At 52.8% G+C, this 140,712-nt stretch overlaps 2 protein-coding genes and 1 non-coding gene across 6 annotated transcripts; 2 read left to right on the top strand and 1 right to left on the bottom strand.

Moving 5' to 3' along the window:
• Positions 1–44,625: 44,625 nt before the first annotated feature.
• IDH2 (isocitrate dehydrogenase (NADP(+)) 2) lies at positions 44,626–62,200 on the top strand. The gene is made up of 11 exons (XM_040969234.1): positions 44,626–44,852; positions 54,613–54,704; positions 55,427–55,592; positions 58,688–58,848; positions 59,052–59,195; positions 59,605–59,741; positions 59,840–59,991; positions 61,056–61,168; positions 61,318–61,415; positions 61,546–61,638; positions 61,854–62,200. Exons 1-11 carry the CDS (start codon positions 44,738–44,740, stop codon positions 61,939–61,941), a joined length of 1,359 nt encoding a protein of 452 aa, XP_040825168.1. The 5' UTR covers positions 44,626–44,737; the 3' UTR covers positions 61,942–62,200.
• Positions 62,201–65,517: 3,317 nt separating this feature from the next.
• ZNF710 (zinc finger protein 710) lies at positions 65,518–119,311 on the bottom strand. 4 transcript variants are annotated; one of them, XM_040970087.1, is made up of 6 exons: positions 118,226–118,604; positions 73,000–74,485; positions 70,737–70,928; positions 70,243–70,417; positions 69,949–70,004; positions 67,245–67,335 (listed from the first exon to the last, which is right to left on the bottom strand). In XM_040970087.1, exons 1-6 carry the CDS (start codon positions 118,408–118,410, stop codon positions 67,327–67,329), a joined length of 2,103 nt encoding a protein of 700 aa, XP_040826021.1. In that variant the 5' UTR covers positions 118,411–118,604; the 3' UTR covers positions 67,245–67,326. The 4 variants fall into 4 exon arrangements, with proteins under 4 accessions (XP_040826025.1, XP_040826020.1, XP_040826024.1 ...); XM_040970091.1 differs by lacking the exons at positions 69,949–70,004; positions 118,226–118,604 and adding an exon at positions 119,268–119,311 and having other exon boundaries at positions 65,518–67,335; XM_040970086.1 differs by lacking the exon at positions 69,949–70,004 and having other exon boundaries at positions 65,518–67,335.
• A 17,544-nt stretch (positions 119,312–136,855) lies between these two features.
• On the top strand, positions 136,856–136,964 carry LOC121149549. Its single transcript, XR_005882705.1, has one exon. It is a non-coding gene; the product is annotated as a U6 spliceosomal RNA (small nuclear RNA).
• Positions 136,965–140,712: the final 3,748 nt, after the last annotated feature.

Below are 140,712 nucleotides of genomic sequence, written 5' to 3'. Positions count from 1 at the left end.
TTGAGGCATGGACATGGAATTGATGGGAGACGACACAAGTCTGGCCTGGATTTTACATCCCCCTTCTGTCTTGTGGTATGTTCATGAGTTTGGCCCATTTCCCAATTTGATTTGTAAGCCTTGTGTTCTCACATTCACATAAACAGCCTCTTCTTGTGCACTTTGTCTCGGTGCTTGACTTTTTATCCCACAGACAAATGTGTGCTGCTTGGAGTACATCAATTCTTAACTTCTTGTTAGTTATTTCAAAAACGTTAGAGTTCCTTACGATATTATGATATTATTACGCGCAGCTAATTCCTGCAACCTGGTTCTTTTACTGTGAGCTGAAAACACCAGATGCAACAAGGTATCTTAGGAGGTTTATTACAGTGGGGGAACGAGGTAAAATTGGTAGAGAACAGCAGGGAGGAAAAGGAAAGATGAAGACACCTGGGGCCTCTTTATGCAGGTAGGCCCTGACATGTGGGGCAGGATTGGGAGGCACCAGGGGATTGGTGCCTGCAGGTGAATGCCTAGGGATGATTGGTAAGTGGGCGGGGTTAGGGCTGGAAGAATGGGGGTGGGATTTTCAGGTGGAATGCCGGGTTACATCTGATTGGTGGATGGCTGGACCAGCTGGAATTTCGTGATCTGTGAGGAAGCGGAAATGGCACAGGGTCTAGGGTAGGATATTCGAATAACTCCTTACACTTCTTACTGCTTCTGGTCTACATCTGGCACATTTCATCCATCTAGGCCACCAGGAAAGGACCCCAAATTGTTTTCAAACCCCCTTTACAGGGCCACAAATTACTGAGCCCAAGTAACAATGTGCTTTATTTTATTTTTTTTTAAAGATTTATTTGTTTTTATTATAAAGTCAGATATACAGAGAGGAAGAGAGACAGAGAGGAATATCTTCCGTCTGATGATTCACTCCCCAAGGCCGGCGCTATGCTGATCCAGAGCCAGGAGCCAGGAACTTCTTCTGGGTCTCCCACATGTGTGCAGGGTCCCAAAGCATTGGGCCATCCTTGACTGCTTTCCCAGGCCACAAGCAGGATGGGAAGTGGAGCTGCTGGGATTAGAACTGACTCCCATATGGGATCCTTATGCATTTAAGGCTAGGACTTTAGCTGCTAGGCCATGCTGCCAGGTCCAACAATGTGTTTTTAAAAAATTTGTTTGTTTAAAGATTTCTTTTTTCTTTGAAAAGTGGGCCATCAGAAGGAAAGGGAAAAAAAGAGATCTCCCTTCTCTGATTCATAAATGACAACAGCCAGGGCTAGGCCAGGCCAGAGCCAGGGGACAGAGCTTTCATTCTAGTCTCCTGGAATGCTCTCTGTTTCACTCCTAGTCCCACCTTGGCATTGCATCTCAGTGCGCCTGTTCCAGGGAAGTCTGAGCAGGATGTGGCACTGTCTGCTACTCAGGCCTCCTGCAGCAAAGCTTTCCCTCCCTGCTCAAACCGACCTTCCGGGAAGAACGCTTTGGGAGCACTGAACCCCTGAAGGAAGCTGGAAACGCCATTCCAAAACGCGGGGATAGGACGGCAGGTGCAGGTGTGGGCATCCTCTGAGCGCCTTCACCTGTCTGCACACCCTTCTATAAACACCACTCCGCCCCGCCCCTGTTCCTTCCACTTTCTCTCCGGCGGCTTTCCGTGCGCATGCACAGAACGAGGCCTAGGATTCCCCCTGCTTGTGAATCTTCCTCATGGAGAGTGAACGCGCAGCCCGCCAGATGGAGGGACGCCATTTTGCGCCCCCGCACCCGGTGGCTGCCTTTAGTGCTGGCTGTTGTCTGACGCCTGGGAAAGGCGCGGGGCAACTGCGGGGCACCTGCGGTGCGTGCTTTGTGCGGTGCTTGCCTCTGGACAGGGTGGACAATGGCCACCGCGCACGGATCCCTCGCCCCGCAGCGCTCCCGGCCTCTGCGCCGCCGGCCCGGGCTCGGCAGGTGCAGCAGTCTCGCGGATCTCTGGCTGCTGGGCACTCAGGACCTGCAGGCACTGGGCCCTGTTCACCTCCTGAGCTAACCAAACGGGCGCTGCGGATCTTTCCGCTGCCACCGAGTCCAAGAATCTTGGTTTGGAAAGGGTTAACCTCTCGCAGCCTTCCAAGAGCGTCCCCTCCCCTGTCCACCCGCTTGCTGGAGATGCACTGCAAAAGGTCAGATGTTTCCAGAGTCTCAACAGACAGCCTGTGTCTGTTTAAATGGAAAGACAGCGAGTTCCCGGCGCCCGGCCAGCTCTCGTGGGCAGTTCTCGCCTGGTTCTGCAGGCACCTGGCTCACTGCCCGGTCCGAGCACCTCACCCCCACTCTTGCTCAGGCCCTCCGAGCCTGGGAAGGCTGGCACTGGACAAATGGACGAACGTGGCACAACGAGGGGACCTCAAAGCCTTTGTGGAAAATGCCAGCGCAAGTTAAGTTGATCTTGTTAAAAAAGAAACCCAAGCATAGCTTTTTAATTTACAGTATGTGTTTTTCGTGCAACTTTTGAACATGCGCCTGTTGTGCTGGATTGTGATATCCCTAGAAAATCATCAAGTCTGAAGTGGGTGCTAAGGCATAAAGGTGGTTTATTCAGGTTAGCCTAGATCTCCCAACCTCCTCCCCCAGCCCAGCAGGATTGGGCGGGGGAGGAGCAGCCGCAGCCGAAGCTGCTGCAGGATCACCAGGGAGGGCAAATGAGAAGGAAGAGAGAGAGCCCCCTCCCTCCTGTTAAACAACCCAGGATTCTCATACATTTTAGGCTATTAATTATACAGTCATGATTTAGCCGGCTTCTATTGGTGGGTTAGAAGTAAGCAACTTTCAAAAAAGTACAAATTGATGAGCTATAGGGCGGTGAATCTTATCAAACACCTCCTTCCTGAGGAGTGGTCTGCCTACGTGACCTGCAGATGTCCTGCCCGGTGTCACGTAGGCTGTCAGGGCTGGAGTTCACACAGCTCCTAGCCAAGACATTAAGGCAGAATCACAAAAGCAGAAAACATCTAGGCTCTTCACTCCTACACATGGACTTCAAAATTATTTTGCAGCAAAATATACTTACTTTTTAATTCCATTATCTATATGTACTTTTAAAATAACTTGGGCCTATGCAATGGCTCAGTGGCTAATCCTCCCCCTTCAAGCACTGAGATCCCATATGGATGCTAGTTTGTGTTCTGGCCGCTCCACTTTCTATCCAGCCCCCTGCCTGTAGCCTGGGAAAGCAGTCAGGACAGCCCAAAGCTTTGGGACCCTGCACCCACGTGGGAGACCCGGAAGAAGCTCCTGGCTTTGAATTGGCTTAGTTCTGACCATTGCAGCCACTTAGAGAGTGAACTGGTAGATGGGAGATCTTTTTTTTTTTTTGTCTCTCATTCTCTCTATAAATCTGATCTGCCTTTCCAAGAAAAATAAATAACTTTTTTTAAAAAAAAGAAAAAATTGTACTTATATGAGAGGCAGAGTTACAGAGAGGAGAGACAGAAAGACAGATCCCCCATCCACTGGTTCGCTCCCCAAATGGCTGAAGGACCAGAGATGGATGAATCTGAAATCAGAAGCTGGAAGGGAAGTAGAGCAGCCAGAATACAAAATAGTACCCATATGGGGTCCTGGTGCGTACAAGGCAAGGATTTAGTCAACTAGGCTACTGTGCTGGGCCCAGGACTAGTTTTGTGACACAGCATGACACAGCATGTTAAGCTGCTCCTTCCACATCAGCATCTGTTAGAATTCTGGCCGCTCCATTTCTGACCTAGTTTTGGGCTAATGTGCCTGGGAAAGCAGTGAAAGATGGCCCAAGTGCTGCTAACTACGTGGGAGATCCAGGCGAGGCTCTGGGCTCCAGGCACAAGCATTACAAACCAGAGAGGTAAGCCATCCCACACCAGGAGCCTGGGTCGGCACGCCTGGCAAACAGCAAGTGCCGTGCGGGAGACCAGATGGAGCCCCAGGTTCTTTTTTTTTTCCTTTTCTTTTTTATTGGAAAGGCAGATATACAGAGAGGAGGAGAGACAGAGAGGAAGATCTTCCGTCCGATGATTCACTCCCCAGGTGACCGCAGCAGCCCGTATCTTCAACAACCAGGGCTGCGCCAGGGCTAGGAGCTCCGTTCGTGAGTGACAGGGGCCCAAGTACATGGGTCGTCACCTGTTGCCTCCCAGCTAGTACCGGGAGGGGAGCCAGGCACCCCACAACTGAGACAGACTTCCCAGGGGTTATCTTGGCTGGTTGACCCAACATGTGCACCCCTAGCCTTACCTTTTATTTCCACTTTTCCATGAACTTGTTCAAGTCCCCTCATTTATCATGGTGTCCAGGAAGGCCCGGAAGGCCAGAGCAGTTAAGTCACACCAAGGAGGTCGTAGGGTATGTGTGTGAGTGGAGGGGCATGTTGGGGAGAGCTTCAGCTCTCTTGGTGCAGGGGCACAGTCAATTATTTTAAGAGTTATTTTATTTTTAGGGCCCGGTGGCATGGCCTAGCAGCTAAAGTCCTCGCCTTGAACGCCCGGGATCCCATATGGCACTGGTTCTAATTCTGGCAGCTCCGCTTCCCATTCAGCTCCCTGCTTGTGGCCTGGGAAAGCAGTGGAGGACGGCTCAAAGCCTTGGGACCCTGCACCCGTGTGGGAGACCCAGAAGAAGTTCCTGGCTCATGGCTTCAGATCGCCATAGCATCGGCCGTTGTGCTCACTTGGGGAGTGAATCATCGGATGGAAGATTTTCCTCTCTGTCTCTCCTCCTCTCTGTATATCTGACTTTCCAATAAATAAATAAATCTTAAAAAAAAAAAAAAAAGAATAGAAGACATTCACCCTAATGGGAGGGCATCCTCACTGCTGTGCAGCTTCGCTGTTGGCCTTAAATCTGACCATTTCCCATGTCACTTGCTGTCAGTGTGCTTTATGCTTTCCCAGCTGCCTAGCACGCTACCCTCCGGGTGCCTCAGGAGGCATGAGAACGGTCATGCTGTGTGCTGCTTCCCGTTATTCTGGAAACACTGCTCACTGCCCTGGAGGAGGGTAGCACTGTTGTTTATTTTTCCTTTTTTGGCTTGGTTCTGGCAGCTGCAGCGTGGCATGGGGGAGGGCTGCGAGCTCCTCCCGGGACACACAGACTAAGAAACCACACGGTGCCAAGCACTGGCCTGGCTGGGCAGCTGTGGGGTTGGGGTGCACATGTCCACACAGCCGGTGCTGACTAGGCCTGACTCACACTGTCAGGTAGGTGAGTTCAGAGCCTGGAAGTTCCAGGGGTGTGAACGGGAGCTGTGTGACTCAGGGCCAGTCACCCCTGTACACCAGCCATCTCTCTCCTCTCAGCCCCCCTTGAGGGCCTGAGGCTTGTTGAAAGGGAGTGCCTGGGGATTAGGGTGTCTGTGCCGCCTGCAGGGCGTGACGCCTGCTTGGTTCTCATCCCGGCTTTGAGGGGCCCCAGGTAGAGGGTCCCCTGTTGACTGTCACATCTCAGGGTGACTGAACCACAAGCAGCATCCCGCACCCCTGTGAGATCTTATACTTGGTGGCGTATTCAAACTCTTCTCAAGGCGGACATTTATTCTGTTTTTCTTTTTTCCTAGTTATAAAGGAAATGCTTGCTTATTATAAAGTAAGGTTTCAGCTAATACTAAAAAGAATTGAAAAGTCACCCAGAGGGTTATTCCCAGAGATGCCATTATTGGCATTTCCTTTTCCCTTTTCTTTCCTTTTTTTTTTTTAATAAAAATTTAAATTTATTTTTATTGGAAAGTGAGATTTACAGAAAGGAGAGACAGGGGAAGATCTTCCATCCAAGTAGCCACACCTGCCAGAACCGAGCCAATCTGAAGCCAGGAGCCAAGAGCTTCTTTCGGGTCTCCCACGTAGGTACAGGGTCCCGAAGCTTTGGCCCGTCTGCCACTGTTTTCCCAGGATATAAGTAGGTAGCTGTAGGGGAAGCAGGGCTACCAGGATTAGAACCGGCGCCCATATGGGATCCTGGCAATGTAAGGCGAGGCTTTAGCCACTAGGCTATTGCGCTGGACCTTTTTTATTTTTAAAATGATTTTATTTATTTTCATTGAAAAAGCAAATATACAGAGAGAAGAAGAGATGGAAAAATCTTCCATCCACTGATTCACTCCCCACATGGATGCAATGGCCAGAACTGAGCCAATCCAAAGCTAGGAGCTTCTTCTGGGCTTCTACGTGGGTGCAGGATCCCAAGGTTTTGGGCCATTCTCGACGGCTTTCTCAGACCACAAGTAGGGAGCTGGAAGGGAAATAGAGCAACTGGGATATGAACCAGTGATCATATGGGATCCTAGCATATGCAAGGTGAGGATTTTGCCACTAGGCTATCAAGTCAGGCCCTGTCATTTCTTTAAAAAAAAAAAAATATATATATATAGATAGATAGATAGATAGATAGATAGATAGATAGATAATGTGTGTGTGTGTACATTTGACAGAGTTAGAGCAAGAGAGATGGGGAGAGAGAGATGTTGAATCTCTGCTTCCTAAATAGCTGCAACAGCCAGGGCTGGGTTAAGCCAAAGTCAGGAATTCCATATGGAATTCCATGTGCTTGCAGGGGCCCATGCCCTTGAGCCGTCATCAGCTGCTTGCCAAGTGCACGAGCAGGGAGCTGGATGGAAAACAAACAGCTGGAACAAGAGCTACACCCATGCCAGCATCACAGGTAGAGGCTCAACTTGCTGTGCTGCAGCATAAGCCCCTCATGCCACGGTTTTAGGAACACTTTGGTTCCTCGTGCGGTAAAGGGAATTTTGTATGAAGGTTTTGAGCTTACCTTACCGGGGTCGACATGCCTCGACACGTGCTGTTCCCGTCACGCCCCACTTGAAAGGCCCTGCCAGTGCTCTCGGCCAGAGCGTCTCACTGTGTCATGTGGAACCATGCCGAGGCCTGCAATTCATGCATTACTGCCTGCAAAGCAAAGACCTTCAGCAGGAAGCCAGGTGTCAGCAGGACTGGCTGGCTAACCAACGCCAACAGAGTCAGATGGCTTCAGACTTACAACCCAAGCAGAAGGGAAAGAGTGCATCGTGCTTACCAAATGGCTCGATGCCATGTGCTTGGTGCTTGGTGCCAGTGCTTGACCATGAAACAGAAGCCTCATCCTTACAATATGTTGTTGATGCTTGAAACCAGTGATACTTATGTTTTAAAAAAGAAAAGGAGGAGGAGAAAGAGTTTCACATGGGATGTTGGCATCACAGTGAGTGGCACCAAGATGCCACAAGCCTTTACTATTGATATTTTAAAAAAAACTTAGTATTTGAAAAGTAGGGAAGGAGAGAGTGAGAGATCTTCCACTCCCTGGTTTATTTCCCAAGTGCCTGCCACAGCTGGTGCTGGGCCAGGCTGAAGCCAGGAAGCTGGAGCTCCATGTGGGTCTCCCTGCATGTGGCAGGTACCAAGGGCTGGAGCTATCACCACTGCTTTCTAGGGTGTGCATTAGCAGGAACCTGGATGGGGGCTGAGTAGCCGGGACTGGGAACAAGGCATTCTGGCATGGGATGTGGGCACCCTAAGCGGCGCGTTATCCTCCTGCTGCCATTTTGAAGAACTTCTTCCAGACCTTCTCCAGGTGTACCTGCACCCCACATAGTTACCAAATTTCAACCCGTATCAATTTGTCTATTTTATTTTCACTTTATTGGAAAGGCAGAGAGACAGAAAGGTGTTCTCCCCATTGTTTCACTGCCCAGATGCCTGCAACAGCCAGTGCTGGGCCAGGCTGAAGTCAGGAGTCAGAAACTCCCCCTGGGTCTCCCACGTGGGTGCAGGAGTCCAAACACTTGGGTCATTCTCTGCTGCTTTTATTAGGTCCCAAAGATCCCCGAACCACAGACAGACAAGTTCCACATGCAACAATGCAAAAGCAAAGAAACTTTATTGCTATCTGGAGCTAGGGTCCATGTCTCATCCAACACAGTGGAGTCTTAACAACGACCCCGCTGGACAACACGTCACCAACAAGCAGTTCTTATCTTAGCCATGTCACTCACAGACGTGCGGGTGCCCACGATTGGCCCAGGTCCCAAGGCTGTTCCCCATTGCCCATTCCATCACTCTGAGGAAAATGAAACTTTGGAGTGAAGTGAAACTTAGGCCTACTCTCTGACCTTGAACCTATCATGGTGTCGGTCCTATTCCTTATGCAGCAAAGCCAAGCAGTGATTGCAGAAGCCCAGTGCAGCAGTTATAACAGTTGAAAGGCTGCCTTGTCACTACTCAGCACTCTTGTACTCCTACTACTATTATATGCTTAACTAGTCTCACCTCTAGACACTAATTTACTATTTGTCCTTAATAATCTTTTAACACGATAGGAATGTGGGTTCAAGACCTGCTGCTCTGTTTCCTAGCCAGCTCCTGCTCACCTGGGAAAGCTGTGGACCATAGTCCAAGTCTCTGGGTCCCTGTACCCATGTGGGAGACTGAGATGGAGTTTTTAACTCCTGACTTCAGCCTGGCCCAGCTCTGGCTGTTGCAGGCATTTGGAAATGAATCAACACTTGGAAGATCTCTTTTTTTCTAACTCTACCTTTCAAATACATAAAAATAAATCTTTGTTGTTGTTGTTGTTGTTTTAGAGTGGACCTTATAGGAAGGGAGGCTTCCAGGAAATTATTTATTTATTCATTCATTTATTTATTTATTTAAAGATTTATTTATCTATTTGAAAGTCAGATATAGAGAGAGGAGGAGAGACAGAGAGGAAGATCTTCCATCCAATAATTCACTCCCCAAGTGACCGCAACGGCTGATGCTATGCCAAGCCGAAGCCAGGATCCAGGAACTTCTTCTGGGTCTCCCACACAGGTGCAGGGTCCCAAAGCTTTGGGCCGTCCTCGACTGCTTTCCTAGGCCACAAGCAGGGAGCTGGATGGGAAGTGGAGCTGCCAGGACTAGAACCGGCGTCCATATGGGATCCTAGGCGCGTTCAAGGCGAGGACCTTAGCTGCCAAGCCACGCCGCCGGGCCCTATTATATTTTATTTTTAAAAAAGATTTATTTTGGGTTACCACTCCCACTGGAGAGCATGAAAACCAGGACTGGGGCAGGGGTGGCTGGACAGAATGGCCCCATCAGCATGTGTGTGGGCTGGATAGTGGAGCTGGTTAGGTTGAACTAGGCTTCAATGCCCATTGACATGTATGAGAGCTGAATGGGATGTGGGACAGACTGGACTTCTCTGTTGTACATACTGGCAAGCACGGGAACAAGGGTAGGGAGCAGGCCTGGTAGGGGTTATTGCAGATCGCTCCGACTAGGCTGTGGCTCCCACTGGTTTATGTGAGGGCTGAGTGTGTGGTGGGCAGAACCAGGCTGGACTGCAACACCCGTTGGTTTATGTGGAAGTCAGGGCTGGAAACAACTGACCCAGCAAGTGCAACCACCAGCATATGCATAAGCTGATTGGGGCGATGGACGGTGCCAGGCCCTGTACTGGCAAGCACACACAGGAATCTAGTCTGGGAACACCTCAGACAAAGTTTCTTTGGGGATCTCCCCAGTCGGACTGCCAGACTCTGAACCCCAACCATGAAGAGAAGTGCAGGTTCCATGGTTTGCCATGGAGTGCAAATGCTAGAGCTGAGCCTCAGACGGAGCAGTGGACAGCACAATCAGTGAAAAACTGGGCAAACGGAGACTCTCAGGTGGACTATGTCAGTCAGTGGATTCTGCAGTGACATTGTGCTTGGAATGACGAGATTGGCAGCAATTCATAACTGTTGAACTATAAACCCACTTGTGCAAGACCCTTGGAGCATGCCCCACATCAGCGACCTGGGATGGATGGGAGACTGGGTGGTGCCTCTCCCTTTATCTCCCCATTTACTCCAGATACAGAAAAAGAACAGAATGTGGAAATAATAGTCTTACCCACTTTCCTGTTAAAAAAAAAAGATTTATTTTATTTTTATTGCAAAGTCAGATGTACAGAGAGGAAGAGATGCAGAGAGGAATATCTTCCATCTGATGATTCACTCCCCAAGTGGCTGCAACTGCCAGAACTGAGCCAATCTGAAACCAGGAGCCTATAGCCTCCTCTGGATTGCCCACGCCGGTGCAGGATTCCAAGGCTTTGGGCTGTCCTTGACTGCTTTCCCAGGCCACAGGCAAGGAGCTGGATGGGAAGTGGTGCCACCAGGATTGGAACCTGTGCCCATAGGGGATCCTGGTGCGTTCAAGGTGAGGAGTTTAGCCACTGAGCCACCGTGCTGGGCCCAGTTTAAATTTTTAATTTAAATTTTAATTTTATTCTTAATGCCATTTATAGTTGAGAGGGATGACCGACCATACGGGCCTCTGACTGGGGTGGGGAGTATTGGAGTTTGGAGGAAGGTGGATGGGACAAATGTTTCAGTTCTTCATTTTTCCTCTTTTCTTCTCTGTCCACACTGGGTGGGACAGCACATGGGGATGGAGGAAGGTCATTTGATGGCACCTTAGAAAGCTTTTTTAGGGTCTCCCACCTGGGTGCAGCGACCCAAGGACTGTCCATGTAGAATGCTGGTGTTGCAGGCAAACAGTGGCTTCACCCACTACCCCACAGTGCTGGCCCCAGGCATCCTCTGCGGTCCTACTCTGGAGCCCAGGAGATAGGAAAGATAGAGTCCCAGTCCCCACCAAACTTTGAATCTGGAACACCAGAGAGCTGTAGACAGAGTCCCAGGAGTGACATGAAACAGGGAGGGCACAGGTTAGGTCAGGGGAAACCTGAAGCTAGACCCGAGTGACAAGGACTGCCACAGGAAGACCTGGAGAGCCAAGTGTTCCAGGACAAGAGACATCCCGTGCAAAACGCCAAGCCAGGAGCAAGATGCACAGAGTGCCAAGAAGGCTGGACCAGGTGGGGCTGGGAGCAGGTGGGGCTGGGTGTTTGTGGAACTGGGGGCTGGAGGCTGGGGGTTGGGAACTGGGAGCAAGTGGGGCAGTGGCCTGGAGTCCGGTGGAGTTGGGCAGAGGTGGAGGCTGGGGACTGGGAGCAGGTGGGGCTGGAGGCATATGGGACTGGAACAGCGGCCAGGTGGGGCTGGGGGCTGCACTGAAGGTGAAGGGGAGGAGCGCCCATAGCCTGGTTGCTGTTGTGCCAAGGCACCCTCGGCTGGGTCTGAGTTTTTGTGTCCTGGGAACTGTAAGGGCTTGGCAAGGTTTTAGCCACCTGCTGGACCTGCACGAGAGAAACACAGGAAGCGCCAGCTTGCCCCAGGCACCGCTGCTGTGTTCTCAGGCACTCATTCAAGGCCAGGTCTCTGGCCCCAAGGTCAGCTCACTGGGTGTGGGGGAGACCTGGGGGGGAGGGGGGCGGAGGGCTCATGGGCCACAGGTCAGGAAGGAGGGCCCAGTCCAGCCACCCCACCAGCCATGCACAAAGTTCCAAAAGGCAAGTGAGTGGCTCAGGTTAGGCCCTGTGCTGTGTGGCCAGACTGGGCCCTCAGCCCTCAGCTGGCAGGGGCCAAGAGGAGGGGTCAGCTCCGGGAGCCCAGGCAGCCAGGAGCAACCTGAGCGATCAGGAAACTGGGCCCTGGCCAGGCCAGGCAGGACCCAGCACCTGGTGTCTTTGTTCCCTCCGTTTGCTTGCAAACTTTCCCAGGCACCTGCACTGGGTCCCCTGAGAGCACCTGGACCGGGAAAGGGCTCCCACGGGATCTGGTTTTCCTGCCATAGGGAGTGGCTACCTCGTGACCCAGAGCCAGGACAATAGCGTCCACTTACCTAACTCCTGCTGCCAGCAGGGATGCCATTTCATTCAACCTCAGGACAAGCCCTGGAGACACGTAGGTGGAGGAGCCAGCCACAGCCACACAGAGAGGCAAAGACAACAGCTCCATAGGGTTCAGAAAAGCACTACACAATACATCCGGCTTCATTTGCCCTTTATTTGTAAAAGCAGATATCTTTCATTAGTTGGCTCACTCCCCAAGTGCCTGCCAACAGCTAGGACTAAGCCAGGCCAAAGCTGAGCTCCTGGAACTCCATCTTGGTCTCCTGTGGCAGACAGGGACCCCGAGCACCTGGGCCATCGCTTCTGCCTCTCAGGGGGCTGGACCAGAACTAGAGATGGGAACCGAACCGGGCACTCTGGAGGGGAGTGTCCCCAGCAATGACTTTGCCCTGGACAGTGAAGAACCTCAGTATTTTCTGCTTTTGTGATTTCTGTGTTAACTGTCAGTCTACAAGACACCCGGCAGGTCACATAGGCAAAACACTCCTCAGGAAGGAGGTCCCTGGTGTTAGATAAGACTCCTCAGTGCCCTATAGCCCATCAGTTTGCACTATTTGAAAGCTGCTTGCAGGGGTCCTGCGCAGTGGCTAGAGTCCTTGCCTTGAATGCGCCAGGATCTCATATGGGCAGATGGAAAATCTTCCTCTCTGTCTCTTCTCCTCTCTGTATATCTCACTTTGTAATAAAAATAAATGAATCTTAAAAAAAAATCTGGACACAACAGCAGTGTCCAGCCCAGTGTGTGAGCTTGATGTGAGCTTGCTGGACCCAGCTGAGTGGCAGAGGGTCCCCAAGCCCTGTGTCCTTTCCACCCCAAGTCTGGCTCAACTCCACCCCAAGGGCCGCAGGTGTCGCAGCGGATGCATCATCTGTCTGCGGACAGCTTGGGGCACTTGGGGCTGTGATGTCAGACACTGTCGCCCTTACCTGGTCTACGTGGAGAAAGTCAATGAGCACATGGACGCTGAGCGTGTCATCCGGGGGAACAGCGAGTTTGTGATGTTACGGCAGTTTCTGCCGAGGCAGGAACGCTGAGCAGGCGGCCCCCGCTAGAGGATCTGGGAGCAGCTGGCCAGGCCCGGTGTGGCCTACTGGTCACTCCCCAAATGGCCAGCACCCACAGTCTGTTGCACCTCCTAGGATCATGCCTTCTACACACTGTCCTGCTGGGGCCGCCTATCTGACTCTCCCACCCTGTTTGTTATTTTGACCTCGCCTCCTGTGCCTGGCCACTCCACTTGTGGCCTTCAGCGCTCTGGACCGCAGGGAAGAGGTCTATCTTTAGGGCAGTTTCTCTGGGTCCTGCATGCCCAGCCTGCGGGCAACTGGAGTCACGGGGCAGCACCTTGACCCAGGCCTGGGGAGAGCGCGCCCCCTAGTGGCTCGGAGCCGCCTAGCATCTTTCCGTTTCTGATGGCAGAAATGAACAGTTTAAATTTCAGACTGACCTCCAGGAACGGCCGTTGTGGATTTTCCAAAGCCAGAGCCAATGTCCTGTCTTTTCTTTCTTTCTTTTTTTTTTTCTTCACACTGCTGAACCAGGAGAAGGAGTGGTTGGCAACTCTGTGAAGACTCCACAGGTAATTCCCTCCATGAGCGTGTGGAACCTGCCTTCCGCTTTGCAATTTGACCTAACAGTTCTACAGGACAAATACAGGCACTTTGAACAGTTGGAGAAAAAAACAGTTTTTTTTTTTTTAATTTTATTTTATTGAAATAGATTTTTATTTTTACACAGAGTGAGGGAGAGACAGTGAGAGAGAGAGGCCTTTCACCAAATGGCCAGAATAGCCAGGGCTGAGCCAAACTCAAGTCAGGAACCAGGAGAATCTCTGAGATCTTCCACGTGGGTGCAGGAGCCCAAGCATCCCGCCTCGTTGCCTGGCTGCTTATAAACTCAGAAAGGGGAATAGCTGCAAGACACCCCCAAGTCCCTGGAGAAGGGGCCCTTTGGTCGGCAAGCAGAAAGATTGTGTCACACAGGGCAGCGGAGGTATGGTTTCCCATTCACAACTGTAATTAGACTAACCTCCTGTCCCATTTGTCACCCCACCCCCAGTGATTCCTGATTCTTGGATATATTTTTAGATTTATTTACTTTTTACTTGAAAGGCAGTTACAAAGACAAGGAGACACACCGAGAGAAGTCTTTCATCTGTTGGTCACTCCCCAAATGGTGATAGCGGTCAGAGCTGAGCCAATCCGAAGCTAACAACTTCTTTTGGGTCTCCCACATGCATGTGGGGGCCCAAGGACTTGAGCCATCCTCTGCTGCCCTCTTGAGTCATTAGTAGGGAGCTGGATCAGAAGGGGATCTGCCAGGACTGGAACCGGTGCCCATATGGGATGCTGGTGCCACAAGCAAAGGCCTAGCCCACTGCTCCACAGCACCAGTGCCAACCCTTATTCTTAAGAGCTGCTGAAGAATGCTGACTCATCATATCTTCTGTAGTTACCTCCTGCTGAGTAGGGATATAGGGCTTGCATCTCCCAGTTTCAGAAATTTCTCCCTGTCTTATCTAGTGGTTTCATAGTATAAGCTCAAGAAATTCCAGCTAATACCAATGGCTGTGTCCCCTGCATCGTCATCAGCACCTTGAGAAGTAGGTCATTGGCCTCTGCAATGGAGAAGTCCAGCAGCTGGCATGAGCCAGACTAGAGAGCAGCCAGCAGCAGGTAGAGTGCTCAAAGACTGTCAATGTCCCTTCCAATGAACACACTGCTAGCAGAGTAGAGGGGACAGGCCCCATCATTCACTGCTCCGGCTTCTCCCCGCTCCACAAATCAACAGCTGGCTTCTAGGCTCAGATTCAGTGTCTACCAATGTCATAAGAACTCTTCCCACCTGTAGCGGTTTCCAGAGAGCATGGAGAAAAGAAGTAAGAGAAACATCTCCCTTAAAGCACAGTAACCTAGGTGTGTCAAAAGCAAAAGCCCCCTTGACCGAGACCCCTGACTGGTTCCCAGGAGCAGGCTGACTTGCAGCTGGGTGGGATCCTCTCCCTGGAACAGCACAACATATGTTGTGTGCTTGGAGGCCAGGACACATAGCTCAGTCTCTGCTCTGAGGTCAGAGATGAACTGGACACAAAAGCACAGGTTCTTTGCAACACCAAAAGCCATCGGTGGGCACTGTCTCCCCTCCCGGGACCTCGGCCTCAGGTCCTAGCCTGGTGTTGTGGTACACTGTGGGTATAGCCACCCAGAACCAGCCAGGCCCTTGGCCTACTGCTTCTAGACTGCAAGGATTCCAAAATCTTTTATGTGAAAATGCTGTATTTTATCCCAGAAGTGACTCTGTTACCATGAACTGGCCAATTTGGCTTTCTATGGTCAGCAAAATTGCTTGTTCAAATATTAAGTAAACTATAATCAAATATAAAAAACTAGGATTTTTGTTGGAAAGGCAGGTCAGATTTACAGAAAGACAGATCGTCCATCTGCTGGTCCACTTCCCAAATGGCTACAATGGTGAGAACTGAGCTGATCTGAAGCCAGGAGCCGGGAGCTTCTTCTGGGTCTACCATGAGGGTACAGAGATCTAAGGCTTTGTACTGTCCTCTACTGCTTTCCCAGGCCACAAGCAGGGAGCTGGAGGGGAAGTGGAGCAGCTGGGACACAAACCATCTCCCATACAGGATCTGGCACATGAAAGGTGAGGATTTAGCCATTGAGCCATTGCATTGGGCCCTAAATGCTTTTTTCTAAATGATTTACTGATTCATTTATTTATTTGATAGGTAGTTACACACAGAGAGAGAATCTTTCATCCACTGGTTTGTTCTGCAAATGGCTGCACTGTTTCAATGGTCCAAGTACTTGAGCCATCTTCTTCTGCTTTCCCAGGCAGAAGAATGGGGGTGTGGGCTGGAAGCAGCTTAATGGGGACTCGAGCTGGTGCTTCGAATGCCAGTGTCCTTGGTGGTGACCAGTCTCAGTGCTGGTCCCTCAACTTAATCTTCTCATTCAGTTTCCCATAAAGTTCTGACGTGTGCTGACAGACACCTCGTCTGTTATGCCAACCGTGAAAGGAGCGAGCTCCTGTGCCCCCGTGCGTCGGCTTGCAGCCCACGTGGTATTTATTTGCGGTGGGAACGGATCCCTGAGTGTCTGGTGTGAGCTCATTTACAAGCATTTTTGTCCCTGTTATGTAATGTCCTGGATCAGGTGCTAGCCGTTCTTGAGGGGTGGGGGGCAGAGTGGTTTCAAAAAAACCCCTGAAGATACTGGAGCCTCTATCCACGCCTCTATCCATGTTAGACATAACACACACAGATGACACAACCTACACACCATTGCAAAACAGCAACAGAGTGTAACTAAACAGGCCAGCGATGTGGGTGTGAGGCCAGTTTGCCAGGAGTCTGGACGAATGCCAGGTCCCACAGGCTGGGGCTTCTGGGGACCAGGGACACGTTGAGGAGGAGACCAGTGTCCACACAGCCAACATGCCTGCCCTGGCACCAAGACTCTTGTGGCACTGACCCTTAGGGTTCTACCCTAGTAAGGACCCCACTTCCTGCTGCTGCACCGTGAGGTTGCCACACAGTATCAAATGCAAGCCACATCCAGGCCCCTAACCCGTTTACATCCCTGCCTGCCCCTACACATTCTCACCTTTACTAACACCACGCGGGTGGTTCTCATCAGCATGGCCTGGATGAGGATCGGCTGGCCAACCAGACCTCCATCAATGAAGTGAGGACCACAGATATGAGGGCTCCCAGCCCCTCAGAGCCAGGCATCCTGTGCAGAAAGTGTGGGTGGCAGGTGCAGGTCCCAGCTGCGTGGGATATGGCTGACTCCAAGGTGGCAGCTGTCCACTACGAGTGTGCTGCCCAGCAGGTATGTCTGTCCTAGTCCCCAGGCTCAGTGTGGAGGTCAGGGGTTAGCCAGGTAACTTCAGGACAGGAGCCGTGGATTTGGCCCACACCTCAGCCCAGCAGTGATGTGTGCCAGGAATGGAGGGCATCCACCAGGCCTGTCTGTTGCTTGTAAATGTAAAAGATTTTTAATGTCTTAGCAGATATTAAACACCATGAATCCCACAGTTAAATTATTTAAAAAATTTTAAAAGATTTTTTTTAAAAAAGATTTACTTTATTTTTATTGGAAAGGCGGATATACAGAGAAGAGAGACAGAGAGGAAGATCTTCCATCTGATGATTCACTCCCCAAGTGAGCGCAACGGCCGATACTATGCCGATCCGAAGCCAGGAGACTCTTCCGGGTCTCACACACGGGTACAGGGTCCCAAAGCTTTGGGCCGTCCTCAACTGCTTTCCCAGGCCACAGGCAGGGAGCTGGAAGGGAAGCGGGGCTGCCGGGATTAGAACCGGCGCCCATATGGGATCCCGGGCGTGCAAGGCAAGGACCTTAACCACTGCGCCACTGCGCCAGGCCCTTAAAAGATTTTTAAAAAAATTTTTTAAAGATTCGTTTATTTTTATTGGAAAGTCAGATATACAGAGAGGAGGAGAGACAGAGAGGAAGATTTTCCATCTGTTGATGTGCTCCTCAAGTGGCTGCAACAGCTGGAGCTGAGCCAATCCGAAGCCAGGATCCAGGAACTTCTTCCAGGTCTCCCACACAGGTGCAGGGTCTCAAGGCTTTGGCCCGTCCTCAACTGCTTTCCCAGGCCACAAACAGGGAGCTGGATGGGAAGTGGGGCCACCTGGATTAAAGCCAGTATCCATATGGGATCCCATGTGTGCAAGGCGAGGACTTTGGACGCTAGGCTGCCTTGCTGGACTGCATTTATTTTTATCTGAAAGGCAGATTTACAGAGAGAGATAAAGAGAGAGAGAAGAAAAATCTTCCATCTGCTATTTCACTCCCCGAAGGGCCACACTGGCTGGAACTGGGCTGGGCCAAGCCAGGAGCCAGGAGCTTCTTCTGGGTCTTCCATGTGAATTCAGGGAGCAAGCACTTGGGCCACCTTTTGCTGCTTGCCCAGGCCATTGGCAGGTGGGAAACAAATCTTACCGGATGCCAGCATATGCTGCAGTGCCGCCCCTGACATTTTCTATAAGACAAACAGAACACCAATGTATTGTTTATTCACAACGGGATATGAGAGTGCCACGTAATCTGGAAGCATTTGGAAAGCAGACAGTTGCTAAGGGAATGAGGACTTCAACCACAGCCTGCCAGGTGGCCGAATTACCTGAAGACCTGAGACTGGAGTCTCACGCCTGAGGAGCTGCTTGCTTCCGGGGGCTCCCAGCCTCAGAATGAACCCCCTGTGGTGACCCCAGGTGGCTACCCACTCCCTGCTTTTTGGACCGGCTCCTCACCGGGCCTCTGCTGTCGGCGCTGATCTCAGCTTTTGGATCTGTACCCGTCTGGGTTTGGCTGCTCTACCACTGGCCAGGGAGATGCCGTCATCTGATGTCTGGATGGAGCAAGGATGCCCTCAGGCTGAGGCCGGGGGCAGGGGCATCCTTTGGATGCTTTCTCACCTAGGTAACAAAAACCCGACCCTACAGGCTTTTCCAGCAGGGACAGAATATGTCAGAGACTCCACACCTCCCTAGGGGGTGTGCTCCTTGCCCTTCTTTTAAATAAATGTATTTATTGCCCCCCCCCCCCCCCACGCAGTAGCTTAGTGGCTAAAGTCCTCGACTTGCATGTGCTGGAATCCCATATGGGTAACAGTTCATATCCTGGCTGCTCCACGTCCATTCTAGCTCCCTGCTAGTGGCCTGGGAAAGCAGAAGAGGGCAGCGTAAAACCTTAGACCCCTGCACTCACGTGGGAGACCCAGAAGAAGCTCCTGGCTTCTGGTTTCAGATCAGCTCAGTTCCAGCCGTTGTGGCCACTTGGGGAATGAACCAGCAGATGGAAGATCTTTCTCTCTGTCTCTCCTTCTCTCTGTAAATCTGACTTTCCAATAAAAATAAATAAATCTTAAAAGGAGAGAGCTCTTTGGACCCATGAGAAAGATATCTTGCATCTGTTGGTTTTTCTCCTAACTTGTATCAACCAGGGCTGTCCCAGGCCCATAGCTAGGAGGCCAGAACTTTATCCAAGTTTCTTGTGCGGGTGCGAGGGGCCCCCGTGCTGCAGGTGTCCCCTGGGCCCTCCCAGAGAGTATTAGCAGAGAACTGGGTCGGAAGCAGAGCTGGGACCTGCACCCAGGCACTGTGCCGTGGGGCGCAGGTGCTGCACGCAGTAGCAGCTTACGCCCTGCCCCAGCCCCACAGCTCCTGCCTTGCTGTCGCCCTTCCTGCAGGACAGTGCCTGCTTCACCACAGCCTCTCTGATGGACGAGAGGTGTTAGGCACCAGTGTTTTCTCAATGTGAGGCTGGAGTTGAGCCTTTCTTCCTCAGGGGCAGGTCTCCTTCATGTCCGTTTGGGGAGTGAACCAGTGGATGGAAGATACATCTCTCTGGCTCTTAAAAAAAAGAAAAAGGTCCAGGAGAGTCACATGCATGCCGGTCTTCGCTTTTTTTTTTTTCTTTCTTTCTTTCTTTCCTCTGAGTCCACAGGGGGAGAAGAGGAAGGAGGTTCTTCCTTGCTGTCCAACTGCATCAGCCCCCCGGGGGGACAGGGGACAGTCCTTTTATGATGTCCCAGAGACCCTGATGTGGGGAAGAGTGTCCCGAGGATGGCACCTGAGTGGTTTTGATAGTTCTGAGAAGTTGTTGATTTCATTGCTCCAGGGTGAGAAAATCTTTCAAAGATCTCCTGGTTGACAAAGCCCATGTGAGTGCATCCGCATCCTGCAGAGTTTGGCCAGGAGAACTGTCCAACCTGTTCTACTTTCCATCCTTTGATGACACGTTTGAGGTCCCCTGCCGGCCCAGATGAGCTGGCTGTGATGTCCTCCATGTGCGTCTGGACATGCTGTCCACAGCGCAGGCATCAGCAACCGTGGAGGCCCAGTCCCAATAGGTGCACTCCAAGGTTGGACCGCACATCCTGATTTTCCCTTGGTCCAGGGTCTGAGCCTAGAGATCCAGCTGAAGTGTCCCCCAAGAAACCTTGCCTGAGGTGATCCCAAATTTGACTCTTGTGTGTGCCAACCAGTGCAGGGTTGGTTATGGTCTCACCTGCACTAGCTAATGCACATGGTGGTGGATGCCGCTGCCTGGTCAGCTCTGTCTCAACCCTAAATCTCACATGAGCTGACAGGTGCTATGGCTCAGCCCAGCCAGCCCGCCACAGACCTGGTCCTCAGTGGGGGCTGTGGCCTAGTCGAGGCAACCCTCAGTAACCCTCACCAGCCCGTCCCCGGCCCTGACTTTTGTGTGTGCCAGCTTCTGCTGTGGCCTTGCCCAACCCAGCCCAGCCTAGTTCATATTCCACCCAGGCTTGCACACAGCAGTGGGTGCAGCAGCTTTTGTCTTAGCTTGACCTGTCCCCAGACTGGCCCTCACATTTGCCACCAGGTGCTGATGCCTGGTCTAGCACTTGCCCCCAGTCCTGGTTCTTGTGCTCATTAGCGATAGACACAGCTCAACAGGGAGTGCCCACAGTTCCCCTGCCAGGCATGTTCCCAGCCCTGGATCTTGTGCCTGCCAGGGGCTACTGCAATCTAGCCTGGCATGACTCGCACCCAGTCCTGGCACTTGCCAGCTAGTGCTGTTGACTTAGCCTGGCTGGCCATACCCATTTTGGCTCTTGTGAATTCCAGTGGTACACCAGCCTAGCTCAGCCTGGCTTGCTCCCAGATCAGCCCACTCCATATCCCAGCTCTCATGCTTACCAGTGGAAGCAGCAGCCTAGCGAGGGAGTCCCTGAAGTTCCCCTACCAGGCCTGCTCCCAGCCCCAGGTCTTCCGTATATTAGCAGGTGCTGCAGCCCAGACTGAGATGGTCCACCCCTACTCAGCATATAACAGCAGGTGCTACAGCCTGGCTCAGCTCGGCCTCCAGTCCCCAGCTCTTACTGGTGGGTGCAACAGCCTTGCCCAGCTTGACCCACCTCCAGCCCTCATGTAAACTGGCAAGTATTGCCATCCAACCTGGCCTGACCTGCATCCTGTCCTAGCTCTTGCTTATGCCAGTGTGCTGTGGACTGACCCAGCCCATACATATGCTAATGGGGCTGCAGCCCAGCCTGGTCTAATCTGCTCCAGCTCTTGAGCTCACCAGTGGGGAGCTGTGGCCTAGCAGGAGAATTCCCTAAGTTTCCCTATCAGGCCCAAGCCCAGCTCTGGATCTCATATGTGCTGGTACCCACATTGACATGGTTGGCCTCCAGTCCTGGAGCTCTGGTGGATACTGCAGCCTAGCCCAACTGGCCAGCATGCATTCTGACTTTCACCAAGAGGTGCTATAGTCTTGTCCAGTCTTGCTCACCCCTAGAGCCAGCCCACATGCATTCCGAAGGGTGCTGTAGCTTTGCCCAGCCTGGTCCACCCACAGCTCAGGCCCTCACATTCACCAATGGAGCAGGGGAGTCCCCAGCTCATTCCCAGCCCCGGGGGCTTGCGCATGCTGGCAGGTATTTGGACTCAACCTGGCCTGGCCTGGCCTGACCCACAGTCTCAGCTCTTGCTGGTAGGTGTTACAACCTAGGCCAGTCAGGTGTGGCTCACAGCCTATTCTGGCTCTTCTACTTGCCAGCAGGTACTAAGACCTGGCCCAGCCTGGGCTGTCCCCAGACACACACTCTAGACTCCAGACTGTGGTGTAGCCCGGTTTGGTCCATCAATACCCACCCCCAGCTTTCCAGGTAAACCAGCAAGTCCCAAAGAGGCAAGTCCAGAATTCCTCTACAGGATCTTCTCCCAGATCCAGTTTTCTGGCATTCTGGCGAGTGCTGTGGCCCAGCCTGACTTGGCCCACCCCCTGCTCCAACACTTGTGGGAGGGTACTGTGGCCTAGCTCAGTCAGGCATGCCCTCAGCCTCAGCTTTTGCGAGTGCCAGAGGGTGGTAGATGATGCTATTTAATCCAGCCCAGGTCTCCCACATGGGCAGGTGTCGTGGCCTGACCCAGACATGCCTTCCGGCATCCCCGCTCTAAACCAGCAGGTCTCAACTCCCTCGCCTGCCTGAGAATACAGTGGCTTGGTTCGCGGAAGCCCCTAGAAGTCATTCCTCCCCTGTCAGACATACTCTCAGCCGCTCCCACTCTGCTACAGACCCCCTTCCCTGGGCAATCTGCTGCCCCCCAACCCAGGGGCCAGGGTAGCATGCCGCAGCCGGAAGTACCTCATCTTCCCTACTTATCTTCAGAGAAAAAGAAAAAAAAAAAGCGTAAGCAACTATGCTGGCACACTGGTATAGTTAACACAGATTTGGCATTAACCAGGCCCAGGATGCCCACCAGCTACTGGATACTTTTCTCCCAGTAGTGTAACAGTTGTCCAGGTATAAGGCACTCTAGGCAGCTGCCTGCAGCTGGGGAACTTTTATTTGTTCTTTCGAGAAGCTCATAGACACAGAGAAAGAGTTCCCATTCACTTGTTTACGCCCTGAATATCTGGAATAGCTGGGGCAGGGCCAGGTCAAGCTGATGTGGGGAGTTGGGAATTTCATCCAGGTCTCCCAGTTGGGTGGCTGGGACCCAAGTAATTGAGCCACCACCTGTGACATTTCCCTTTGGGCAGTGAATGTCCCAACCACTATCTTTTTTTAGAGATTTATTTATTTTTGGGCCCAGCATGATAGCCCAGTGATGAAATTTTTGCCTTGCATGCACTGGCATTTCATATAGGTGCTGGTTTGTGTACTGGCTGCCTCACTTCCCATCCAGCTCCCTGCTTGTGGCCTGGGAAAGCAGTGGAGGACAGCCCAAAGTTTTGGGACCCTGTACCCACATGGGAAACCCAGAAGCAGCTCCTGGCTCCTGGTTTCAGAACAGTTGAGCTCTGGCTGTTTTGGCTACTTGGGGAGTGAATGAATGGATAATGGGTCAACCACTATCTTATCCACATATTCCACTTTACCAAGATGTTTTCAGAGCCCCTCCATTGATTTTACAAATGAATACAGGGCATTTGTGTCTTCCTTTTGCCAGCATCGATACACCCTATAAAAAATCTCTGCTCTGTCTGTAGGGTAGTGGGTAAAGCCATTGTCCATGCTACCAGCCTCCCACTGTGTTGGTGGTTCGAGCCCTGACTGCTCCATTTCTGATCCAGCTCCCTGTGTGTGGCCTGGAAAAGCAGCAGAGGATGCCTCAAGTCCTTGGATGCCTGCATCCACAGGGGAGACCTGGAGGAAGCTCCTGGCTCCTGATTTCAACCTAGCCCAGCTGTTGTGGCCCTTTGGGGGAGCAAATCAGGAAATGGAAGAGCTTTTTTTGTGTTTCCCCTCCCTGTAACTGTTTTAAGCAAACAAATAAATCTGAAAAATAAAACAAAGCAGTAACTGCTCCAGTTCAAAATATTAAAAAAAGCAGCTAATTTATGGGCTTGTTTCAGTTGGGCCCCTGCTGATGCACTAACTGCCCACGGAGCAAGAGATGAGGCCAGCCTGCAAGGTACAAGGAAGGCAGGCATAAACTTAGGGGAAAGCAGGAAAGTAGACATTGCCACGAGGTGGAGAGCTGGATGCAGGGAGTTGGGGGCTCTGCCTGGCACTGAACATGACCACCCTGAGGGAGAGGTGGAGTGGAGAGCCAGCATACAAGAGATCTTTCCTTCTCTTTCTGTGTGTGTCTCTGTTACTCTGCCTTTCAAGTAAATAAAATAAATCTTAAAAAAAAAAAAGGAGGGGCCCAGCACAGTAGCCTAATGGCTAACATCCTTGCCTTACATAGGCCAGGATCCCATATGGGTGGCCTGTTTGTATCCCGGCTGCTCCACTTCCCATCCAGCTCCTTGCTTGTGACCTGGGAAAGCAATAGAGGATGGCCCAAAGCCTTGGGACCCTGTTCCTGCATGGGAGACCTGGAAGAAACTCCTGGCTCTTGGATTTGGATTAGCTCCACTCTGGCTGTTGTGGCAATCTGGCATTCCAATAAAAAGAAATCTATTTTTTTTTAAAGATTTATTTTATTTTTGGGCCCGGCACGATGGCGCAGTGGTTAAGGTCCTCGCCTTGCATGCCCGGGATCCCATATGGGCGCCGGTTCTAATCCCGGCAGTCCCACTTCCCATCCAGCTCCCTGCCTGTGGCCCGGGAAAGCAGTTGAGGATGGCCCAAAGCTTTGGGACCCTGCACTCGCCTGGGAGACCTGGAAGAGGCCAGAGCCAGGAACCAGGAACTTCTTCCAGATTTCCTGCATGGGTGCAAGGTCCCAAAGCATTGGGCTGTCCTCGACTGCTTTCCAAGGCCACAAGCAGGGAGCTGGATGGGAAGTGGAGCTGCCGGGATTAGAACCTGCACCCATAAGGGATCCTGGCCTGTTCAAGGTGAGGACTTTAGCCACTAGGCCACGCCGCTGGGCCCAATAAAAATAAATCTTAAGAAAAAAAAAAAAGGAAAAAGGCTTGAGGAATTCCTGGACTGATTTCTATAAAGACAAGACTTCAAAAAGTTGATAAAAACAAGTTTAAAGCTTATGTTGAGGAATTGGCGTTGTAGCACAGAGAGTTAAGCTATTGCCTATAATGCCAGCATCCCTTACGAGAGCTGGTTTGAGTCCTGGTTGCTCCACTTCCTATGCGGTCCCCTGCTAATGTGCCTGGGAAGGTGGCAGAAGATGGCCCAAGTGCTGGAGCCCCTGAAACTCACATGGGAGACCAAGATGTGAATTTCCTTAATTCTGGCCTCAGCCTGGCCCGACCCTGGCTGTTGTGGCCATTTGTGAGAGGAACTAGAGGATGAAAGATCTTTCTTTCTGTCTCCCTCTCTCTTTGTCACTCTTTCAATCGATCAATTGATCACTTTCTAATGGCTTCACAGAATTTCAGCCAGAACTTGGGAATTCCCCCCTCTCCCCAAAATAAGGGGATAGGGAGGAATGAAGGAATGAGGGTAAGAATTAGCCCCTGGTGACAGCAGCACCAGAGAGCAGTGGGTCTATCATGATAAAACACATCTAGCATGATACATACTCTTTTTTTTTTTAAGGCAGATTTCCAGAGAGAAGGATACACACGATGATCTTCTGTCTGCTGGTTCACACCCCAAGTGGCTTAAACAGCCAAAGCCAGGAGTCAGGAGTTTCTTCCATGTCTCACACATGGGCACGGGGTCCTAAGGCTTTGGGCCACCCTCTACTGCTTTCCCAGACCATGAGTAGGGAGCTAAAAGGGAAATGGAGCAACTGGGACATGAATTGGGGACCACATGGGATCCTGGTGCATGCAAGATAAGAATCTAGCCACTAGGCTATCATGCTGAGGAGAGTACTGTCTAAATAGTTTGTAAATGCTGATTGATTTTCACCTACTATCGGGGCAGGCGTGTTGGTTCAATTGGCTAATCCTTCATTTTCAAGGGTGGCATCCTATATACGTCCCAGTTCATGACCCAGCTGCTCCACTTCCCATCCAGCTCCCTGCTTGTGGCCTGGGAAAGCAGTTGAGGACGGCCCAAAGCCTTAGGATCCTGCAGCCACGTGGGAGACCTGGAAGAAGCTTCTGGCTTCAGATTGACTCTGCTCTGGCTGTTGCAGCTACTTGGGAAGTGAACCAGCAAATGGAAGATTTTTCCCTCTGCCCTTTCTGTAAATCTGCCTTTCCAATAAAAATAAGTAAATCTTAAAAGAAAGAAAGAAAGAAAGAAAGAAACAAAAATAGAATGAGAGAGAGCAAGCGAGAGAGTGATCTTCCATCCATTGATCAAGACATCAGCCTTCAGCTTGAAGTTGGGAACCTGGGAATCCATCCAGGTTTCCCATGGAGATGACAGGGGCCCAAGCACTTGGGCCATATTGTTGCCTTCCAGAAGGCATGAGTGGAAGCTGGATTGGCAGTACAGCCAACACTCAAGAGGGGCCGCAGGTGGCCCAGGCAGCAGGTCAACCCGCCCCTCACCTCCCCTACTATGTGTAGTGCTCTTAGTGTGTGGCACAGCCAGCCTCAGCTGTGTCTACAACCCCATCTTCTCTATCCCAACCAATGCTGGCTCCTGCAATGGGGTGGGGAGCCCCTGGTGCCTCCCAGGAGTGAAACCTACAAGGTTTATATATTTTCATGATGGTACTCCTTCACTCAGCATGGATGGCAGGTGCTCAAGCACCTGTATTGTTATTTTCTATTCCCCAGGTGCGTCAGCAGGTAGCTGGATTGGAAGTGGATCAGCCTGAACTCCACCGTCACTCCAGTGTGGGATGCCAGCATTGCAAACAGCAACTTTACCTGCAGGATCACTTCTCCCAAAGGCAGATTTAACGTTTTCTCAACATGATTATTTCTTAGGGGTGCTTATCTCAAACCATCACCTGATACATCTTAATTGTGTATAATTTTATGCATTAATTATAACTCAATAGAGCTGAAAAAACAAAATCCTGCTCCAGTGTTTTGTCTCCTCTGGTCAGTGGCTTCCAGCTGCTGTCATTGTGAAAATTCTCCTTGTTGCTCCCCTTTTCCTGTACAGTTATCTCACCCGCAGGGGTTCCTGGGGGCTCCCCCTCCTCTGGAAGCTGCCACTTGCAACACTAGTATATCATATCCAATATTGGAGCTCCAGTTTGAGTCCCAGTTGCTCTGTGTCTGAACCAGCCCTGAATGTGGCTGGGAAGACTGCAGAAAATGGCTTAAATGTTTGGGACTCTGCAGCTGTGTGGGAGACCCAGAGGAAGCTCCTGGCTCCTGGTTTCCATTTGGGGAGTGAACCAATGGATGAAAGATCTGTCTCTCTTCTTTCTATAAAAATCTGCCTTTCAAAATACAAACACTTTTTATTTGAAATGCAATTTACAGAGAGAAACAGAGACAATGAGAAAGATCTTCCATCTGCTGGTTCATTCCCCAAATGGCTACAATGGCTGGAGCTGAGTTGAGCTGAAGCCAGGAGCCAGGAACTTCTTTTTTTCTGGGTCTCCCAAGTAAGTGAAGTATCCCTAGGACTTGGACAATCCTCTACTGCTTTCTTAGACCATAAGCAGGCAGCTAGATCGGAAGTAGAGCAGTCAGGAAACGAACTGCCACCCATATAGGATGCCAGTGCTTGAAGGTGGAGGATTAGCCTGTTGAGCCACAGTGTTGGCCCCATAAAAATATATGCTTAAGGCCCTCACATGATAGTGTAGTGGTTAAAGTCCTCGCCTTGAACCCGCTGGGATCCCATATGGTTCTAACCCCGGTGCCCCTGCTTCCCATCCAGCTCCCTGCTTGTGGCCTGGGAAAGCAGTCGAGGACGGCCCAAAGCCTTGGGACCCTGCACCTGTGTGGGAGACCTGGAAGAGCTACTGGCTCTTGACTTTGGATTGGCTCAGCTCCGGCCGTTGTGGCCACTTGGAGAGTGAACCCTCAGACAGAAGATCTTCCTCTCTGTCTCTCCTTCTCTCTGTACATCCGCCTTTCCAATAAAAATAAATAAATCTTTAAAAATATATATACATATATTTATGCTTAAAAAATCTTTTCTGTAAAATTTGTTTTAGACAGAAGTGAGAAAAAACTAGTTCTCATCCATGGATTTGTTTCCTATATAACTTCAAGGGCTGGACCTGGGCCAAGTGGCAGGCAGGAACTGGCAACTCCATCCAGGTCTCCCATATGGTAACCCGTCCTCTCTGAACTGTGGGCAGCACTTGCCTGCCTTGCCTCCCGAGTGTCCCCGTGGCAGGCCCAGAATCCTTTGTGTTTGTAGCTCAGAGCCTGCAGAGGTGACACCACTCATAGGAGAGGAGCCACAGAGAACAGGGGACATGCCAGGGGTCATGTTGTCCCACAGCAGGAGCCTCCAGAACCAGCACCCAAAGGCCCAGTGAGGTGCAGGGGGAGGGTTGGGCTGGGTATGATGAGGCAGGGGCAGCCATGTGGCAAGCAAGGGCCCTAGGAGGGTCAGGTGGGAGTTATGGGGCCCCTGAAGAATTGGCAGGGATGGGTTGGGTGTGTGCTTGGTAAGCCAACCTGCCCCACTGTCACTCTCTTTTCTGGCTTGAAGCTTTCATGGCATCCTGCTACTTCCTGTCCAGGAAGCTCCCCTCCCCCTTGCACATGGCCCACTGTCTCCCGGATTGGGTGGAAAGGCAGCCGCAATGGTTGCTTCATGGGTTCCTCCTTTTCTGGCATTTGACTGACTTCCAGCTAGGAATCTACAAGGTTCCCAGGGAGTTAGTCCTGGGTGGGCCCCCCTTCACCTGCTCCCCTTCCCACTCTAGCCATGGATGTCAGATGCTCTGGAGTCAGGGTGCTCCCCTCCAGGGTCCCTAGGGATTTCTAAGAGTTCCTTGAGCTTGTCTCTCTCCCCTGGTTTTGACCCCTGGCTTGGAAGCTGTTTTCAAGAAGCTGAGCCGATCTGAAGCCAGGAGCCAGGAGCTTCTTCCAGGTCTCTCACGTGGGTGCAGGGACCCAAGGCTTTGGGCCGTCCTCTATTGCTTTCCCAGACCACAAGCAGGGAGCTGGATGGGAAATGGAGCAGCTGGAAAGTGTTTGTAGGTGGAGGATTAGCCGGTTGAGCCATCCCACTGGCCCCTGCAGGAACTTCCATATCTGTGGTCTGTGTTTACTTTCACCAACCCAGATTCTCTCCCAGCTGTATCCTGCTAAGCGAGGCTGATGTTATCTCATCCACAGCAACGGCAGTAGAAATTGCAAACATTTCTTAGGAGCTGTGTGCCAGGAAACAGGGACCCAGATCAAATGCATAGTTCATACACAAATCACAGAGTTGATCACACCCTGCCTCAGCCTCAGCTCCGGAGGCCTCAAAGGAGTCCTGCCCTCTCTTGGCTCAGGATTCCAAGCTTGGGGCCTTTGCCCTCACAGCTCTTTCTGCTCACTAAATCTGTCTTTCCCTGCAGACACTCCCGACCATCTGTTCAGCTCCACTCCCCTACCCTGCACCTGTCGGCTCTTTGTGCTTACAGCTCAAGTCAACTTGCTGTTCCTCCAGCCACGGCAGCCTGTGTGCTCCATCCTACGTCCTGCTTGACTTTAACTTTTTCTCCTCGTGAGTACCTCTCTGAAGATGACTCTCGGGAGACCTCCCATTTGCATGGGCCCCACCCAAGGGTGAGTGCTGAGCTCTGGATGATCTTAACAGCAAGGAAATCCGTATCCCATGCAGGTTCTAAATCCATTGGGACCTGGAGCAGTGTTCAGTACACCCTGTGCCGGCTGCTGGCTGGGATACAGAGCCAGTGTTCCACCTGGCCGGCCCTTGGCTGTTCCTGCTACGCATGTCTGGGTTGCCAGGAAGCAGCCTGGTCATGGAGTCCTGCTCCTTTGTCAACACCTGCAGCTTTGCTAAGTGGCTTTGTCTGGATAGCCCCTGGGCCTGGACTCCAACAAATGGACACACACGCACACATGCACACACACCCTAACCAGTAGAGAGCCGGCCATGGCCTCCAGATCTTGTCCTTCTTCAGTCTGCAAGGCCAAGCCCCATTTCTGTCACCTGTGTGTCCCTAAGCCCCCACGGCCCTACCCTGGGTGGCTGACACAGAACTCTAGGTTGGGGGCAGAGGAGGAGAGGGGCCCATGTGCCTTCTCAGGAACCCCGGGTCTACAGCCCCAAGGAGGCCAGCCGGGCTCCAACAAACAGGGCTGGTGCTTATGACAAGGTCCCTGGACTCAAGAAAGGGAGGCCAGTGTCCAGGATGTGGTCTATAGTGGACCCAGCAAGGGCACTTGTGCTCCAACACCATGATGCTGGAAACAGTGACTGAACTAGAACTAGAAGCCCCACTTTCCCCTTGCAGGACAAAGCAGCTCATTGTGCACGAGGTGGGTGTAGGCAGGGAGCAGGAGGATGCTGTGCTCACAAGGAACGCAGAAAAGAGGGAGAATCAGGAGCCCTGGCATAGCACACTAAGCCTGTTCCTGCAGTGCCAGCATCCCATTGGGGCAGCGGTTTGAGTTCCACCTGTTCTACTTCCAATTCATTCCCTGCTGTGGAAAGCAGTGGAAGATAGACCAAGTTCTTGGGTCCCTGCACCCACGTGGGAGACCTGGAAAAAACTGGCTCCTGGCTTCAGTTCAGCTCAGCTCAGGCCATTGTGGCCATTTGGGGAGTGAACCGGCAGATGGAAGACTTTTTTTTTTTTCTTTTTTAAGATTTATTTTGTTTTTTATTGGAAAGTCAGATATACAGAGAGGAAGATCTTCCATCCAATGATTCACTCTCCAAGCAGCCACAACGATCAGAGCCACACCTATCCAAAGCCAGGAGCCCAGAGCCTCTTCCAGGTCTCCCAAGCGGGTGCAGAGCCCCAAGGCTTTGGGCCATCCTCAACTGCTTTCCCAGGTCACAATCAGGGAGCTGGATGGGAAGCAGGGGCTGCTGGGATTAGAACTGGTGCCCATATAGGATACCGGTATGTGCAAGGTGAGGACCTTAGCCGCTAGGTTACCATGCTGAGAATGGAAGATCTTTTTGTCTGTCCCTTCTTTTCTCTGTAAATTTCCCTTCTGATTAAAAGAAGAAGAAGAAGAAGAAATTCAAGCATCTTCATGTGAGTCTTGAGGGGGTCAAAGTGAGTTTTCACCCTGCAGCCAAGGCATTCAGCAAGAAATCCATTCAGGTCTGGGACAGGGCCGGGACACCTGCTGGCGGAGTCCTCATCTTCCCCACTCTCCTTCCCAGTGCTGCTTGCCCCAAGCCCCCTCTCTGTCTCCTACTCCTAACAGCAAGCAGAGGCCCCTGGGGCAGAAGCCACGGGACTCCCTCTTCCCTCCTGAGCATCCCTTGACAGGAGGCAGCGAGCCTTCCAGCTTCCAGCCCCCATCCCAATTCCCTGGCTCGGCCTCCCTGGCGAGATGCTTGCCCTGGGTACCACCTGTCCACCCGAGGAACCTCAGTGTTTCCTGCTTTTGTGGTTTCTGCCTTGCTTGCTTGGCTGAGGAGCTGTGAGAACTCCAGGCCTGACGGTCAACGTGACCCCTGGCAGGTCACATAGGCAGAGCACTCCTCAGGAAGGAGGCCCCTGGTGTGCTTTTTAGACTTGCTCACTAACCTAACAGACCACCAGTTTATACTGTTTAAAAGTTGCTCGCCTCAAACCCACCGATAGAAGCCTGTCAACGTGCTGTTTTTAAAGAGTTAACAATTAAACTGACCAATCATGACTGTATAATTATATGGAATTGGCCTGAAGTCTATAAAAACCCTGTGCTGTCCGACCTTGTGGCTCTCTCTCGCCCAGTCCCCCTGGGCTGGGTGATGGCTAGGATCCCAGGCCTGCCTTTGCATCAGCTTCAGACTCCTGATGATTTCTGGGGATCTCAAAATCTGGGTACAACACACCTCTCTGGCTCTGACTACCAGTGGCTGCCACCTGCCTCACTCAGTGTCCTCTCCCTCGGCCACTGTCAAGGTCACTGACTGACGGCCTCTTGGTCCATGATACAACCTTGGTGCTCACTGACTTGTCCTCTTTGCAACTTGCTAGCACTGGATCTGCCCCTGGCAGTGTCCCTCTGGGACACCCTGTGTTGTCTATGCTACTCTCGGGCTCTTGGGTGTGGGCCTATCCTGGCCCCTTTCTCCTGCTCTCTAAATCAGCTCTTCAGATCCACAGCCCCACTACACCTGTTTACTGAGACCCTTTGCAGGGAGCCACAAGGCACGGAATGCAAGACAATCGTGTCTGAGCTGAGGATGTCACGTCGGGGAGACAGATGAGCGAGGAATTCATGACACTGGTAAAGGAGCCCACCTTGTGCCTGTCACGCCTGCGCCACTGGTGAGCCGTAGGCGCTCTGGCCTGAGTCCCGGCTGCTCCACTTTCGATCCAGCTCCTTGTTGATGGCCTGGAAAAAGCAATGGGCAGGAATGCTTAGATCTCTGTTGCCCACACGGTAGCCCCAGATGGAGCTCCACGCTCCTCCTGGCTTCAGGACTGGCTGTTATGGTCATTTGGGGAGTGAACCAGCATATGAAAGATCTCTCTCTTTCTCCCTGTGTCTCTTTGTCTCTCTCTCTCTCTCAACTTCGCCGTTCGAATATTTATTTATTTACTTATTTGAAAGGCAGATTTACAGAGAATCTTCCATCTGTTACTTCTCTTCCCAGTTAGTCCCAATGTCTGGGTCTGAGCTGATTCAGCAACCAAGAGCTTCTTCTGGGTCTCCCATGTGGGCGCAGGGTCTCAGGGTCTTGAGCCTTTCTCTGCTGCTTTCCCAGGCCATTAGCAGGGAATTGGGTTAGGAGTAGCCAAGACTCAAATTGGTGCCCATATGGGATGTCTGTGCCCCAAATGGAGGCTGACACCGACAAACAAATCTTTAAAAAAACAAACAAAAACCAACCCCATTAAAGTGAGTGGATTCCATAGACAGAGCCGGGTTGGGTTCTGGGTCCTTCTGTGGGACTGTGGCTGAACTGACGCCCTCCCCTGTGTCCCAAGTCGCTCACACACAGAGCAGGGATAAGAATAGTGCCGGCTTCGCATACTTGCTATGGGGCTTCAGCAAGGTCACTGCCAGGCATGCATGCACCTGGTACAAGCAGCTGTCAACACCGTGGCCGCTCTACTGATTGTCAGGGAGAGACGCAGTGGGTGGGGACTGGGTTTATCTGAGAATTGGTCATGAAATCCAGGTTTTGAAGCACACAAGGGTAGTGGGTAGCCTGCTGGGGTCTTGTACCAGCGGCCATAGCTAGCCCAGAAATGCTGAGAGGGTCACAGACTGAGAGGCAGCAAGCAAGCCATCCCTTCCAACAACTGCTGCTGACTTTCTGATCATCCAGCCAGATGACCTTAGAGCACCTGACAGGGTGGCTGGCCAGCCACAGCCACAGTGCCCTCTGTGCTTGGCCAGGGCATTCCAGAGGCAGAGGGGGAGGGGCCGAGAGATCAGCCCCTCCCCCTCTGGAGCTGGGAAAGGAGAAGGTCACCTTCTGAGCTGCATCCTGAGGCACATGCATCAGCCCTGAGCACATATGTTGAACACGCCCTGCACACTTGTCCTGCTGCCAGTTCCTAAACTACCCAGGGCTGTTGTAAACCTGAGATTACAGGCTCCATGTGGCTGTGGCTGGAGCCAGCCTGTGCTGGCCACCAGAGTTGTTGTTAAGGTGTGAGGAATTCTGTATGCCTGTGTTTAAACACAGCCGTTATCACATACTGAATGACACCAGGGTACTTCAAAAGGTTTATGAGAAACTGGGACTTAGAGGGAGGCGGTGCAGTAGCCTAGCGGTTAAAGTCCTCGCCTTGTGCAGGCCAGGATCCCATATAGGCTCTGATTCTAATCCCGGTGCCCCTTTTTCCCATCCAACTCCCTGCTTGTGACCTAGGAAAGCAGTCAAGGATGACCCAAAGCTTTGGGACCTTGCACCCATGTGGGAGACCTGGAAGAAGCTCCTGCCTCTTGGCTTTGGATTGGCTCAGCTCCAGCCATTGTGGCTGCTTGGGGAGTGAATCAACAGATGGAAGATCTTCCTCTCTGTCTGTCCTTCTCTATGTATATCTGACCTTGCAATAAAAACAAATAAATCTTAAAGATCCATGCATACATGAGATCTTTGAAGCCATCAGGGAGGGGTGAGAGTGGGGAAGCAGGCGTGGCCTGCATCCTATACTGGAGTAGCCAGGTTTGATACCTGCTTTGGCTCTTGACTCCAGCTTCCCACTGAGGCAGACCCTGGGAGGCCGTGGGGACAGCTCAGGGGGTTGGGTCCCTGGGGGAGTCCTGGACTGACTTGCTACCTGCCTCTTACTTCTGAGCCCGAAGCAGTCCCAACTGCTGCAGGTAGCTGGGAAGTGAACCAGCAGATAACAACTCTAACTTTTCCGTCTCTCAAATAAATTATAAAAATGCAAAGTTTTTTTTTTTTTTAGAGAAGAGATATAATGAAAAAACTATGCGTTATTGTATTGCACCAAAATAAATTTATCTTGTGTCTCTATTTCCCTGTGAGCTTTTTTTTTTTTTAAGATTTATTTTTATTGGAAAGGCAGACATACAGAGAGGAGGATAGACAGAGAGGAAGATCTTCTGTCCGATGATTCACTCCCCAAGCGGCCGCAACGGCTGGAGCTGAGCCAATCCAGAGGTAGGAACTTCTTCTGGGTCTCCCACACGAGTGCAAGGTCCCAAGGCTTTGGGCCATCCTTGACTGATTTCCCAGGCAACAAGCAGGGAGCTGGATGGGAAGCGGGGACACCGGGATTAGAATTGGCACCCAAATGGGATACTGATATGTGCAAGGTGAGGACTTTAACCACTACACTATTGCACTAGGCCCTCCTGTGAGTGTTTTGAAGGGTCCTATGTAGCTTACCACTAAAGAAATTATATGAAAAGACTCAAACTATCCATTCGCTTTGAGATCACATTGATGAGTGTCTGTGTGCACTGAGGGGAGTCACACCTGTTCAAGCTGGATAGCAGGACCCCTTGCAGCTCTCTGCTGTGATGTCAGGGAGTCTGACACATACGCACACGCGCGCGCGCACACACACACACACACACACACACACACACACACTCAGATGCACAGGTACAAGAGCTGGTTGTTAAGGGGCCGGTGCGGTAGTCTAGCAGCTAAAGTCCTTGCCTTGCACGTGCTGGGATCCCATATGGGCACCGGTTCTAATCCTTGCTGCTCCACTTCCCATCCAGCTCCCTGCTTGTGGCCTGGGAAAGCAGTGGAGGATGGTCCAAAGCCTTGGGACCCTGCGCACCTGTGTGGGAGATCCAGAAGAAGCTCTTGGCTTCTGATCAGCTCAGCTCTGGCCGTTGCAGCCAATTGGGGAGTGAATCATCGGACAGAAGGTCTTCCTCTCCGTATATCTGACTTGCCAATAAAAATAAAATAAATTAAAAAAAAAGCTGGTTGTTAAATATTTACCATCATGTCCTCGAACAAACTGATCCCATTGAGCTTGTCTTCAGCAGTCACTCATGACTTCTGGTAACTCTTCCTCCCACTCCAGGGTCCACTCAGCCTTAAATGTCCTCACTGTGACCCCCAGGAGAACTACCTCAGGTGTCCTAGTCTCCCAGCAGGGGTGAGCGAGACTGGAGTCCCTTCTGGGGAAGGCCTCTGACCACACCAGCAGGTGGTGCAGAACCCCTGGGTTACCGGTCCAGTCTCTAGGTGAGGCGTGCCCTGCAGGGATTGGCCCCAGGCAGCCTGTTAAGACAAGGGTGGAACCCTCCCTGCAGCTCAGGAAAGTCTGATAACCTGATCTGGGAGTTGGAGTAAGCTGCTGGCCCCTTAGGTCCTATTGGTGTCCAGGGCTGATGCTGCAGCCTCCATAGGGTGCTGCTGGGTTTTATTGTTCTTAGACACCTATCATAAAGCAGGGTGCTCACAAAATGCTCACCCTTGCCAGGTGCTTAGAGGACTTCTCGTGATAAATAAGACTGTCCAGGGGTTAATGATCCACTGTTTCCGTTGATGTGGCACTTTATATCAATCAATTATTAATCAGACGTTAAGATCCTGCACTACTTACACTTCAGTTCAGGACTGGGCCACCCCCTTTAGGGCCATAGCCTAAACAGCTTTTGAATTAAAAATTTTTTTTTTATTAAATAATCATTTTTATTTTTTATTTGAAAGGCAGAGATACAGACAGAAGGAGAGAGAGAGATCTTCCATTAGCTGGTTCACTTCCCAAATGGCTGCAATGACTGGAGTCAGGCTGGTCCAAAGCCAAGACTCAGAGGTTACCTCTGGGTTTCCCACATGGGTGCAGGGTGCTAAGGCTTTGGGCTGTCCTTTACTGCGTTCCCAGGCCACAGGCAGGAAGCTGGATCAGGAGTGGAGTAGTGAGAAAATGAACAGATGCCTATACGGGATCCCGGTGCTTGTGAGGGAAGGATTAGCCAACTGAGCCATTGCACCGGGCCCACAAACAGGAATTTTCTTTTTCTTTTTTCTTAAAGATTTTATTTATTTTTATTGCAAAGTCAGATATACAGAGAGGAAGATTTTCCATCCGACGGTTCACTTCCCAAATGGCTGCAATGGCTGGAACTGAGCCAATCTGAAGCCAGGAGCCAGGAGCTTCTTCTGGGTCTCCCACGTGGGTGCAAGGCCCCAAGGCTTTGGCCTGTCCTTGACTGTTTTCCCAGGCCATAAGCAGGGAGCTGGATGGGAAGCAGGGCTGCCGGAATTAGAACTGGCATCCATATGGGATACTGATGTGTATAAGGTGAGGACTTTAGCTGCTAGGCTATTGCAGACCCTGGAGCAATTGTTAAAATTGCTTCTTTGTTAGTATTTTCTTTATTTGAAACATGCACACACACACCACACAAAGAGTGATCTTACTTCAATTTGTTCATTCCCAAGTGTCCATAATATTCAAGGCCAGTTCATGTCAAGGTTAGGAGCTTCAAATTTCACCAGAATCTCCCACATGGGTTTCTGGGACATGAGCATTTGAGCCATCTCCTTCTGTCTCACAGTGCTGGAGTTGAGCTCCAGCTGTTTGGAACTTGAGAAGGGTGTGTGAAGTAGGCATAGAGAAAAGAAATGGACCACTACAATTTCAGCATCATAACGGACAATGCAAGAAAGCCGTCCCTTTGTTTATACAGAAGCCGTCACAAGCTCTGGCACAGACTTTTTACTTCACGATCAAATGGGTGTTCCCAAGGATAATTTTGCCTTTTGTTTCACCTTAAATCTCTCAATAGAAGTTCTCAATATCACATTCCTACTACAATCCTCATTCTACAACTTAATCTTGAATCAGTTAAGGGAGGAAATGCATCACAGAAGGAGGGAGCTTAAGATCAAGGATGGTCAGTGGGGGCAGCAGAGACAGAGACAGCACCAATTGTCCAAGTCGGTTGTGCAAGACGTTATCAGCAACATGAACATCCAAGCTCACATTGATAGTAAAGACCAACTTCACAGTGGCAGACAATGCCTAAATAGATTACAGAATTCTCAGCGGGGTTGTCCAGTGTCCATGTAAAGGCAGGTGGAATTGCCTTCAGGGTCCATGCAAAGGAAGATGGTTGTAGAGACATCCGCTGGCCCTGCCATGCAGCAGGAAATTCCTTGCAGTCCTGCCTGTAATGGAACAGTTCTCTTCACACCTTTGTGTCCTCCACACCCGCTGCACGGACCCCAGCATTGCAGAGCACCCATTAGCAGGGAGCCGATAGGCAGTGGAATAGCTGGAGCTCCAAACAGGCATCCTGTGTAGGTAGCAGGCACCTTCTGTGGCAGCTCAGCCCCTCCTGACGCCCCACCCCCATTGTCACAGCCCACGGTCTCTCCGAATAGAGTACATCAAACTCACAGATGTGTCAGAGCATCTGTCTGCAGCACCTCATGGCCAAGTGCGACTCCACGGGCAGAGGCAGAACTCTGCACCTTACAATTTGGGAATCACCTTCCTGTTTTCAGATTTGTTTGGTTTCTTCTGTTTTTAATTTATTTATGGGGTGGGAAGGAATAGAGAGAGCTGCTGGTTTACCCCCCAGTAGCCTCAAAGCAGGAGTTAGGCCAGTCAGGCAGGGAGCCAGGCATTCCATTCGGATCTCCCGTGTGGGAGGCAGGAGTCCAGGTACTTGTCCCATCTTCTGGGATATCCCAGGTGCACTAGCAGGGATCTGACTTGGAAGTGCAGCAGTCAGGACTCAAACTGGAACTCTGATATGGAATACTGGAGGCCCAGACTGTAGCTTAGCGTGCTGTGCCACAGCATTGGGCTCCACCTTTCTGTTTTCAAGAATACCTGGAGGGGCCAGCATGGTGGCACAGTGGATGAAGCTGCTGCTTGCAGTGCTGGCTTCACTCCCAAGTTCCCATTTCAGTGGTATTTGAGATGCAGGGTCTTTGGGAGATTGGTGTACCCCTTGGCGGATGGAGGCTGGGCTAGCTCCCACGGTGGTCTGCTGTGAAGGCCACGATGACTTTGGCCCTTGTGCTCACACCTGCTCTGCCCTGAGGTGCTGTGCAGAGCCCCTTCCCCCTCACACCAAGGCCCTCAGCGGATGTTCAGCAGACCCGCAGAACCACAAGCCCAGGAAAACTTTGTGTTTCATTCCTAAGAAGTCAGTGAGATGGTTAGGCTTATATCCAGCCTTGAGTGCGCGATCCTAAGACAGCAGCTTACGGTTGTGTCAGACTGCACAAGCTCTCTATCCAACCTTGACTTTGTAAATGACTCAGCTGGTGGTATCCAGGTACAGTAACGTGGAATAGACCGGGGTAGAACCTGCACCAAGAGATCAAGGTAGGTGCAGCCGAGACAGATGGATAGACTAGAGGATGTTATACAACCAGATTCCTGGTGAAAACACTCCACTTGGGGACTGGTGCTTGGTGCAGTGGGTCAGGCGCCACAGGGCCCGGGTTCAAGTCCTGCTTCCCTCCTTATTCCATTGGATACCTGGGAGGCACTGGGTGATGATTCACATTCTAGTGCCCCCTCCCACCTTTGTGGGAGACCCAGATGGAACTCTTGGCTCCTGGCACAGGCCACAAGCACGGAGCTGGTTAGGAAGTAGAGCAGCTGGGACGTAAGACGGCACCCAAATGAGATGCCAGTACCACAACTCCATAATTTACTTTTTCTAAAAATACGTATTTACTTATTTGAAAGGTGGTTACAAAGAGAGAGAGAGAGAGGGAAGGTTCCATCTCCTGACTCATAACCCAAATGGCCACTGTGTCCAGGGCTGATGAGACCAGGAGCCTGGAGCCCCATCTCTCATTTGGGTACAGGATTTTTTTTTTTAATAATAATTGTTTTTATTTTGTCAATCTTTACATGGTTAATTAGTGCAAAAAGGGTCAAGGGCTACAGGAAAGTGGGTAAGACTATTATTTCCATATTGTTCCCTTCATATATCTGAGGTAGAGGGGGATATTGAGGGAGAAGCCCCACCCGGTTTCCCACCCACCCCACGTCCCGCATGTGGGGCATGCTCCGAGATGCTCGTTGAAGTGGTTTCAATAGGTCACCAGTTTTGAAATTGCTGCCAATCTTGCCTCTCCAAACACGATCAGGTTGTTGAAAAATCCATTAATTGACATTGTCCATCATAGCGTCTCTATTTGCCCGGTATTTTGTTGCTGAGGTGGTTGATTAACTTGTTCCATCTTCTGTCCCTTCATGGTTTGGGTTCTGAGTCTGGCATTTCAATTGGGGAGATCACCAAAGAAACTACGTCTGAGGTGTTCCCAGGCCAGATACTTGTATGCACCAGCAAGCACAGGGCCCAGCACAGTCCATCACCCGGTCAGCTGGTAGTTGCAATTGCTGGGTTGGTTCTGTTTTCAGCCCCGCCTTCTACTGGAACCAATGGGTGTTGCAGTCCAGCCTGGTTCTGCACAGCACATACTTGGTCTTCACCGAAACCAGTGGGAGCTGCATCCTGATGAGAGCGGCCCACAATAACCCCCACCAGGCCCACCCCTACCCTGGCTTGCCAATATGTGTGGCAGACCAGTCCAATCTGTCCCACATCCCCCCTGGCTCTTGTACATGGCAAATGGCATTGAAGCTTGGATCCATCTACCCAGCTCAACAGTCAGCCTTCACGGGTGTGGTTGAGTGCCTCTCTGTCTAGCTACCCCAGCCCCTGTCCTAGTTCTCGTGTTCTCCCATGGGAGTGGTAACCCAAGAGGGGGGAACCCACTATTTCCCTCCCAGGTCTCTCACTCCCGGATTGTGCACTTCCCAGGTGGTTCTGCAGTTTAACTTGACAGGATTAGCCCCAGCGCGTTTCTGTCAGCTAATGCTACGGCTATGCCCAAACAGCCCTCTCCCATTCTAATTGTAGGTTGCACCCATAGGAACAATCCACCCATCCTGGCTTTTCCCTGATCTAGTCCACACAGGTGTTGTAGCCCTGCTTAGTCTGGTCTGCCCCCATCCCAGTTCATGTTCTCCAGTGGGAGTAGCTGTCCAGCAGGGGAACCACCCCTTATTCCCCTGCTGGCTCTGTCCCCTCCCTTCCTGTTTCTTACGTGTGCTGGATGGGCACTGCAGTCACATCCGGCACAGCCAACCTCATCCTGGCATTCTGTAGTGTGGACTGGTTTTTATCGCAACCAAACCTGGCTCAACCCTTACTCTGTTCTGGTGCTTGGATTTGCCAGTGATGACGTTAACTGATTAGCCTGGTCGGCCCCCAATCCATGCCTAATGTATGCCAGTGGGAAACTTCTTGTGGCCTGCTCTGGTTTGTTTCCATTCATGCTTCTTGCGCTTACCCGTGGGGTCTGTGTCCTGCCAGAGGAGTTGCCCAGGCTCCTCCATCAGAGGAGCAAACCCAGTGCTGGATTTTGCGCATGCCAGTGGGTCCATGAGCCAGCCCTACTCAGTTCCTGACTAGCTTTCGACCCAAGCTGGTTCTTGTTGTTGGATATTTCAGCCCAGCCATGGCTCGTCCAGTCCATTCCCACATACGGCTCACACATGGTTCAGTAGGGGTTACAACCTAGCCTAGTCCGTCCCACGTCTATCCTGGTCCTCCAGGAGCACCAGACAGTGCTGGGGTCTGGTCCAGCCTGGTGCATCCAGTCCCTGTCCACACTTGTGCCAAGGGGGATTTCACTGTTACCTGATCAGAACGCAGCCCCCATTCCAGCCCACGTGCTCCTTGGCGGTAGCCTTAATCCAGTTAGTGTGTCTACTGGACAAGACCCGTGCCAAAGCTTTAGCATGAACTGGTATTTGGTGGTCAGCATTGCTAAGTGGTAACACATTCTTTAAAGGAAGAGTAACTGTCATTGGGAAACTTTAGGATGTATTCACCTCACAGAAACACATCGGGTTCAACGTGGAGCCACATAAGCAGCAATTCAAACCGCCAAAATCCCAGAGCTCCCCTGTTGGGCAGCCAGCCCAAGCCCGGTTCACCATGTGCCCATGATGGCGGGCGTATGGGATCCAGGCATGAGACGCCCTGTCCTGGGACCCACCCACTGCTGAGAGGCGACGGGAAGTGTCAAGGGTACAGGATTTCATACCCTGGGTGGGAATGGGAGCAGCCAGGAATTGAACTAACACTTTGATATAAGATGAAGGTGGCACAGGCAGTGGCTTAACATGCTGAGTCAGAACACCAAACTAGTGTTTACATTTTGTTTTTCAAATCTGCAGCAGCTGGGGTTAGGTGAGGCCAGGTTCCAGGAACTTCATTTAGGTCTCCCATTTGGGAGCAAGGGCCCAAAGACTTGAGTCATATTCTGCTGCTTTCCTAAACACATTAGCAGGGAGCTGGATTGGAAGTGGAGCAGGTGAAACTTGAACTAGTGCCGGTGAGGGATGCTGTTGCTGCAGGTGGAGGCTTAGCATGCTGCGTCATGGTTCGGCTCTTTTGATGCATGTTTCCATGGTGTGGGTTCCTCCAGGCGAACTGACTGCTTCCAGAATGGACATGCTTCATAGCTTGCTCTGTAGAGACCAAATCTACCCAAGCGCCCTCCAGCCATATCCGCAGTGTTTTAGAACGGCCTGAGCACACATCCTTCCCTCCTGTACCCCCAGCATGCTGAGTGCCTCTCAGGAAGACCACCCCTGCCCCACCCAGGACAGGCCTGGCATGCGACTGGATCTCAGCAAGCTGGTGTGGTGTGGCAGAGAGTGAGGTGACTGTTAACGTTGCCAGCAGCAGGGCACCTCAGTGAGTGCCTGACTCCATTTCTGGCATTGTGTCTGCAGCAGCCCAATGCTCAGGGCAACCCCGGGAGGAGAATTCTCTGTTGTCCATCCCCACTAGGCAGATGGACAAACTGAGGTCTGGGAGACTGAATCAGCTGCCAAGCCCACAGAACGCTCCACTGCACAAACCCAGGGCTTGTGCCAACTATGGGGAATTGCACGGCTCTCAGAATCCACGGCTGATCTGGCAGGGCAGCGTTTTTGCTCAGTCATTTCCCTTGCCTTGCCTTGGCTGTAGTTTTCTAGTTTTTTTTTTTTTAATTGTCAAGATTTATTTATTTTTATTGCAAAGTCAGATATACAGAGAGGAGGAAAGACAGAGAGGAAGATCTTCCGTCCGCTGGTTCACTCCTCAAGTGGCCTCAACAGCTGGAGCTGAGTCGATCTGAAGTCAAGAGGCAGGAGCTTTTTCTGGGTCTCCTTTGCACAGACAGCCCCTTTGCACGGTCCCAAGACTTTGGGTTGTCCTCTTCTGCTTTCCCAGGCCACAGGGCTGCCAGGATTAGAACCGGTGACCATCTGGGATCCCGGCATGTGCAAGGCAAGGACTTTAGCCACTAGACTACAGCACTGGGCCCCGCTCTCTAGTCTTATTAAGTCTATTAAAGATTAACTTAAGCAGCACAAGGAAAATTCCATGAAGCTCAGTAACATTTCTGAAGCCATGGCTGCCCATTTGGCCCAGGTGGAATCAGATTAGCGTTGTGTGTTTGTACTGAGGACCTTGGGGAGTGGAATGCCCTGTCCCCCCAGCTCTTTAGCTCTTTCCCCAGGGAAGGCCTGAGTGTTAAGGTTGGACTTGGCTGTTGTCAGGGCTGCTTTAGCACAAATGTCATAGACTGGGGGGTTGAAATGACCACCCAGGAATGAGTGGCCTCAGGGGTCAAGGGGCTGGTGAACTTGGCTCCTGGGAGAGTCTTCTTCCTTGTTAGGACTTCATGGTGGAGTCAGAAATCATTTTGCTCAGATGTCTTCTTATTTCTGTAAAGTTTGCTTATTTAATTTATTTACATTTGAAAGAGTGAGAGAGAGAGAGAGAGAGAGAGAGAGATCTTTCATTGACGGGTTCACTGTACAAATGCCTGTAAACAGGCCAAAGCCAGGAGCCAGGAACTCCATCTGGGTCTCCCACGTGGGTGGCAGGGGCCCAAGTTCCTGAGCCACCAGCTGCTGTGCCCCAACATTAGCAAGAAGCTGGATCTGAAGTAGGGGTGAGACTTGATCTCATGCCCTCTGACATGGGGTATGGGCATCTGATGGCTACCCAGGGCACTGGAGGCAGAGGTTGGGTCTGCTTCAGACCTGGCATGTCGCCCAGGCTTCAGGAGGGGCCACAGGAGCCAGTTATGTCACTGGCCTAGCAGGATTCTAGCTGACCATTAGCACACCTGAACAGACATTCCTTACATAATTAGGGCATAGACAGCCCCTTTGCCAGCCCACATGTCTAGAGGAGTATAAAACTCCTCAACACGTTATCTCAGAGGCTCTTTTCGTTTCCATCTTCCTTCCGTGCTGTGCGAAGGGGGCCCAGGAGCAGTTTTCCAATAAAGCTTCCGTGACAACTATGGACAATTTGCTGATATTCCACCAGCGGGCAGGTGGTCGGTGGTCATCATCTAATGGCATCCTAAGCTGTGGCTTAACCCCCTGCCGGGATTAGAACCTGTGCCCATATGGGATCCCGGCGTGTTCAAGGTGAGGACTTTAGCAGCTAGGCCACACCACCAGGCTCCACATTCAGTTTTTAGTAGCCACCACGCAGGAGTGTAGTCCTGCTGGTGGGGGGTGGGGTAGTAAGCATCCACTTGGCCAGAGGAAGGACAGTGCAAAGACCCAGAAGCAGGGACTCCTGGGGTGGGGGATGCCTGAGCAGGGGCTTTAGGAGAGAGAAAACAGTAGAAGAGAGGGTTGTGAACGAGGTGAAGGCACTGGAAAGCTTTTAGTTGTTCAAATCTCCTTGCATCTGGCGAGTTGCTCCAGGTGTCTGAGTTGCAGAATAAAACCCCAGGGCTGTGTTCCCAAACGACACTGCTGGCATTTGCATTTGCAGGCAGGGGAGCTGGGCGGGTAAATCACTTTGGGTTGACCATAAATAGCTCTGTTGTCTCCTGTAACCCGCCCCTCCTCCTCCTTTTCCACTTCTAATAATGGCAACGCCATTCTTCCTCCAGCAGGCCCCAGGGGTGGGCACGTTAGGTTTCTGATGCCTCCCCTTGCCACGCCTCCCTCCGTCTCCCCGTTGCCCTCTCTCGAGTCCCGCCCTTCGGGAGGGTCCGTGTTGGGGAAGGGAGGGGAGAAAGAGAGAGAGTGAGTGAGAGTGTGAGAGAAACCTGGCCTGCCGGTTCCACAAACGCCAGAGGCTCCCACCGTCACTCCTAGGTTTCAATCTAGGGATTCAGCAAAAGGGCCGTTCGGGAGATCCGGCCACTAAGCTGCGGTGGGGTGTCAGGCGGGGGACAGATCCCAGGGCCAAAATATAAGCTCTGCAGGCTGGCACGCGAGAGCGAAGGAAGTCAAGAGTTCAAGGACGCTTTTGTGGCTCCAGGCCATCTGGCACTGGCTGCCACGGAAGCCACGGAGGGGAGAGAGCTGGAGTCCTGGGGCACAGTGCCTACAACCCTAGTTGTAGGATTTCATGATTGGGAAAGTCGGGGTGATGCCAGCTACTTTCAAACAAAACCCAACCCTTGGCTGGGTTCCCACTTTCCGGAAAATGGGTGAAGAGAAACTTTGCTTGTTTGCGGCACAACCAAGCGGCATGGTCCTTTGTATGCCAACATTTCAACACTGGATTCGGGTTTCGGGCACGCGTGGCTCTCAATCCTGAGTGTGCATTGGCCGGAGGAACGCGGGGAACACCCGAAGTGGCCGAGGGCACCGAGTGAGCCCGAAGTCCTGTAGTTCCGTAATCTCATTTTGTCTCATGGCAACCAGGTTATTCCCTTAATACCCCTCCAACAAGGAGAAAATAGTCTCCGGTTGTGCTACGTGAGAGGGATTTCCACGATCCACGCCGGCACCCAGAGCGAGCTTGACAGGAGTGGTAGAGTCCGCGCCGCCAGGCTCAGGGCTTCGTTCAGATTTGCGTTTGGATTTAGGCTGAGAGTGGGCGGTGGGCACTGGCTCGCCTGGGGAACCGGGAGTCGCCGGCAGCCAGCAGGCCCAGGGCCTGCGTCCCGGTTGCTCGGAGGATCTGGGGCCTCGGCGCGCAGAGGCAGGGGCAGGGTTCCAGCGAGCCCCGCCGCGGGGTCGGTGCGCCTGGCTCCTCCTCTCCTCACTGGGGCCCAATGGGGCGGCCGACGCTGGCGGCCCCGCCCTGGCTGTGCGCGGCGGCCGGCGGCTGCAGCGGGAGCCTCGGTGCACCCTCGGAGTTCGCTGGTCCCAGGCGTGCACTCTCCTGCTCGCTCGGGATGGCCGGCTACCTGCGGGTCGTGCGCTCGCTCTGCAGAGCCCCGGGCTCCGGGCCGGCCTGGGCGCCGGCAGCCCTGACTGCCCCCGTCTTGCCAGAGCAGCCGCGGCGCCACTGTGAGTGCCGCTCAGAGGGTCCGGGGCGGGCGCGCACCCGGAGTTGCGACGTGGCCACTTGGCGGGCGGGGGGCCGGGGAGGACGGCCCGCGGCTCTGGGGATGTCGGGGCTGGGGCGGAAGGCTGGGGACAGCGGCGCGGTCTCGCTGCCAGCGTCACCCCTCCGGGCGCTTCCGGGCCGACCCGCGGAGCAGGGACAGGGAGTTGAAGGACAGTGGCAACTGGTGGCCCGGGTGTTTGCTGGTCCAGGGTAGGCGCGGGCTCGGGGTTGCCCCGCTCTCCCGAGTAGCCGGGAAGTGGGGTCTCGGGAGTGTCCCGGGCCCGCTGGGCGTTCTGCTCCCCAAGGATGGGCAGCCGAAGGGTCTGGAGCGCCCCACCGGCTCCCCGGGAGAGAGGAGGGTCGCGGCGCGGGGCCCCTGCTCAGACAAAGGCGGGCGCTGGAGGCGGCCACTTCCCTTTCCTTTTCAGGCGCTCTCTGCGCCCTCCTCGACATCTGGCTCACGTCAGCTGTTTTTGGAGCCCTAGTTCGACAGCTGGGGAAGCGAGCTTTCGGTCGTCCCTTTTGTGTGGCCGCCTCCCCCTTTTCGCCTCGCTTGCTGCGCTCGAGGCTCCCCTCCCCCCACGCCCTTGCCCGGCTCTCTTGCCACGGAGATCTGGCAGTCCGCGTAAAGTGCCACTTTTTCCAGCCTTTTCCACCGCCTCTGGGAGAACTTTTAGATCCCTGGTGGGTGGGAAGGCGTGGTCCGGGACGCACCTTGGAAGATGGAGGCGAGTTTTCTGTACCCAAATGAGTTGCCCCGCGGGCATGTGGGCATCCTTGCCTGGGCTGCCTAGTGCCAACTACCAAAGGCGCGGAACAGTGTGGGGTGCTTAGGTTTCGCGAGTACCTGTTGCCATGGAAACTTCTATTTAGATCCGGGCAGGAGCCCCTTGGGCTGAGGACAAGGGGGTACTGCGAGGGCCCAGCCCGCCTTACACACAAGTGTGTAGTTTTTAACTACTTAGGGGAGCAGCTGACAGGAGCCGAGGCTGGGGAAGAGGAGGAAGGCTTGGGTTCCAGCCTGCCCCCAGTCTGCTGCCAAGGAGAAAGGGTTATTTTTTGCTGCTGGACTTCTGGGATCTGTCCTCTCAAAGCAGTCAGCCCTCAAGCTGGGGCGGGGAGGGTGGGAGGTTGGGGGTCCCTAGTGTCACAGGTCATTGCTGTTCCCCTTCCATTCAGAAAAATAAGGGAGAAGCTAGCACCAGTCTCTAGTGCTCCCTTGCCTCCCGTGTGGGTGGTTTAAGGAAAAAAAAAAATGCACAAGAACAAAAGAAGCCAAACCGCAGGAAACCACACTAACCTGAAAGCCAGGTCCCTCTGGGGCCTAAAATTGGATAAACTGGAGGGCAGCAGTCCCTGAGCAAGCCGATTTATGGCTGGGGAAAACGCAGTGTGTTTGAGTTGGACACAGGGCTATACAGTTGGAAGTCTTGCCAGCACATCACCTGGCAACACTGTTGAAACTCAGTACTTGGCATTCCCCTTGATGACAAGGACAAAACACTTTTTGGCTGAAATAGCTTTGTATCTGCCTGGTGATTCTCACACATGGCCCTGGCTTGCAGCCTTGTGGGCCTGCAGCAACAGCTGCTGGTGGATCTGCCGAACAAGAGCCAGGAGAAGGGCGGGCCTTGGTTATCGAGCCTGCGTTTTATCACTGCTAGCCCAGAAGTCCGTTTGTTGCTTTGCCTACCCCACGTATTTTCCTCTTAGCTTGCTTGGACTCATAGTGTCTGTGGAGGCCTGCTCTGGCCAGCAGATCCAGTAACGTGGACAGGGAGAGGGTCTGGGGATGAATCACCGACAGGAGACCAGTGATGGTAAAAGTCTTTTTGCCCCTTCACCTCTCCTTATACACTCTCCCCGACACGTCCTCATTTAGCAGGATATTGGGTACAGATGAGTCCATTTAGTCCAGGTGTTTTTAGCCACAAGCCCAGTTCCTGTTCCTGCCCAGCTCGATGAGCACTAATCAACTCCTCAGCCTACAACAGGTCCCCCTTTTTTGTTTTAAAGCAGGCTTGAATGCACCTGTCTTAGGTTGTGGACTCTCAGGTCATTAACGTTTTCAGGAATCTCCATAGCATGACAGAGCCCCTGTCTTAGGCTGGTCAGTGCCTGGTCCATCTTCCCCGTCACTGGCCGTCATTCAACACATTGCCTGCTGCAGCTGCACAAACCATACTTGGGGAGGCTGGTAACCCTGTTCCATGGCTAGGCGTATATTTAGCTCGGTAGCAATGAGCAGACAGCAGTTTCTGGGCAGAAATTGAGCTATTTGTAAAGGGAGGGCCAGACCCCCAACAGCTGGGGTCACACACAAGGCAGTCTGGTAGTTTGATTTAAGGAGAAACTGGCAGGAAATATTGGGACCTTGGTGCTCATAGGAAGAAGACAAAAAGGAGGGGTGCTTAACAATGACTCCATATACTTGTCCCGTTGACCTTCCGATTCAAGTGCCATAACTATGGCCAGTACCCGAGCTTTCACAAGACTCAGCAGCAGGAGCTTGCCGGACAAGCCACTCAGGAATCCACCGTGGGCCATTTTCATTTTCTGGGAAAACACGAACTGATCCTCGCCCCCATATGAGGACGGGATCTGGGCCTTGCCACTGACCAGTCAAGGGATCCTTCCACATCATGTAACCCTTCTGCTTCTGAGATGGATTCCATGGACAATCTGCAGTAGACCGTCCTTCAGCATCCAATGTTGGAAAGTTTAAGATAAAAAATGCAAGGTTCAAATGATCTTGGGGAGTGCTATACTCCCCCTTTTTGGTTTTAATAAGGTAATCCTTAAGAGTATGGTTGACACGTTCCATAATACCTTTGTCCTTGAGGAGTATAAGGAATGCCTGTAATTAGTTGTATATGGTGGGACGCAGCAAAATCACAAAACTTACTGCTGGTATAGCAGGGACCATTATCTGTTTTAATAACTTTGGGAGTTCCCAAGATGGAAAAATATGCATTGCAATGGGCCAGAACGTGCCTGACTTGTTCCCCTGTCTGAGGAGTAGCTAGAATAAATTCAGAGCAAGTATCGACAATGGCATGCACATACTTTAGTGTCCCAAACTCGGATGTGTGTCATGTCCATTTGCAAACAATATAATTCAATCAACCTGATTAACTGTCTCCACAAAACGGGAGATTAATCTGTTGGCATTCTTGAGACATTACAAGAATACCAAGAGAAGCCCTAGAATTTGAAACTTTTGAATTTTTGATGCCTTTTTAAAAGATGGCTAAACACATCTGGGCTATGGAAATTTTGGGAGGGTTCGATACAATTCTGAAAAACTTGAAATTCCAAATAATTAAATGGAGAAACAAGTTGTATTTGGGGCCATAGCTAATCTTGCCTCAGTTGAAGACAGAGGCGCTGAAGTTGCTCCTGTAAATCTTTCACAGCTGTGCCCAGATTTAATGGCGTTGATGGCACAGGCAGCACAGAGGGCTCTGTGCCTGACTACAAGAGATTTTTATTTATTCATTCATTCATTTTTATTGGAAAGGCAGATATACAGAGGGCAAGATCTACTGTCCGAGGGTTCACTCCCCAAGTGGTCACAATGGCTGGAGCTGAGCTAATCCAAAGCCAGGAGCTTCTTCTGCGTCTCCCACACAGGTGCAGGGTCCCAAGGCTTTGGGCTGTCCTCGACCGCTTTCCCAGGCCACAGGCAGGGAGCTGGAAGGGAAGTGGGGCCGCTGGGATTAGAACCAGCGTCCATTTGGGATCCTGGGGCGTTCAAGGTGAGGACTTGAACCACTACGCTATTGCACCAGGCCCCAAGAGATTTTTGCTCGGCACACACTCTATGGGCACATGCTCTACGGGTGGAGGCTCCTCGGAAGACTCACTTCCATCCTCTTCCCTTTCCTCCTCCTCAGAAGAGGACCGCAAATCTTCACGTAGTTTCTCCAGACTTAGTCTGGTCTGGGGTTCCTTTTTTACCCTGGTTTGCGGTTCCCTTCCCCTTTCTTTTTTTCAAGGAAGGGTTGCACCTCTGCTTGAGGGGATGACAAAGTATTTTTTACCAAGTGCCAGAGGAAGAAGGTGGTACAAGGAGAGCAAACCATGGGGATACATCACAGACAGTTTCAACGAACTTTGGTGCCTTGTGACTGGAGCCGATCTCAGATTTCCTTAATCATCTGCACTTTAGCGAGTTCTTTCCCCATGAGAAATTTTACTTATGCCCCTGCAAAATATTTAATGCTAAGCTTAACTGGACTTCTGGGGTCCCTCAGATTATCCCTCGTGCTCTGGATGGGGAGCAGGTGCCCCTCCAGAGTTCCAGGGGTTCCCTCAGATTGTCCCTCATGCCCTGGGGCAGGGAAAGGGTCTGGGGATGAAATCACTTACGCCCCTGCAAAATTTTCAATTCTAACCTTACCTTTGTAGGTCCAGGGGGTTCCTCAGATTGTCCCTTGTGCCGTGTCCCACGTTAGGCGCCATTTGCTCTGGCCAGCAGAGCCAGTAATGTGGACACGGAGAGGGTCTGTGGATGAAGCACCGACAGGGGACAGTGATGGTAGAAGTCTCACTTTATTCCTCCTTCACCTCTCCTTATATACTCTCCCCCCCCAATTTAGCAGGATATTGGGTACAGATGAGTCCAATTAGTCCAGGTGTTTTTAGCCACAAGCCCAGTTCCTGTTCCTGCCCAGCTCAATGAGCACTAATCAACTCCTCAGCCCACAACAGAAGCCCAAGTTCAGCGTTTTGCAAACTAACCCAGAAAGTTTTTATCTGCTCTCCGCTGTCTTGTTAAAGCCTGTTGGAAAGACCCTGCTTTTCTATTTTGGATGCCTGTGCTTAGGCTCGGTATTACAGGCATATCTTTCTGGAAAGCCTGAGGTTACCCCCAAGTCTCTGTGAGGTTGAGTCCCTTTGAGATGGCAGGACAAGTTACTGGGAGTTGGGGACCAGGGCTCTGCCCTGCGATTTGCACTCAGGAGACCACATTAAAGATGCTAACAGAGGGGCCTGGTGCGATGGCTCAGTGACTAAATCTTCACTTTCCACGTGCCAGAATCCCATATGGGCACCAGTTCTAATCCCAGCTGCTCCACTTCCCACCCAGCTCCCTGCTTGTCGCCTGGGAAAGCAGTCAAAGCCTTGGTACCCTGCACCTGTGTGGGAGACCTGGAAGAAGCTCCTGGCTCCTGATTTCAGACTGGCTCAGTTCTGCCTGTTGCTGCTGCTTGGGGAGTGAACCAGTGGATGGAAGATCTTTCTCTGTGTCTCTGCTTCTCTCATAGATCTGCCTTTTAAGTAAAAATAAATATTAAAAAAAGAGAGAGATGCTAGCAGAGGGGCAAGATGTTTTAGCAGTAGGTAAGCTGCTGTTGGGGCTGCCTGCACTCGAGTCAGAGTATCTGGTCGAGTTCCACCTTTCCGATTTCAGCTTCCTACTGATGCACTCTGGGAGGCAGTGGTGATGGCTCCCATTGCTAGGTCCTATCCCAGGCTCCTGGCTTCAGCTTGGCCTAGCTCTGCTGTGGGTATTTGAAGAGTGAGCCAGTCGACAGCCGTTTTCCTTCAAGGGGCAGGTGCCTGTTGGTGAGAACTTGATCCCACCTGGGATACAGAAAGCCTCAAGGAGGGGCAAGTAGCCAGGCTGATGTGCCGGCACTTTGCAAAGATGAGAGCAGAGCAAGGGGTGCGGGTGAGGTGGGGAGAAAGACCAGCAAAGGCCAGTGCAGAGGCAGACAGATGATCCCCAGGAGAACAGTGGGCTTGTGGCAGGGAGCCGTGGAGAAGGTGCCCATGGCGAAGGGCTGTGAGTATGGGGACAGGCCAGGCAGTCAGGACCTGGTGGGATGAACTGAGGAAATGGGAAGCAGGCCATTTAGGTATGGAGAAGGGGACCTGCATGTTTCGGGGGTCTTGGTGGAGAAGCAGAAGTACAGAGCTGAGGGTGGTTCAGGGTGCTCTGTGGTGGATGAGGGAAGAGGAGATGGTGGGGCTCCGAGGTCCCCACGCCTGGGGACTCAGTCACGTGTGAGACCCTGGTGATGCCCCAGGGAGTCAGAGGGCTTAGAGATGGGCAGCTGGCCAGGTAGGCCCTCCACGGTGAGTGGTACTCCCAGGACTGGGGGCAGGGTAGGCGAGCTTCCTGGGACAGCCCAGCACCTGTGGATGCCTGGTGGCTGTTGCTCCCAGGCCTCAGCTTGCTTGTCGTCACTGGTCTCCCCAGAGAGGCTGCCGGCTCCCCCATATATGTACTGAACAATGGGCATGTGCAAGGTGGGACTGAAGGGAGGGTTCAGGGAAATTCCCGTTAGTGAGGAGGCTTGGATGGAGTCTTAAGATAAAATCCCCTCCTTTTTCTCCCCCCCTTTGGCTGGTGGAAGCTTGTATTTTGGCAGAGAAAGAGAGCAAAATTGACCATCTTAGGTGTTTGTAGGCTGCTGCCCTTCCCCCATCCCTGTAACATTTTCAAATCCTGGAAATAGTAGCTCCTGTCTCCCTCCCCGTGTCTGCCGTGGCCCCCCTGACTCTCTGAGTTGGCCTCCTCTAGGGATCTGGAAGTGGCTGACCGTGTCATGTATGTGGCAGGTTCCCCTGGTTAAGGCTGAATCATGTCTGCTGGCATGCCTACCCCATACCCTGCCTATCCCTCCTCTGAGGGGCACATAGGGGCCAGGGAGGTTTCCCTCCTTCAGCTGTATCACTCAGGAGCTTGTCTTGCTTCATGTGCCTTTGTTTCTTCTGGGCTGATCCCAGGTATGATGCCACAGGTCCTATGGGCACCTCATGCCGTTTCTGGGGGTGTGAGGGGGTCCGTGGTGCTGTCCTGCACGGCAGCTGGCAGGGCTCCCGCTGCTGATTTCTTGTTGAATCCACAGCCACTGTGAATGCACGCCAGGAGGAGTCTCAATTTTGCTGTTGTTTTGCCTTCCCCTAATGGGGAGTGATGACTGGCTGCTTTTCGCTCTGCGAACGCTGTGCTTACCATCTTGGGAGAAATATCGACTTAAGTTTTCTGTACACTTAGAGAATTTCTGAATCGAGTTTTTGTTGAGATCTAATTTTTGAATGTCAATCATTGATGAATTAAAAAAAAAAAGTGACCACCTGGGCTCCACCTGTTGCCTGGGCTCCTTCCCTGGATGTGCCTTGCTGCTTTTTTGTTTGTTTGTTTGTTTGTTTTAATTTATTTATTTTTATTGGAAAGGCAGTTATACAAAGAAAAGGAGATGTAGAGAGAAAGATCTTCCATCTGCTAGTTCACTCCCCAAGTGGCTGCAATGGCCAATGCTGCACTGATCTGAAGCCAGGAGCCTGGAGCTTCTAGGTCTCCCACACAGGTGCAGGGTCCCAAGGCTTTGGGCCATCCTCGACTGTTTTCCCAGGCCACAGGCAGGGAGCTGGATGGGAAATGGAGCAACTGGGAATAGAACTGGTGCCCATTTGGGATCCCGGTGCGTTCAAGGCGAGGACTTTACCCACCAGGCTACTGCGCTAAGGCCTTGCCCTGCTGGTCAGATCACTTGTGGGAAGTGGTGGTGGAGGGGAGAGGAGAGGACGGCAGACTAGGAAGGGACCTCAGCATCTGAATCCCACCTTGGACCCCGGTGGCGCTTGCACTCTTTGTTTCCTCTCTGCTCTGGGTGGGCTTTCCCTGCTTTACTTCCCTGGCTGCGGATCACGAGCTAAATGTTTCAGAAGGAAGAGCTGATTAACTAGTGGTAGTTAAGGAAGTAAGTAGGCCCTGTGAACTTGACCTTGAACTCCCCAGGAGAGATGGGTGTGGTGTGCACAGTATTGCAGGTGGCTGGGCTTACCTCTAGCCCCACCACACACAGCCGGCTGAGGCTGGCACCTGTGGCACTGCTGCAGCAGGGTTCGGCAGCGCCTTCCCACAGGGCTGGCTCTTTCTTTGGAAAGTTTGACTTGTTTCCTCAGCTCTGCTGCAGCGCCTCGCGGCCTGACACCAGCTGGCTCAAGGTCACAGGCAGAAGCTGTACGGGCTTTGGGGAGGTTGTCCTACCATTGGTTCCCCAGGAGACGGGACTTGTCTCGTCTGTGTCTCTTTGCATCGTGACATCTGGCCCCTGAGGACTTCCTGGGGCCTGTATTTTGTCTTGCCTGATACCTGCCATGTTCCTGGGTCTCCTGTCTTTCTGTGTTCCTTATGACACCCCATGGATTAGAAAGAGGGACCAGTGCGGTGGCCTAGTGGCTAAAGTCCTTGCCTTGAACACGCGAGGACTTGATCCCATATTGGGCACTGGTCCCGCTTCTCATCCAGCTCCCTGCTTGTGGCCTGGGAAAGCAGTCAAAGACGGCCCAATGCTTTGGGACCCTGCACCCATGTGGGAGACCTGGAGGAAGTTCCTGGTTCCTGGCTTTGGATCAGTGCAGCATTGGCCATTGCAGTCACTTGGGAGGGAATCATTGGAGGGAAGATCTTCCTCTCTGTCTCTCCTCCTCTCTGTATATCTGACTTTCCAATAAAATAAATAAGTCTTAAAAAAAAAAAAGAAATAGAAATGTTGGCCTTGGTGAGGGGAGCATGTGGTGTTGTAGCACAGGATTCAGACCTGTTGCCGTGGGTCACGGCCATGGCTGCTACTGGATGAGGATGTGGCTGGGACCTGCCAAGTGTTGGAGGCTTTGCTCACACGTGGCCATGCTGTCCAGCTCCCACTTGTCATGTGACCTGGGAGAGTACCCAGGACCTGTCCGTGGCCCTCCTGCTCCTAGCCATGCTGCAGGCAGGGGGAGAGGTCCGCTGGTCTTGGCCTCCAGTGGATCCTGTTTTCTGCCCTCCCATCGCTGCTGCCGCCCAGGTGTGAGCTCTTGGGATGCAGCTGCCGTAGGCCAAGATCCAGCAGGCCCTGTCCTGCACAGCGGCACGTGAATAAACTAGACTGGCTATTTGCTCAAGTGTTCTCTCTCTGTGTGTGTGTGTGTGTGTGCCTTAAGCGCTCTTCGGCATTCCCGTCCCAGAATGCTGATTTTCTTTGTGTGTCTGACTTTCCCCACAGAGCCTCCCTAGCTCCTGTTGCCTGTCTGTGGCCTCCCCAGAGCCTGGTCAGCCACGGGCTGAGTCTGCCAATGCCAGTGGGGTGGGCCTGTCCGCCCTGAGCCAGCCTCCACCTGCAGGGGCTGTCTCCTGCAGGAGGCCTCAGTTGAATTGGCTCTGCTGATGTTTAAGCTCTGTAACTTGGGGTAGTGGGGGCTGGGCAGAGCTGAACCTCAGTTTTCCCATGTTTGAAATAGGGGTCACGGTCCCTTCCCTTGGGGTGGTTTTGGGGACAGTTGGGGAGCACGGCAGAGTCTTCCACTTGGGCACAACATCGTGGGGCCGCAGTTTGAGTTTAGCGTTTCCCTCCTGGCCTCAGCTCAGGTGGTGCCCAGTCTGCAGGCAACAAAGCTTGTGACCAGGTCACTTCAGGAGTTGATTCTGGGATGGGACAGGAGCTGAGTGTCAGGGCCCCATGGCCAAGGTGGCCCCAGCTGGCTGGCATTCTTTAGGTTTCAGGCGAGAGGCTTATATGGGCCCCTGACTAGCAGTGGAATGGACATCTTCCTGGCTGGACCCACCAGGCCACGCCTGCTGGGACTCTAGTGCTCCCCAGGCAGGCAGGATGCTGCTGTTGCTGCTGCAGAAGGGGGAGGGGAGGCTGAGCCGCTGGAGTGCAGGCTGGTGAGGGGTGGGTTTGGCTGGGAGGCTCATGAGCTGGGTGTGCTGGGTTCCAGATGCTGACAAGAGGATCAAGGTCTCAAAGCCGGTGGTGGAGATGGACGGCGATGAGATGACGCGGATCATCTGGCAGTTCATCAAGGAGAAGGTAGTGCCCGTCCGGCAGTGGCCACCTTGCAGAAGCATCCCTGTCACACTGGCGGGCAGAAGTGCATCTGTCTGCCCGTCCAGCCACCCTTGGTTCATGCCTGGATCTTTAGTGGTGAAGTCCTCAGGCTGAAACCTGCTTGCTTTCTTAGCCTGGCCTGAATCATGTTGTATTGTCTTTCTGTGAAGGGACCCTGGTGGGCATGCAGGGCAATGGCCCAACCTTAGAGACCTGGGCCAGTGTAAGGGGCAGAGGCCTGGCTTCAAAGGACCCTGGCAGGTGTGTGGGGCAGAGGTCTTTCCTCTGGGCTGTGTATGAGGCAGTGGCCATCCGTGGTGTGTAGCTTCCAGGGCTGACTGGCGTTTGCAGGGTCGCTATGGTGTGGGTGTACCCAAGGACACGTGTGGTCTATGTGCAGCCCCTGCATGGTGTGTACATCTGTGGGGGAGAAGTTGGCTCCGCCCCTTTGGACTGTAAAGGTCTCAGCCCCTCAGAGGACAAGCGGGAGCCACTGTATAGAGAAATCCAGGTAGCCTTGGACTTGGCAGGCCACATGAGCACAGAGGGACCAAGGGCCACACGGCCTGCTCTGCCCGCCTGCCTCCCTTTCTACCCTCTGAAGCCCAGCCTCCTGACCACTCTGGCTTTGCCCCTGGCTTCCCCTGTGCCCACCCTGACTGCCGTGTCTCCATGCTAACACTGCCCTCTGGCTCTGCCTGCAGCTTATCCTGCCCCACGTGGATGTCCAGCTCAAGTATTTTGACCTTGGGCTCCCACACCGCGACCAGACGGATGACCAGGTCACCATCGACTCAGCCTTGGCCACCCAGAAGTACAGCGTGGCTGTCAAGTGTGCCACCATTACGCCTGATGAGGCCCGTGTGGAAGGTGCGAGGTGTGGAGATGGGTGGGCTGTCCGGGTGGGAGCTGGATGTGGGGTCCTGGCAGTCTCTTTGGGACCAAGAAGTTGGGAGTACCCAGATGCAGGCACTCCTAAGGGTAGCAGCACCCGGTGCTGGGGGTTAGCAGGTGACTGCAAGAACTCTGCAGGTGCGACTGGCTGGAATGTGGTAAGGGATTGGCCTCAGGGTTCACATCTGGATGCCGCCAAGTACCCTGTGCCCTGGCTGCAGGCCCGGGCTGTGTGGCTGTTGCCTGAGGTCAGTGTCACAGGGAGGAGGACTCGGGGACAATACTGGTGTTGTCACAGTGATGGCGCCATGTCCCTTCTGTGCAGGCAGTGAGACCCTCCCTCCAGTCTCACACCATGGGCTGCTCCTGCCCAGGCTCAATTAGCCATCCTGGCGAAGTTCCTCCCCTGTGCCTATCCTGGATGCTGGTCCTTGCTTCTGGGGGCTGCTCTCAAGGGTGCCCAGAAATATCTTCAGGGTGTAGAGGAAGAGGCTGGGTTTGAATAGGTCAAGTAAGGGTAGATAAGGGGTGAGCGCTGTGGCACAGTGGGCAGAATCGCTGCTGGAGATACACATGTCCCACATCTAACAAAGTACTTGCTTGAGTCGTGGCTGTTCTGCCTCTGACCCAGCTCCTTGCTGCTGCATGCTGGGAGGCAGCAGAGGGGGCCCAGGTGCTTAGACCCCTCTACCCACACAGGGGGCTCAGCCTGGCCCAAGCCTTTGGGGAGTAAACTAGTGGTTGGAAGAGAGCATGTTCTCTATTTGTATCTTTGTTGCTCTGTCTATAGAGTAGATGGGAATGAAGGAAAGGTGCTGCAAGAGTTTGCAGGTTTTCCCTTCCTATACCTGCAGTGGAGCCAGCTGGCAGGATGCCCTGGGGATCCACCTGCAAGCTGCCCAGCCCCCCTTCGTATGCCTGCCATAGTTAACCTGCCCGTGGAAGCCCAGCGCCCTCCCCACTGTCCCTTCCCTAGATAACCTGCCCATGGAGGCCCAGTGCCTTCCTCACCTTCCCCTCCATGGGTAACCTGCCCGTGGATGCCTAGTGCTCTCCCCATGCTACAACTTGGCTAACCTGGCTGTGAGGCCCAGCCCACTTTCCATGCCCACCTTGGCTAACCCACCTGTGGATACCCAGCACCCATCCCTGGGCCCGCCCTGGCTAACAGAGCTGTGGTCCCAGCACCCTTTCCTTGCCCACCATGGTTAACCTGGCCAGGAAGAGCTGGAATTGTCTTAGCACTGGGCTCTTTTAGGATGTTTTCAGTTCTCTTGAACCTTGGGACCTGTGGATTCCCATTGTATGGGCAAGAAAGTAGCAGGTCCCCATGGCCAATGACGTGGGCAACGCAGGTGCTAGGTGAAGGAGGCCGTGCACAATGGGGGCTCAGAACTCCGCTTTACCCTGGGGCTGCACGATGTGGATGTGGATAGGATGTGGAATGACCTCAGGCCATCTGGCTGCTGTCTATGGCATGTACACTGAGTTAATTGAATACTCATGATGACTCACCCAGGAGGCTGGCTGTTTTATCCATAATTTTGTTTTATCTCTCAGGTCAAACCACCTCTATGAATCTTACAGAATTGGCAATGGGTTGAGCCACCAAGCTTGCCAGCATCGCATGTCAGAGTGCTGGTTTAAGTCCTGGCTGCTCTGCTTCTGATCCAGCTCCTTGCCTGTGCACCTGAGAGGGCAGTGGCTGCTGCATCAAGTGCTCCAGTTCCTGCCAAGCACCAGAGAGACCAGATGGAGCTCTTGGTTCCTGGCTTTGGCCTGACCCAGCCCTGGCTTTTGTAGCCATTTGGGCAACAGACCAGTGGATGGAAGTTCTTCCTATTTATAGCTCTCTGATAAATAGATTAATCTTATTTTTTTAAATGTTGGATTTTTTGGTGACACTTAAAAAATTTTTTTTCAATTATTTTTATTAGAAAGATTTATAGAGAGAAGGGGTGACTGAGAAAAAGATCTTCCATCTGCTGGTTCACTCCCCAAGTGGTTGTAATGGCTGGAGCTGAGCTGATCCAAAGCCAGAAGCCAGGAGCTTCTTCCGGGTCTCCTATGTGGGTGCGGGGTCCCAAGGCCTTCAGCCATTCTTGACTGCTTTCCCAGACCACAAGCAGGGAGCTGGATAGGAAGTGGAACAGCTGGTCACGGTGTGGTCATGGTGTGCCCATATGGGATCCTGGTGCATGCAGGGTGAAGACTTTAGCTACTAGGCTACCGCACTCAACCTTAAATAGATTAATCTTTAAACAAACAAACAAACAAACAAACAAAAAATGGGCCTGACACAATGGCTCAGTGGCTAAGATTCTCACCTTACAAATGCTGGGATCCCATATTGGTACTGATTCATGTCCTGATTGTTCCGTTTCCCACCCAGCTTCCTCTTTGGAGCCTAGGAAAGCTGTGGAGGATGGCCCAAAGCCTTGGGACCCTTCATCTGTGTGGGAGATTGGGAAGAGTTCCTGGTTTTGAATCAGCTCAGCGCCAGGCCTTGCAGCCACTTGGGGAGTGAACCAGACGACAGAAGATCTTTTTCTCTGTCTTTCCTTTCTATAAACCTACTGCAACTGCCAGAGAGAAGTCGATCCAAAGCCAGGGTCCGGGAGCTTCATCTGGTTCTCCTACACAGGTGCAGGGTCCCAAGGCCTTGGGCTGTTCTCTACTGCTTTCCCAGGGCACAAGCAGGGAGCTGGATGGGAAGTGGAGAAGCTGGGACACAAATTGGCGTCCATCTGAGATCCCAGGCATGCAAGGCAAGTCATTAGGCTATTGCACTAAGCCCGATAAATAAGTTTAAAAAAAGAGTTCAGCTGCAGATCTTCCGAAGACCCAGTTGAAAAGAACTGCTAATTCCCTAAAAACCAAACCAAACCAAACAAAAACCCACAAAAAAACAAAAACTGCTGGTGGCGTCCAGAATCCACTTCAGGTGCTGCTGCCTCCTTGGGATGGCTTTTGGGTACTGCTGTGTGGCTGTGTTTTTATTTTTTGCTAGAGCATTCTGGTTGGCAGGTGAGCACTGCTGCAGCAACCCCACTTCCTGTCATTCCTCACAGAGTTCAAACTGAAGAAGATGTGGAAGAGTCCCAATGGAACTATCCGGAACATCCTTGGGGGTACAGTCTTTCGTGAGCCCATCATCTGCAAAAACATCCCCCGCCTTGTCCCGGGCTGGACCAAGCCCATCACCATTGGCAGACATGCCCACGGCGATCAGGTAGGGCAGGCTGGCAGGAGGATCCCATTGCCCATGCCCTCTGCTTAACCCTGCATACCCACAGCCACCCTCTGCCACTCCCTTACCCACCCCCATAGTCCCCCCTGTTTACTCTCCCTACACCACCACCCACCCCCTTACAGCGCTATGCCTGCTCATACCTGCCACAGCCTCCCCACCTGTGCCTGCTTTCTTCTCTGCAGTACAAGGCCACAGACTTTGTGGTGGACCGGGCGGGCACATTCAAGATGGTCTTCACCCCAAAGGATGGCAGCGGTGCCAAGGAGTGGGAAGTGTATAACTTTCCTGCTGGTGGCGTGGGCATGGGCATGTACAACACTGATGAGGTGAGTCTCCTCGGGGTGCTGGGATCTCAGGCCAGGGGTGGCCAGGGGTGGCCAGGGGTGGCCAGGGGCAGCTGTAGGCTTCTATAGTCTCCACCTCCCCTGTGGTCACACAACTATATCTGTGAGCCAATCGCGGAGGCTGGGGCTGAGGGAAAGGGCTCTGATTGGCTATATACACATCCAAGGTTAGCACCCTCCTGCCTGGCAGTCTGAACTGGGGATGGGCCAGTTGGCTGTGCAAAGCCCTGTTGGGAGCCCTGAAGTGGTAGGTGCTTGCATCACATCACCAGGCTTTTATGTTTTAAGGAGGCCAGGGTGCAGTTCCTGGCTTTTGGACCCTGGCCTGGGAGATGCGGCAGGGCTGGCAGAGGCCAGGCTGGGACCAATCAGGGCCCTCTGTCCTCTGTAGTCCATCTCGGGCTTCGCGCACAGCTGCTTCCAGTACGCCATCCAGAAAAAGTGGCCGCTGTACATGAGTACCAAGAACACCATCCTGAAGGCCTACGATGGCCGCTTCAAGGACATCTTCCAGGAGATCTTTGACAAGTACCAGCCTCTTGGGGTGCAGGGTGGGTGGGGGAAGGCACACCCAAACCTGCCAGCCCCCGGCCCCAACCCACCACAACACCTCCTTTGGTTCCCAGACATTATAAGACCGACTTTGACAAGCACAAGATCTGGTACGAGCACCGGCTCATTGATGACATGGTGGCTCAGGTGCTCAAGTCCTCCGGTGGCTTTGTGTGGGCCTGCAAGAACTACGATGGTGATGTGCAGTCAGACATCCTGGCCCAGGGTGCGCTGCCAGGACCCTGGGGGAGAGGCTGTGCGGGTTGGGAGGGCTGCAGCAGGACTCATTCTGGGCCCTCTGTGGACAGCAGGGCTGGGTGCTCCCTGGCATGTAAGGGAAGGGAGGGGATCCACCAGCCAGGGCTGGGCAGGCATGTTGCTGCCCCCAGGCTGCCCGCCCTATCTGAGATTTAAGTCCCCAAGAGATGGACGGCAAACCCTGAGCTGGCTGTGATGAATGGCTTGGTCAGAAAAACAGGGTCAGGCAGGACTGGATAACCTTGGCATCACAGGGAAGACTTTTTGTGTAAGGTTTATCGGGAAGAGAACCACCCCTCCAGCCCTTGTGCCTTGAAAGGCGAATCGGATTAAGACAGATTGGATTACAATGGAAACACAGGCATGTGTTCAGCTAAACAGTATGAGATACTGGCACCACTCCACCCCCATCTTGTGCCTCATCCGAGTGTCTGGAGTCTGTTCCCATCCTTGCCCAAAGTTGAGTTCCCGACTCCTAACTTTGCTTCAAGCCCCAGGCCCTTAGGGACATTTGGGGTGAACCAGCAGATGGGAGCTCTCTGTCTCAAATAGAGAACATTTAAAAATAATAATAAAGACAAATTAGCAAAAGTGCAGCGTCCCTGCAGGGAGCATGGCTGAGGAGCACAATGGGTGAGAGGGATGATGGGGTGTGGAAGGGCAGGAGGCAGGGCCTTAAGGGAATGAAGGGGGCACCTCCTTGTGAGCCCTGGGTCCTCAACTGTGGGACAAGTGGCTTAAGCTGCCTGGATGGGATCTGGGAGAATTGGTTTATTAAGGAGAGAATAAATCACACTGCTTCCAGGCAGCCGCTAACAGCAGCAGGTAGAGTGCTGGAGACATGGTGGGTAGTAGCGTTTTCTATTTGCATGAACTCCAGTCACTGGCCAGGCTGGTTGGGGAGATGGCACAGGGGGCATGGTGCCTGGAGACGGGATACCGGGTAGTCTGGTATGTTCAGGTGCTGGCCTCTGGAGACCCATGACCAGGTGGGTGCGGCTTGGGCTGAGGTGAGGGTCTTCTGCTCTCTAGGCTTTGGGTCGCTCGGCCTGATGACGTCTGTGCTAGTTTGTCCAGATGGGAAGACCATCGAGGCTGAGGCTGCCCACGGCACAGTCACCCGCCACTACCGGGAGCACCAGAAGGTACACTGTGTGTCTCTGCCCAAGGCCCTCAGCTGGCTGGTTGTGCCAGCAGGGATGAGCCTGTTGCCCATGCAGGGGTGGAGGCAGCCCCTCACATTCCCACAGGGCCAGACCCTCAAGTTCCTTGTTTCCTGGGACCCTACCCACAGGGCCGGCCAACCAGTACCAACCCCATTGCCAGCATCTTTGCCTGGACGCGGGGTCTGGAGCACCGGGGCAAACTGGACAGCAACCAGGACCTCATCAGGTGTGTGCGGAGGGTGGGACCTGGATGGCCAGGGTTCTGATGGGTGTGATCCCGCCCCAGGGTTGGGGAGGGAGTTGGGGGTAGGATCTCACTGCATCCATCCATCCATCCATCCATCCATCCCCTGCAGATTTGCCCAGACCCTGGAGAAGGTGTGCGTAGAGACGGTGGAGAGTGGCGCCATGACCAAGGACCTGGCGGGTTGCATCCATGGCCTCAGCAAGTATGTGGCTCGGGGAACAAGGGCAGGGCTGGGGGACTGCGAATAGAGGTGCTCTCCTGTGTCCCACACCCATGAGTCAGAAGGCTGGGCTGGGTGGCTCTGGCCCAGTGAGAGGACCCCACCCCAGCTGCACCTGTGTCCTTTGCTCTGCCTTGCCGGGTCCTCTGTGGTCGGGTAGCTGGGTCGTGTCCTGACCTGTGTGCCTTCTCTTGCAGCGTGAAGCTTAATGAGCACTTCTTGAATACCACAGACTTCCTGGACACCATTAAGAGCAACCTGGACAGAGCCCTGGGCAAGCAGTAGGGGTGGGCTGGCCAGCCAGCTACGCTCGGTGCCTGGGGTGCCCTGGGGTCAGAGAGGGTGACGGGTCAGAGGCCCACTCCAGGGCCCCCTCTGTAAACCTGTCAGGGGGACGTGTCTATCTAGGGGAGTGTCTCCCTTCCTGGGCCAGGAACAGCAGCAGCGTGTTACCTCGGCCAGCTAGTGTGTTTGGCACACTGTAATTTATACCACCTTGGGGACGCCCGGTGCCATATTTAGCTACTAAAACATTGTTCACAAAGCCGTCTGCTGTGTTTGTCCCTGCTGGGAAGGGGTGGCTGCTGTGGGCACAGACGGGGTGGCACCCTGGCATGATGGCACCATTCCCTCTGGTCTGCTTGTTTACTGGACTGTTGTTTTGTTTTTGTTGATTTTACCCTAAACGTCCAGGCCTTTCTTGGCATGCCCTGTGCTCCTGCCTCCTTCCCCATGGCTGCCTCGGTGGGTCCTATGGGACATGTATGTGAGAGTGTGAGAATGGGGTCTCCTTGTACCTTCAGCAGGTGGTTCCCAGATGGGGGCCCACTGCACTACATGCAGGCAATTATCAGAAAAGGTCATGGAGAGTCGAACTACAGACAGCGGCACCACACTCTGGGATTATGTTTCTAGTTGTTGATTTCCAGTGTCCTGGAGGAAGAGCTGCATAATCTTTCAAAAACTTTATTTTTTTTGGAAGGCAGAGTTAGAGAGGCAAAGAGATCTTCCATCTTCTGGCTCACTTCCCAGTAAACTTTACACATTTTTCTTTTCTTTTTTACTTATTTGAAAGACAAAGAATGGTGACATGGAGGATCTGAGGTTCATTCCTCAAATGTGCAGCAGCCAGGGCTGGGCCAGAGCAAAGCCAGGAGCCCAGGACTCAATCTAGGTTTCCCTGGTGGGCAGCAGGGTAAGCCAGCACCACCACCTCTCCAGGGGCATATAACAGGAGGCTGGGTCAGAAGCAGAGCTGGATTCCAACCCAGGCCCTGGGACATGACACATCGGCATCCCCGGTGATACCAAACACCTGCCCTGGCTGTCTTTACTTGGTAGGTATTAGCCCTCTGTATCTGCAGGTTTTACCCCTTCGGATTCAGCCAACTCAAGAGTAAGAATGTCAGAAAGCTTAGCTGTGGATGGAGCAGGCCTTTAGCACAGCAGTTGAGACGCCACCTGGGACATTTCCATCCCACATGCAAGTGGCTGTTTGGGTATGGGCTCCACTTCCCCTTCCAGTTACCTGCTGGTGCATACTGTGCAAGGCAGCAGGTGGTGGCTCACGGACTCAGGCCCCAGCCACCCATGTGCAAGAGCCCAGCGAAGTTCCTGGCTCCTGCCTTTGGCCTGGCCTAATCCAGGCTGTTTTGGACATTTGAGGAATGAACCAAAATGTGCTCCCCCTGCCATCTCTCTTTCAAATAAAACAACTCCGCATATATCTGTGCTTGGCATGTATAGGACTCTCCCTTAAATGGTAGCTGTTTATGTAATACTTATTGGAGTTTACAGATGATTTGATGCACATGAGAAACTGGGTGTAGGTGATGCAGGGATCCTCCAAAAAGCCTGTGGGAAGTGGAATTAAAAGGTAAGTTTATCCCAGTGTAAAAAGAATTTTTTTAAATCCATGCAGCAGGCTCATGAAAAAAACTGCATGGAGTTCAAGTATTTTTTTTCCCTTTAAATTTATTTATTTATTTATTGGAAAGGCAGATATACAGAGAGGAGGAGAGACAGAGAGGAAGGTCTTCCATCTGGTGATTCACTCCCCAAGTGGGCGCAACAGCTGGTGCTGTGTTGATATGAAGCCAGGAACCAGGAGCTCTTCCGGGTCTTCCACACGGCTGCAGGGTCCTAAAGCTTTGGGCCGTCCTCTACTGTTTTCCCAGGCCACAAGCAGGGAGCTGGATGGGAAACAGGGCTGCTGGGATTAGAACTGGCACCCATATGGGATCCCGGCACGTGTAAGGTGAGGACTTTAACTACTATGCTATCATGCTGGGCCCAAGTTCAAGTATTTTTTTAACACCAAAATAAGCTTATCTTGTGGTTTCATTTATCTATGAAAATTTTAAAAAATTGTTTTTTTTGAAAGGCAGGATTAGGGGCCTGGCCCAATAGTGTAGCGGTTAAAGTCCTCGCCATGAATGCGCCGGGATCCCATATAGGCGCTGGTTCTATTTCCAGAAGTCCCACTTCCCATCCAGCTCCCTGCTTGTGGCCTGGGAAAGCAGTCGAGGACGGCCCAAAACTTTGGGACTCTGCATCTGTGTGGGAGACCCAGAAGTTCCTGGCTCCTGGCTTCAGATTGGTGCAGCTCCAGCTGTTGCAGCCACTTTGGGAGTAAACCATCAGATGGAAGATCTTCCTCCTGTTTGTCTCTCCTCCTCTCTGTGTATTCACCTTTCCAATTAAAAAAAAAAAATTGTAAAAAAAAAAAAAAAGAAAGGCAGTTAGAGGCATGGGGAGTGCTTCCATCTGCTAGTTCACCGCCCAGATGGCCACAGCAGCTAGGGTTGAGCCAGGCCAAAGCTCGGAGCCTGGAACTTCATCTGGGTCTCCCATAGTCACACAACCATCTACTGCTGCCTTTCCAGTGACATTAGCAGGGACCTGGATGGGAAGTGGAACAACTGGGAATCGAAACTGGGGCCCATTTGGGATGCCGGTGTTGCAGGCAGTGGTTTAACCTTCTATACCAAAACACCACCCCCTGTCTGTGAACTTTTAAAAAGTCCCCTTGCAAATTACTTCACTATTTTAGGTGCAAGACTTGAGCCGCCACAGATGGTGGTTTCTGAGGTGATGACTACCGACATCATAAATAGAAGGGGGCTGCAAACAGTTCATGGAAAAACATGTACTAGGAAAACATGCTCAGATTTCCAAATGTTTTTGCAGAAGAAAAAACTTCCTTTTGAATTCTGTTTTCCCCATGACCTATTTAAAGTCCTCCCATTTCCATGGGACTCTTAATTGGTTGGCTCCTGGAACCCAGCAGCTAGAAAGCTACTGCTGCCCCATCCCCGCCCCCACCCCAGTCAGCCCCTGTTCTGGAGGGCTCCTGGCTGGGTCAGGCCAGCTTCTGCCAGGATGCCCAGGGCTGCAGCTGTCTTCTTTTCCAAGCTTTGACTTTATTTAAAAGGCAGAGAGTGAAGCAGCACTCCCATTTGCTGGTTTACTTCCCAAATTGCTGGGCCATGTGGGTGGCAGGGGTCTGGATGCCTGGGGTAAGCCAGGTGAAGGGTGCAGTGTTGGTGCTGCCCCCACCCCCAACATGGTGCCTGTTGCTTAGGCCTGGTTTCCAGGCTGTGGCCTTGCAGGGGGGTGGGTGGGTGTGTGTGTGTGTGTGTGTGTGTGTAGGGGTGGGGGAGAGAAAGAGCATGTGGTAGTGATTCTGCCTTCTTGATCTCCCATCCCTCCCTCTTGGTCTCCCGGGCTTGGGGCTGCTGGCTGTGGGTGCCTGGCCCCGCAGGTGCCCATTCTGGGGTAGAGGATAGTCCCACCCCTCCCAGCCCTGGGGCCTGGTTGGTCCCCAAGGGCCGTGGAATGAACCATATGCAGTCACCTTGCTAAAGAATATCCATTTATTTATAATTATTGCTAAGTAAACTCTGTGAAACAGGAACATAGAAACACAGTAGGGCTCTGCACACATTGAGTGTCTAAACAGGCCGTTTGTACACACGGCAAAATAAGTTAGAGTGGGCTCTGCCAGGGGCTGCCAGGTCACCCAAGTTTTCTGAGGGGGTTAAATGGGGGAGGGGGAGGGCAGGAGCCTTGCCGAGGCTGCCCCATTGGATGGGCGGTGGGGGTAGGGGGGGTTCCCGCATGAGCCCCTCTTAGCTTGGCCCCGAGCAGGAGACGTTCAAGTATGGTGCCTTCCTCACAGAGGGTGGAGACCCCAGCCCTTCTCCTGTCCAAGACCAAGGCCACTGCGCTGGCAGGCGCCAGGAGGGGGGAGGAAGAGGAGGAGGAGGGACGGGGGGGTCTTTTTGGTACCGGGGGAAGGACGTCGTGGGAAGAGGTAGTTTGCAGGGTCGGTGCCTGCTGCTCAGCAGGAGAATGCTTGCTGCCACCTGAGGCTCAGGCTGGCGGGCACCTGGGAGGCCACCGTGGCTGCTCCTCACTCCTGATCCCGTCACCCTGAGGCCTAGCTTGGTCCTTCGCTGAGGGAGGCAGCCGTGGAGCAGCCGCTCTGTGAAGTGGTCCCTACCCCCAATCCCTATGCCGGCTGTCTGCCCCACCTGGTTTCTGGTGCCTTGGGGGTCGGCCCTGGAGGTCCTGAATATGCTGTTTGCCTGCCCCAGGCCCATGGCTCCAGTCTGAGCCAGCAAGGGCAGGGAGGCAGGGCAGAGCTGAGGCCGTTGGTATGGGGCTAGCTTGGGGTCTCGGTGGAGCCCAGGCTGGCTGTATGGTGGAGAGGCAGGGGCACGCACGGCACACAAGAAAGCTCATGTCTGGGAGAAGGAGCGCATCTCCATCCAACCAGGTAACGGGCCACATGGAGTTGTAAAGAAAAAAAAATAATAATAATAAATTACCTTTGAAACACCCCCGATTGCTTGCAAAGATTTGTTTCCCGCGCGGTCTTCATCTTCCTTTGCACTCTGTTGCTCTCGGCTGGGAGCTGCCTCCCTGCCTTCAGATGTGTCCTTGTCCATCAGAATGACTCTGCCCCTCCCCAACAGGTGGTCCTTGGCACCCCCCCTCCGCCTGCCCTGTAACCCCCTCACCCCTCCATCTGTGTGTTTTCCTAGGTCATTGCTGTGGGTGGGGCAGCGAGGGACCGTGATGTGGGCCAGATCAGAGGACAGGCCTGGGTGATGCTTGCTGGAGTTATGGAAGGCCCCTTCCATACAGGTGGGGACAGGGGCAGAGCTGGCCCTGGCCGCAGCACAAGGGAGCCCCAGGAGGTAGAAGGCAGAGGGCCCTGCCTTGGGGTGGGGGTTGGTCAGCTGTCCCTGGAGAGCTCTTTGTGCCCCCTCTTTCTCCAGGCCTCCTGTGCTACCCTTTCTCTGCCAGCCAGCACGCCTGGGACCTGTGCCTGCCTGGGGCCAGGCTGGTAGTACAGTTTGCATTTGGTCTAGTGGTCCCTAATGGTGCAAACACCTGGGGTGGGGGTAAGCTGGGGCCAGTGGGGCAGTAGCTTCTCAGCTGTGGGGGGTCGGGCTGGCCGCAGCCTAGGGGTCTCATCAACCCCCAGCCCCGCTCCTGCTCGCTATAGCACATTGTAGTAGGCCATTTCTTTCATGGCCTGCTCCGTGAGGACGCTGGCCTCGGCGCTGCCATCCACACCCGCATAGGTATATGTGCTGTCCTCGAAGTCCTCCAGCTCCTGCTGGCCATCCAGCTCTGAGGGTTCAGGGCCCGCCAACTCCATCATGGGGTCTGTAAGAGAGGGGTGCAGTGAGGCCTCATGAGGAGGGCCAGTTATCTCCACACGGGATAGTGGCAGCGGTGGTACCCTCGGGGTGGCTCCCCAAGGACTGACACCCCTACCTAGGTAAACAGCACCCAAGGTGGAAGTGTGCCACCGAAGCTGGGGAGCCTAGCAGGCTGGCTGGCAAGGACCAGGGCTCACCCACAAAGGGGTGTCCTGCCATGGACCCTGAGGAGGAGGGAGCCCTGATAAATGCAAGGCGGCACTCAGTGTGAGTGTACCCCAGTCTTGCTTCCTTCTTCCCTGTCAGGACATCCTGGGCATTGGCCATGTTCCTTACCCTGCTGGCCTTGCCCACTGGGTGCCAGTAGTGTCCAACCAGTGTTGACAACCCAAACTGGTTAAGCCACACTTGTAATGCCGGCATCTCATGCTGGAGCACCGGTTCAAGTGCTCCCGGGTGCTCCCTGCTAAGGCACCTGGGAAAGCACTGGATGGCCCAAGGGCTTGGGCCCTTACACCCACATGGAGAGGCCTGATGGAGTTGCTGCAGGCTCCTGGGTTTGGCTTGGCCCAGCTCTAACTGCTGTGAGCATTTGGGGAGTCAGTAGTGGAAGATCTCTTTGTCTTCCCCTTTCTCTGTTGCTCTGCCTTTCAAATAAATAAGTCAATTGTTAGAAATAAAAATAAAACTTAGCTATTATTTAAAAACAAACAAAAAAAAACCAGATGCCTGTAGTCCTGCTGGAATGTTAGCCAGTGGCAAACTCACTTCCCTGCTGGGATCACTGGCTGAGGGTAATCCCATCTCTTGCCCACAACAGGCAGGTAACCACGGAGGTATGAGGGAAGGCCTGCTAGCAAGTTCTTGGGATATTCCTCTTGGATTCAAACAGTTATGGAGCACAGGCTTCTGTCCTCTAAGATGTGAACAAGGAGGCACATGGTCTCCACGGTGCCTGGCAGCCATCTTGTGGCCATGAGGAAAATCACAGCCAGTGCCATGCATGAGCAGCAGAGCCAAATGAGCCCACTCCTAAAGGACATGTGGACTTCAGGCTAATTTATAACCTGCTTCTGTTTTACTTCAGCCTCACTGGAGGCGTCACAGCCCACACATCATAAAGCAGGGCTTCCCATTCCAGTCCTCAGGCCACAGCCTTGCCTCGCACATCCAGATCTCTGCATGTCCCCATGGTGCTGAGTCTGCCGTCCTGTCCAGCCGGCCCCAGGGGTGGTCTGTACTGCCTTTTAGAAGGACCAGTATCCAGCTCTCCACACCACAGCCCCGTGGTTTTCTAGGTGGTTCCACTTGGAACATGTAAGTGAGCCTGGGTCTCCGAAAGGTAACCAGATAGGAGCCCTGGCCATTGGAACTGGGCACAGCTGTTGGCTGTCACCTGGCAGGAGAAGCTCCGAGCATTCTGGTTCCAGCTTCCTGGAAATAGCAGAGCCACTTCCTGGGGTAGGTCTCCAGTGGGGTGGCTCTCAAACATGATACATGGAACCGTGCAAAGCTCTTAGGTGGAGTCAGATGGGCCTGCCCACTTCCGGGTCAATTCCATTCACATCTCTAGGGTCCAGCATCAGCATTACAGTATTAAAATAAGCCTTTAGGTGATTCCTGCTAAGCAGAATGCCTGAAAAAAGCTTGGGGGGAAAGGATCTCTGGGTGAGGCCAATTCTGATTTCCCCCACCGAGGCCTGCTGAATCCCAAGCTCCCGGGGAGGGCTCTTCAGTTGGTTTAGCAAGCGACCCACTATACTCCTTACCCTACCCCAGCTGGAAGCCCTACTTCAGTTGGCGTGAGACACCTCAGGGCAGCAGATTCTGGTCGGCAGGGTCCAGCTGGGGTTGGGAGCCTGTACTTTGGCCAATGTGTGGGAGCTGCCCTTGTCCTTGGGTGGCTGGTGTCAGGCCACACAATACCCCTACTCACTTTCCCTGGAAAGCAGCCGGCACCCCAGGCAACATCCCAGGCAGGAGCCGAGACAGACAACTGAACCTCAGAACAGAGACACCTGCTTTTACCCCAGGCCAGTTGCTGGTTAGGGGCCCTCAGCCCAAGGCTGGCTCCCCAGCACCTTCCCCGCTCCCCGCCCCAGCCCAGCCATGACCATCCTGTCACACTTGGCTGCTTTCCAGGGGATCAACCCACACAGCGGTCATCTCTGCTGGTGCCCGAGACATAGTCCTGGTTAGTTAGTCTCAGGAGGGCCAGGAGAAGTTCCAAGTTGGCTCCTCCTTCCCCGTGCAAGGACCCTCTGCCTGTGTGGAGACTGGCTAGCCCCAATGCTCTGTGGGAGCCCAGAACTGTTGTCCATGAGGTGTTGGTTAAGGGAACAGCTATTGCTGAGACTTAGGGATGATTTATAGCCAACAGCTTCAGGTTGGAGTGGGATGTTGTTGGCAAATTTCTCTCAGGTCTTAATGGTGGGACCAGCTGGCCCTCTGCTGAGGGTGTGGGTTAGTCTCCTTGGCAGACACTTTTCTGGCCACGGGGAAGCTCAGAGCTCCCTTCTGCATAGCCACAGGCCCTGGAGTTGTGAGCTTTCCTGTATCTTATCAGCTTCCATCCCCACCTCGCCCCCCCTTGCGTGTGTCTTTCCCATGATCTCACCGTGCTGTGATCATGTGTGCGCGGTCCCTGCCTGCTCTGCCGTCCAGTGGCTGCATCTGTGTGAATCAGGCATGGTCATACAGCCACCCTGTGAGGATCTGGGGAGATCATAAAGGCCTGGCCACTGCACCCAGCACACGTCCGCCATTACCTTTGTTGATGTAAACCCCCTCCACCACGACAGCTATCCAGAACTGAGCCCACCCAGGGGTTGGGGGGCGGGGTGGAGTAGTGCTTGACACCCATCACTGGCATGGCTCCCTTCCTTCTGTCTACTGTGCACGACCCACACACCTTGGCTGTCCAGGCCGATGTCCATGACGCCATGCTTGACCTTCATGTGCCGGCTCAGATTGCCCTTGAGGTTGAACTTGCTGGAGCAGTAGGGGCACTTGAAGGGCTTGCTGCCCGCATGCAGGTGCATGTGGCCCAACAGGTTGTACATGCGATTGAAGGACTTCCCGCACACCTAGGACACATTGAGGCAGCGCACATCAGCTGGGGGGAGCATGCTCCCACCTCCCTGGCTGGGCCAGATCCCCACTCCCCATTCTTTCCTATGTGGCCCCAGAGGCAGAGAAACAGCCATTGCTCCTGGCTACTTCAGGAGGCTGAGTGAGCTGGTAACATCTCCAAGGCTTGGGATCGCTGGCCTGAGTCTTTTGCGCCTTGGTCCCCATGTACCGTCCCCACCACCTCACACCCGCAGCTCTCAAGCAGCCCAACTGAAGCAGTTCTGGGCTCTGAACCCCGCAAAGCCCAGGCGAAACTGGGCGGTGCCTGCCTACCTTGCACTTGAATGGCTTCACGGGCGAGTGTACAATCATGTGGGTCTTGAGCGTCTGCTTCTGCACGAAGGTCTTGAAGCAGATGTGGCACTGGTAGGGCCGGACGCTGGTGTGGATCAGCATGTGCCGCTTCATGTTGGCCTGCAGGGTGAACTCCCGGCCACACACCTCGCACTTGAACTCCTTCACACCCTGTGTGCAGTGGGGTTGGGGGTGGGTGGGGGTGGGAGTGAGTCAGGGCAGGTGTTAGAGCCACGGCCTCATCCAGGCCCGAGCTCTGGGAAACACCTCCTCTTGGGGCATTCTGTTCCCATTTGCTCAAAACCATAGGAGCATGGGTGGTGGAGGAGGGAGGCTCTTATTCCAGAAAGCCCTTCAGGAACTGACAGTGTCGTTCTGTTGCTAGCCACACATCTGCTGTCTCCTGTCCACTGGGGTGGGGGTGCACTGAGGTCAATGTGCTTGCATTCATTCATTCAGTAAACACTTCCCAGGCACTTGCTACAAGTCAGCATCACGCTGGATACTGGGGACCCGTGGCCTGGGGTGGGGGTAGGGGAGTATGGCCATCTCATGGGGTCTAAAGGCCATGGCCACCCCAGGGATAGTGACGATTACTCATGGACTCTGTTACAGGGCTCTCTCCAGCCTTCCCTGGGGAGAGGAGCCAGCTGCACTCAGTGTGGGACACAGAGCCTCAGCCTGGGATGGACTCAGGCCTCAGCCTAGTGGTTCCTGTCCCTAGTGGGTTGGGCACTCTATGCCCCGGGAGGTGGTCAGGGAAAACCAGCCTTTAACTGGGTGCACAGGGAGTCCCCGAGGGAGCTGTGTTCTGCTCATAAGCAATTTAGGAGGGCCCCAGGAGGAGAGGTGTGTGTGGGCCCAGCTGCTGTGCTAGTGGTTTCCCACTTTCCCTAACCTTACTCATGGCAAAAAGGGCAGTGCCTTGAGGGGCACAGCCTATGACAAGCCGCAGAGGAGTGTGGCCACTAGGGGGGGCCCTGCCACTCACAAGTTCACAAGCCCATGCTGTGCCCCTGGGATACCTTGAGCTGGCAACACGGATGCCTTTGGTGTTCCTAGGTTTTGAGTTTTGCTTTCAGCTTCCATGCAGGCTACTCTGGACTTAAGGGCATTGAACAATGCAGCAGTGCAGGAGGAAAATGGCAGCTGCCCAGGCAGCATATGTACTGAAACCCCTTTGTTTGCTCCTGGTAGACATTACCAATTGATCTCACTCCATTACTGCTGAGCCCAGAGACATAGGTATCAGACTCTTCCACCATCCCTATAGTCTGCCAATCGGCTGGAGGAGCCCTGGCCACGGGGCCTCTGCACACCATGCCTGGTGCAGCAGAGAAGTTGTCCGAGCCGGAGAAGGCTGGATCCTTAAGCCGCTGGTTCTGCACTCCTGGTAGTGTCCACTGAGAGAAATAAGGTCTCTGATGTGACAGTCAGAGGGAGGATGAGCCCTATGGAGGAGGGGAAATCCTGTACATGTTCAGGGTCAGATTGGATGGATTCTGGGGGAAGCCCGAGAACAGCACAGGGTCAGCAGAGGCATCTAACTCCACCTGCCAGGATGGGAGGACTTCCTGGAGGAGGTGACACTAGGCAAAGGGCATGGCAGCCAGTGGTGTAAAGCGGGTAGGATTATGTGCAGGGGGATAGGCAATGGTCAAGTCCTGGGATGTGATGCCTGGTCTTCCATTGACAAAAACCATTGTCCCTCGGTGAGCTCATTTCCCTTTGACAATGCAACGCATCTAGCCTCTGACTATAGGGAAGTCGCCCTGTGCATGTCTGGGCACTGTGCCCATGGCCCTGGGGCATCCTAGCTTCTGCCTAGACAAAAGCAGGTCTTGGCAGTTCTCCTGCCTGGGGTGCTGGTTCAAGTCCCAGCTACTCCATTTCCAATCCAGCTTCCTGCTCAAAGCCTGGGAGAGCAGAGGAGGATGATCCAAAGCCTTGGAACTCTGCACCGGGAGACCTGAAGAGTTCTTGGCTTCTGGCTTTGGATCTACCAGGCACTGGCCATTGGAGCCACCTGGGGAGTGAACCAGCCGATGAAAGACCTTTCTATCTTTCCTCTCTGTAACTCTGCCTTTCAAATAAAAAGACCTAAACCTTTTTTTTTTTAAATGCAATGATAAAATGATAGAGGTATATGTTTACCCCCTAAACGACCTCATCTGGGGCTTGGGAACAGCAGCCGGGCAGTGGGGAGGGGGGCGGGGCCAGGCTGTAGTGGGGGCCGCCTCACCTTGTGGGTGAGCGAGTGCTGCTTGAGGTGGTGGATCTGGCTGAACTCCATGCCGCACTCGGTGCACACGAAGGGCCGCACGTTCTGGTGCTTGAGCATGTGGTTCTGCAGCTGGCTGCGGTAGTGGAAGGACTTGTCACACTCCAGGCACTGGTAGAGGGTGGGGCCCTGGTGGGAGGCCAGGTGGCGCTTGAGCTGGGTCAGGGTGGAGAAGTCCAGGCCACACTCGACGCACACGTGGCAGCGGCCACTCTCGTGCTTCACTTCGTGCGCCTTGAGCTCGCTGGGGTAAGCGAAGCCGCGACCGCAGAAGTGGCAGCTGTAGGGCTTGACCTCCGAGTGCAGCAGCATGTGGCGCTTGAGGTGGCTGGTCTGCGTGAAGGCCTTGTGGCACACCTGGCACTTGTGCGGCCTCGTGCCCTGGTGCGTCAGCAGGTGCGTCTGCAGGTGGCTGGGCTGCTTGAAGAGCTTGCTGCAGTGGGGGCACGAGTGGGGCTTGATGCCATTGTGGCCCAGGATGTGCGTCACCAGGTTGTACTTGGACGTGTAGGACTTCTCGCACATGCGGCACTGCCAGCGCTTCTGGCGGTCGCCTGCCTCCACCAGGTACGAGTCGTCGATCTGCACGTTGATGTCCAGCCGGTCCAGCTGGGCCTTCTTGTGGCGCTCGGCTGTGGAGCCGGCCGCGTCTGCCTCAAACTCGCCCGCCTCCTGCCACACGAAGCCCTGCTCTGGTTTCAGGGGCCCTGGTGATGCCACGGCAGGAGCCTCGGGGTCACCCAGGGAGGCCAGGTGTGGCGGTGGCGGCGGCGGCGGTGGCTCGAAGCCACACTCGGAAGGCAGGGCCTCTGGTCCAGGCAACGCCACGCCGGGCTCGGGGAAATGAGGCTCATATGGGGCCACCTCCAACTCAGGCCTGGGCGTCCGGGTCAGGTGGCGGAGCGTCCGGGGCTTGCGGCTGAAGGCGCTGAGGTCAATCATCTTCACGGCGCTGTTCTGTACCAAGGCCTCACAGCCGCCACTGCCTGCCGCCTCAGCCGGGGCCTCTGCCAGGCCCACATCCTTGTCGTCACTGGGTACGGATACCTCATACACCTCCTGTTCTTCCTCTTCTTCCACCTTCTCGAACTTGACCTTGGGCACCAGGCGCACAGGAGGCCGTGTCTTCCGCCGGGTGTGCTTCTCAAAGGCCGCCTCGACTTCCAGCACCTCTTCCTCGGCAGGCTCCTCCAGGGCCCGCCCGTTGCAGGCCAGCTGGTAGACGTCTGGGCCAGGAGGCCCGTGTTCCCCGAGGGTTGTCCCTGGCAGCCCGGGGCCCAGGTCTGGGTAGAAGGCCTGGGCGCTTATCGTGGCTCCGAAGAGCTCATTTTCCGAGACCAGGCCCAGCACGGCGGCCTGAGCCAAGGACAGCACCACCACGGCGTCCGTCTGTGTCCCTGAGTCCATGAGGCCCTCCATCCCGTGGCAGCTGGCTAGGAGGGCATGGCTGTGGGAGGAAGAGGGGGTTGTGAGTACCCAGGCTCGGAGCTGCACTGACAGCAGAGCGCAGATGCAGTCAGCCTGGGGTGTGCCCGGCCCTGCTGTCTGTCTGCTTCTGCCTTGGAAACAAGGGTATTAATTATGGGGCGTGAGGATCACCTCAGCGCAGCCAAACATCACCTCCAGCTCCTGTAGCATCCTTCCTGAGCCCTGCCTCGCCCCTGCTAGTTTCAGTCTTCCTCAAACCGTGTCCTTCAGGTCTTTCCAGACTTCCTCAAAAACCCAACTCCAACTAAAGGCGGGAGTCTGCTAGCAACTGACTTTCAGAAGCACCCAGCTCGGTTGCAGCGTGCTGCCCTCCCACACTTCCCTGCGGGCCTGGCTGCCAACGTGATTAATTTTGCACAGACTGAGACGGCATGATGGGTGCCGTGCTAGACAGATGTCATCTTTTTTTTTTTTTAAAACATAAAGATTTATTTACTGGGGGCCGGCACTGTGGTACAGCCGGTGAAGCAGCTGTCTGCAGCGCCAGCACCCAATGTGGGCACCTGTTCGAGTCCTGGATGCACCACTTGTTTTTCACCTCCCTGCTACTGCAGCTTGGAAAGCAGCAGAAGATAACTCGAGTGCTTAGGTCCCTAACCTCACACGTGAAACCCAGAGGAAGCTCCTGGCTTCAATCTGGCCCAGCTCTGGCAACCCTGACCATTTGGATAATACACCAGTAGGTGAAAAGTCTCTCTCTCCTCTCCCCCCCCCCCCCCGTAACTCTGTCTTTCAAGTAAATATATATATATAAAAAAAGTAGGTGGTGTGATGTGGGTGGAAAGAAAAGGTAAGTTTGGTGTTGTTAAAAAATAATTTATGCAAGGTTTTTCACAGTGTGCATTTTCCACAAACTTTTTGAACCCCTTCATAAATGGAAAAGACAAGGCCCATGGAAACTCCCATAAACAAACCAGGTGTTGGTGTTGGTGACGTTTTCACATGCAGCTGCTGCCCATCAGCCCAGGATCTCTGTCCCGGCTGGGCGCTGCGTCCCTCCTTTAGCTAAAGGTCACATATTTAAAGACACGATTCTAGACCAGGACACATATGGCTTATCTGAGGCTCACTTGTGGGCTTTCCACATCAGATAGGTCTGTAAGACAGGCACCTTGACTACCTTGGAGACCAGGGTCTGCATTAACTGCTCAAACCAGCTCCCAGGTTCACAAAGTCCTGGAGCAGAGTGAGTAATTTCCTCTGCTCCATCCCAGCGTACACACCCTCCCAGGTGCACACCTGCTGCGGCGCCTCCTCCCTCCTGGGTTGGACAGCAGGCAGCCCAGATACAGTCTGTCTCTGCTGTATTCCTGCTGCTGCATCTGGATCCCCAGAGGGTCCCCAAAGTCCCTCCGTTCCTGGGGCCTCCACCTTACTGCAGGCGCGTGGTAACCCCTCCTGGGCCTCAGAAGCTTCAGTCTGTCCTCTGGCCCTGGCTTAGCACCCAGCATGGCAGAGGAAGGGGCTGGCATTCCCGCTGTGACCCTGGCTGGGACCTAGGTCAGGCCGAGGCTGGCCCTTCCTCAGGAAATGGCCCCGCTTGGTGCCGCCCTCCCCCAGCGCCCAGCTGAGCTTCCCTTTCCTGAGGCTAAAAATACCCCAGACAGGAATGTGGCCTCCCTGGAGCGGACACTGTGGATTAAACTGCTAAACCCAGAGTGGGCTCTTGTGGGAGGGAGCACGGAGCTGGCCACCTGCGAGGGGGTCTATCTGGAAAGTCTGGGAGGACGTGGGGGCTGATTCTGCTTCCCCCACCCCATATCCAGCTCCTGGGACTGGCATGCAGACATGATCAGGAGCCTTCCTGCAGGTTGTCTGACCCGGCTTGAAAGTCCTGGCTTGGTCACTTAAAAGGGAGACTGAGCAGTTACATCAGCCCTTCAACCCACTTTAGATGAGTGCAAAGACTCCTGGCTCCTGGGGCCCAGCAGCCTAAGTGAAGGTGCAGTCCCCTCTGCCTCAGCCTGTCTTGTAGGGGGCATGGTACCACTCTTGAGCCCCAACTCTAGCAATGCTTTTGGGATATGAAGATTTTAAGCCATCAGGGACCAAGAACTGGTCCATCCAAGCTCTGCCAGATGCTTGCTGCTGCTGGGGCCTGGTGGTGTCAACTGAGTGGCAGGGCCAGGTCTGACCTGCTGAGCCTGGCACAGCCACGCCAGCCCTTGTCCCCGCCCCGGCTCTGACGCAGCACCCAGAGGCCCTTATGTCTGCTAGGGTCTAGGCAGTGATGCGCTCAGCAATTTTTCTGGACTTCCCCACGGCAAGGCCCGTGGGAGGTGCCGCCCTCAATAAGGGCATGAAGCAGGCTTCCACGCCCCCCTCTGATGGAGATGGGGAAGCTGGAGTCTGGGGTTCTTCCCAGGTGCCTGTCCTAGGCTCCACCCCCTACCCACAGGTCAGAAAAAGACCACAAGAACAAAAATGCCAATCAATATCTGCTTTCGGGAGCAGGGGCATGGATGTGTGGGGTCACTCCAGGGAGAGTAACCTTGACCTTCACTGGCCATGCACAGGGGCACCTCCTAGGGGTGTGTTAACAGCAAAGGCTGTTAACCTGTCATCCACCAGGTGAGCCCCAAATCACCCCCATGGTATGCATGTATGTTACAAGGGTAGCACAGTGTGCTCCCCTACTTCACACCTAGAGTGCCAATGGTTGTGGGGGGGGGGCTGAGCTCGGCCTGCACTGGGTCTCTCGGGCCCCACCTAAGCCTGGCTTACTCCTGGGCCCACTGCAGAGTGGCAACTCTCAGGCCTGCTCCTTGCACCTGCTGTCTCTGGGAGTGGCCAGAGGCCTGTCCACGATCTCTGCTTCTCCGCTCCCTGAAGCCTTCTGCCCACTGCCGATAACCCACCATCAACCAGGCCCATGCTTGCTTTCACACTGGGCAGGACTTGCCTGGGCAGAGCACAGGCCCTGCCTGGGAGGTTCCTGGGACAGGTTCAGTCACCAGTTGCCATCATCTGTCATCTGAGCTGAGGGGTGGGGAGAGGAGGGATCGGGGACTCTGACCCAGTCTCTGCTTCCCTGCCCCTCACCAGTTTTCCGGGTTTACTTCTTCCAGGCTGGGAGCTGCTTCCTTCCCACAGGCCACACCCTTTCTGTTTTCTGTCCTGGAGGCCAGGCGTGGCACCTGTGTGTCAGGGTCCCTCTCCATGCACCCACGCCATCTGCCTGGGGGGGTTCCCCTTGTGACACTCCCTTTTCAGGCTTCTCCCCACCCCAGGGCACTGAGGACTCACAATAGAAAGCTCTGAGCTTAGGCACCAAGGAGGGGGCTGTGGTGTGGCCTCCTACCAGGGAACCTTGCATGGGTACCCAGCATGGAAAGAAGGTAAATAAATGTTAAGGGCAGGGATGGGAATAAATGGAGTAGCTGCCAGGCCATGATTGTGCTAGGAGCTGGGAGTGGGGGAAGGGATGCTGAAGAGGAGGAAGAGATGGGGAGAGGGGGAGGGGGAGAGAGAGAGAAAAGAAATGAAGACACCAGGAAGAGGAGGGGCCTGGGAGAGGGGGATGGGGAGATAGAGAGGGAGAAAGGGAGGGAGAGAGAGAGAGAGAGAGAGAGAGAGAGAGAGAGCGAGCGAGCGAGAGCACACAATGGAGGCCCAGGCACAAAGGCAAGGGAGGAGGAGGGACAGGAAACCTATGGGTCCCAGAACTCAGGCCTGCTCTGGGCACAGTTTCTCCCCAGATGCCAGAGAGAAAGTCAGAGCTTGGCTACCTGGTCTCAGGATGCAACCCAACAACCTCCCACCCAATACTGCTACATCCGGACAGCATAGCAGGAACGGGCAAGATGTGAGTGGTCAGTGTCCTCTGGGGCAGAGCACTGGGCAGGTAGGCACCCAAGGCCTATGCTGACCACCTGCCTACTCCTGGACTAAGTCCCACCTCCAGGGAGGCCTTCTTGGAGCCCTGCTCAGGGCTTCTGTCAGCCTAGGTACCACTAGGCCTAATCTCATGGCCGTTTCCTCGAGAAAATGAGAAGGTCCCTGCTCCCAGGTAGAAATTCAGCAATAACCAGGGCTGACGCTGGGAGGACAGCCTTGCTCCTTGGCCTTCAACTTGGCCTCAGTCGGGGCTCCTGCCCCTGAACCACTGGGTGAGCACCTGTAAGGTGTCTGGCGCTGACAGCAGGAGCTGCACCAGGGGTTGCGTCAATGGTTGGAATACCAGGATCTCAGGAGAGAACAGGTGCAGTCCCAGCATGGGCATGGGGCAGCACTCACTGGAGCCATGAGGGAGGGAGGAGAGGCCCGGTGCCTGCCTCTGGGTCCTTTGCCCATCTGGGGCAGCACAGGCTCCTCGGGGGAAGGGGAGCCAGGGGCGAGGAAGCTGCATGCAGGTGGAAGGCCACAGAAGCCTCCCAGACTCCATCTCCTTGCCCCTTTTGCTTCCTCCTCTGCACACAGCACCAGGAAGGAAGAGGAAGTGAAAGCCGTGGCTTGTGCAAACTGGCGGCTCCCCGCCGCAGTCTCACTTCTGCCCAACCCACCGGCCCTGACTCAGCAGCAGGTGCTGGGGTGGCTGTGTGGAGGTTGGGGGTCATGGGTGAAGGGTGGCACGAGGAAGTGTGTGAGTCTCTTCCTTATGGGGTCCAGCTCCTTCTCTTTATAGACAAGGACATGGAGGTCCAGGGAGGGAAATGATGGGTCCAATAAGACAGTGGTAAAGCTGGTCTGGGCTGGCACTTGGTCATGGGGCCTGCAGAAGAAGTCCCTGGCTAGATGTGTGTCCCCTCAGGCTCCATGACCCCCATCTACCCTAGGGCTTTCGCACAGACTGAAGCTCCCCTCATTCTGCAGGCTGTGGTTTCCCCCACTTGCCTGAGGGCATCACTACCACGCTCACATGGCCCTGCTGTGAAGTCTGACACTGCGGTGGACGTTGTCCAGGTATCCTGCAGGTGCGACTGGTATTCAGAGCAGACCCTGAGAGTTTGTGCCTGGGACAGGTTGACCTCAGACTCCAGCCCCCGATAAGTGCATGCTGACCCAGAACTGGGTCGGCCCTAAGTCATCTTCCTTGATAAACAGCCCAGGCCAAGGAGCAGGGGTGCAGAGTGGGTGCCTGGCATGGGAATGCCCTGCAGGTACTCAGTGGAAGGAAGCTCAGAATCAGGGAACCCGAGGCCAGGCGCTAGGGAGTGTGGCACCTATGATGAGAGGGCTCTGGGTCCCTGGAAACCATGGGCCCTGGCTTGGCTTGGCATGGTGCCCCTCCTCCGCCAGGCTCATCTGAAATGGGGGGAAAGACTTGTCTGGTCTACCCCATTTCAGGAGTGTCTTCAGCTCAATGGCTCCAAAAGCTACTCACGGGACAAAGAATCGAAGCAAACCTCATCTGGGCTGGTGCTAGCCACATTGCTCAAACCCATCACTTCTCACCATCTCGCCACCCAGGCCAACGCTCCCCAAGGACCCACTCAACCGTTTAATCCTTATTTCCTACATAAAAAATGAGGTTGGGCCTGATGTGGCAGCCTAGTGGCTAAAGTCCTCACCTTGCATGTGCCAGGTTCCCATATGGGCGCTGGTTCTAATCCCGGTGGCTCCACTTCCCATCCAGCTCCCTGCTTGTGGCTGGGAAAGCAGTTGAGGACAGCCCAAAGCCATGGGTCATTGTACACGCGTGGGAGACACCGTGCAACTCCAGTCGTTGCAGACACTTGGGGAGTGAATCATCAGATAGAAGATCTTCCTCTCTGTCTCTCATTCTCTCTGTATATCTGACTCCCCAATGAAATGAATAAATCTTAAAAGAAAGAAAGAAAGAAAGACAGGGTGACACAGACACAGAGAGATCTGCTAGCTGCTGGCTCACTTCCCAAATGGCAGCAGTCGGACGCTTGGGAAAATCCTCCATGCCTTCCAGGTTATTAGCAGGGAGCTGGAGTGGAAGTGGAGCAGCCAAGACTAGATATTTCATTTGCCTCATTCTACCTCCATCTACTTTCTCATCACAGACCCTGCCTGCTCTTTCACACCTGCTGTTCTCAGTGTTTGCAACCTGTTTGCTCCTTTTTTCTTCCTTCTCCTGCAACTCAGACATCAGCCCCTTCCCCAGAAGACTTTCCCTGAATTCTAAACGTGGGTCCCCACTTTCTCAGCAGCTTCCAGAGTCACATAATTCCTTCTGGAACTTGAGCATCACTGTCACTGCTGCGTGAACAACTTACTTATTTGCCTGGTCACCTGCTTAGGACATGGCACTTTGGGTTGGTCCTCAATGCCCCTGAACTGCCCGCATTGCACCCGTCATGGACACACACACAGGAGGAGGCTGTCTTTTGAGACTGCACCCTCCGCAAACTGTTCAAGTGCAAAAAAAAAAAAAAAACTAACCCTGAATTCAGGTCCTGTGCTGAGTGCAGATCTGGCAAGTAGCTGATGGGCATAGGGGAGTCCAGACTGCCTGGGCTCAACAGGACCAGTTCCTGGCTGTGGCTGCACAGACAAGAGGCTTCGTGGCTCCCATAGGTTCTGCGGGCATCCTCCAATTCCAAAAGCAAACACCTCTGCCCTTCAAAACGTGCACACTTTTTTGGTGGCCCCAAACACGGCCAGCTCAGGGCACGGGCTCTAGGCACAGGGACAAGAATTCCCAGTGTGGCGAGAACTGATGGGGCTTGAACTGAGGCAGGGGTTGCGAGGGGCACAGGTTGTCTGCAGTCCTTCCAGGGTGGACCCGGAGGCACCTCCTTAGGCAGGGTACAGTGGATGTGAGCTGTGTCGGCCCAGGGCCTCAGGCTGCCTCCCTTCCTCCACTCAGCTCTCAGCACGAACAGGCTTTCAGGGTCCCAGGCCCCTCTTATGCTGGGCCTTCTCCATCCCCTTCCTCTCCCTCCATTCCTCTTCTCTTCTGTTTCCGTGGCAACCCCACCCAGCGCTCTGCCACTCGGTCCTGCCTTCCCATCTCCTCTCTCTCGTCTTTCATCCCCCGCTCATGGCGGGGTTGGGTCTGCATCCCCTTCGTCCTTAGCGTCTAGTCTCTCCTTTTTACTCTGCTTTCATCTCCCTCCATGTTCCTCTTGTCATCTCAGGGCGGCATCTATTTATCTTTCGCTTAAAAATAAAGAAGAAAAAAGGGAAGCATAAAGAAAGCCTGCTGCCCTGGGCCTGTATTTCCCGGTTGTTCCAGCTACTACCCAAGGGCTGTTTCTCTCTCCTCTCTCAGTAGGGCCCATGGGAGGAAGGACCTGGGATGCAAGCAGAGCAGGACCTGGAACCTGGGGTGTTGCAGGCCGGAATCCCACCCTGGGATCCCAGCATGTGGGGCACCCCTCCCCCAAGGCCTCGTGTGCTAGGCCGAGGCACACAGTAGATGTTCAGTGCACATGGCTCCAAATAGGACAGCGTGACAGGCCAGTCCTTTAGGCCCCCTGCTCTTGCCCATGCCCCTCCCGCCTCTGAGAAGAGGAAGCAACCAGGGGCTCTCCCAGCCACACCCCTGCCTCCCCTGCACCAGGAAGCAGTGAGTGTGGTGGCCGCGTGCTGGGGTCCTCTCAGCCGCCCTCTTCAGAGCTCCCCTGCGGGAATGCCAAGCTAGTGGAAAATGGGATTACAAGGCATTTCTTTGGGTGCATAAGGTTTTGAGATGCACTGTAGTCCCAGGCACATGACCCAGAGAAAAGAGTATTTTATAGTCTTAAGGATGAGCGAAATGAGGTGCAGAGAAGCCACTATCAACTGCTCGAGTCAGAGGGAAAGGTGGGAGGCAGCACACGCGCCCCCTGACTCAGCCTCCTCCTGGGAGGAGCCAGGCCCACCGCCCCACAGCTTCTGGTCTGTGATCAGAAACGACAGCCAAAGGCCTGGGAGAGATTTACCCCAGTAAAGATTTACCAAAGCAAGCGGTTTAACATAGCCTGGTGTCTAAGGTTAGAGAGAGAACAGATGGGAATGGAAAGTCTCACTCTGGAGGAGCAGGGCCCCAGGCCTGTAGGAGTCCCCGGACTGTGTGAGCCCTCGGGGTGACAGTTGAGCCTGCTACTGTGCCCAGGACAAGACAGTGGTGCCAGCAGCCTCTGACCCTGGGATCCACGGGCCTAGCCGGAGGGGCTACCAGGTCTGTCCCATCCTGTGCACCTGAAAGGGCTCCGCCCCGGGATGCAGCAAGTCCTGGCGTGGGTGACCCACAGAGCTGACAATCACACTACAGCTCCACTTGTCCCCCTCCTTCTAAGGCTGGCTCCCAGGCCCCATGCCCCAAGGAAGCCTGATCTGTAACAGGGATGGTGACTGGAGAGGGAGGAACCACACATCCACTTCTGATCTGTCTCCCTGCTGATGTACCTGAGAAAATGGCTCTAGTCCTTGATCCCCCTGCACCCAGCTGGGAGACCAAGATGAAACCCTCGGCTTCTACCTACAGATCAGCTAAGCCCCAGCCACTGTGGCCATTCGGGGAGTGAACCAGTGCATGGAAGATCTCTCTCTCTCTGTGATTTTGCCTTTCAAATAAACAAATTCATCTTCAAACAAACAAACAAACAAACAAACAAACAAAAACCCACAAAAAGAATGAATGTTTGCCAACTAGGCTGCCTCACATGGAGACCCAGCAGGAGCCATGATTACTATCCCATTATTCCTGGTACTGCATGCTACTTGCCAGGACCTGAAGGTCCCCAGACTCAGGGACCTCAGAATTCGGATCAGAGACAAGAATGAAGACCCAGGAAACACACACTTCTGTGTAGTTTCCCTGCACCCTGCACCTTAAGGGATCTGGAAGCATCTCAGTTGGATGGGCACTTTGGGGGAAAGGATGGAGACTCCACCCAGGCTGCAGGGAGAGGTGAGTGTGGCCTGGCCCCTGAGCCCTCCGCCCTCTCCCCGCAGCCAGTGTGACTCACCTGGAGGCCTCCAGGCTGGCAGAGCCCCCGGCAGCTCGGCCTCTGAAGCTGGCGCCACCGTCAACGTTTATTTTGCAGTCGCCCACACACAGCCAGCTCAAGCCCGGCTTCATGCCAGGAGAGGAGAAGAGAGCCGGCGCTCTCATTCACGTAAAGCCCCCGTGTGGCTCTGTGATGCATGGCTGGTGGAGCACACAGCCCTGAGATGCAGGCGGCCGCAGCCCTGTGTGCACCAGGCAAGGGCGACTTAGCCAAGGAGAGGACCTGCAGGTGGCCTAAAGCTGCATATCCACGCTCAGCCCCTGGTCTAGCTGGGAGAGCAGTTGTGGGCCTGAGACAAGAGGTTCAGAAAGGGCAGGAGGAGGAGGTGGAGCAGATTGCAGTGGCAGAACTCAGCCTGGTGGGCTCAATGGTTAAATCCTCACCTTGCATGTGTAGGATCCCATATGGGTGCAGGTTTGTGTCCTGCCTGCTTGACCTCCCATCCAGCTCCCTGCTTATGGCCTAGGAAAGCAGTAGAGAATGGCCCACAGCCTTGGGACCCTGCACCCATGTGGTTGAAAGCGGATCCTGGCTTCAGATTGGTTCAGCTCTGGCCATTGTGGCCATCTGGGAAATGAACCAGCAGATGGAAAATCTTTCTTTCTCTCCTTCTCTCTGAAAAACTGCCCTTTTAAATAAATAGAAATCTTTAAAAACAAACAAATGAGAAAACCACATCCCAACCAGGGGACCCTGCTCCCCTGTCCTGCCTCTAGAGCTGCAGCAGGCCCCTCCCTCAAGTGTCCCAGCCAACAGGCGAAAACACAAGTTCTCCAGAGACACAGAGCAGCAGGCGGGCACAGCCCTTGACAGCTGGCACGGCGTTTCTCACGCGTGACATCATTGGGCCTCCTGCCAGGCTGTGTGGCTTCTTGCTCTCAAGGCGAAATCCCCATGTCTGCTACAGTGCCAGCCTGGGCCTCCTCTGACCTTATCTCACTCCAACTTGACCGCAGCCTGTGGCTGGCATGATCTCTATCACCTTGTTTCACACCTGTGGAAACTGAGGCACAGAATAGTCTTAACAGCAGTGAAGCACTACATCACAGAGCCTGGCATTGTCTGGGGCTGCCCCCAGAGAGGGGAGGGTGGCTGCTGGCTGCCAACACTGTGGGACAGATGCTTGGCGCAGTGGTCAAGGCTCTGTATGGGACTCTGTCTCATTTGGGAATGCCTGGTTCAAGTCCCTGCTCCCCTTGTTTCTGCCCCAGCTTCTGGCAAATGCACAGCTTGGGAGGCAACAGGATCACTGCCACCTAGGGGGCAGCCTGGCCCAGTCTTAGGGGAGTGAGCCCGTGGAGATAAGACCTTTCCCTCAAATAGATAATTAAGGGCTGCACAGCCATTTGGCAGTGCTGTGGCATCAGATGGGGTCCCCAGCAGCCAAGGACTGACGGGATAGGAGTGTGAACCATAGCTGAGGTCCTGGTGCAGTCAGGCCTGGGATGGTTAGGTCTGTAGGTGACATGTACAGAATGTTTTCTCACCATTCCCTAAACTAACTGCTGGCGCGGTGCTTTCCATGGATCTCAGGTTCAAAGTCACAGAGAGATGACACAGAGGTAGGGACCATGCACCTGCCTCCTGTGCTCATCCCATGCCCTCTCTCTCCCTCATTTTTTATGATTTATTTATTTTTATTACAAAGTCAGATACACAGAGAGGAGGAGAGATAGAGAGGAAAATCTTCCGTCCGATGGTTCACTCCCCAAGTGAGCGCAATGGCCAGTACTGCACCGATCCGAAGCCAGGAGCCTCTTCCGGGTCTCCCACATGGGTGCAGGGTCCCAAAGCCTTGGGTTGTTCTTGACTGCTTTCCCAGGCCACAAGCAGGGAGCTGGATGGGAAGTGGAGCTGCCAGGATTAGAACCGGCGCCCATATGGGATCCTGGCGCATTCAAGGTGAGGACTCTCTAACCACTAGGCCACCGTGCCAGGCCCATCCCATGCCCTCTTGATAGGGGCCCTGAATACTCATGAGCATCTGGGGGTCCTGAAACCCACGGCCTGCAGACCCTTTTGTGGGGATACCCCAGGTCATGCCCACCTCTGCCCACACTTCCCAAAGGTGGTGACTGACCCTCCAGGCAACACCTGCCCAGTGTGGACAGCAGAGCCCACCTGCAACTGTGACTGGCGTGTGGGAACTGCCTGGACACACCACCAGCTCCCGGAGCACTCTCCCTTTAGGAAGAGGGGCTGATGGCTAAGTTGGCTGCTGCTTGGAAAATCGAGGCCTAGCCAACACGTCTGTCCCTAAAGCCTGCGCACACACAGACCCTCCCTGCTCTTCCCCCATCTCCAGCCAGGGCGGTTTCAGGTGGTGGTGGAAGAAGTTCTTGCCCAAACTGGAAAAGCCTACTGGCCAGCTAGGCCTACCCTGGAGGTGCTGAGTTTGCCAGGGCCAGGCAGGGAAGTGGGGGCCCTGCTCACTTGGAGCCCCTGTCCAGGGCCAGGGAAATGCTTCCTGGAGCACACACTCCCTACTCACAGCTCAGTGCCTCCTGGACTTTATTTCAAAGATAGATAGATAGATAGATAGATAGATAGATAGATAGATAGATAAGATAATCTTCCATCAGCTGGTTCACCCTCCAGATGCCCACCATGGTTGGATTGGTGCAGCTCAAAGCCAGGAGCCCTGAACTCCATCTTGGCATCTCACGTGGATGTTGGTATTCAAACACTTGGACCATACCCTGCTGCTTTCCTTTGAGCTGGATCAGAGGTGGAGCATCTGGGACTGCAATTGGCACCCACGTGGGATGCTGGCACTATATCTGCTGGCCCTTCCCCAGTCCTCCCCTTCCTGGTAAAGTCTGTGAGGCCAAGGGAGGCTCTCTCTCCATTATTTTGCCTACCAAATGAATACATCTTATAACCAAACACAGAGGAGGCACCTGCCCCATGCCAGGTGTACCTGGGTGTAGAGGGGGAAGGGCACATGGGTGGGTCCCACAGCCTGCACCTGCATACCCTGGGGCCTGGCCTCACCACACATGCTGGGGCTCCTTCTTGCTGTTCTGCAGGGGATCCCGGTCCTTCACGGGCCCCTGACAACCCTGCCTTCTTCCCCTTTTCCCAGGGCCTCTGTATGAGGACCTCCCACAGCCCGGGTCTACAGCCTGCCTCCAGTGCAAGGCCGAATTCTCATCTTGCCATCTCTGAACCAGGGTCTCCCTCAACTCCTGCTCCATGACACCTGTCCCAGCCTCAACACTTGGAGTAACTGAGTTCTGCATGCCACTCTTCTCTCCCAGGCAGCAAAGTGATGGCTGCGCAGTCCTGGCCCTCAAGGAGCCGCCGAAAACAAAGGACGGCCTCTGAGAGCTGGCTGCCGGAAAGGAGCGTTTGGCTGGGGGCACTTGAGCTGGGCTTTGCTGGGCATGCAGGCGTCGGGCAGGTGGACTTCGTAAGAAGGTAGTCTGAGGTAGGGAGCAGCCACACCCAGAGGAATCAGGGCCAGCAAGAGGGGGACCCTGCTTGTCTGCAGCCTTTGCCACTGACCCCTCAGTACACAAGATGGGAGCCACCACTCACCAGAAACAAAAACAGTGCTAACCTGCCTGATGGACAGGTCCACAGAACAGAGAGGACCCCTGAGAAAGATGCCAAGGGTTCCAGTGGCTCATTTTGGAAAACCCACGCGAACGCTCTTTGCATTCCTAGGTAACACATTTTCCCATCTGACAGACAGGTCCCCATAGGTTCCTGCTGGGATACACTGTCCAGCCCAGCCACCCTGCAGGGCTGCAGGCTCAGCTAGGGGGAGGGGAGCACACCCCTGCACTCCTGATCTGGCTTCTTCTTCACCCACAGCACTCCTACTCCGTTCTCATGGTCTCTCCCAAGCCTCCCTTGGCCAGGAACATGGACACCAGGTTCCCACAAAGCAGAGGGCTTGGGGGAAATCCCCAACCACTGACCTTTGACCTTCACCCTCCCATGAAGGCGGAGCTGTCCCAGGACCTTGTGCGAGTCTTCAGCCAATTGCCCACGGCCAGCCGGCTGGCCAAGAGTTCCCCAAAGCTGGCCCGTGCGGGGAGAGCAGGGGAAATGTGCCCATCCTCCCCTCCCCTTGGAAACAGAAGCTCCATTCAAAAGGAGAAAGGAAAACGCGATTAAAAAGAAAGGGAGCAGCAGCAGAGTGGAAGGAACTGAATAGAAGAGAAGGGGAAAAAAGGGAGAGAGAGGAATGAAAGGGGAGAGAGGCACAAAGCCTGGGGTGGGGGATGGGGAGAGAGGGAGGGAAGGGGAGAGAGAAAAAGAGAGAGAGACAGAAAGCGAGGGAGAACGCAGGGGCTGGCAGAGAACTTGCTCGGGCCCCTGGGCACAGGTGCCAATCTCACGACCCCTGGCCCTTTCTTCCCTCCCTCCTGTCTGGAATGGCAGGTGGAAAATGGTACACGGATCATTCTGAAAGCACAGAAACCAAACTGGATTGCACTGGGAATGCAGCCTGGAGCTGCGGCAGGGGCTCCTCCACAACATCCCCTGGCCTGTCTGCCTCCTCCCAGGCCACCCTGAGAAGCCCTCTGGGTGACCCCAGGACTGCCCAGAGAGCCCAAGGGGCCTAGGTAGGAGAGCCAAGAGAAGGTTTGGCTGGGAGCACACAGAGAAAGCACTGAGTTCAGAGTCCGCATGTGGGATTAAAGATGTGTTGAACTGGTCCCAGCTTCAGGGAAGCCAGACACTCAGTCATCAGAGGGTGGGGTGGCTCTCAGGTAGTCCCAGTTGCCACCTGCCAGGGCAGCATCCTGGCAAGGGAGGGAGGGACCTCCATGGACACGGCCTGGTACTTCCTGTGTGAGTCAAGACCCACATGGTACAAAAAGCAGAAGTGCCCCAGGCCGGGCTTCAGGCTTCCTGCCCTGCCCTTCCTCCAGCAGGCGGGCTCCAGTTCTGCACTAGGCAGGGCCGGGCTGGCACCAGGCTCCAGGGCCACATGGTAGCTATAAACGGCCTTCTACCTGGTGACCCTCAGAGATCCCAGGTGGATGGCCAGGCACCCTGACCTTCCCACACCGAAAGAGCGCTGCAGACCCAAGTCGGGTCACCTTTATTTGCAGGCTTCTTTCTGCTTCCGATCAGCCCCAGGCTGGGTAAGCAGCCGCCCGCCTGCCCCAAGGACGCCAGAGCAAGGCTGATGGGTTTATTGATTGATTGATTGCCTAGTCTCAGCTGCACTCCCCTCCTAGCACTCAGTCATGTGCTGCTTCTGGTGGGGTGGGTGGAGACTGTGGAGTGACAAGACTGGGGCACCAATCAGGGGCTCAGACGTGATCTAGGCTGAGGAGTATGTGTGGGTGTGGAGTGCAGGCATGTGTTGTGTTGTGTGTGGGTATTTTGTATGTGTTGTATGAGGTGTGGTGCACGTGTGGGTATGTGTTTTCTCTGTGTTGAGCTGTGTGTGTGGTATGTGTGCATGCTGCGGTGTGTTGTATGTGTGCATACAGCATGCCGTGTGTGGCATATGTTGTATATATGATGTGCATGTGTGATATGTGTGTGTGTGGCGTGTGAGCATGAATATGGGATGGGGTCCATTGGAGGGGGGCACAAAGTCCCTCCTTTCTGTGGGCATGGGGAGAGGCTGAATAGGAATAGACCCCAGAAATCCTCCAGATCCAGGAGGCAAAGACCAGGCCCTGACAACAAGAAGGGGAGCAGCAGACACATAGGAGCCACATTCCCCGCTGCATTCCAGGTTGTCAAATGCAAATTACCACACATCTACACTGGGTACTTGCTCTGTACCAGGCAGTGCCTGTGGGCTATGGGGAGACAGCAGTGGGCACGGCCCAGCCCTGCTCAGAGAGTCTGGGGTGCAGTGGGAGCCACAAGCAAGAGAATAGGCTGTTAGAGTTCAGCTGAAGATGGCTGAGAGACCCTGCTCCAGGAGGGCCACCCCCAGGTGGGGAGTTTTGCAATGCTAGCATCCCTTGTTGAAACTCAGGTTAAATCCTACTTCCGATCCAGCTCCCTGCTAATGCACCTGGGAGGGCCGTGGAGGATGGTCCAAGTGCTTGGGCCCCTGCACCCATGTGGGACCCCAGGATGGAGCTCTGGTTCCCGGCTTAGGCTGGGCTCATCCCTGGCTCTTACAGTCATTTGGGAAGTGAACCAGTGGATCAAAGACCTTTCTCTGTCATTCTGGCTTTCAAATAAAACCAATACTCATTCTAAAAACAAAATGCAGTATGAAAGTGAACTGAATCTGCATTCATCTTCTAAAAATCCTTGAAGAATTTCGCAGATGAACTATCCCAGTGTCTAAGGAAAAAAAATGGAGTTGCTTTATACACACACAGAGACATGACATGGGAGAGCTGACTTCCTGGAGCATGGGGAGGGGCCCGAAGGAGGTGCAGGTGAGCTAGCGAGAGTGGTGGTGACAACTCACTCTGTTTACAAATGAGGCCTCATAGGTTAGTGCCAGGATTGGGGGGAACAGTGTCTAACAGTGTGGCAGGAGGAGAAGGCGGAATGGTGGGTGGAGAACACAGGCCAGTGCAATGCCAGGTGCCCACAGTGGGTAAACCCAGAATGCAGCAGGCAAAGTGGATTCTCTGAAAACAGGCAGGTGAATGACAGGAAGGCAGGCTGAGTTGAGAGTCTGGGATTCAGGAGCTGGGGGCTGGGGTATGACCCCCAGATGACTTTCGTGCCCCAAACAGCACCAACTGCAGATAGGCGAGGAGCCTGCTTGTCTCCAAAGCCCAGCCCACACTGAACGGCCACTTTAAATCCCATTCCTGGTGAGATGAGCCCACCTTGTGTTCTGCAAGACAGCTAGCTTATCTGGACACTCAAGGTCAATGTCACACAGCACCCCAAACCCCCAATTAGGAGACTGTCTCAGACTACAGGAAGCTATGGAATCAGGAAGTGAGCAGTGGAGGAAGGTCTTCGCTCCACAGGCACCTGCTGCAGCATCTAGGGGAGGGGACTTTGCAGTGACTCACTTCCAGATGACACAGCAAAGGTGCTGCTTAGTGAGAGAAGGGTCACAAGGTAACAATGGGACCCTAGACAAAGATGCTAACTCTCCAGGCAGATTTGAAACTTCCTAAGTAATATTACAGGGAACCCAAACACATGGGTGAACAAGAACTTGTCCTTTGTGTCTGCTGGGCCAGTCTGGTTGGTGCCACAGCCAGCCCAGAGCAGACAAGGATGCATGCAACAGTGTTGGAGGCATGACATGCAAGGTACACAGGGACATGAGTATGCAGCCTGCACTCTGGCCCACGCCACCCTAGCCATGGGCATCAGCTGCCCAAGGGCTGGCCAGTCACTAGCTGAGTTCAGCATGGCACCTGGCATTCAGGGAATGCCCAGCACTTGGAGGGCCAAATGGGAGGGCCAGCCTGTGGGGCAGAGCCCAGACCCTCACTTCCCTCTTTCATCTTTAGCCTCCCTAGCGGATTCCTCTCCCCATTCTAGCCTCTTGTATAGTTCCAAGCACAAAGTCATTTTATTTATTTGAAGAACAAAGCCACAGCGATAGAGACCAACAGATGGAGATCTTCCATCTACTGCTTCACTGCCCAAACAGCCACCATGGCCAGGCCTGGGCCAGTACCACACCACCTAGGTCTCCTATGTACTCAGGCCTTCCCTGGATGTATCAGCAGGGAGCTCTATGGGAAGTAGATGCAGACCTTGATTCCAGAAACTCTGATAGGGGAGGTGGGTGTCCCAAGTGGTAGTTTCAACCGCTGTGCCACACCTGCACAAGGTCCATGGGGGACCCTGAGGGCAGCAGTTCTCCCTGTTTATCTCCAGTAATAGAGCCCAGCACCCCCAAACCCCAACTGCTGAATGTCCTGTCACAGTCACAACCATCACCCTGCACGCAGCATCTGGCTCAGTTCTCGCGTCACTCTTGCCAGGTGGTAGTAAAGGATGGATACCTGCTGCCCAGGCCTTGTGTCCCCTCCTGACCGGAGACTGGTCTGCATGGGGTTAAAAATCAAGCTCACAGGCCTGGCACCATGGCTCATCTTGCAACCGCCAGGATCCCATATGGATGCTGGTTTGTGTACTGGCTGCTCCATCTCCCATTTAGCTCTCTGCTGGTTGCCTGGGAAAGCAGTAGAGGACAGCGCAAAGCCTTGGCACCCTGCACCCACATGGGAGATTGGAAAGAAGCTTGTGGCTCCTGGCTTAGGGTTGACCTAGCTCTGGCCGTTGTGGCCACTTGGAGAGTGAACCAGCAGACAGATCCTTCTATTTGTAAATCTGCATTCCCAATAAAAACAAAAAACACAAGCTTCCAAAACATTGTGGTCATGTAGCAAGAAACCAGGTTACCCGGGAATAACAAAGTCAGGTAAAGGGAGGAATGCCCAGGATAAGGAGGGGGATAACGAAATGCTGGCTGTAACAACTTGGCAAGTTCCCAGATGATAACAGCCCAAAAGCATTTGCTTCTGGATCCCCACTCACTCGCCCCCACCAGTGTTAAACACAGCTCACACACCTACTCTGTAAGAACTCCAGAGAATGGACCACAAAGGCCCAGCTATTACGGAAGGATCCAGGCCTTCTAGAATATATAGGTTCTTCCTTTCCACGGGTGACTATTGAGTCTCTTGTGGTCAATATGCATAACATCATCAGGCCCCTCCGAGAGCTGACTGTCTAGGAGCCCATCTCTGCTATGTGTTCCCTAAGTTGCTTCTGTCCAGGGGCCTGGGACAGAGCGAGGCACCAGGTGCCCCATCAGCCGAGAATAACACCACTGCACTTGGGAACTATGGGCAAGAGCAGCTGCTGCTGGGCCACCTTGCTTAGTGCTCCTGCAGGACTCTTGGCACTGTGGCCCTCCAATGCAAGCCCTGAGGCTGGGCCCACCCTAGAAACTCTGGCGATGCTTTTAAAAGCGCTTCAGATAGTTGGCAAATACACAAGGCAGCTCATCAGGTTAACCCACTGCTATGATGTCAGCATCCCGTCTGAGTGATGGCTCTGGTCCCAGCTGTTCCATTTGGGATCCAGCTTCCTGCTAATACATCTGGGAAAGCAGCAGGAATTGCTCCAAATCCTTGGGCCCTTGCATGCCTATGGGACACCCAGTGGAGCTTCAGATTCCTTAGTTTGGGCCTAACCAAAGCCCCGGCTGGTGTCACCAATTATGCAGTGAACTAGAAGGTAGAAGACCTCTTTCTGACTCTCCCACTCTCTGTCACTCTACTTTTCAAGTAAATAAATATTGGGGGGAAAAAAAAAGTATACCTGATTTGAGAGCCCTACCTTGGGGGCCTGGTCCTGTTGGTTATGCAGGTTTTTTATCTGATCTCCGTTCCCCTTCTTCCTTGTAGTCCTGACTCACCCCTCTCTTCCCTGCCTCCCCGTGACTTCCCCACCTGCTAATATACCCCTCCTCGCTCCATCTCTGCAGAGCTCCTGCAAGTCTCAGGGTGTGGGGTCAAGTGTCTCTCAGCAGCTTTGGCCCCCTGGAGATCCGCAGCATCTCCTAAGGTGCGGAAGAGTTGAGCCCAGGGATGGATGGGGTCTGGATGCTGTTCTAAGGCTCTGAGAAGCCAGGTGGGCCTCTGGGCAAGGAAGGGCAGAGGGTACCACTCAACAGTAGTGCAAGACACCATCCACTCCCACACTTGGAGCTCTCTGATTTTGTCCTGGGCTGGCCATGTCGGAGGACGTTTGGGAGAGTGGCCGGACGGGGAGGAAATCGGCCCATTTCCCACATGTATTCCCATCTGGTGACAGGTGCACAGATGCAGACCCTGTAGCGGCCCAGAAGAGTGCCCTGGTGGCTGTGCAGAGAGGCCAAAGGAGGCCAGGACAGTGTCCGGCGCTTGCTTATCTCTTCACCCCTTGCACACACACCCTCCCTCCCCCCAGCTGAGCCAGCCCCGGCTGCTCTGTCACCAGTGCTGGAGGCGGTGAGTGATGGTTGCTGACAGGGAGAGTGATTCCAGGCTCCCCACGGGCAGAGACCATCTGGACAGAGCCATAGTCGTTGGGGGCTACCCCCGCCTCCTGCCCCCGCCGCCAGGGCTGGGGAGGCCGCTGGCTCCAGGCTCCAGCCACTGCTGAGTGAGGCTCTGTGAGCCCATGGCATCCTATCCTGCTGTCTCCCAGCACACATGCATGAGAGCCAGCAGAAAGAGGCGCAGATGGCGGAGGGTGCTGAGGGGAGAGGGGGTCCCTGGGCTCTCTGACTTTACAGAGAAAGGAGAAACAGAAGAAGCCAAAGTCCTTTCTACTTCCAAGTGCAAGTCCTTGCTGCCCAGAAGTCCAGTGTTGCCCGTGGGCAGTATCACCAGCCAGGGAAACCCACATGTCCCCATGCTCTGAAGGGCTGTTCCCGGCCGCAAGGTCTGCATGGCTGCCTCAGTCTGGACATTCTCTCTCATTTTTCAGCCGCAGGGCCTGGGCTTTGATTTTGCACCTGTCCCAGAGAATTGCCTGGCTGGTCCTGCTGACCTTTGCAGAGGACGTTTGTGCTGGGGGCGGGGGAGCCTGGCGGCTGCTCTGTATTTGCTATCTAAATACACGTCCTGGCGGTGTTGACTCAGCCACTGGCCGCTTGCATGCTTGGCGGTGCAGGGCTTCCCACCCCCGCGGGGCTGGTCGTCCATGGGGAAGTGGTGAGAGGCGGCCATGAGGCTGTTGACCCCATCCCCAGTGTGGGCGAGACCAGTCCAGGAGCAAGCATGGCGCAGGAGCTTACTCCAGGGGATCGTAGCAAAGAGCATGGAGCCGGCTGCATCTGGGAGCTGCTCGGCTAGCCAGGAGAGAGAAAGGTAGCACAGCCCGGTCACTCAGTAAGTCAAGAGACAGACACTCGAGGACACCACCTGTGTCAGCCTCCACCAGGGCTGCCATGGAGTTGTGGGGTTGGGCTGTACCCCCATCCCTGCATCACAGCTCTCCTGCTCTTTCACTCAAGGGCCAAGGTGCAGGCCAGGGACCCCTAACACCCAGAACCAGCCTCTTCCCCCTGGACAGAGCCACCCTCCCTTGTGGAGGCGTAACTCCCTGTTGAACAGTAGGGAAAGCCTTCTCCTTCAATAGACAGCTGGGGTCCAGCCAGTGGCCATGTCAAGGGCTTGTAATTCAAATGATTCAGCTCACTCAGGTTAACCTGAGGGCAACCTGGTAGGAAGGGGAGGATCAATTCCCCCCACAGGCCCCAGGTGTGCAATGGAGACACACCTGCAGGCAAAGAACCCAGGTGCCTCACCCATGGCAGTACAAAGCCCATGGTGAGGGTGTTCAAGAGCTGGGCAGCAGGAAGGCAGGTGGACCTTTTTGAGGGGTGGGCAGAGGGTGCTAAGGCCCGGCTGGGGCCCCGGGTTCTCTTGCTGCAGGGGAGGGCCCCCAAGAGCCGAGCTAATCAGCAGGAAGCCAGCGGCTGTTTCCTGCTGACAGGCGTGCCTGTGGAGACACAAACACCCATGGGAACCTGAAAACAGAGAGGGCAGCTAGTCGCTTCCTGGGGACCCACAACACAATCCATGTTTTCAAATAATGCGTTGAGATAACACCCAGTGCCCTCCTGTCCTGCCTCCTATGTGTTATTTCATGCACGTCTCATGCAGAGTGTGGAACCGCCCTGCACCCTTCACCCCAACCCCTGTCAGGAGTGACTGTCATTCCTATTTTCTAAACACCAGGGCACAGAGAGGGGAAAGCAGCTCAAGGCCACACAGCTGGTAGTGACCACATTTTCACAGCAGGCCTGGAAGCATCCAGAAGGACACCTTCTGGACCACTCCAGTGGATTGGTGATTCTCCCCGAGGCTGCCAGACCAGGATTCAAACCCTCCTGGCTGGACAGGGGGTGGGGCTCCAGGCGAGCAGGGTGGCGGGGCTGGGAAGCCCTCTGCCTCGCCCAACTCTCACACTCCACCTTTGAAAACAGTAATCAATTTATGGTTTATCAGAAAGGCAGAGACAGCACAGATGTCCCTCGGGCTGATTCACACCCTAGAGGCCCTCAACAACCAAGGCTGGGCCAGGCTGAAACCAGGAGCCAGGATACCATCTGAGGTTCCCACGCGAGTGGCTGGGGCCCAGGCTGTGCATTAGCAGGGAGCTGGACTCTGATGGGGTCAGGACGGAAACACAGGTGCTCCACTACCGGATCAGGGTGTCCCAGGGGGTGTTCTAACGTCTGTTACAGATGCTGGCTCCCCACTTTTCAGCCTGCAAGCTATTAAAAGTCCCTTTCCCACTGCCAATATCGAGCACTCTTAACAGCCTGGTGCCTCTCGAATGTTCTGCAGTGATCAGCAGCTCTGAGCCCTATCTCAATTCTGCCAGCAGGTGCCTCAGGTACCATGACCCAGAAGCCTGGGATGTCCCAGCAGCCTCATCAGCTAAAGATGCAGCCCACTTGGATGCCACCATGGTAAAGCCCAATTATGGGCACTTCTAAGACTCATCCACTGTGCTTAGTTCCTCTTGCTGGGGTCACTGCAGAGCAGCCCTTGCCACAGCCTATCCCAGGGGACTTAAGAAAGCTTCTTGTTATATGCACAGATTTCCAGAAAAAAAAAAAATTCCCTTTTTTGGGGCACCAAAATCAACTGATCTTGTAATTACATTTCCATAAACTTTTTGAGATTCCCTCACAAGGCCTAAGAATACATAGCAGCATTTACAAACTCAAGAATCTAAAATTCTGGCTTACCTATTTCCACTTAAGATGAGTTTCAGGGAAGAGATCCACAAATCTACCCAATTTTTTTGTGGAGGCTTAGAGAAGGGATGTTTCATTTCCCAAGGCAGTCATTCATTTGCCTCTCTTCTTTTGTAAAAACAGAAAACCATACATTTAAATTTCTCAGGTGTTTCTGGAATTTACACGAGGCCTTTTAGCCCTCTGTGAGGCTGATGCCAAATATATTAATGCATAAAGGCTGAACATACAGCACAAAATCCATGGGCCTGAGCCTTGCTCACAGCTCTGCCAGTCTCAGTCGACGCTGGCACAGGCAGGCACAGACACCAGCTCCTGGAAGGGCACTGTAAGATGTAAACTCCAAGGTTTGGGGCAGGGCCCAGGAAGCTGCATTTGAGCAAGCCCTATAGTGAGAAATGACATATGTCACAGCTACTGCAGAAGAGCCAGAAGGGACAGCTGCCACCAGCGGCTCAAGAGATTCAGTCCTGGAGGAACCCAAGCAAACGAACCTGGCTTACCCCACAGAGATACAAGGAGAAGGAAAGAGACCAGAGCTCTGCCTTTCTAGAACTTTCAGCATCCCTGAGTGTGACTCGTTTAGCCTCTTGGAGGTGATTTCCTCCAAGCAGATAGGAGAGATGGAGGCGTTACTCAGGAATCTGGTTGCAGCACAGATTCTGGCTCAGCAGGTCTGGCGCTGCCCTTCTTGTTTAAAAGAAGTACCTCACCTGTATTAGTCTTCTCTTGCTGCAAGGAAATACTGGAGGCAACCAATTTAAGGAATAAAACCAGTTTTGGAGGGTCAAGATTGGACACACCCACTGCTAGGGCAGCTGGTGGCTGGTGATGCCGGAGAGCAAGGCTCTGGGAGGCACGGAGAGAGGCTGGGATGAAGCCAGGTTGGCAGCCCTTTAGAGAGAGCTGTCTCCCAGGGACTCCCCCTGGACATACGCCCTGAAAACCGTTCTGGGATTAAAGCTCCAATCTCTACGTGCCATTAACTTTTGAACCACCTGCACGAGTTCAGGACCTGGTCTCAGCAGCAGCAACATCATGGGTCAGTACCTCATACCTGACTGAGCCTATGCCTCAGAAAGACACACTTAACAAAGGAATCAGGGAGCTGGTGCTGTGGTGTATGGGGTTAAAACACTGCTTGTAGTGTGAGCATCCCATATGGGTGCCAGTCCTGGCTGCTTCACTTCCAATCCAACTACCTGCTTAGATCATGGAAAAACTGCAGAGCATGGCTGAGTCCTTGGGCCCCTGCACTCAGATGGAGACTAGAAGAATCCAGAAGAAGCTCCTGGATCCTAGCTTCAGATTGGCTCAGCTCTGGCCACTGCAGCCATTTGGGGAGTGAACCAGTGGATGGAGATCTCTCCATCTCTCTCTCTTAAAAATAAATAAATAGGGCCCGGTGCAGTAGCTCAGCAGCTAAAGTTGTCACCTTACATGCTCCAGGATCGCATATGGGCGCCAGTTCTAATCCTGGTGACCCCGCTTCCCATCTAGCTCCCTGTCCGGGCCTGGGAAGGCAGTAGGGGACAGCCCAAACCCTTGGGATCCTGCACCCATGTGGGAAACCCAGAAGAGGCTCCAGGCTCCTGGCTGTGGATCTGCTCAGTGCTGGCCTTTGCAGCCACTTGGGGAAATAATCAATGGATGGAAGATCTTCCTCTGTCTCTCCTCTCTGTATATCTGACTTTCCAATAAAAATAAATAAATCTTTACTAAAATAAATTAAATAAATAATGGGAGGACATTTTGATTTTTTTAAACACTCAGCCAACGCTTTGTGGCCACAGACAAAGAAATCGAAACGCAGAAGGATTGCTCATGATTTGTTCAAGGCCACGTTCTTGGCCAAGCCAAGGTCAGCTCCAAAACCTGTGCCTCAACAATCTAGCAGTGAAAATGAGATGTGGTGCCATCTGCAGAGGCATCTGATCAGCACATGGGATCACATCTGCCCTGTCTGAGGAACCCAGGACTACCTGAGACGCATCCCCATCTGAGCTAGAGAGATAGCTGCTTATCACCTCACAAGCGCCCTGCCCGACATGGAGCACCTGCAGCCCAGTGGCAACGTACAAACATGTCCTGGACCACTCCCCTTGGAGCACTCCTCCAGCACACCCTTGGCCATGCAGTATGCCAGGCAGGGGCCCAAAAGCACCTTAGCAGGAGCTGGATCAGAAGTGAAGCAGCTGGGACTCAAACCGGTGCCCGTATGAGATGCTGTTGGCACAGGAGGCGGCTTAGCCTACTGTGCTGGCAACACTGGGATGGCTTCCAATTGGCCCATGCAAACCGACAAAGCCATTCCAATACATTCACGTACAGTGGAGACAGAGGGACAAGGCAACGTGACATAGCTTGATGTTGGCAATGACATCATGTGAAGTTGGACAAGTCATTTAACCACTCTGAGCACCTGGACATCCCATAAATGGGCAATGCCTCCTTCAGAGAGCCGTGGTGAGGATGAAAGAGCAACCTGCTGGAGAGACTCCAGCCAGGGCCTGACACACACTGTGTGTGCTTGCTTGCTGAAGGTTAGGACTGCGACTGCTCAAGGCCTTCTCCACGGCTTGGCCAACTGGCCAAGATCCTCTGAAGTGCAGCATGGCTGCTCCCCTGGCCCCCTGTGGAAGCGTCAAGGCTGTGTGATGGATCAAGACTTGCATGCTGCTGTAGTCAAGAGAGAAGTGAAGCGTGCTCTGGAACTTGCCCCAGCATTTACTCTGGCAGTCACTTGTGGGCATGAAACAGTGGATGGAAAGTGTGTGTGTGTGTGTGTGTGTGTGTGTGTGTGTGTGTGTGCGCCTTTCAAATAAACAACCAATAGCAACAACAAAAGGTTCAAGAAAAGTGTATGCATGTACAGAGGAAACCAATATGGCAAAAGGTTAGCTCTTCTATCCAGGCCACAAATATATGGATGTTTAGTATAACATTACTTCAACTTTTTTTGCATCTTTAAATTTTTTTTCTTACTAGAACCTTGAAAAAAACCTCTTGCTAATTTTAAAGGCTAAAAAGAAGGTATCCTGGGCCCGGCAGAATGGCCTAGCAGCTAAAGTCCTCACCTTGAACGCACTAGCATCCCATATGGGTACCGGTTCCAATCCTGGCAGTTCCACTTCCCATCCAGCTTTCTGCTTGTGGTCTGGGAAAGCAGTTGAGGACGGCCCAAAGCTTTGGGACCCTGCACCTGTGTGGGAGATCTGGAGGAAGTTCCTGGCTCCTGGCTTCAGATCGGCCGTTGCGCTCACTTGGGGAGTGAATCATCAGACAGAAGATCTTCCTCTCTGTCTCTCCTTCTCTCTGTATATCTGACTTTGTAATAAAAATAAATAAATCTTAAAAAAAAGAAGGTATCCCATTCAAAAATTACCTACTCAAACTATCTTTCACTATTTAGCTATTCTTTATTAATTCAACGTAGGCAACAATGTCCACTCCACATAACATCTGTCTTGCGGTGGACCTGCCCGGCCTTGACCTCAGCACCGACCACGAGCATCTTGTTTTGGGTCAGGCATGTATTTGTGAACTGCATTGTCTGTTTGTGTTATCTTCAAGTATAAATTTTGATTTTAAACAACAACAATAAACTCACATAGGATCTTGGGAGAATGGAAATAGCAACCTTCCATGTGTCTTATGATAAAATCTACTTTTTCTTTCCTGGCTCTCAATCATTTTACAGTCTAGTCCAGAGTTTATAATTTTTTTTTCAAATCATTTTGAGGGATGATTTTTTTTTTTCCTATTAGAGATAAAACCCTATAAAGCAGCTTGCCGTGGCCTAGACTGGATTATGGATTGAACTGTATGAAGATCTTCAAAATGCTTGTGGGGAACTGCATATTATGAAAAATTTCAATTGTTTCTGGCACCAAAATAAACTTCACTTTCAATTCTACATTTCCATACATTTTTAAGTATCCTCGTGCTTTTTTGTTATATTCTATTCCTTCCTTGTAACATTTATACATTTCTGTTGCAGTATTGCTGTGTTGACCAAAATTTAAAATCAATTTTACACAGTTGTGATGGCAGGCTTTCCTGCGCTGTCACTGGTTTTTAACATGAGTGCCTGTTTGATTGGTTATTTATGACATTGGCTATTGGTATAAAATAAATATTCTTGATCACGCTAAGATGGCATCCTTTTGTTCCTGTTTCTCAGTGTATCGATCAGATGGAAATCACTGCTTGATTTAATCAATCTCTCCCTGTGTATATTGGAATTAATGTGGTTTTTTTTTTTCAGCTCATTAGCATGACGTGGTTACTATATTAAGCTTTCCCAATATTGACTAGTCTCGCTGCCTCGCCCCACTGGTTACGGTGGATGGCTTGTTTAATATGTTATTGAATTCTATTTCCTACCTAGCATTTTTGTTCTATACTGCGGTCTCTTTGCCATGTTTAATGTCAGGCTATTTTGCTTTGTAGAAGGAACTGGAAAACTCTTTGGTATCGGCATTATCACATTGGAAACAAACTACCAAGGACACTTGGGACCAGTGGCTTCTCTGGGCAGAAGGAACAGTGCTTTGATAAAAACTGCAAGATTGTCCTCAGCGAGTAATGTAGACATTTCCAGAAAGGCATACTGTTAGCGTCGGTGTTCAGGTTTCAGCCTGTTGTCATGCGTGCGTTTTCTATGATTTTAAAATCTGTCACCACTGCAGGGTCCCCTTTCTCACATTTTTCTTTTATTTCCGCCACAGATTTGCTGGAGGTTAGTGTACTTTATTGTTTGTTTAAAAACAGAATCAGCTCTTGGGTGTATCCGCTAATTTCACTGTGTTTCTGTTTTTAATGCATTTATTTCTGCCTTTATCTTTACTATTTTTTTTTTCTCTCCTGTTTTCTGTAGGGGCTGGTTTTATTTTATTTTCTAAGATCTCAGGCTGCAGGTCTGATTTATGTGTTGTCTCTTCCTCCTCCCCTTTGTAATACTAACGGCACTTAAAGCAAAGAGAATGGCATGAGCTAACTCCCTGGGTCTGGTTGGTGGCACTCCTGTTTCCCAGGCTTCCTAAAGCTATATATGAACATATTTTAGAAAGATTTGCTTATATGTTTGAAGGGCAGACGGACCAAAAGAGCTCTTTCATCTGCTGGTTCACACCTGGATTGGCTCCAATAGCCAGTGCTGAGCTAAGCCAAAGCCAGGAGCCAGGAGTTCCATGCGGGCTTCCCAGGTGGATTGGCAGAGACCCAAACACTCGAGCCATCACTGGCTGCCTCCCAGGTGCATATTAGCAAGAAGCTGGATAGGACATGAGCCCAGGCACTCCAATAAGGTATGTAGGCATCTAAACATCTAAATCACAGTTCCTGATGCCTACCCCAAGACCACATTTAAAACGCAGGCTGCTTGGACCTGGCGTAATAGCCTAGTGGCTAAATCCTTGCTATGCATGTGGCTGGGATTCCACATGGGTGCCAGTTCGTATCTCTGTTGCTCCACTTCCCATCCAGCTTCCCAACTGCGACCTAGGAAAGCAGCAGAGGATGGCTGAAAGCCTTGGGACCCTGTACCCATGTGACTTCAGATTCACTCAGCTCCGACCTTTGTGGCTATTTGGGGAGTGTAGCAGCAGATGGGAGCTCCTTCTCTCTGTAAATCTATCTTTCCAACAAAATAATAAAATAAATCTTTTTTAAAACGCAGGCTGTTTACACACAGGTGCTGAGCAAGACCTCAGAAATATACCAGAGGGCTACCCGTTGTTGGGGATTTCTAGCTTGGGCAATGATGAAGAACGTTTACCTTCTTTACAAATGTTTTGTATGACCCTGGGGTTGACCATCTCACTGTGGGACTCCCCCTAAGCCTTTATTTGTCTGAGACGGTAACAGGTGTGACCTGCTGCTGAAACAGGATTTCTCCCAAGACTCCTCCTGGCCAGAAGGAAGTACTGAGGAAGCACTAATATGCACTTGGATTTAGGTCTGTAGCATAGTAGGATAAGCATCTTGCATCCCATATGGGCACTGGTTCATGCCCTGGCTGTTCCACTTCCAACACAGCTCCCTGATCATGTCCCCAGGAAAGCAGCGTAAAATGGCTTAAGTGCTTGAGCCCCTCTTCCCATGTAGGAGACCAGGAAGAATCTCCTGGCTCCTGTTTTCAGATTGGCCCAGTGGATGAAGATCTGTCTCTCCTTCCGTCTCTGTAACTTTGCCTTTCAAATGAAAATAGAAACAAATCTTTAAAACAAAATAACTGGATTTGGACTATCAGAATCCATTGACACTCAAGTCCCACGGGCGCTGGAGGAGTTTCTTCCCCTGGGGCGCCTGGGAGAGCCTTTCCTGCTCCCCTCCCTCCAGGATCACAGGGAGCTGGCTGAGTTTCCCAGAGGAGCAGCACTGCCACTGACCATGCAGACCGCCCCTTTTTCTCTTCCTCCACATGACCCTGAAGGCCCAACTGAAACATGGCACCTGCAGCCCAAGATCAGCCACCAGCTGCCAGGGGAATTTTGAGGGGCCTCTGGTTAGCACCCTGTATGGGCCCTGGAATAGGTGCAGGTGGCCTGTTTTGCCTCCTGGCTCCTGAAGCCCAGCTGTGAATAGGAGGTGGCCAAGATCTCCAGGGAGATCTAGAAGCCTGCACAGCAGGCAGGCACCCCGAGTGACCATACAGGAGTGGAAGCATACAGAGAGGCACAGGGCTGAGGAAGGGAAACAGGAGACAAGGGCTCCCTGGTAGTCTGACCACATCACAGGCACGTGGCCAGCAAGCACAGGGGTCATGGACCCTCTGCTCTCTACCGCACATCTTTTGTAGCAGGCTGCGGGGGAGAGCCCACACATAGTGAACCACTGGCTGTCTCAACTGGCATCCCATGATGCCCTGCCCAGGTTGGTGGGGAGCGTCTGGGTCCCCTGAGTCCTTCTAGAACATCAAGGGGACAGATCTTGGCCCTGTTAAGACAGTCAATCAAGTGTGGCCAAGGCCAGAGAGAAGTGGTGTGACAGGCTGGGGTGCGGGTGCAGACCCAGCACCTGTGGGAATGTTTGCCATTTAAGTGGGATTTAGGTGGGGGCATGATACTACCAATGACAGGTCCTGGGTCCCTCTGCCTGGGCACAGCCTCGCCCATCATCCAAGGGTTTCTGGGTATAATTTGCAAGCATGTTCAAGTTCACACCTGGTGCCACCAACCTCTCCTAACCTTTCTTTGGTGCAGAGTTGAACCCCTAAGTTAACATGCAGCTGAGGACTGGCAACTGTACTTCCCTGGGAACCTCTCCCCAAGAGAAGAGCTGCTTCCAATGGGTCAGTGACAGAAGACCCTGGTGAGGTAGGACAGCTGAGCCAGTACTCACACCCGAACTCATAGCTAGGAATCAGCAACCTGTCTGGAGGGTAGCTCACGGGACCCACTGGAACTGGGCGCCTTGGGGCTCCAAGAGCTGCAACTGGGGACAGGAGCTACTTTTGTGAGCTCGTTTCCTTGTCACTGAATTAAGCGTATAGCCCAGGGTCTCAGATCCAGGAGGTGCCCAGTACAGGCTGGCTCTTGTGTCCCCTTACACGCTTGGGGAACCCAGACTGCTGATATCACGTGCTTGGTGCCATGCTTCAAGGATCCTCCCACACTCCCCAGAAGTCAGTCATGAGAAGCACGTTTTAGGGGAGAAACCTTGCTTGGGGTTATTTCTTGCTGATTTTTTTCTCTAAAGATGTATTTATTTACTTCAGAGGCAGAGTGACAAGAGACAGAGCAAAGAGCTCCAACTTCCATCACTGGTTCACTCCCCAAATGCCCACACAGTCAAGACTGGGCCAGGCTGAAGCCAGGAGTCAGGAGCTCCATCCAGGTCTCCCCTGGGAGTTGTAGGGACTCGAGCATCTGAGCCGTCACCTGCTGCCTCCTGGCCCACTCCACGGCACATCAGCAGGAAGCTGGATAGAAGTGGAGCCACCAGGACTCCAAACTGAGCTTGGATGTGGGATGCAGACGCCCCAAGTGACATTTCACCACCCAGGCCACATGCCACATCTTGGCGAATTTTAACAAATGCAACTGAGTCCAGAAATCCAGAAACTATTCTGTAAAAGACAGACCTGCATTCGGCAGACTTGGAACAGACACTCTGGGAGAAGCAGAAGGGGTCAAGCCAAAGTGCCTCTGGGGATCTAGATTCTCAGGTGACATCTCTGCGAGGCTCCTCCATTCCACTTTAAACAGCCCGAGCCCAGTGCACACCAGAGTGGCCTGCAGGGCTACAGACCCCACTGCTGGCTCCCAGACCTGGACGACGCCAAGCTGGTTCCTGCTTAGCCCTCCCAAGCCACTCAGTCTCCCCAGAAGTGTCCCTTTGCCTGCAGAGACTCAATGGAATGCCACCTCCCCCAGGCAGTCCTCCCTCTCCCTGCCGGCCTCAGCACGCTTCTAGACCCGATGTCCCAGATTCCTATGGGTATCTGATACCCAAGCACCCTTTCTGAACCGGAAGCTTGCCAGGGACAGAGGCTGTGTCATTCCCTTCCACCGCCCAGTTTGGCACACACCATACAGTCTGACAGGTTCTTGGTAAAATGTCTGCTGGTGGAATGTAGGCAAGGAAATGATGAAAGAGGACTCCTTTAGAGACCACAGAGGACTCCAGACAACGCAGGCAGGAGTCCCTGGGACCCGCAGGTAATCACAACGACCACGTGTGCAAAAAAGCAGATGCACGGGCCCACTGCCCAGGCCGTGCAACTGAGGATCCCCAGTCCCCAGTCCTGTCTTGAAGGAGGGCGTCTCCTATCATCTCTAAGGGATCCTCCAGATCTGGCCCTGCTTGTGTGAGGTCAGGGCCCTCCAGAAGCAAGAACGCACCGGCGGAGAAGACATGGGGGATAAGACTCGCCTCCCTGCACCCCTCCATCACACAGCCAGCTGTGAAGGGAGGTGGTGTCATCTACGCTGGGTCTCCGAGCACACCAAAGTCGCTGCTGTTTGCGCTCAGAGTGGGTCATTAACCTTAATTTCCTAAAACCTTAATCAGCTAGAGAAGGTGACAGACAAGTGATATCCGGCTCCCAAATTGCTGATGGGATCTGTGATGTCACAGATGGGGACTGAGGAACATATGGGGGTGAGGAGGAGCCAGCAGATGAGACAGGTATCAGAAGTGGCAACAAGGAGTGGGGAGGAAGAGTGAATGAAAATGTCCACAAAGCCCAAGGCAGTGAGCCATCAGCCGCCCTCTCGCCGTGTGCCTCTCATTAAGGGAGCCAGCAGGATCCTATAACCTGCAATGTGTCCCTCATATTCAGCGCCTGTAACCCATCCGGGCAGCAGCTGGCACGCAGTGTCCCTGGGGGAGGTGGCTCAGGCCTCCAGGAGCCCCTGTGGCCTTCCTGGCAGCCTGGGAGGGGAGGGCAAGGACAGGAGGGTGTGAGGGGAAGGAGGCAGGAGAGCAGTGACCAGCACCGATGGCTTGGTTCTGAAGGCGACCACCATGCTAGGAGCAGAAAGGAGAGAAGCTGAAGGCAGGAGGCCCCAGGACGAATGCTATGTGGAGGGCGAGGGTGTAGAAAAGAAGGAAGAGCTGGGCGGCAGTGGCAGCGGGAACAGGAAGGCCCGATTTAGCCAGTGCCGATGTGACTTCCTCAGCAATTCCAACCGACGTCCTTGTCCCCCACTGGCGTGAGGATGGGAGGGAGAGCTGGGCTGCAGCAAGGGGCAGAGGCACTGGCCAGGCCTGCACAGGAAATCCTCTGTTTCCCTCGCCGCCCGCCGCCGGGGAGGTCTCCGGAGAGCGGCCAGGATGTTTGTCTCACTCTCAGAGGACAGGCCGGCCTGGATCCCCCACGACAGACTACGGGCTGGTGGCAATGCCGGCCCTGTCCAGCACCCTCAGGCCTGCTGCTGGCTCCGACTCCCAAGCATTTGGCACAGTAGCTAGGACTGTACCTGGGCCACCTGCATCCCTGTCAGAGCACGCAGCACAGACTCCTGCTAATGTCTGCTGCCGGAAAGCCGTGCAGAGTGACTCGGGTAGTTAGGTCCCTGCCACTCACATGACAGACCTAGATTGAACTCTCGGTTCAGCCCTGGCTGCTGCAGGCATTTGGAGTGATCAAATGAAACATCTCCGATTTTTAGTAAATCTTTGAAAAAAAGTCAAGAGGGGTTTGTGCTGTGGTGTAGTGTGTTAATCCTCAGCATGCGGTGCCAACATCCCATATGGGCTCTGATTCTAGTCCAGGCCACTCTACTTCCCATCCAGCTCCCTGCTTGTGGCCTGGGAAAGCAGTTGAGGATGGCCTAAAGCCCTGGGACCCTGCACCCATGTGGGAAACCCAGAAGAAGCTCCTGGCTTCTGGCTTCGGATTGGCTCAGTTCTGGCCATGGAAGCTATTTCTCTCTGTAAAATCTGCCTTTAAAATAAAAATAAACAAATGTTAAAGAAAAAAAAAAGCATGAGGTTTTGCATCTGGTTATAAGAATCAACATACTAAGGTACCTGAAAGACTCCATGGAATATGGAATGAAAAGTTGTGGAGGGCATAGTGGCATAGTAGGTCAAGTCACTGCTTGGGATACCCACATCCCATATTCACATTCATATCCCAAACTGCATGAAAGACCTGTTCCTGTGCCTTTCAATAAATAAAGAAATTTTCCCCCTAAAAAGTTAAGTTTATCTGGGTGCAAAAAACTTAACATTCATGCAGTATTTTCACAATACGCATCTTCCATGATTTTTTTGCCTGCATATGCATGGGTTTTATATCTTTTTGATTCCAACAAATCTTTCAATTCCATTTATCTTCTTTTTAAAGATTCATTTTAAGATTCATTCATTTTCTATTTGAAAGTCCGAGTGACAGAAAGGAGACACACATATAAACACACAGAAAGAGAAAGATCTTCCAAGATTTACTTTCTGGCTCCTGGCTTCAGCTTGGCCCAGCCTCAGCTCTCGCAGGCATTTGGTGCCAAGCGCAGGCAGTGGGGCTGGCTCCCAAGCCTGGATTTCTCCCTGCACAGCGGAGGCACAGCAAGACCCCCAGAGGGCTTTGGCAAGGTATTCCCAACATGCTGAAACAGGCACCAGGGGACTTCAGGGCTGCCCTCGAAGCTATCGTCAGGTTCCAAGTAAGAAAGCAAGAAGGCCAGGGTGCAAGACACTGTGGGGGCATGCAGCACGCCTGGCAGTGGGGCCCAAGTCCAAGAAGGTTCTTTGGGGCACGTATTTCATGATGCAGGCTTGGGCAGACCTGATGAGCACCAGGTTGACATCCAAATATCTCCGCTCCTTTTCATGATGAAAAGCCAGAAGCTGGCTCAGGCACTATGGGGCAGAGGGTTAGGCCGATGCCTGCAGGTGGGCATACCCCAGGGTTGATTCCCGTCAGTCCACTTTCAATATAGCTCCCTGCTAATACACATGGGAAAGTAGTGGAGGATGGCGCAAGTGGTTGGGTCTCCAAGCCCACTTGGGAGACTAGGGGGAAGCTCCTGACCTTAGCTTGGCCCACCCTCAGTCACTGCAGCCATTTGGGGAGGAAATTAGTGGATGGAAGATCTTTCTATGTGTGTCTCTCTTTCTCTGGGTCACTCTGTCTTTGAAACAAGTAAGTGAATCATTTTTTAAGACTTATTTATTTATATTGGAAAGTCAGACTTACAGAGAGGAGATAGAGAAAGATCTTCCATCTGCTGGTTCACTCCTCAAGTGGCCGCGATGGCCGATCTGAAGCCAGGAGCCAGGAGCTTCTTCCGGCTCTTCCTCATGGGTGCAGGGTCCCAAGGATCTGGGCCATCCTCTGCTGCTTTCCCAGGAGGCCACAAGCAGGGAGCTGGGTGGGAAGTGGAGCAGCTGGGACACGAATCGGTGCCCATATGGGATCCTGGCACACGCAGGGTGAGGAGGACTTTAGCCACTAGGCTATCATGCCAGGCTCATGAATCTTTTCTTAAAAAAAAAAAAAAAGCCAAGCTTTAAAATCTTTTTCTCATTTAAAAAGATATTTATTTTATTTATTTGAAAGGCAAAGTCATGGAGGAGGTCGGAGGGACAGTGAGATCTTTCCTCTGCTGGGTCATTTCCCAAATGGCCAAAATGGCTGAGGTTGGGCCAGGCCAAAGCCAGGAGCGAGGAGCTTCTTCCAAGTCTCTGACATGCGTGCAGGGTCCCAAGGCTTTGGGCCATCTTCTACTGCCTTCTCAGGCACATTAGCGGGGAGCTGGACTGGAAGTAGAGTAGCCAAGACTGGAATTGGTGCCCCTAGGGGATTGTCAGTGCCTCAGACAGTAGTTTAACCTGCTGTGTCACAGCACTGGACCCCTAAACCCCATCTTACTGCACCCATTTGGGAACTGCTTTCTAGGCGTTTTCTCTCCACTTACACACTCAGTACCCCAGCACACTGACGAGCAGAAAAGCCACACAGGATAGCACCCTGATATTCTGAGGCTGCTGTCTTCACCCATCGAAAAATAGCGGGCGGGAGGTATCCCTTGTAATGTCACCACATGGTAGGGTGGCCGGCGTGTTGGGCATCCAGCTTGGGTCCACAGATCCTGTAGGCACCCACCACTGTCGGCCTGGAAATGTTGCCTCCAGCATAAAAAACAATTATGACACACAAGGGCAGCTGGTCCAGGGTGATTTTGTGTTTTAAAGACATCTCATTCTCCCCTGGTGGGTTGCATCCTCACCAATGGCTTCCTTGGCCTTGGGCTCCACATAGCAATTTTCTGTAGCAAAGGGGAGCAGCCAGCACTCTCCACTTTGAAAAACTCAGGGCAGGTATTTTCATGAAACAAACATAGAAAAGAAATGCAGCTCTCGCTCCAATTAACAAAATGCATCCAAATGCACCTTTGGATAGACAAAGATTCTACAAAGTTATTCTTCAAGAATCTTCCATGTACCAAGGGCCTGTAGCCCTGAAAACTTCTCTATCATAAACCAAAATGAATGCACCAGCTGAGGACACCAGGAAGTACTTCCCTCACACCTGCCAGTAGCTGGTACCCACCTGAGGCCAGTTCACAGACGATAATAAAAGCTCCACTGAAATAGGTCGAAGGTTCAGATGTGCCGATAAAAGCCAGCAGCTTCAAAGGCAGGGCGGCAGCGCCCATCCCTGCCCTCCCCATTGTCTGATGCAGTGGCTGGCCTCTGCACCTGCCTTCACCACCTACTGCCTGAGCTCTGCCCCATGGGCTCCAGCCAGCTGGAGAGGTGGGACTGGCAATGCACATTTACTCCCCTGGGAGGAGTGGGTCTAGGACCTGGTGGACAGCATGTCGTGATGTCATCATCCCTTGACCAATGAGATGACAGTTTTAATACAGAGAAGAGAGTGTCCAGTCTTGCAGGGACAGAGGGCTCACGTCTCACATCAGAGTACATGAGTTCGACTCCTGGTTCCTGCTCCTGAAGCCTGGTTAAAGCTGATGCACATTCTGCAAGGTAATGGATAACTCAAGTCCTTGGGCCCCTGTCACCCACACTGGAGACCTGGGCAGAGTCCCAGACTCCTGGCTTCAGCCTGGCCCTGCCCTGGGTCTTGCTGACATTTGGGGAGTGAACCATTGGATGGGAGGTTCTTTTGTCTCTCAAACAGGGACACTGCATCCTACCCTCGCTTACACACTTAGGACAAACTGCATTGTAGCCAGTATGCAATGCTTTGGGCACAAAGGGAGCCTGCCTATGTTGTATGTGTGTGTGTAATAAAGATCCATTTAACAGAGAGAAGGGGAGAGATCTTCTATCCGTTGGTTCACTGCCCACAAGACCAGAATGGCTGAGGTTGGGCCAGGGTCGGCCATGTGGATGGCAGGGGCCCAAGGACTTGGATCATCCTCTACCGCTTTTCCAGGTGTAATAGCAGGGAGCTGGATGAGCAGTGAGACAGCCAAGACACAAACTGGGGCCCATACTGTGTCACAATGTTGGCCCCTGCCCATGTTTTCCTACAGCTAAAATTGCCACAATTGGTGATGGATAATTTGTTTACTAATTCTCTACTCATGGCTACTTTTTTTTTTTTTTGGACCCAGACAAGTAATGATGCAACAAGCTATCTAAAAAATGTTTCATTTCACAAGTAAGCACACATACCTGTAGGAGGAAGTCTCACAGGGGTAAAAACCTGTGCAGGTTTCATTTTAATAAATACAGTCAGGGTCCTCTCTGATGCACCCTTGCATCAACAGTGGTGCGGACACTGATGCTGACTGTCACATCCCGAGAGGAAATCTGCACTTCTCTCATTGCTGATGGGCTGAACATCTTCTATCATTACAGTCGTTTGTATTTCTTTCTCTATATATGGCTTCTACGCTTAGCCCTGCTTAAGAAACTGGATTGATGGTCTTTTTTTTTTTTTTAAGCACTTATTTAAAAGCCAGGGTAACAGAGAGAGACAGAGATCTCCCATGTACTGGTTCACTGCTCAAATGGCTGCAACAGTCAAGGCTGGGCCAGGTTGAAGCCAGGAGCTAGAAATTCTGCCATAAGAGTAACAGATGCCCAGTACTTGGGCCATTCTCTACTGTATTTCCAGGCACATTAGCAGGGCACTGGATTGGAAGGAGAGTAGCTGGTGCCCATATTGGATGCCAGCCTTGCCAACAGTGGCCTAATCCACTGTGTCACAGTGACCCTGGTAGCATTTTTTAAATTGATTTGTAGAGCTTTTCAGATACTAAAGAAAGAAACTTAATTTTAAAAACTTATCACAAGAATGTTTTTCTACTTTGGCTTTGTTAGTGACAATTTTTATCATACATAAATTCTTAACTTATGTAAGGTCAAATTTATTATTTAAGACTTATTTTATTTTTATTAAAGGCAGATTTACATTGAGAAGGAGAGACAAAGATCTTTTATCCTCTGGTTCACTCCCCAAAGGGTTGCAAAAAAGAGCTTCTTTTGGGTTTCTCATATGGGTGCAGGGTTCCAAGGCTGTGGGCTGTCCTCAACTGCCTTCCCAGGCCACAAGCAGAGAGCTGGATGGGGATGGAGCAGCCAGGACATAAACTGGTGCCCATATGGGATCCTGGTGCTTGCAGGAAGAAGGATTAGCCAACTAAGCCATAGTACCGGGCCCAAACCATTATCATTAATATTATTATTTTTATGGCTTCTGAGTTTGAAGTCATATTGAGAAAGAATTTTTCCCAATTTAGTTTTGGAAAATATTGCTCATCTGTAATTTATTCTTCATAATGTGTTTATTTTTCAAGTAGCTAATTGTTGCATGTCACAAAACTGCCATATTCCTATGAATCGACCCTAGAACTCTCTCCTCCCTATCTTCCAGCAACTTCTCTCCATGGCCCTCCCTCCTCCTGCGAGCCAAGTCACACTCTAGTACCACATCTGTCACAGCAGCCGCACTGAATCTCAGCCTGTGACAGCAAGCAGAGACCACAGCACCGCCTCTCGTGTCACAGCTAAGGAGCAGGGGTCCTAGCAGGTGCACCAGCCTTGCCTACAATCATGGGAGAAGTAGCTTGGTTCTTACAATTTCTCTTTATTACTACTTGAGCAGAAACATCAATAGATATGTACTAAACACACCCTCTGCTGGGTAGTGACTCAGGCACCGGGACTCCAGAAATCAATGACGCAGCTCTGAGCTATCAGAAAGCTCTGAATCCAGTTAGACTCAACCTATGGAGCAGAATGTCCTAGGGAACCTCAAATCCTGCAAGGCATGGGCGCAGAGGGGGACCCCAGGAGGTGGCAGGTGCTCCGCCTGGCCTCCTGTGATCAGTACTGAGACCAAAGCTCCAGAGAGCCATCAGACAACAATGGAGCAACCCAGGGTGATGGCAGCATTCAGTCAGAAGGGAAGTAACCCCATTCTGTGGCAGCTGTGGGCAGGGTTTTTAAAAGAAAAAGATTTCTCGGAAAATCTGCGGTCTCACGGGCAGACCTTCATGTGGGTTTGGACTTGGGCACTAGACTGAAAGTTGCAAAGTGGATCTCACAGCAGGGTTTTGGGAATCTGGTCAAAGGAAACACGGCCCTCTGAGCTATTGCCCTCTCTCTCCACAAGTTCTCAGGGACGGATTCTAACACGTATGAGCTCACAATCGAAAACCAGGAATGCACAGGATGTTTTTTTTTCTTAGAATGTCATCTATGCAATCTGCTCTCTTTACAGTAGTAAAAATGAAAAAATACCGACAGACACCACCAAGCAACACAGCAACTACTGAATACAAAATATATACATTCAACATGATTAAATATAATCTCTATTAAAAACTCCACGGATGAGCATCAAAAACAACCACAAACACACCAAATATATTAAATCTTAAGTTAATATTGGTACTAAGCTCTTTTGTAAAAAGGCTATTCAGAAGAGGTAACTAGAGAGAGAATCAGTGAATTGGAAGATATATTATCCTGAAAATATCCAAATATAAAAAAAAGTTTAGGGCCCGGCACAGTGGCACAGTGGTTAAGGTCCTCACCTTGCATGCCTGGGATCCCATATGGGTGCCGGTTCTAATCCCGGCGGCCCCGCTTCCCTTCCAGCTCCCTGCCTGTGGCCCGGGAAAGCAGTCGAGGACAGCCCAAGGCTTTGGGACCCTGCACCCGCGTGGGAGACCTGGAAGAGGCTCCTGGCTTCGGATTGGCATAGCATCAGCCGTTGCGCTCACTTGGGGAGTGAATCATTGGACGGAAGATCTTCCTCTCTGTCTCTCCTCTCTGTATATCCGCCTTTCCAATAAAAATAAAATAAATCTTAAAAAATAATAATAATAAAATAAACACAGCTCTAAAGCTTTAAAATGGGAACATAACAATAGGGACAGAGGCCAAGAGATCTCACCAGGCAGGCCAAAGCAAGTAGCATACAGCCATAGCTAAGACACCAAACTGCAGCAAGGAGAGGAGGGACCCAGAGAGATGCCCATTTAGCCTTTGGTGCTACAGCAATCTTATTTTTTAGTGATTTATTGCAAAGTCAGATATACAGATGGGAAGAGAGACAGAGAGGAAGATCTTCTATCCATTGATTTACTCCCCACATAGCCACAATAGCTGAAGCTGAACTAATCTGAAGCCAGGAGCCTGGAGCCTTTTCCAGGTCTCCCACATGGGTGCAGGGTCCCAAGGCTTTGGGCCATTCTTTCCCAGGGCACAGCTGGATGGGAAGTGGAGTAGCTGGGACATGAACTGGAGCCCATATGGGATGCTGGTGCTTGCAAGGTGAGGATTTGTCTTTTGAGCCATTGCACTTGGCCCACCAACCTCATTTTAAAATTCTTTACAAATCTGCATAAGCTGAGCCCAACTGTGATAGGCATTTTCATGGGCTGACCTGGCAAGGTAGCACTGGTCATAACAGGATTCTGTGGGAAAACCCTTTCTGTTTTATAGATGCACAGACACTTACCTGCAAAGGGCTCACAGCCCGTCCCCAGTCCTGCCTACCCTGTTCCTAAGGCAGGTGTCCTAAGCAGGGGTTCCAATCCCGGCTCTGACAACATGCAGGGTGTATGACCTCAGGAAAGGAATTCAATCTAAATCAGTTAATATGACAATGCTTCAGAGAGTCCATGGTGTTGGTGGTGTTGGGGGTGTGAGCATAAAACACAGCCTGGGAGGTTACAGTTCAAGCATGTGGGTCACCCACGTGAGAGGCCTGGCCTGAACCTTGAGTTTCTAGTTTCAGCCTGGCCCAGCTCTGGCCGTTACAGCTATCTGGGGAGTAAAGCTGCTTTTCAGACTAAATGAAAATAAACAAACAAATAAACAAGCTAAATGCTTAGGCTTAGCAGTTACTGATGAGGCTCCTTATTGCTTTGTTGTGAATGCCTGGGTTTGATACCTGCCTCTGACTCCAGCTTCCTGAACACTCTCTCTCCCTCCAAAATAAACTTTAAAAGTTCATGAAAAGGGCCCAGAGCAATAGCCCAGTGGCTAAGTCCTCGCCTTGCATGCGCTAGGATCCCATATAGATGCCGGTTTGTGTCCCAGTTGCTCCACTTCCCTGCCAGCTCCCTGCTTGTGGCCTGGGAAAGCAGAAGAGGATGGCCTAAGGCCTTAGGACTCTGCACCTGCACTGGAGATCCAGAAGAAGCTTCTGGCTCTTGACTTTGGATAGGCTCAACCCCACCATTACGGCCATCTACGGCAGGAAGCAGTGGGTGAAAGAGAAGTTCTGTCTCCTTTTTTTCTCTGTAACTCTGCTTTACAAATAAAATAGTCTCAAAAATTTTTTTTTGCATCAAAACAAACATTTACTTTAATTTCATTTCTCCAGCAATCAGTATGTACACACACACACATACAAACAATTATTCAGAGAACTGGGCCTGGCACACAGCAAGTGCTATCTAGCCAAAGAGCTGGACAAGGGCAGTGAATTCCTCAAGGGCTCCCTGGAAGCTGATGAGAGTTCAGGGTTCTCCCCACCCTAACACAGCACACACAGAACCCAGACACAGCTGCTAGCACACAGCGCCTCTTCCCAGGGATCTGAAGCACTTCGACCCTGCCTCCTGTCACTTTAAGACCAGCATGTGGACTGCTGCTGCCTGCCCCCTCCCTGACTTCAGGCACACAGGCCCTGGTCCGCACCTCTAACAAGCACAAGCCATGAAACACGTAGGTGACAGGAGCCAGAAGGCATCTGCGAGATGCCCCAGGTTGCCCGAGCAGGGACTTGACCGAGGTTGTCCGCCTGGCCGGAATGCATGCCCCGGTCAGTGCTTTCGAGTCCACGGGTGCTTCCCAGGGCCAGTATCTTGCACGTGACTCTAGTGGAGATGCGGATTCAGCAAGTCTGCCCAGGGGCCCCAAGAGTCTGCATTTGCAACAAGCCCCAAGTACTGCTGATGCTGCTGGCCCGGGCACCACAGGCAAGGCAGCAAGGCCTACGTCAAGGTCAGCAGGCTGCTGCTCTAGCCTTGGTAGCATGGCTTCCCCCACATCCCTGCCTTCGGGACAGCCTACCTCCCTCCACCCCCACGCCTTTTTCCTTTGAAGCTTTTCTAACAACTGTAATTAAAGAGGACTTGTGTAATTAGGAGTTCCGGGTCTGCCTCCCAGGGAGAAGGCAAGCCCTGTGAGGAAGAGCATGGGGCCCCGCACAGTGTCTGATACATCATGGACCGATGGACCGCTGGCCTGCAAGGGGCGGGACCAGCATCCCAGGAAGTAGACAGGCAGGTGAGCTCCTGTGCAGCTGGGAGCACCTTTAAGAGGTGTTTCGCCATTTGGTAGCTTAAAAAAGTCCACACATTTCAAATGCAAGGACACTTCGAAAAGTTCACCAGAAACAGATCCAAAAGATTACTCTGGTGCCAAAAAATATTTTGAAACTCACACTTATATTGCAAACCAAACTAAACTGGAGACCTACCTGCACTCAAAAGGCCTCCTGAAACTTTACCAAGCACAAAACAGTCCTGATCGGCCATTAACCATCTGCCCAGGGCAGCAGTTAAGGACCCCCCCACAGAGGAAGCACCCATTGTACCCACCATTTCCAGGCAGCTAGGGGGGCTCTGGCAAACGAGGCAGGGAAGGCTCCCCAGCCAGCCTCCCTCTGCTGGAGACCAACCACTACTTTTCTAGTTTTTAAAGATGTACTTTATGTATTTAAAAGGCAGTGACAGAGAAGAAGAGAGATCTTCCTTTGCTGGTAAACTCCCCAAAGGACTACAATAGTCGGGGTCAAACCAAAGCAAGTAGCTAAGAACTCCATCTGGGTTTCCACTCGAATAACAGGAGCCCAGGGACCTGAGCCATCCTCTGCTGCTTTCCCAGGCACATTAGCAGGGAGCTGGGTGGGAAGCAGAGCAGTCGAGACTCCAACCAGCGCTCTGGTTTGCGATGCTACAGCGAGTCCACAAGCAGGTTACACGTAGTCTGTGCTCAATCTGTCCAGCTTTCAGGTACAAACTCTAGGCCTTTTAGACAAGTTCCCTAAACCCTTTGTCTTGCTTCCCAGACCACCAAATGAGACCAGCAATTGCTGGCACTCGCAAGGACCACAGGCAATGGCACACACGAAGCCCTGCAGCACCCTGGCCTGAAATGACAGTGTCACCCTCATGGTTCTCCCCACACCCAAGTCTGTTTCAAAACCACCCTTCTCTTGTGCAGGACACTCCAGCCTGTGGCTCCACCCCTCTTGGGAGTCTCTTCTTTCCAGCCTCCTCTGCTTCACCTGCCTGGCCTGTGCTGCAATAGCTCACAGCACAGCTTGGCAGCTCCCATCAATCACCCCGTCCAGGTGTCACTCCTGGGTTCCATCTGCTTGAAATGTCCAGAACCTTCACTCTGCAGCCCACCAGGCACCAGCCCTACAGCAGGGCCCGGGTCTGCGTCTTGCCTGAGTGTGAACTTCCTGGATGACCTCACCCTTCTTCCAAACCACATATCTGGAACACCCTGACAGTTCCACTGCCTCCTGGGCCGGCTGGCCTCACAAGTCGGCGATGGAACAAACAGATACACCTGGGTCCTCTTTGTGGTCACACACAGGCTCCTCCAGGGCAGCAAGTGAGAGGCACCTGAGGCGTCAGGTGCTACATGCACCTTGCTTAGGCCTGCAGCAGGAGCCCAGGGTTCGAAGCTGTCATGGCCAAACTGGACTGGGGCTGCCCCACGGCGGCGGGAATGGCTCGGGAGACTGGTCCCGGGAACCTCAGGTTTCAGGGCCTGCTCCGCCAACTGACTTAGTGGCTCCAGCATGGAGCCTTCTTCCTGCCTCAGTTTCCTTCCGATAACTGCTAAGGTCGTCTGTTGGCTGTTAGGTGTAAGAGCTGGATCTACCCCCTTTATGTGAGCCCTAGCAGGCTCAGATCCCTGGGAGGTGGTGGCGGGGTTGGGAGGAAGTGAGACCAAGCGGGAAGCCCGCCCCTTACGTCAGCAGCAGGCATGGTGTCTCCTCCCAAAGGCAGCCATCCTTTTATTTATTTACTCCCTCCCCGAAAGAAGCCCCGTTTCCTGCTGAGCACAGCCTTGCTGGGAATATCTAGGGGCCACCAGGGAAGCCTAAAATAGCACAATCTCCGGTGGTCCATTAGTCTCTCCCTTCCAACTCTGATGCCATGCCAGGCCTCATCTGTCAGTCCTCGCTGCTAGACAGAGAGCTGAAAAGAAGTCTCTGGTTGGGAAGATGTGGTTGGAATGGAAGTGAGCCCCCTGCAAAGTGAATGGTCCATTGCCTACCCCCTCCCAACACACACACACACACACATCTCGGAACAGGGATACACTTGGGACTCAGCCTGGGAACCCACAGCTCCATCCCATAGTCCACACACTATATCGCCAAGAATGCCAGTGTGGTAAGAGCCACAGGTGACCAATTATACGTTCTACTCGGGCCACCTCCAGACAGGACCACCGGGAAACTTCTAGAAATTATTCCCAAAGCAGTCAGAAAGTTTTGGCCTTGCTAGGTCTGGAGAACCAAAGCCAGTCATGTGTTGATGGCTAACATCAGATACACGTTTTCTAATACTTAACAGTAGTCAAGGGCCCCTCTCCCCTGTCCCAGGGAGAGCCTCCCCTACCCGGGGGGTCTTTGAGGACCCCCCGATGAGGCCACAGAGGAGATGCAGATGTACCCCACCCCAGGGACGGGGGAGGGGGAACTGTGCCGGCAGAATTGGACTCTGGCTGTTTCTACTTACACAAGTGCGGCGCTGAAGAGAACAGCGTCAGAGCTGGCTGGGTGACCCCCAGGAGCCAAAGTCCTTCTTAGCACACACCTGTGGGGGAGTTTTGTGAAATCTCCCACATGTCCAAGGGGAACAGTGAGGAGCTTTCCAGGTACTTTCTGTCCTGGAAATGAAGGCACTAGGATGTGATCTCCAAACTCCAATCCCCCCCGCCCCAAGCAAGGCACTGGTCCCTGTGACTCCAGGGTAGCCCACGAGGACCCTGGCAGACCGAGAAGGGCCCGCCCCTCACAGTGTCCCCACAGCCAGTAGTCCCAGCCCAATCCACTTCAAACCACAGAAGCACCTAGCCGGCCCCTTCAATCTTCCCAAACTACAGTTCAGACTGGAGGCAAGCCACTGCAGCGACTGTAAAAGTCATTTTAGAAGGCAAGTTGAAACAACAACAAAAAACCCAACCAAAAACCCAACCCGATACGCACTAGTTAGCAGGTCCGCGGTTAGCGGCGGGCGGTGGCACCCAGGCCGGATCGGATGAGCTGGGCGACCGCGTGGGGAGCCAGGGGCTGCCCCGTCGAGTCCCCAGCCTCCGGGCCCACCTGGCAGCTGGGGTTGTGGGGCTGGGGGAACCCGATCTGACGCCGGTGATCACGCCCCACAGCTCCATCCAATTAGGAAAATGACCGCGAGCAGACGGACAGAGGACGTCCAGGAAGAAGGGCTGAGCACCGGGAGCTGCCGCAGGGAGCCCCCGCCCCGGCACCCCCGGCCGCCCCCCCAGTTTCCCCAACACCCCGGAGCCGGCGATCACCTTCCATAAGTCTGGGCCGGGACGCCCCGCGGTCCGGTGGGGCACCCCGACCCCCACCCCAGCCACCCCACCCCCGGCGCAGCCGCTGGCGGGGACGCGCAGCCACCCCACCCGGCTGGAGAATAAAGTTTGCGGGCACAAACAGGGGCGGGGCGGCGAGGGGGTGAAACTTCGCGTCCCGGCCGGGCGCGGGGGGGAGCGCAGCGGGCGCCGGGACACCCACGTGCGGCCCCGGCGTCGCCGCCGCCTCCCGGGCCTCCCGCGCCTCCCGCGCCGCCACCACGGCCGCCGCCGCGGCGCTCTCCTTTCATTTTTGCTTCTCTCTCTCTCTCTCTCTCTCTCTCTCCCTCTCTCTCTCCTTCGCGCGCTCTACCCGCTCGCGCCCTCTTTCGCTCCCTCTCTCTTTCCCTTCCCCCTCTCCCCTTCCCCCTCCCCCAGGACGCCATCTCTCGCTCTTTCCCCGGTTCTCCCGCTCTCCCTCCAGCTCTCCGGCATGAGGGAATGTGGAAGTGAAAGGAGAAGACGACATGTTTGCAGCAGCGGCGCGGCCCTGCGCGCCGCCGTCCCCGGGGAGAGACGGGGGGCGGGCCGGCCGCCGCCGCCGCCGCGACCCACCCCCGCGCCCCCCGCGCCCTCGCCCGCGCGCAGCCCCGGGGTGGCGGGGTGCGGGGGCCGCGGGCCCGAGGGGGCTGCGGGCCGCACGGGACACTCACCCTGGCTCCGGGCGCGGCTCCTGCGCTGGGCCCCGCGGGCGGGCCGGGCGGGCCGGGCCGGGGGCTCCTGGCTTGCCCACGGCGGCCGGGGTTGCTGCTGCGCGCCCGCCTCCACGCGCACCCGCCGCCGCCGCTCCGCCGCCCTCCCTCCGGCTCCTCTTTCTCTCTCTCTCTCTCTCTCCCCCTCCTCGCTCTCTCGCTCGCGCTCTCCCTCCCTGGAAGAAGGGAATGAGGCAGGGCTGACGTGAAGAGATGTAAAACAGCTCCTCCTCAGCCAGCTCGCCGAGGAAGACACCAGAAGCAGCCCTTTTATCTCTCTTTTGTTTTCTCACTTCCTTCCACCCCCAGCACCCCCGCCTGTCAGCCCAAGTTTTCTTTTCTCTTTCCACCGCGGCGAGGATTTTTCTGCCTTTTCTTTCTCTCCCTTTCGGTTCAACTCTCCCACTCGAATTCAAAGCCTGCGGGCTTCTCTCGCTCTTTTTCACCCTCCCCTTCCCGCTTTTCTTCCTTCTTCCTCCTTTCTTATTTCTCTAAAAGGGTTTTGTTTGCTGTGGGAGTTTCGTTTGAAAATCAAGTCACGCCTTTTTTCCTTCTTTTCTTTCTTTTTTTTTTTTTTTCCTCCTCTTAGCAGAAAAGGGGAACAAAGATTAACTGAAGCGGGGGAAGCACGAACGACAGAACCTTGCCTGGAAGGGGGGGGAGTGGTACAAAGAGGGGAGAGGCCTGGGCCCCGCCCCCCACTCCGGGAGGCTTGGGGGGGCCCCCCATTCACACACACCCTTCCTCAGAGGCCCGGCCCGGGGTTGGGGTGCACGGGTGCCACCCCTGGGTGCTGGGCCCTTCCCAAGTGCGAGGCGGGGCCCCTCGATTCCGCCCCCCAACCTCCCCCAAGGTGCTGTCTTGACTTAAGAGATTTTTTTTTTTTTAAGTAAGCAGATGGGCGTGCAAACAGACGTCCCCTCAGAGCCCGGAGCGGCGATAGCGCCTGCCACAGCTGGGAGCGAAGCCCTGGACGGTCCGGACTCGAGGGAGCCGCGCGGGGCCCCGGGTGCAGCCGGGCAGGCTGCGGGCTCCGGGTGCCTGGAGCCCGGGCCCCGCGGGCGCACTGCTGGGGGCGGCCGAGGTGTGGCCCCTGCAGGGCCCGTGGGGCCGGCCCAGCCTCGCCTCCTCCCCGCTCTGGGGCAGCCCGGGCACACCCCGCCGCTCGGCGCCGCGCAGCCTCTGGCCTGGGCCGCTGGGGCGGGTCGGGGAGCCGGCGCGCAGAGCCGCCCACGGAAGGGTCAATTATTCATGGGGCGCCTGGGCTTGCTCCCAATGCCTGCGCTGGCCTCGGTTTCTCAGGAGGAGTGGAGTGGGGGTGGGGCAGAGAAGATGGGTTAAAAGTTCCCAGAGCAAAGTTGGTCCCATTTTTCGTGTTGCCGAGTATGCATTGGGCACCTGCTGGATACCGGACCCTAGGACTTAGCGCTGCAGCCGGGGTGGGGGGGTGGGGAGGGACGCGGGACTGGGGTGGTCCCCAAGAGTTTCCGCAGGAAACAATACGGAGTGGGAGCTGGGGGCTGCTGTACTGGACCGGGTCATGGAGGAGGTACACCTGGAAGTCCTTCCCTCCCTCCTCTGCGTCTTCCCTTCCTCTCCGCTCCCTTCCTCCCTTCTTTCCTTCCTTTCCTCCTTCCTTCCTTCCTTCCTTCCCTCCTCCCGGCTGCATCTCCTGGCTCCGCCCCTTCTCCTCATCAATTCCTCCCACACTTCCCTGCTCTCCCTGGCTTTTCACTGGAGGGTCCCTTCTCCCAGGGAGAAACAGATGCTGAGCCCCATTGTCTCTCCCCCAGGGACTGCAGCCTCCCAAGGCGGGGAGGAAGGGGGCAGGACCTGCCTCTCCTCCCCACCCCTCAGCCTGGAGCCCCAAGGCCACGGCCCTCGCCCCACCCCTCCACCAGCTCCCAGCTGCTGTGAGATGACTCCAGTCACTCAGAACATGATTTGTGTGTGGCTGGAAGTGAGAGAACAGTAGCCTGAGAATGCGGTTCACAGGAAAGCACACCCGGGTGTGCACTAAAGCCACCGTCTGCGGGCACCTGCTGCCTCCTCTGCCTCCTTGGTACACCTGAGTGGCCTTCTCCACCAAAGCAAAAGGCAGCTGTGGTCTTCCAGGATTCACTCAGCAAAGATGGTAGCTGCTCTGCAACTGAGGCGCCAGATACAAAGTGCCCACTCCTGGCTTGGGGTGTGCAGACTGGCAGGAGACGAGATAGACCATTCTGGTTCTGTGTGCTTTGCACACTGGCTGTACCAAGGAAGCTCCAGAGGAACCACTGTGAGTGGTCAGGGGCGTCTTGCTGCAAGAGACAGCTTGCAACCACCAAAGACCCCTGAGGGAACGGCCTGTGCACCAGTTCCAGGCCAAGAAAACACATTCTTGTTTCTTGGAACTGTCGGTCAAGAGCTCAAGTACTTGCCTGGAGGGGTGGGGAGTGAGAGTGTGTAGGGGCCCAAGGAGGGAAGTGTCGGGGCAGTGTCCTTTCAAACTGGAGGCATCTGGAGAAGCAACTCACACTCACTGAGGGACTTGTTCTGAAGAACCCAGGCTTTCTGGCTCCATCGCCCCTCTCTGAATGTTCTTGTCTTCACATATGTATGAGGCCTGAGGGAGCCCGTGCTCTCCCCATCCCCCATTCCACTGAGCCCTAGAACACAAAAGACTTTAGTCACTGTCCGTGTTCATGAGGGAGTGACAGGGAGGTACCCTGACAACCTGAAAATGAGATTACGAGTTGACACCCGAGTGACTCACCAGGCCAGAAACGCAAGAAGCTGGCATGGAGGAAACGTGCCTTCAAAGATGGCCTGTGTCCCAGTCCAGTGGGTGGCACCCATGCTGAGCAGCTTGGCCAGGGTGTCATCTCAGCAACGTGACCCAACGTGGTGACCCTGCGTGATGGCCTGTGGCTGCAGAGTTGCAGCCTGCCAGAAGTCTGAATGCCTATGAATCCTGGTGGTGGGACAGGGTGTGTGTGGCAGTGCTGAGGAGCGGGCACCAGCTGTGTGTGCTCTGGGGATGCAGGGTCTGGGAAGATCACCCCAACTGGACAAGGGAGAAGGGGATGACAGACTCCTCCACGGCTCCAGTGCAGACTCGAGATCTCGCAGGGTTTTGCCCCTGTTTCGAATTCTGGCAGGCTACAGGTGAGCTTGGCCCCAGGACAATGTTCCCCCTGATCCAGGCAGGTGCCAAGGTTCCTGGACCCTGCATTGTAAGCAATTCATGCTTCCAGATTTTTTTTTTTAAGATTTATTTGTATTTTTTTTTTATTGGAAAAGCGGATATACAGAGAGGAGAGACAGAGAGGAAGGTCTTCCGTCCGATGATTCACTCCCCAAGTGGGCGCAACGGCCATGCTATGCCGAACCAAAGCCAGGAGCCTCTTCCGGGTCTTCCAGGTGCAGGGTCCCAAAGCTTTGGGTCGTCCTTGACTGCTTTCCCAAGCCACAGGCAGGGAGCTGGAAGGGAAGCGGGGCTGCCGGGATTAGAACCGGCGCCCATATGGGATCCCGGGCGTGCAAGGCGAGGACCTTAACCACTTGCGCCACCGCGCCGGGCCCCAGATTTTTTTTTTTTTAAACATGATTTTGTTGTGAAAGAATCTAAAAAGCAATGGAGCAAACTGGGAAAGAAACTTTTCTGTGGTGGCGGCCTGCCTTGGGTGTTTTACCTCCCTGCTTCTACATGCCATTGCACAAAGCCATGTGAGTAACTATGGCAGCACAACTGACTGTATGTGTGGATACATTGTTCTTTTCTACAAATTAAAAATTAGCAAATATCTCTCTCTGTCACCAGAGCCACTCAGTTACAACCACTTTGCCCCAAAAACATATTAGGAACGTCTTTTCCTGTCTTGGTAAACATTTCCTTCCTTCCTTCCTTCCTTCCTTCCTTCCTTCCTTCCTTCCTTCCTTCCTTCCTTCTTTCCTACCTTCCTTCCTTCCTTTCTTCCTTTCTTAAGGTAGAGTGACAGAGGTAGATGTTCCATTCACTGGCTCACTCCCCTGAAATGGCTGTAAAGGCTGAAGCCAAGCCAGTCCAGAATCAGGGGCCTGGAACTCCTTACTGGCAGATCTCCTACAGGGATGACAGAGCCCAAGTCTCTGGACCGTCACACACTGCCATCATTACCAGGGAGCTGGAGCAGAAGCTGTGCAGCCGTGGCTGTGAGGTGCAAGCTCATGCTAACACTTTGAGTAGGGAAGGTTGTCCTCTGATCATCATTTTATAGGTGAAGAGGCTGAAGCACACAAAAACGTGATGCAGTCAGAAATGACAGACAGGGCTTCCGGCTGGGAGTCCCCGTTCAGTGTCCATTTCCCCTTTTGTCGATGGCTCCTCCATCTCCGTCCCTCACACATCACCTCCCTAGGCAGATGGCTCACTTCCTTCTCTGACACCTTAACATGAAAACAAAACAAGGTTATATACTTATTTGGAAAGCCAGAGAGCTGAGAACCCCAACTGCCCGTGTGCTCTACAAGGATCCCCCGACGGTCAGGCGTGAGCCAGGCTCAAGCCAGGAATCCTGACCTCTCCTTCCAGGTCTCACAAGCGAGTTGCTGGGACTCTTGGACTTGAGCCATCCTCAGCTGCCTCCTGGGGTGAGCATTCACAGGGAGCTGGATCAGAAGTGTAGATGGAACTGCAGCTCATAAAAGATCTAGGCTCCCCAGCGGCAGCTGTACCTGTCATGCCGCAATGCCTGCTTATGTCCCTCCATCACCCTTTGTCACTTCAGCAGTGCCTCTTCCTGGGGCTTCTGGGAGGAATGAGAGCAAGATGACTGATGGGAAAGCCCAGGGCAGGTCCAAAAGGACCCACAAGGGCTTTAGTTTATAGGTGTTAGCCCTGAATCAGAACCCCCTGACTTGCCAGAACCCACAAAGGTGTTCTCCAGATTCATCATGGACAGACCTCCCAGAATGTTCCTGTCCACCTCTGGACGTCGAAGGCGCCTTAGAAACTGAGAATAGTACCTGGTACACACACAGCCTTTGGTTGTTGAAATTTCCACGTTCTCCCCAGTGGCTCTGCGGGGAGACTAGCAGGTGCAGGTGGCTATCTGCTACTTTCCTTGGCAGCAGAAGCACACCTCTGAAGAGATGCCAGTGGCTTGGCAGTAGCCACTGTTGGCTTTTTAATGTCAGTGTGCTGGATGGGCTCATCCAGCCAGCAATGGGAGGAGGACTCCTCTCAACACACACTGCCCCACCCACCACGCCCAGGGCTGAGTTAGCCACTGCTGCAGGTGGATCTGGGGACCCTGAAAAAACAAGTTTGTCAGAGATGACAGGGGCAGTCCCCGAGGAGTACCGTAACAACCTGAGTTAGATGTGTTGGGCAGCAATCCAGAATCCTCTGAGGTTTTATAACAACGCAGGAAAACCCCGCAAAAGCAAGGAGTTGCCATGAATAGAAGCAGCAAGTTACTGTCCCAGGAGTAAATCGTGGGAGAAGTGATTAAGGCAAACCCTGTGAGAACCTTGTGGTGGTCAAAGATGCACACTTACACAGCTTTATTCCTGTTCTGGCTTCAACTGACGCGTTAACTGGGCTCACTCACATTAAATGTAAGAATAAAAATATGCCCCAGGAAATACGGGTCGCTGATCTCTAACAGGCAGCTGCAAACTGCCCGGTTCACCAAAGCCTAAAGACAGGTACACGCCACCACGATGGCTGTTTTTGCTATGGAAGGGAAAGTTGGTACAAGATTTGGAAATTAATTCTTTAAAGATCTATTTATTTATTTATATTGGAATGGCTGAGAGAGAGAACCTTCCAACTGTTGGTTCACTCCCCAAATGGTCACAGCAGCCTGAGCTTCCCAGTCTGAAGCCAGGAGCCAGGAGCTTCCTCTGGGTCTGTCGATATGGGTGCAGGAGCCCAAGGCTTTGGGCCAGCCTCCGCTGCTTTCCCAGGCCACAAGCAATTTTCTGACCTGGAATAATATACAATTAACAGCATTGAAGCAGTGGTTGATGTGATTGTACCAGTCCCCAAAATTAATTCAACATTGTAGATCAAATGCAAAAGTGTTTTTGTGACTTCTTTCCTTCTTTCTTTCTTTCTTTCTTCCTTCCTTCCTTTCTTTCTTTCTTTCTCCCTTCCTCCCTTTTTTTTAAGATTTATTTTTTATTTTTATTGGAAAGGCGGATATACAGAGAGGAGAGACAGAGAGGAAGGTCTTCCGTCTGATGATTCACCCCCAAGTGAGCGCAAAGGCTGATGCTATGCCTGTCCGAAGCCAGGAGCCTCTCCTGCGTGGATGCAGGGTCCCAAAGCTTTGGGACGTCCTCGACTGCTTTACCCGGGCCACAGGCAGGGAGCTGGATGGGAAGTGAGGCCGCCGGGATTAGAACCGATGCCCATATGGGATCCCGGGCTGCAAGGCAAGGACCTTAACCACTGCGCCATCGCGCCGGGCCCCTTCCTTCCTTCTTTAAGATTTATTTACTTTGGGCCGGACGCCATGGTCTAGCACCTTGAATGCCCCAGGATTCTATATGGGCTCAGGTTCTAATTCCGGCTGCCCCGCCTCACATCCAGCTCCCTGCTTGTGGCCTGGGAAAGCAGTCGAGGACGGCCCAAAGCCTTGGGATCCTGTACCTGTGTAGGAGACCTGGAGGAAGTTCCTGGCTCCTGGCTTCGGATCGGTGCAGCCATTGTGGTCACTTGGGGAGTGAACCATCGGATGGAAGATCTTCTTCTTCTCCGTCTCTCTTCCTCTCTATATATCTGACTTTGTCATAAAAATAAATAAATCTTTTTACCATTCTACTCTCCCACAGTGCTGCTGGTACCCTAGCACTCGGGCCATTTTCTCCTATTTTCCCGGGGACATTAGCAGGGAGCTAGCTAGGAAGTGGAGCTGCCAGCGTTCTAATGGGCACCCACATGGGATGCTGATGCTGCAGGCAGCAGTTTAACATACTGTACTGTCGCTGTCCCGCAGCGACAGACTTGGTGCACGGAGCCGATAATAACACGCGTGGACCCTGACTGATGGTCAAAGCCGAAGTTTATTAGGGGCATCAGACTTTATACACTGAGAGTCCCTATAGGGTAGGGGAGGAAGGATTGAGCTTATCAACAAACCCATCAACTGTTATCACACTCTAGATTGGAATTCCTTTTGTATTGTGTATTACACCAGGTGCTCTCATTTACATGCTCTTTACTAGACCCTTACAGAACTATCTCCCAACAGGTATACAAAAGGTAGCCATTTGGTTGTTATCATGCAAATAGTGTCCAATGAACTGCAATCCTGTGCTGCTGACCTTCCAGGGTCATAATGTCCTCCTACACTGTACCATGATGCATGGCTTATTTTTTTCTTTCTTACTTTCAAAAACTATGTTAATTTTGTTTTGTTTTGTTTTCATTTTATTTGAAAGACAGAAGGCATGAAGAGATCTCCTATCTGCTGGCTCACTCCTTAAATGCCCACTACAAGTAGGGCTGCCCAGATCAAAGACAGAAGCCTGGGATTTGAGTCTTCCTTGAGGATGGCAGGGACCCGTGTACTTGGGCTGACTGTGTTGTCTCCCACAGTAGCAGAAAGCTGGACTGGAGGCAGAGCCAGGATGGGAGTCCGCACACACCAGTTTGGGTTGTAGGCATCCCAAGAAGGGTTTAAGCTGCTGTGTCAAATGCCCACCGAAAGGACAGAAAGGGTTTGACCTTTGGTTAGGAACCTGTAGTTCTAGACACCCACAGCAAGGGAGCATCAGCCGCGTGAACCCAGAGGTGTGCTAAGTGTGCTTATCAAATGACTATTTACATTGGCAAATACAAGGGAAAGACGGAAATAACCTGAACAGCCAACAGTGAAGAAATATTTAAAGTTCAGAGAAGTCGTGGCATACAGGTCTGATGGAGGACTACGTAAGTCTTCAAAATGATGTGTTTTTTTTTTTTTAAGATTTATTTATTTTTTATTACAAAGTCAGTTATACAGAGAGGAAGATCTTCTGGCTGATGATTCACTCTCCATGTGACCACAACCGCCAGTGCTGCGCCGATCCAAATCCAGGAGCCAACAACTTCCTCCAGGTCTCCCACATGGGTGCAGGGTCCCAAGGCTTTGGGCTGTCCTCAACTGCTTTCCCAAGCCACAAGCTGGAAGGGAAGTGGAGCTGCCGGGATTAGAACCGGCGCCCATATGGGATCCCAGCACATTCAAGATAAGGACTTTAGCTGCTAGGCCACGGCACCGGGGCCCAAATTATGTGTTTGGTAGATGTTTCATCCTTTAGAAAATAATATGCTGAGGAAAATATAAAACTATGTGGGGATCAGAATTATATCTATCTATCCATCTTACTATTTTTATTGAAAAGACAGATCAGATTTACGGAGAGGAGTAAAGGGAAAGCTCTTCCATTCGCTGGTGGTTCACTCCCCAAAAGTCCACAATGGCTGGAACTGAGTCAACTCAAAGCGTCAGGAGGCTCATTCAGGTCTCCCACGTAAGTGCAGGATCCCAGGGCTTGGGGGCATTCTCCACTGCTTACCCAGGCTGTAAGCTGGGCGCAGCAGGATGGGAAGTGTAACACTTGAGACATGAATGGGGGCCCCATCTGGGATCCTGGTGTTTGGAGGCAGAAGATTAGCCAATTGAGCTGTGCTGCCTCCCCCCAACTTTTTTTTTTTTTTAATTTAACACAATGAAGTCTAAGACTCAAAATTTTAAAAAATATTTGTTTTAAATTCACAGTTACTGAGAGAAAGATGCAGAAGAGAAAGCAACTCTTTAAAGTTTTTTTTTTTTAATTTCAAACGTAGACTGATAGAGAAAGGGAGAGATATCTTTTTTAAGATTTATTTATTTTTGTTGGAAAGTTAGATTTTTACATAGTGAAGGTGAACAGAGAGAAAGATTTTCCGTATGCTGATTCACTCTCCAAGTGGCCACAAAGGCCAGAGCTCGTCTGCTCCAAAGCCAGGAGCCAGGAGCTTCCTTTGGGTTTCCCACGTGGATACAGGATCCCCAGGTTTGGGCCATCCTCTACTGCTTTTCCAGGCCACAAGCAAGGAGATGGATAGGAAGCGGAGCAACCGGCATACGAACCGGTGCCCATGTAGTATTCTGTGGTGTACAAGGCGACAACTTTAACCACTAGACTATCACGCTCGGCCCTGAGAAACATCTTTCATCTGCCTATTTACTTCCCCAAAACAGCTGGATATGGGCCTGGTCGAAGCCAAGAGCTTGGGACTTCATCCTAGCAGGGGCCCAAGCACATGGCCGTTTTCCGTCGTCTCCCTAGCTACCCCATTAGCAGGTTGCTATACTGGAAACTGAGCATCCAGCACTTGAACTGGCACTCTGAAAGGAAATGCTGGTGTTGTAAGTAGCTTAATTTAATGTGCCACAACACCTGCTCAAGTTGTATTCTTTCTTTCTATTTTTTTTTTAAGATTTATTTATTTTTATGACAAAGTCAGATATACAGAGAGGAGAGACAGAAAGGAAGATCTTCCGTCCCCAAGTGAGCGCAACGGCGCGAGCTGAACCAATCCAAAGCCAGGAGCCAGGAACTTCTTCCAGATCTCCCACATGGGTGCAGGGTCCCAAGGCTTTGGGCTATCCTGGACTGCTTTCCCAAGCCACAGCAGGGAGCTGGATGGGAAGTCGGGCTGCCGGGATTAGAACCTGCATCCATATAGGATCCTGGTGCATTCAAGGCAAGGACTTTAGCTGCTAGGCCACGCCGCCAGGCCCCTCAAATTGTATTCTTTAAAAAAAGTTTGTTTTGACTTGTATGAAAGGTACAATATTTTGTGAGAGAGAGCGAAGAATCTTCTATCTGCTGATTCCCTTCGGAAATGCTACAGCAACTGGGGCTAGGCCTCGCTAAAGCCAGGAACCCACAACTCTATCTGGGTCTCCCACTGGGGACCCAAGTGCTTGAGACATCACAGTGTGACTTCCAGCCATTAGCAGGAAGCTGGACCAGGAGTGGAGTCGCTGGGACTGTTGACCTGACACTCTAATATGGGTGGTGAGCACCTCAAACAGCTTCTCAACAAAGCACTGAAATACCCACCCAGAGAAGACTACTTTTTCTTGTTTGTCTCCAGTTTTATTCAGGTACCCTTGCTACACACACAAAAAAATTGCATGCTGTTAATGCATACAATTTGGTGACCTTGAGTGTTGAGTGCACTCGTATTTCAAGGTTAAGGTGATCAACATGTCCATTACCCCCAGGGGGGTCAGTCCTGAACTCCTTCATGGCTTTGTTTGTGTGGAAAGTAGGATCCAGTCGTTTCTAAACAGAAGTTCATACTTGAGACGCTTGGGCTTGGTCTCTTGCCCATCCTGCAGTCCCCGGAGAAAAGACACAGGCCGGGTCTTCAAGGGGCTTCCAATCTTTCCTTGGAGGCCGAAGGCGGTTACTGGGTTGTTGCTGCCCCTATGATGAGCTTGGAGCCCCAGGGGAGGAAAGAGGAACCGCCTCTTGGGCTCTGGGTTGAATAGGCTATCCATTGTGAAAGCGTATTATACAAAAAAGAGAATAGAGCTTTTTGTGAAGGGAGAGAAAGGGAACACAGGGTGGGAACAGGGAAGGGCAGTGCATGGATGGGCAGATCCCTGGGAGGGGCCTGGAAGCTTCAGGACCCCAGATGGGCTTCAGGAGCTCCCCTGGAGTTAGGATGTACCCTCCCCGGCCAGCCCAGGGTCCCAGTGTCAGGGCTCTGTGCTGCACTCACACCGGAGCTCAGCACACAGCTACTGTCCATTCGAACAGATGAAGAAGTGAGGGGGGAACCTCACACCACGTGCAGCCATTTGCTCTTGGCAGGCTGGAGAAGACAACCTTCTGTGAAGCTAGGCTGATGGAATAGGGCTATTCCAGTCTCCCCCCACCAAGGCAACAGGTGGGTGGGTGTGGTACTTTCCATCACAGCAGGCCGTGGCCGGAGTCTGAGAAGCTGATGACTTCAGTAATCTTGGCCAACTCAGCCGGCTAGGGCTTCCCTGCTGCTCATGTGGGCTAAGGGAATTGGGAGACATCCCAAAATGTGACCCCACCATTCCTCGCAAGCATCCATGGGAAGCCAGCAGGGCAGCCTAGCTACAGTGCTCTGCCCAGAGTAATGCTGTCTGTGGCCTCCTCTCTTTGCCCGTCTTCTTGTTTTCCAAAACATTTCATTCATTCAATCATTCATTCAAAAGGCAGAATGAGAGAGAGAGAGAGAGCTCTTCTCTCTGCTGCCTTATTCCCCAAAGGCCCACAGCAGCTGGGGCTGGGCCAGACCCAAGTCAGGAGCCAGGAACTCCTTCTGGGTCTCCCTTGTGACTGAAGGGATCCAAGAAGCTTTGCCTTCATGCTCTGTCTTCCAGGCACGTTGACAAGAAGCTGGCTGGGGAGTGGAGGCAGAATTCAATCCCAGGTCCTTTTATATGGGTTGTGGGCATCCCCAGTGGGTGCCCGGTAAATACTCTCTCCTCAGGCAGATCAGAATGTACTAGACACCCACAGTTGCCGTGTGTCCCAGACCGCCAAGTATGACAGATGTCAGAGTCCAGCTGGCTTCTAGGAGAGCAGAAAAGGGGACCCAGCTTGCTTGCGTGGAAAGCCTTCCTGTGGGAGGCGGTGATTCAGCTGGGAGGAGCAGAGGACAGCTTCCTGCTTGGAGAATTCCAAGCCCCAGGTAGCCTAGAGCCCCATTAGGGAAGGACTGAAAAAGCCCACTTGCCCTTGGTACCCCTTGCCACGGATTCAGTTCCTCTTTGGATGTTACTTCCTGTTCCGATTTTGCTCTCTCCCCAAGTTTCTCTAGAGATCTTGACGTTGGTAACCCAGAGTTTTCCAGAAGCTGCAAAATAATTTTCAATACAGGTCATGCTTTCCATCACAAGGAAAATCCCAATAATTTGGAAAACACAGATGTCATATAGACCACATTCCCAGCTCACAAGATGCTAAAACTAGACATTAGCACTATGAATCAGCTACTTAAAATTCCCCCAAAGAGCTTTGGGATGAAGGAGGGACTAGAGAAGTAAAGCGTGTCTGGAAAGGCAGATACACAGATAGGAAGAGACAGAGAGGAAGATGTTCTGTCCGTTGCCTCACTCACCAAGTGGCTGCAACAGCTGGAGCTGAGCCAACCCAAAGCCAGGAGCCCAGAGCCTCTTCCTCGTCTCCCACGTGGGCGCAGGGTCCCAAGGCTTTGGGCCATCCTTGATTGCTTTCCCAGTCCGCAAGCAGGGAGCTAGATGGGAAGCAGGGCTGCTGGGATTAGAACCGACACTCATAGGATCTCTGTGTTCAAGGTGAGAACCGCGCTGGGCCCGAAAAGAGTTTTATTACTAAGTTCTGAGAAAACAAAACATAACAGCAGAACAGAATAGTCCTGCCCCAAATCATTTAAAAATATTTTTTAAAATCCCAAATAAAGGGCCTAGCATGATAACCTAGTGCCTGAATCATTATCTTGCATGCCTGGGGCCCATAGGGTGCTGGTTCATATCTTAATTGCTCCACTTTCCACCCAGCTCCTTGCTTGTGGCCTGGGAAAGCAGTCAAGGACAGCCCAAAACCTTGGGACCCTGCACCCGCATGGGAGATATGGAGGGAAGTTCCTGGCTTCGGATTGGCTCAGTTCTGGCATTTGGGGGCATCTGGGGGGCGGGTCGGTGAACCAGCTGATGGAAAATGTTTCTGTCTCTCTAAATCTGAAAATCTGACTTTCCAATAAAAATAAGTAAATCTTTAAAAAAAAAAAGACAAGGAAGAAGGAAATAAGGGAAAAGAATAAATTAGAATAAATTAAGGGGGAAAAAACAGTAGAATATACACATATGTCTTAATGTGGTTCTTTTTGTAACAAGTCCAAATAATACCACGCATGCCTGTGAGGAAGAACCTGCCAGAAGCAAACACAGCTTCAGGTAGAAGGGGGAAATGACAATGGAAATAGAGAGGTGTTGCCAACATAAAAGAATATTGGGTGAAATTGCTGACAAATTTGAAAGCCTCTCTGAAATAGGTAATTTTCTGGAAAAGATAATAAGGAAGTTTTTACATTTGATAGAATTGGAAGTGAAACATCTATACCGACTCCTTCAGGTTCTGCTTCAATGCTTCAGGGCAGGTGTGCGGGAAATGAAATGAAAAGAGAAGTTTAAAATATTTGAGGGGCAGCACTGTGACGTGGTAGGTTAAGCTTCCACCTGCGGTGCAAGCATTCCACAGGAGTGGTGGTTCTAGTCCTGGCTGGTGTATCTGGGAAGGCAACAGGGGATAGTCCCAGTTCTCATCGCCCTGCACCCAGGAAAGTCTCCTGATTGCTGCCTTTGGACTGATCCATCTCTGGCTGTTACTGCCATCTGGGGAGTGAACCCACAGAAGAAAGGTCTCTCTCTGCTAGTCTGCCTTTATAATAAATCTTATAAATTTAATTAATTTATTTGTTTGTAAAGATTTTTCTATTTTTATGGGAAAGATAGATGTAGAGAGAGGAGGAGAGACAGAAAGATCTTCCATCCGACAGAAAGATCTCCCCAGGTGACCACAATGGCTGAAGCTGGACCAATCAGAAGCCAGGAGCCCAGAGCTTCTTCCGGGTCTCCCATGCAGGTGCAGGGTCCAAAGGCCATCCTCGGCTGCTTTCCCAGGCCACAAACAGGGAGCTGGATGGGAAGCGGGACTGCCAGGATTAGAACCAGTGTCCATATATGGGATCCCTGCATGCTTAAGGTGAGGAGTTTAACTGCTAGGCCACTTTACCGGGACCTATTTATTTATTTTGACTATGTTTACACAGTTGATGAAGGAGGGAAGGGTTGAGGATTATGGGAAAGTGGGTGAGACCACTGTTCCCAGATTTTCTTTTTCTGCTTCCTATAGCTGCAGGATGGGGAGACTAAAAGGAAGCAGCCACATCCAGCCGCCCTACCGCCTCAGTACCCAGGCTTGGGGAAACGGCCACCCGATGTCATCCCAGGGACCCCAATGTGGGGCATGCTCAGAGGGCTCTGCTCAAGTGGTTCCAGTATTGTGAAATGCTGTCAATCTCGCCAATCCAAGGACGAGGAAATCCCTGCAAAATCCATTGGCTGTCATAGTCTACCTTAGAGTTTCCATTTGCCCAGATATTTGCTGTCAACACTTGACTGGGTAGTTGACCAATTTGTTCTGCTCTCCTTCCTCTGCTATGGCACCAGATGTCCTCTGCAGGCTGCAGTGGTCTGCCATATCCTCCATGTACATCTAGGCATGCCATCCACTGCTCCATCTTAATTGCTGAAGAGGCCCAGTTCTGAGTCATGCGTGCCACAGTCAGACCACAGAACCTGCAACTCTCCCCATGGTTGAAGTTCTGAGCCCAAGAGATCAGCTGGAGGGATCCTCAAAGAAACCTCATCTGAGGTGATCCCGGACCTGACTCGTTTTGCTTGTCAGTATGGGGTCTGGCTCAGTTCGTCATCCATATCAACCTATACACACATTGCTAGTTGCACTTGCTGGATCAGTTCTGTCTCTAGCCCTGTCTCTTACATAAACCAGTGGATGCTATGGCCCAGCCCAACCCAGGGCAGCACACACTCAGCCCTCAGGGACACCAGCGGGAGCTGCAGCCTAGTTGGAGCAACCCTCAATAACCCACACCAGGCTGGCCACCAGCCCTGTCTAGCCAGGCCCGTCTCTGTATCTGTTATCTGTCATACTGCCTTTATAATAAATCTTTAAAAAGAAAAGGAAAAAAAAACAGTTCATCGGAAATGTGTATTATGGAAAAACTATGTGTGGGTTTCAAAATGTTTTGAACCTAAATCGGCTTATCTTTTAATATAATTTTAGAGTCTTGTGCCTCCCAGCCACCTTGACCCCTTTTCTGAGATGGGGTTGTGCTGAACTCGCTTCCTTGTTCCTCTTCTCCCCTCACTAGCTTCCTGTAAAGAAAGAACCTTAAAACTTTGTTGTGAAATTATTGTATTGTGTAAATGAAATGTTGTATCCTGAGATAATAGTTAAGAAAACTGTTTTGCTCTCAGCTGTGTCCCTCCCTGCTACACAACAGTGGATCTGGCACATGGCTGGCCTTTAAAGTAAGTGTGAATTTAATGAATAAATAAATCAAGGGAGCATATAAGAAACCTATTTTAGCTTCCTAAAGCTCAGGATTGACGCCAGGGTTACCTATTTAATTTCAAGATTTGTTTATTTTTATTGGAAAGGCAGATATACAGAGAGGAGGAGAGACAGAGAGGAAGATCTGCCATCTGTTGATTTACTTCCCAAGTGGCCACAACGGCCAGAGCTGAGCTGATCCAAATCCAGGAGCCAGGAACTTCCTCCAAGTCTCCTATGCGGGTGCAGGGTCCCAAGGCTTTGGGCCGTCCTTGACTGCTTTCCCAGGCCACAAACAGGGAGCTGGATGGGAAGTGGAGCAGCTTGGACTTGAATTGGTGTCCCTTTGGATATACCAGTTGCTAAGTAACCCTCTTTTACATATGTTAACCCAGAATATAACAAGTCATGATTAAAGCTGTGCTCACCTGCTAAACCCTCCTGATAGTCCACTTCTGATCCTAGCTGTCCATCACCAACTCCAAAACAATCAGCAGTCAGGAGCCTGCAGACTTTCGGCATGAAGACTGCCTGTGGCTCTGTTAGGGACTTCCCTAACCTGTGTGCATCCCCAGAAAGGCCTGATGTGACCTAGCTGTCACCCTCCTGGGGTAGTAGGAGAGACAGTACTGCTGTTCTCAGTGTGTTGTGTGCAAAACACCCAACAGTGCTTGTGCAGAACACCAAGCCACTGGGTGCAAACCACAGTTGTAAGGTGCCCGGGGGTTGAGCCAGGACTTCAGGATTGTACAGACAGAAGTGCCCTTCTGGGCCCTGCATGATGACTCAGTGGCTAAATCCTCACCTTGCATGTACCGGTATCCCATATAGGTACTGGTGCATGTTCAACTGCTCCACTTCCCATCTAGCTCCCTGAGAAAGCAGCAAAGGATGGCTGAAGGTCTTGGGATCCTGCATCCATGTGGCAGACCTGGAAGAAGCTTCTGGTTGCTGGCTTCAGATCAGCTCAGCTCAGCTCAAGCTGTTGTGGCCATTTGGGGACTGAACAAGAGGATGGAAGATCTTTGCCTATTCAAGCCCGTGAACTCGCTCATCTTCCTCTGGTCAGGGCAACAGGTGGGGAAACTCTTTGCATCACATGTCTTGCTTATAGACTTTGGACTGTTCGTCAGCCCCTTTTCAATTTCTATTTGTATGTGAGCTGAAGAGCCCGGGCTCTGGGACTGCTGTTGTGGTGTAGCAGGTTAAATTGCTGCCTGCAATACTGGCATTCCATTTGAGTGATGATTCCAGTCTGGGCTGCACCATTTCCAATCCAGCTCCGTGTTCATGCACCTGGGAAAGCTGGGGGAGCTGAGCCCAGTCCTCAAGTGGCCATAACAGCTGGAGCTGAGCCAATCTGAAGCCAGGAGCCAGAAGCTCTTCTGTGTCTCCCACGTGAGTGCAGGGTCCCAAGGCTTTGGGCCGTCCTCGACTGCTTTCCCAGGCCACAAGCTGGGAGCTGCATGGGAAGCAGGGCCTGCCGGGATTAGAACCGGTATCTATATGGGATGTCAGTGTATTCAAGGTGAGGACTTTAACCACTAGGCTATCACGCTGGGCTCAGTTTTTTGTTTTGAAGACCTGTTTATTTCCTCCTGCTCCACACTCCAAGTAGCCACAGCACCCAGAGCTAGGCAAGACAAGCATCAGGGACTTGATCCCGCTTTCCCGTATGCGTGGCTGGGGTCCCGACTTGGACCGTCCTCTGCGGCCTTCTCTGGAACGTTAACAGGGAGCTGCATGGGAAGCTGAGCAGCTGGACTCAGACCTGCGCTCCCTTGTGAATGCTGGCACTGTAGATGGTACTGCAAATGGCTTAACTCACTGTGCCACAGTGCCGGCTTCGGGCTGTTTCAGTAGACTAAAGCAGGTAGTTTAAAGTGATTCACTGATACAGCTGACAATTTAATAGCTAATGAAGATGGCTTGACAGGAGAAGAGAGTGTTATTTTAAATTGTTTTGGGCTTATCACCTGACATTCTAAGAAAAGAATTATAGTCACCCCTCACATGCTATAACAAAAATTTATCTGAACTAAATAATCCTATTTTTTAATTTTTGTTTGAGAGGCAGATTTACAGAGAGAAGGACACACACACACACACACACACACACACACACACACACACACACACACACACACACAGAAAGAGATCTTCCATCTACTGGTTCATTCCCCAAATAGCTGCAATAGCTGGAGCTGGTTGTTCTGAAACCGAGAGCCAGCAGCTTCTTCCAGGTCTCCCATGTCAGTGCAGGATCCCAGGGCCTTGAGCTGCCATCCTCTGCGGCTTCCCCAAGCCGTAAGCAGGGAGCTGGATCAGAAGTGGAGCAGCCAGACCCAAACTGGCACCCATATGGGACACTGGTGCTGCAGGGTGAGGCTTAGTTTACTATGCAATGATGCCAGCCCTATAATAGGCACTTTCAAATACCAGAAGAAGTGTTCTCAAACTTCAGGGACACATATACTAAAATTGGAATAATACAGAGATTAGCACGGCCCCTGCTCAAGGATGACACGCAAATGCCGAAAGAAGTTATTTTGTTTCTTAAGATTTATTTATTTGAAAGAAACAGAGAGAGAGAAAGAGTGAGCTTCCTCCCTAAATGCCACAATGGCTGCTGGCCTTATTTGAAGCCAGGAGCTTCTTTCTGGTCTCCATATGAGTGCAGGGGCCCAAGCACTTGGGTATCATTCACTGTTTTCCCAGGTGCTTTAGCAGGCAGGTAGATCAGATGTGGAGCAACCAAGACACAAACCAGTGCCCACAAGCATACTGCACTATGCCCCAGCTGCTCCTGAAGAATGGACGTTCTAAGCTTAGAATCAATGGAGACAAACTGGAATTGCAGGTTTCAGCCCAGGCTGCTCCATTTCCTATCCAGCTCTGATCCAATTGCTAATGTACCTGGGAAAGCAGCAGAGGATGGCCAGAGGCCCTGGGCCTACATCCCCCTGGCAGTTCCTGAATCCTGGCCACGTCAGGGTCCAGAGCTGGCTGCTGCAGCTATCTGGGGAGTGAATCAGCAGATGAAAGACATCTATCTCTTTCTTTTCATCTCTGTAACTCTGTTCTTTAAATACAGAAATGAATCTTTGGGTCCAGCGGCATGGCCTAGCAGCTAAAGTCCTCGCCTTGGACGTGCCGGGATCCCATGCCGGCGCCAGTTCTAATCCTGGTGGCTCCCATCCAGCTCCCTGCTTGTGGCCTGGGAAAGCAGTCGAGGATGGACCAAAGCCTTGGGACCCTGCACTCACGTGGGAGACCCAGAAGTTCCTGGCTGTTGACACCAGATTGGCACAGCACCGGCTGTTGCACTCACTTGGGGAGTGAATCATCGGACGGAAGATCTTCCTCTCTGTCTCTCCTCCTCTGTGTATATCTGACTTTCCAATAAAAATAAAATAAATCTTAAAAAAATACATAAATGAATCTTTAAAAAAATAATGGATGAAATTAAAGGAAAAGAAAAATGTTCTTGGTTCCTTAAACAAGTCAAACTTTACTATGCTAAGCAAGCAAAAATTGTCCCTTAGGTATGATATTAAATAAAAAGAGTAAGTAAAAGTAAAACTATATATTTTTTGCGTGACCATATTACATGTGTAAAGGTCCACCAAGTAGTTCGGGGCTGTGCATGAATTGACAAATTTGTGCAGGACGTTTATTGACAGTTTGAAGTACATGAATTTTAATAACAATAATTATTCATGTAGCACTTGGGTAGTATATTCTCTTTTGAAAAATCTTAAAAGGGGGCCCTGTACAGTGGCTCACTGGTTAAATCGCTGGCATCTGGCTCCCCAACTGGCCCTACTTTGGCTGATGGTCCTGCACGACGCCCTCCTTGGCTGGCTGTGTGGACAGCCACAGCTTGGTGCTTGGTCTCCCCCCACGCACAGGTGTTCCTATCAGGAAACCCCAAGGAATCGTGGGGGAAAAGGCCAGTGCTGCTAACATGTGAATGTGAGCGTGTGCAGCGAAGTGGAAACCCTGGGCGACAGGGCCCTGCGGTGCTGTGTAGACCCGCAGCTTCTGTTTATGCAGGGCTCACCCAGGGCAGACCAGACACCTGTGCCTCTTCTCCTCCACTGTTGGTGCCCAAGCCTGCTGACTTCCCCACAAATGGGCGGCCATCGTGGTAGCCCTCTCCTGGGCAAGCCTTTCGGCTCTTCTCTGTGTCCACTCCAAACACATCTGAGGGCCTTCTGATGGCTACAGGGTCTGGAAACACAAGAGGAAAACCAGCTGAGCAGCTCCTGGGGCCTGATCGTGTCCTGGGGCTGCGGTGGCCTGCATGCTGGTGACCCTCCACAACTCATCTTTGTCATGTCTGTGAGGTGAGTGTGCAGTGTGGCCGGCACGGATGTACTCATCACAGCCGTGGTCCTTGCTGCATAGACTGCCACAATCCCGGAAGGTTACACATGGGCGCTTCCAGAAGTTCACGGAAAGATGGAAATAAAGACAAATTGATTTTGGTGCAAAAAAAATAAAAGAGAGAGAAGAAAAAGAAAAAAAAAAAAGGAAGAAAGAAGAAATCCATGTCTAGATTTTAATTTTTCCGAACTATAGGTTTCCCATGATTTCTTTGAAGACCCCTTCTTGCCTAGACATTCTTTTTTTTTTTTTGCACCCAAACCAGTGTATCATTGGACTCCACTTTTGGAAGTGCCCTTGTCTGCCCAGGGAGGCTGAGGCCGCTGTTGTTTGTGTCATGTTGTTGTAGGATTTTTGACCCCGAATACGGCAGCGACCTCAATTTTTGTCCCACAGGAAAGAATTTTCATGCGGACACAGTTTAGTTTTAAAGCAAGATTTATTAGAAAAGCTGAGGAGACTCCCGTCCTAGTGATGGGAAGGGGCTTTGAGATTCAAAGGACGCTTATCCCCTGCCACAGCAGCAGGAGGAAAAGTAAAAAGACCAAAAAGACCCGTATTAATGGTGGGGAAATCACCTTTTAAAGGTTTCCCTCAAAGATGTTTCTCCATAAACAAAGAAAATTCCTGGTTTCTATGCTACCTGGTCCTGGGACAAAAGGCCAGAAAGGTGTCACTGGCCAACTTCCTTGGTCCCTTTCTAATGATAACGAGGCCAGTCTGAAGCCCTCCCCCTTGGCACTGGCCGGAGACAGAATGGGGCTGAGGCTTCAGGTGGGGAATTGATATGTTAATGTCACCCTTGTCTATTGGGGGAAACGTGTTCCTCTCACTGGTCTTGGGAGAGACGTGCTCTGGTGAATCCAAGACATGGTGGGAGAAAATATCCTTTTATATTTGAGAAAAAAAAAAAATGAGTTGCAGACCCAGAATTCCCTAACTGCCTACTACCCAGTCTAACTCCTCTCTCAATATCCTCTCACAATGCTGGCACACTGATGCCATCCTCTCGTGATGCATTCCTCGCGATGCCACCCCTGGCATCGGTAGGACTAGGGTACCTCATCTCATAGGGATTGCTGCCAGGAATGGAAGCACACCTGTCCTGGAGTTGGGAGATTATCCTAGCCACCAGGTGCTGCAGAAGCAGTTAAGAAACACCAGCAGCGGAGTTAGTTACGAAACTCAGCCAGGCCCTCATAACATGCAAGGGCTGACCAGCTGCTCAGGCCGCTTGCCAAGTCACCCTGATGGTCTGCTCTTAACCTTGCAGCTCCTAAACGCACCCGAGCCTCCAGTTCGGACCTTTGCTAGGATGTCCCAACTCCTGGGGGCCTCTGCCTTCCGCCTGAAGCCCTCCCTAAGATCCTAATGAGATGGAGTCCTTTGGGAGCCTCGGTTGTTGCGCTGGGCACACCAGCAGCTACTTAACTGTTCCCAAGACTGCTTCCAGCCCTCTGTGTCTTGGCCTGAGCCACATGGATGGTGAGGCCAGGAGTCTCGGCCCCACAGAGCCTCTGAGCTCCACCCGTGTTTGACCGAACTGAGGGTTCTGAGAAATATTTTGGAGAAATACTGCTGGAGGCTGGCCTTGTGGCACAACTCATGATTATTATTTAAAACAGTCTTATTCTATGATATTGTGATATTATTATGCACAGCTAATTCCCGCAACCTGGTTCTTTAGTGTGAGCCTAAAACAGCAGATGCAAGGAGGTATCTTAGGAGGTTTATTCCAGTGGGGCAGGAAAGGGGAGTGGGGGTGGGGTGGGGTGGAGATCAGCAGGAAAAAGGGAAGGGGAAGGGAGACCAGAAGGAGAAGAGAGACACAGAGCCTCACCTGGAGGCCTTTTTGTCTGCCAGGTGTGGGGGGGTGGATTGGGAGGGATTGAGGGCAGGCCCCAGGGGATTGGTG

The sequence above is a fragment of the Ochotona curzoniae genome, unplaced genomic scaffold, assembly GCF_017591425.1.
Source record: "Ochotona curzoniae isolate NIBS_2020 unplaced genomic scaffold, NIBS_Ocur_1.0 scaffold_4701, whole genome shotgun sequence".
In the NCBI taxonomy this organism is placed as follows: domain Eukaryota; kingdom Metazoa; phylum Chordata; class Mammalia; order Lagomorpha; family Ochotonidae; genus Ochotona; species Ochotona curzoniae.
The sequence above is the reverse complement of the archived record's forward strand: the minus strand, read 5'-3'. Positions and strand labels throughout refer to the sequence as shown.

Bases quoted from the DNA above. Each gene is read 5' to 3' on its own strand.
- IDH2 (XM_040969234.1), top strand. From the start codon at position 44,738: ATGGCCGGCTACCTGCGGGTCGTGCGCTCGCTCTGCAGAGCCCCGGGC. The intron at 54,705-55,426 runs GTAGTGCCCGTC...CTCTGCCTGCAG, and splicing joins GGCAGTTCATCAAGGAGAAG to CTTATCCTGCCCCACGTGGA. The intron at 59,196-59,604 runs GTGAGTCTCCTC...TGTCCTCTGTAG, and splicing joins GCATGTACAACACTGATGAG to TCCATCTCGGGCTTCGCGCA.
- ZNF710 (XM_040970086.1), bottom strand. From the start codon at position 118,410: ATGGAGCTGTGGGGCGTGATCACCGGCGTCAGATCGGGTTCCCCCAGC. The intron at 74,486-118,225 runs GTGCGTATCGGG...TTCCTCCCACAG, and splicing joins AACCGCGGACCTGCTAACTA to CCATGCCCTCCTAGCCAGCT. The intron at 70,929-72,999 runs GTGAGGCGGCCC...CACTGCACACAG, and splicing joins AGCACTCGCTCACCCACAAG to GGTGTGAAGGAGTTCAAGTG.